Genomic DNA, 144,179 nt, shown 5'->3' on the forward strand with positions numbered 1-144,179 from the left:
AAAAAAAAAAAAAAAAATTACAGAGAAGCCAGGATACAGAGAATCAAGACGAGATAATTTGACACAATAAAATGAAATCATGATGATTTTACATAGAAGAGCCTCAATAAAGTGGTAGGGACAGCTGTCAAATTAGAGAGATTAAAGGGATTTAATAGATTGGAAGTGGGGGCAGACAGAGGTCATATTCAAAAAGTGCTAGGTTGTCAATGACAGAAAATTCCATTCCAGGGTGTAACCTCAAGGAATGTTGACCTCCTCACTTTCTGTCAGGAAGTTATTCTTCTTTAAACATCTTTAACTGCATTAATTATAAAAAAGGGAAAAAATAAAATATATGTGGCATTTTATTTAAAATGATAAAAAACTGAGAAGAAACATGACCAAATTATTTTAAATCAGGAATAATATGGATCATGTCAACTAAGTTAATAAAATCCTAGAACATTTAAAAAACTAAAGGGACTTCCCTGGTGGTCCAGTGGGTGAGACTCTGCACTTCCAATGTAGGGGGCCCGGGTTCCATCTCTGGTTGGGGAGCTAGATCCCGCCTGCATGCCACAACTAAGACCCAGAGCAGCCTAAAGAAATAAATAATAAAATAAATAAATATTTACAAAAATAAAAATACAAAAGAGTGTATCTTGAAATTTAAAAGAAGTAACATTGAGAACTCCCTGGTGGTCCAGTGGTTAGGACTTGGAGCTTTCACTGCCAGGGCCTGGGTTTGATCCCTGGTAGGGGAATTAAGATCCCACAAGCCACATAGCATGGCCAAAAAAGTAAATAAATAAAATAAAATGAAATAAGTAATTTTATGTCAACCAAAAAAACATGATCAGTGGTAAAGCTAACTGAATATGTTTTCCAAAGCACTGGAATAAGCAAACAACAGAAAAATGGTCAAGAAGTTTATAAAACATTTGGATCTTACGTTACATGATCCAGTTTATTAAGGAAACCATCTATTTTCCTGGATTTTTAGATGGATGAATTACAAAGCCATAGTACTTCCCCTAAAAATGAATCTTAGTGTCAACATTTAGCTGGACAACGAATTGGTCCAAAGCAAAATGACATGTCATATTTTTATCTTCAATCCTCTCTCAATTGAGTCAGGAGTTCCACATAACTTTTTTTCCCCTAGAAATGTTCCTAAAGAATATTTCTCTGGGGACTTCCCTGGTGGCGCAGTGGTTAAGAATCCCCTGCCAATGCAGGGGACACAGGTTCAAGTCCTGGTCCAGGATGATCCCACATGCCACAGAGCAACTAAGCCCACGTGCTACAACTACTGAGCCCATGTGCCACAACTACTGAAGCCCATGCGCGTAGAGTCCATGCTCTGCAAGAAGAGCAGTCGCCGCAATGAGAAGCACGAGCACCGCAACCAAGAGTAGCCCCTGCTCGCTGCTAATCAATTAACCCGCGTGCAGCAACGAAGACCCAACGCAGCCAAAAATCAATCAATCAATCAATTTATATAAAAAAAAAGAATAAATATTTCTCTGGGAATATCCCTATAGATATTCTATGATGATGAATAGTAGAAACTAGAATCACTACACCTATGCACATAGGAGAAAGCGCTCATTCTTTGTAAACAATGTGTATTCAAAACTATGTTAATTACTTTAGGATGAGACTACATAGAGTGAAAGGATTTTTTTCTGTTCTTGGAGAGGTATCTCATTCTATGATAGTTAAGTCCTGTTACTTTTTGGTTTAAAAGATCAAGATGTAAAGACTTTAGATTTTTAAAGACTTGGATTTAATACATTATAAATAAGTATTTAACATGAGCAATAAGGCATATTCAATTGGTGAATTTGAGGGGAAAATACAAATTTCACAAATCTTTCAGTACTGAAATTCAAGAAAGCAGTGTGAGAAGAGCACTAAAGTGAAAGTCAGGGAATAAAGATTATATTACCAGCTTTTTTGCTGATATCAGTTTTTGATTTTATTGCTTTTCAGCTGAAGAACTTATCCCCGCTCTAAAACTACATGATACTTCAGTTGGAAAACGGCAGCATTTTTTAAAAAAAAATTAAGAAGCTTTACATGATTATTTTTATGAAAAAACTGTGACGGATGATGTGCTGTTTTATAGTTGTATTTTTTTGTACTTTTTAGCAATTATAAAGTATTTGTTTACAAATCAGATATGTTAAAATAGCTGTCTTGGGGGGAAAAAAGCAAAAACATATACTGATTTTGTTTATTTGATGTACATTTCTTATGTTTCTATAAAACAAGTCAAGGTGCATGGCTTCCTTTAAATATACTTCTAAATACATATGCTCTAATTAGCCTTGAAAAAAATTAACTCTGTTATAAGAAGAAACACAAATGATGTTGTGTAGCTTCAAAGCTAAATGTGGCTAAATCATCAGTGTATTAAATTCCTTGAATGGTTGAGGAAACAAGATTATTATTGTTATTATTCTAGCTCTAGTCATTATTACAATACTGAATTTAGTGCTTCATGTTGCGCCCTATACACAATGAAACCTTTGAAATTTCCAAGAAAAGTAAAAAAACCTCCAAATTATGGAGAAAAAAAGGTTTTTTATTGGCTACTGTAATTATTCAAAATAATCTCTATCATGATGTTTTGTATTAGATTTAAAATGATGGGGGAAGGCAGGTAACCAACAGAACTGGCCTAATGGTTGCAGGTATTGAAGCTGGATGATGGATACATGGGGGGGTTGGGGGTGTTTGAAAATTGAAAACATTCACTATAAAAAATAAACAAAAAAGTTAAAAAAAAACTTTTAATCAAAACATATGCCTTTGTAATCCCCTGAAACTGGTCAGTCTCTCAGGAATTTAAGCATCTTAAAATATATATTTATTGGGCTTCCCTGGTGGCACAGCGGTTGAGAATCTGCCTGCCAATGCAGGGGACACGGGTTCAAGCCCTGGTCCGGGAAGATCCCACATGCCGCGGAGCAACTAAGTCCGTGTACCACAACTGCTGAGCCTGTGCTCTAGAGCCTGTGAGCTACAACTACTGAAGCCCGCGTGCCTAGAGCCTGTGCTCTGCAACAAGAGAAGCCACCACAATGAGAAGCCCGTGCACCACAACAAAGAGTAGCCCCCGCTTGCCACAACTAGAGAAAGCCTGCGTGCAGCAACGAAGACCCAACGCAGCCAAAAATAAATAAATAAATTTATTTTTTTAATATATATATTTGTTGAAGGAAAAGAAAAGGCAAAAAAAGGAAAGGAAACAAAAGGAAAAAAAAAGAAATGACATAGCCAAAAAGATGAAGACAGAAAAACACTAGGCAAATAATTTTGCCTAGTATTATTGAAAGCTTTGGAAAAGTAACTCAAGAAACTTTCTGTAATATACTCTGGGGGTTTTTTAATGTTCTTATTTTTATATTTCCACTTGAAAGAGTAGTGATATCTAAGAAGTATATTCACACTGTTTATTTTACAAGTTAAATATGTTATTAGTCTTTAAGCTTGGTTTAGACTACAATGTTCTTAAAAAGCAATTTTTATATCATTATACAATATTACTTATTAAAATGTCTAGAATTTACAGATTCTTCCATCACTAGAGATCAGCACTACATGGAATTTTATTATTATTATATTACAAAAAGAGAGGAACAATGTAACTTCAGTGTGCATGTGTGCCTGGGCTCATGTGCATCTATGTGTATATATGGCTATTTATGTCTTCGTAACATAGAAGACTCTAACTGGAAAGCTATAGAGTCATATAACATGTGCTCATCTCCATGGTAACCATTTCTAAGACAAATGCACTTCTGAACAATGGTCCCAAAATAATCTATTACCCAGTTTTGTAGATTTCCATTGTAGCAGCAAAAAATAATTTTGAAAAACTTTGTTCCATTTCTAACCAACAAAAAGAGAGACAACAAACATATACCCAAAACTGCAGAGAAAATATGTTTAAGTGTAATGACAATTTCTGTCGGGAAGTTATTCTTTCTGCCAGGAAGTTACTCAAGATTTCATTTGGTCTGATTTTCATTTTATGGATTATCTATACTTACTGCTTCTCTTGCAACTTTTTGGCTTCCTACATTTGAGCCATTTATCCTTTCTGAAATTGCTGTGCTATAAAAAGAAAAGGAAGAACTGATCTCCCAGGTCTATTTAGCTCTCAAATTTTACGATTTTCTGATTTCTCTACTCAATTTGAACCATTATGAGAACATGAGTTCAGGAAATAAAAATAATTGAAACCTAAGTCAGGCGATCTTTTCCCTTTACTAGGTTAGATAAAGGAGAGTTTTTAAACTACCATAATGACTGGATTGCCATTCCTACAAATCCTAAATATTTGTCTTGTTTTTCCTATGAAAATTGGCTACATTTTCTTTGCATTAGAATATCTTAACTTTCTAAAATGAGGACAGATTGAAAGGGGTTCTTACATGGGGGAAAACAACTTCAGTAGCTTTAAAGATGCTCGTTTTGCACTCACACCTCCACATCTCCTCTGATGGAGTTTCAGAGTCAAAACCCTCCAAGGAATTGGGAGAATCACGATGATCCGCTGATGGGTTGGGCCAGAGCCTGTGCCAATGGACAGAAAGGTAAAAAGCAGGAGTTGGTTCTACCCAACCCTTTTCAGTTCCAGGGAAATGGAAAGCTGACTCCCTGGGTTTTGGTATCTCTACTACTTCCCCTCCCATCACAACCTCCACTGACATTAAATTCTCTATGCTCCAAGATTTAGAGGAAGAGGGAGGAGGCAGGTGTCCTAAACCGTTATTCAAGCAGCTTTAGGCAGAATTATGGCACCATACATTTCCTTTAAGAGCAGTCCTTACTTTAAGCCCAACTCTACATGTAAATTCCTTTTAAACTGCTTCCTGCCTTTGGAGTTCCACATCTACTCCCACAGTATTCTTGAATGCTGACTCTCCTTAGCGAAGGGAAACTTCCTCTTCTTCTTATCAGGGAAGACAGACTCCTTACAGCACAACCTGGCCAGACCACCATGAGTATCATTGTCATTTTTCCCCTTAGCAAATATACTAAGTTCTCTTCTGTCTTACCCTCAGTATGAAGCTGCTTCCTGAGCAAATCCATGCTTCACAAAGGAAAAAGAGGGACTGGAGAATTTGCATTTACCTTTTGATATAAGTACATTTTAAAAGCAGCTCTTTGTGGTCAGTGCGGCTACATTTTGGGGCTAAACTAAAGGATGATGGGGATTTTAAAAGGATAGAGCAGGGGCTTCCCTGGTGGCTCAGTGGTTGAGAGTCCGCCTGCCGATGCAGGGGACACGGGTTCGTGCCCCGGTCCGGGAAGATACCACATGCCGCGGAGCGGCTGGGCCTGTGAGCCATGGCCACTGAGCCTGCGCGTCCGGAGCCTGTGCTCTGCAACGGGAGAGGCCACAACAGTGAGAGGCCTGCGTACCGCAAAAAAAAAAAAGGATAGAGCAACACCATGGAATGCCTATGAAAGGGAGAGTTTTGACAATGGCCTTTTCAGTCTATGAAAGGGATGGATTTGGCATTGGCTAACCACAGAAGATACGAAGAATCCAGAGTGCAAACTTCATTTTGGTCCCCAGAGGTTAGTGGATTTTAGGCTTCAAAAGTCCAACTCTATCAGCCATTGTCCAAAGTCCAAGTGGCTCTTAAAGCTGCTGTGCCTGCCTTGTCCTGACCCCTTGTTAGACTACCAAGGTTTCAGGTTCCCTTATTTGAAGGCCTATTTGTCTGAATAACTTAATCTTGGATTACGACCTTTAAAGGGGACTGAAAGATAGTTTAGTATTTCACTCACTTTCTCCCTTCTGCTGTAGAATCTGAGCTGAGGAAAAGTATCACTATAATACCTTGAGTACCAAGAGCTTATTGTGTTACTCATATCACATCAAGTTGGTGATGTACTTGGTTTCGGTATAGGGCCTACTCTACCTATAAAGACATACCTTTCAGTTCTCAATAGCTAATAGAAGACCAAGAACTTTTATCAAAAGCCCCAGCTAGCAGGAGATATACAACAGGTTTTGGTTAAGACATGGATATCCATGTTTTCTTTCATTGACATGAAATTGCTTAGAATTTTCTTGGTGTGGATGTTCTATAACTCCCGTAACTATTCCTTACCATGAGAATTTAGGTTGTGTCTCATCTATTTTATTATAAAAATGTCCTTATGCACAATTTTTTTATTTAGGATTTTTTTTCCTTAGGGAATATTTCAGGAGCTGAATATATTAGTATGTATTCATATTTAGAAGGCATGGATATTTTGAATGTTCTTTATACATATGCCCAAATTAATCTTCAAAGGGGTTACAGTGCTGTATGAAAGTGCTCTTTTCACTACAAAAGCAGTTTAGTTTTAAACTTATTTTTTTCTTGTTTTCCAAAGCATGGAGTCTTGCTGCTCTAAGTTTTAGAGACTTCTTTTTTTCCCACGTTGTAAATTCATGAAGAAAATACAGTTTGGATTTTTGTATCTTATAGAGAGAAAAAGGCACTTGATATCACAAACAATACAAAATTATAAAGATTAATATTTCTCTATTTTATTACAGCTTTTTTCTTACAATGGATCTTAGGCTTAATTTAAAATTTAATAAACAAAAATTAAATGAAGAGTATATTAATCGAGCTTTTCAATATAATAAGTTAAATATCCCAAAGCTATAGCCAATACTGCCAGCAAAAATACTCTTCTATGATTCTTTGAAAATAAAAAAAGGATAAACTATTCTTAGACAGAATCAATCAAAATGATTTTGTAATTTTTATTGTCAATTAGTGCAAATATCTAGTAAATGTTTAATACTAGCTGAAAAAGGTTTTAATAAATAAAACACTATGATTCTGAAAATTATCTAATCTTTTAAAAATTGTTTCTGTTTACATGGACATACCAGTCAGAGAGCTTTTTACATAATCAAATTCCCATAATCAAAGTTGCCTGAGAGCAAAATATATGAAACAAGCACTGGGTGAGTATTACTGTAGACAGGACAGGTAGCACAATGCCTGGTGGCTTCATGCCTGCCAGTCTTCAAAGAATTGTGAATCACCTAGAAGAAAAAAATGTGATTGTTCAGTAGGTGGTTTATCTTTCTCTCCTTCAATCCAGTGACTCAGCACAATGAATGCACTGAGTGCATTCTTCATTTGCTTCTCGAAGAAATCAAGATTTAGGAAGCCCAACTCATACAGTGGTGTATCACATGCTATTAGCTTAGCTTCAGTTTGATAGAGAGATATGTATTTAACTGATCTTAATAAGTTTGACCATTTGGTTTGGCTATTGCTAAGCATGTCACTTTGATATTTATTCTTACAGTCTCCTCTTTTAAAAATGTTTCTAAAAATTACCATCAAGTACCATGAAAATAAAATTAACTTCTGTTAAGAATTCTGTTAATAAGTCCAGTTCCTTTCTGAAGGAACAATAGTTGTCTTTTTAAAATAATTCAAAATGATCTCTTCCAAGAGTTTCTAATTATTTATCATTTATATTATTTATATTCTAATTATATATTATTTATTGCATAAATAAAAGAATTCTAGTTTTGATTACAGACATATTAAAACCCTTTACTGTCAAGTTTAGGAAAATGTTAAGTGTCAAAGCTGAGTAATGAGTACATGGGAGGTCATTATACTCTTTATTCTTTTTACGTTTGAAACAATTTGTAACAAAAAGTTAAAATAAAAAAAATCTTCCCACTAAAGGTAGGAACACCTCTTGAAATAAAAGAGACATAAAAGAAAAAGAAATCTTTCACATAAATTAAACTAATCTGTCTCCTATGGAGGGAAGAAAAAAAACCCTTAATCTTAGTGTTTTGATTATCTTTTTCACATGATCTCATTCCACAAAGAATTTGAGCCGCCTCACCTAACTCTGATAATTGTAGTCAAGTACACTGTTTTGTGTCAAACAGTTATTTAGTGTTAAATGATGGTGGTAGTATTTACTATATATTTACTTTTTGCCTACCTGAAAAAGCAATAGCAGTATGAAACTTAGGGCATATCGTACAGTGTAAAGGGGTAAGTTGCCACTAGGCATCGAGGTCAAGAGAGGGGACATTTCACTAACAAGAGTACATTGTCAACATTCAAAGACATATAAATGTCTAGGTATTTGAAAACCTAACCAATACTGGATTTTCTTAGAATTTATTGCTTTTTGCATTTTTGTGATCCTTTCATATATCCTATGTGCCTTTCTTCTTCATGTTAAGTTTTACTTGTTATGAGTCCAGTATGAATAGAGTGTACCAGCAACAGAATTCCAAATGTGCTGCTTTATACAAAGCAACTTTGAAAGCTGAAAAGCTGGCTGGCTCTGCTTTAGCACCAGACTTCTGAGACTAAATTTATAATTTTTCTGCAGTCATTCTGAGGCAGACTAACTATGGCTTATGTAATGTGAAGAAGCCATAGAATCCCTTTAAAGTACTGTATGTTTCATTAAGGAGGCAGCCAACCCTGAATTACACATAGCAGTAAGAGAAAGGGCTATGTAGGCAAATGATAACTTGCATGTAATTCAAAAATTTAGTGCTAAATAGCAGTTTCCTTTGCACTAAACTGTTTAGTCAAGGTATTCAATTGAAAATAAAACAACTTGGGTTGCATGCTTTCGGTTCTCCTTCCTACCTTCTGTTGGAGGTGACAAAGGTTTGGCAGCCAGACAGAGGCAGATAAAGAGGGAACTTGAGTAATCTAACTATGGTGGGATATTTTGTCCTGATAGAATGTAGATTACAAAGTCTACCCTATCACTTCTGTGGAAAGATTTCCATAGAGTCGGTTGTAATGCACTGAACTGATCAGGAAAGAGATACTTTTTGCATCTCTGGATTATGGTCTAAAATTTTGTTTTTCAACATCTATGTCACGTTAAACCTGTACATTTAACACATGATTACTTTGGGTATACAGTTGCTCCTACTGTACCTTTTTGGATGGACACATTACAATCCAGAATGGTTCTGAATCTTGTGTCCATGGGTCTTTATACTGGCTTTAGTGAGATCATGAACTCTTTAAAACTGCACTAAAATTTTGTATAATTTTATGGATAGGATGCCTAGTTTTAGTAGACTTATATAAGGTCCATGAGCCAAAGCTAATTAGGAACTTTAGTTAGAACCAAGAATTAATTTGGCCTGTAAAGACCAACATGTAAGGAAAAAATGATTGCAGCTTTGCTTTTGTTTCTGCTTCAACTCCTTGGGGGAAATGAGTAAAGATGAGTTGTTCGCTTCATTCCTTTCTTCTGATTCAATTCAAGAGCTTTAAGTCTATCACACCCTCTCTTAAAACAAGAGAGTGAGCTAGGCTAACTTTGTTATTTCCAGAATTGATTGACTACCAACCTTCCCTTCTGGTGTTTGGAAGTACTGTAGTTTGTAAACTAGTGGTTGCATTTTTAGCTAATCTATTAGATAACAGAATGACTACCATTTTTAAAGCTAATATATTAGATAACATAAATATTTTCTATTTAAATCGACTTACAAATATCAAACCATTCTATAATTAAAAGCTGACACAAGAAATTATTTATACGTATATGCTAAAGTTTGTGGGTTTTTTTTTTTTTTTTTGGGTATGTGGGCCTCTCACTGTTGTGGCCTCTCCTGTTGTGGAGCACAGGCTCCAGATGCGCAGGCTCAGCTGCCATGGTTCAAGAGCCCAGTCACTCCACAGCATATGGGATCCTGCCCGACCGGGGCACAAACCCATGTACCCCGCATCACCAGGCAGACTCTCAACCACTGCACCACCAGGGAAGCCCTAAAGTTTGTTTTAACATGCTCCTAATATTGTAAATGTGGAATCTATGATACGAAATAAGTAAAAAATTTGATACTAGCTGGGAAACATGGCTTTCCTCTCTTCACAAACTGAAAGTTAACTGTTCATCCTATCATTTCAAACACAGCACAAATAAAGACCATTGGGAATGGGAGAAATACACAAAGTAATAGTGGAAAATTTGAACAAATTCTGATTCTAAAGTTTTGTTGGGAAAAGAGTAATCAGTTGAACTAATTAGAAATAATGGAAGAAATGGTAAAAATGTAACATACAAATAATCTGGGTGGGACAGTGAATGTTCATAGTTTTAAAGCAGAGAAACAGTAGCAGTTTCGTATGATGGTGGTTAAGTAACACTGGATTTGAATTTAAGTGGGAATAGAAAGTTGAATTTAAGTATCAGTGAACACTTGACTTATTGTAAACATTTAGACTTCAGTGATGTTTTAATAGAGGGAAATCATCTTATAATGCATTTATAATATTTTAGCATAATGTATATTTTATAATAAGAAATTATTTAATGTCCCTAACATTTACACATAATCAACACTTAGAAGCTTAATGATTATGCTGTGTGTCTAACACTTTCAGAAATTATTACTTTGAAATAGAATTTGTCAAGCAAAGCAATGTTAATATAATTAGGTAGGTTTTAAAATTTTTTTGGTTAAGTGCTAAAATACAGAGTTAGCTGTATTTTTCCCTAACCACTACTCTCAACTCCTTTGCCACTCTCGCTCTCCATGGCACTCAACTAAAAAAAGAAAAATCTACAACCCTCCATCTCTTTTGTGCCATGTACCAATGTAGAAAATCACACAACTGGGCAGACTGAGGCAGTAATAATAATCACCATAATAGTAGTAACAACAAACATTTATACTCACTGAATTACACAAGGTACAGTCGTAAAAATTATCCCATACATTCCTCAAACAATCTAGTGAGATAAGTACAATCATTTCCATTTAAGGTGAAAAACTGAGGTTTAGAGTGCTTTGGTCACATATCCAAGGTCCACTGTAAGTGGCAAAACCAGGATTCAGACCCTGTCAGTCTGACCCCAGAGCCTAGGCTTTTTTCTTTTAACCATTTAAATATATGACATCAAACTCAAATGAACATTCAACAATTTCTGACACATGACATCCTGTTTAGGTTGATGAACTATTTCTAATTTATTGAGAAAATACAAGATATGAGAAGACTTTCTGATCTTCCACAAACCAATTCTATTGACCTACATCAGTGTACACATCAAGTGGTTAATAGCCTGAGCTCCTCCCCTTACCAGTTGTGACCTTAGGTATAACTTCCTCATCTGTTTAATAGGAATGATATAGTGTTCCTATTTCAGAGGTTGTTATGAAGATAAAAACACATTAATACATGTAAGACACTTGGAACAGAGCATGACACATTGCAAGTACTCAATAAATGTTAGCTAGTGTCATTATCCTGTCTTTTCCTGAAACACCCGGTCAACGTTAGTTTGGCTGTTTATCATCTGCTTCCCCTTCATCTCTTTCCTTCCTGTTCTGTCAAGGCTTCTGTACCTTTGATTATGCTTTCTCTCTGTACTGAGTTATAATTCTCTCCCTCTCTACAGGATAATCTGGCAACTACTACTGAAAATAGATGAAGGACCCTCCCTTGACCCCTCCAGCTATTGCCCTAGTCTCTGGTTCCCTTCACACTCCTGTTCAGTCTTATTTGCTGACTACTCTTCTTGTATCTGATTCTTAAAAGTCAGAGTTCTTCAGGGCTTTGGACTAGGCCCTAGTTTCCTTTTTAAAATACTCTCTCCAAAAGTGATCTCATCTATTCCCTTGATTCCAAATACCACCCACTTTCTGATGATCCTAAATTTACATCTCTAGTCTAGAGCTCTTCTTGGAGGTCCAGTTCAGTATGTTCAATATTCTTCCCAATTTTTGAAAAACTGTTCGTCTTTAAGGTAGACTAAACGTAAAATATAAATGGATTTTATATTCAGCTGGAAGTTGGTTATCATCATAGGCTTGGCCTGTATTCTAACTCAAGTTTTGTTCTACCATTGTTTTTGCCAATTTTACATGTAGCATTCTAATATTTTAAAAATACTTAAGATCAAACTCCAAAGATCAACCAATAAGTGTAGGTATACACTGATACGTCATCTACTATTTAGGTATAAGTCTAAGCACAATAAATTTCTTTAAAAAACCCCAAAACTCACAAGTCCTTTGTACTGAGAAAAGAACCAAGAAAGTTTAAGACCAATCATAAACTGAAATTGTTCATTACATTAGAGTTTTTCCACAGAAAAAACTGAAGTTCTTTGAGTGACTTTAAAAGGAAAGATAAATCTATCTTCAGTTTGCAGAGCAGAAGCAAATAAACATGTGTGAAGTGCATTATCAAGATCTGGCAGGCTGTAAGATGAATTTCATTGGATGTGAATGGTCAAGATCAAGGCTGTAATGAATTTTTCATTGTTTTCTTTTTGAACTTTTTGGATCAGTTCTATTTCTGGCATGTCTTCTGCTGACTACTGGAGGCATCTTATGTTTCATTTAGACCTGTCTTGGTTACTCCTTTGCACTACCAAGTTGCAATCTCTGGCTAAGCCTTAACTCCTTATTCATTTACTACAGATACTGGGATACTGTTGCTCCATCTTTTCCCTATTCATTTTCTTAATCATTTTTAGTTGAGTAAATTTTCATACCCTGTGGTCTTTGGATATGTAGGAGAACAGAAGTTTAAGCATGGATTTAGCATATACCTTACTGTCTATCCTTTTTATGACCACAGTTAAACTACAGTGAACTCTCCTATTATCCTTTTTGACAGTTCTTCACCCAAAGTCGGTTCCTCTGTCTTCGGTACGGTCCAACTCTATGCAGTCTTTATTTTTTGTTTTATTTATGTATTTATGTATTTATTTATTCATTCATTCATTTCTTTTTGGCTGCTTTGGGTCTTCGTTGCTGTGCGCGGGCTTTCTCTAGTTGCGGCTAGCGGGGCTACTCTTCGTTGCGGTGCGTGGGCTTCTCGTGGTGGCTTCTCTTGTTGCGGAGCACGGGCTCTAGGCACGCAGGCTTCAGTAGTTGTGGGAAGTGGGCTCAGTAGTTGTGGCTTGCAGGCTCTAGAGCACAGAGTCAGTAGTTGTGGCACATGGGCTTAGTTGCTCCGCGGCATGTGGGATCTTCCCAGACCAGGGATCAAACCCGTGTCCCCTGCATTGGCAGGTGGATTCTTAACCACTGCACCACCAGGGAAGTCCATGCAGTCTTTAAAACAAGTTAAAAAGTAAAAATTCCAGGCTTCCCTGGTGGCGCAGTGGTTGAGGGTCCGCCTGCCGATGCAGGGGACGCGGGTTGGTGCCCCGGTCCGGGAGGATCCCACATGCTGCGGAGCGGCTGGGCCTGTGAGCCATGGCCACTGAGCGTGCGCGTCCGGAGCCTGTGCTCCGCAACAGGAGAGGCCACAACAGTGAGAGGCCCGCGTACCGCAAAAAAAAGGTAAAAATTCCTTGCAACACTCCATTAATTTCTTGTTTACATATGCCTGATCGTTTTCCCCACAGCCTGACCCATTTTTTGCTTTCTGCACTCAGCTTTGTCAGAAGGTAGCAGTTTCACAAAAGGAGGGGATGGAGGACAGACAAAACCAATATATGTCTATGATGCTATTTCTAGGCTATTTCTCAGAGAAACTTCGTCCTACTTTTCTAGTCATACATAGCTACCTGGTTTGAAGTCTGATGTGAGGAAAAATGTTGCATTTGTCTTTAAGAATTAGTGGAGAGAAAGAAAAAAAATTAGTGGAACATTAACTTTGGCAGGAGATATCCTAATCAAAGGGCTTTACCCTAAGAACCCAGGAAGAAGCTCTTCCTCAATTTTTCTTTCTTTTTGTCTTAAACAGGGAAGCAACAGAAGGCTGGGTGATTTAAAAAGGCAAACTGAAATATACTTCATGATTAGCAAAAAGTGTTACAGAAATAATTCCCATTCTAGTTTCTGAAGGAGGCAAAGCTAAAGAAAACCACCTAAAAGACTGGTATACCCGTCTGGAAAAAATATGGCAGAGTCTAGCTGTTAACTGAAGAAAATTTAATGAAGGGACTGTTTATGAAGGTCTAGGCAGAGTTAAGGAACTCTAGCAGAAACTAAGAATCATGTTCACTGATGCACGCCAAATTTATGCCATCCAACTTGTTGTCAGTTACATCACAGTGGTTAAGAATATGCATGAACTTTGGAGTTAGACTGATAAAGAATCTAGTACCAGATTTATCACTTTCTATGAGTGTGACCTTCAGTAATTAAAAACAAAAAAACTGTCTGTATTTCAGTTTCCTCACCTACAAAATGAGGATAATAATAGCTCAAAGGATTGTTGAGAGAAGTGATGAGAAAATGTAGCTCAAATAGTAGCACCTGACACAGTGCAAAAACACTTAGTCAATATTAAATCTGATTATTAGTCCTTGTTTTATTCCTAGTAGTGATACTATAATGTTGACCTCAAAAACTGTTATCATTTAGGATAAGGTTTGGCTGTGAGTAATTTTTTTAAAAAGTCCCAGATAAAAGAAGCTTAAATAAAACTTTCTCTTTCAAACAAAATCCAGATGTAGAAAGGGCAGTTTTAGTATGGTAGTTCTGCTCTAAGAAGCCCACTTATACCTTCTATTTCTATGTTCTGCCATCCTTAGTGAGTGGCCAGTCTTCATGGCCTAAGATAGTGGTCATTGCATCCTTGTTTCATGTGGAAGAATGAAGTAAGAAGGGAAGACTGGCAAAAAGAGATCACAACAGTCTCTTAAGGAAGGTTCCTGAAAGCTTACATCCTAATGGCCAGAACATTAGTCATATGGCCATACTAGGCTGCAAGGGAGACTGGGAGATGTAGTCTTTATTCTATGGAAGAAAGATAAATATACTGAAGGATAATTAGGAATCCTTGTCACAGTCAGCAACTATTTCAAATTTTCTTTATTAACCTCAAGTTCCCAAAAGTTACCTTTAGTTCTCCCATTTCTTTTTGGATATTTCTTCTTCTCCATTGAATTTTTTTCTCCTGCTTTAGCAATCATAGGCCTACATATTTTCTGTTCTACCTCCAGCTTTATTTCCCATTGTTTCTTTCATGTACGTAATGAGCATTCCTATTACTTTCTTGCACTTTTTAAAAATCATTTTGCATTTATTAAAGTTGAACCTTCTGCTTAGAATGTCCTTTTCTATAAGTTTTAAAGTCCAAGACTTACTTCTCATTCAAAGCCCAAATGTACGTTTTAGAATAACTCTTAGGAACTTCAGGAACTTCAGGTTGGAACTCGTCTCCCTAGGTTTCCCTTGTAGCCCTGTATCTCAGGCCTTACATATATTTCTATTCTCACCGAGAATGTGAGCTCAAGATTAAAATCTATATCTTATACAGTTTTATATCTCCTCCTTGAACAATAGCACTTTGCACAATTTAAGTATTTATTGTTCAGTCAAACACATAAGTTTGATTATTATATAGAACAGAAAAATATTCTTTAAATCCATCCAGGATTGTTACTATGAATGATTGAACGTTTTCCAATTAGGATTTTCAAATATTTACTTTCCTTAGAGTGGGTACCATTATACTTCTCTCAATAAAAAAATAAATTTTCAAACATAGATATATAACTTTTAGTCAGATTTATTAAGATATACTTTATGTACAGTAAAATTCACATTTTTAAAGGTATACTGGTCTATGCTAGCTAACTTTCTATGATTACTACAAATATGAAGCTATCATCTACTTTCTAAATCTCTCTGAAGGCTTATGTTCTGAGACAAACGGCAGAAATCTCTTAACTGAAGAGAAACTATTTGAAAATCTTTAGTACCAAAGGAACTGTGAAGAGAGTGCTTTATATGATGAGGGAAATAAAATCTTCAATCATGCTTTTTAAAACTTACTTTCCTAATGTCTTTTTTTTAACTTTCCTAATCACTCTTAAAATATGCTTTTCCAGAAAACTATAGCAGGAAAAAAATCTACAAGAGGGGGCAATTCTTTTAATAACTTTACAGACTGATTCACATGGTATGAAAACTGAGAGGAAATATAAAATGACACATACTAATTACACTCGCCATAAAATCATACATGCATGGCAAAATATATGATTATTACCTTAGCACTGACAGTATAGTTTATACTACACATATAGTCAAACTTCCAAAGGGTTGGCTCTTAATAACAAAATGCTTTTTGATGGAAAATGTAGAGAAATGCAAGAATTGTGAATACTTCATCTAGACCTAATATCTTTTACTCGAATAGACATGTTCCATTCAATCTAGGGCCAATATGTCTAAATGTTGGTTATAATAAAAATTCAATAATGGGACTAGAATCCACAGAGTTCTCCCTCTATTGGGTACTCTGAGTTATAAGCAGCTACAAATGTTCAAGTTCATACGGAAACATGACAGTGGCTTTTCTTGAGTGATAGTTGTGTTCAAATTTAATATGGCACCATTTTCTTGTTTTCTATACAGCAGTTTTGAAAAAGTAGAAAGTGATATAACCTTTCTTTGGTGTGATTCTGTAATTCTGTCTCTGGTTAAATTTGTCTGTGGTCCCTGAAAAGAGCACATCTTTACTCTCCAAGCCCCTCCCTGGACCCTGTCCTTCCCAGGTCTGCTCTCACTATCTCAGGCTCCAGACTCTTACCTCCTCTAAATTAATATTTAAACTATCAGGTTGGAATGTAACCAGATAAATTAATCCCCCCAACGTGCTAATGAATAATAATAGCTCAACAGGTGATCTCTCTGAGGTGTTTGCATTAAAAACCTTCATTCTAATTAAGTTCTGTGTACAGGATTCCAAGCACAAAGGCAGGTAGGACTTTTTGGTGGACTTAGGACTCTATTTAAAGCTTCTTAAATCAAATTCAGTCCGTCTACTGCCTTTCTCTCCTTGGCATATTAAAACGAAGATTTCTGTAGGAACTGTACGTATACTAGCTTAAAAAATGTTTCAAAAGATATTTGTCAAGGGGCTTCGGGGCTTCCCTGGTGGCGCAGTGGTGGAGAGTCTGCCTGCCGATGTAGGAAACACGAGTTCGTGCCCCAGTCCGGGAAGATCCCACATGCCGCAGATCGGCTGGAACGGTGAGCCATGGCCACTGAGCCTGCGCGTCCGGAGCCTGTGCTCCGCAACGGGAGAGGCCACAACAGTGAGAGGCCCGCCTACCGCAAAAGAAAAAAAAAAAAAAAAAAAATTCGTCCCAATTTTCTTTCCCTAAAGTGTTTTGATCAATGCAATGATATTTACTCTTACAATGTCGTTTATTGAAGGTGGCAGAATATTTTGTCATTCACTTAAAATTAATGAAGATAATATAAAAGATTAATATATCAAAGGAAATTAGGGCGGAAAAAACCATCAGAACAGCTTGACTCCTCTTTGCTGGAATTCCTCACCCCAGTCAACGACATAAATCCTTAATTTTGCTCACTTTTGGAACCACATCTAATATATTTGACCAGAGGGAGTAGCTTTCGGGTGTGACTGGGAGGAAATTGATCAGGAAAAAGAAAAGAAAGAGAGATGGAAAAGTAGAATGTTGCCAAGAAGGGGTGGGATTTGGGGTGGAGGCCAGAAAATAAAATGGGACCGTTCCTTCATTCATTGAACAAACATTTATTTCTGCCTCCTACATGCCAGAGCCTCTTCTACTGGCGTCTTCTCCGGAAGGGTGATCCTCGTTGACAAATTCCAGATTCTGATTATCTCAGGAACTTGAGCTGCCCTCACTTCCGACCTCCTCTCTCACGAACTGCCTTGAGGCGGGGGAGTCAGGATGGGATGGGGAGGGAAAGAGGCGAGGCCCGCCTCGCAGAGCACATCTGCTGTGTTCAGCCGGGAACGTCTGTCAAGCAGTGGGAGAGAGAAGAGCATGGAGCCACCAGCCCACTCTCGGGAGAAACTCGCCAGAAAAACACCCGCCCTACCCCCGCCCCACTCCTCCCCGCGGGCTTCTGCTGGTTTCTTTAGGGAGGTGGTGCGGAAAGTCAACTTTTGGGAACTTGAAGGAGAGGGGTGTGTGGCGAACAGAGAAACGTGACCTCATCAGGTTCCGGCTTAGACTCCCCTGCCGGGATCAGGGGCAGTGGGCGGGCCAGGCCGCGTCGAGACGGGTGTGGGGCCGAGGCCGCGTCCCGAGCGGCTGCAGCAGCGGGGCCGGGCGGGGCGGGCGAGAGCCCCCAGGCGCAGTTCCCTGTCCGGCCTCGCGGGGGCGCCGGCGCGGCCGATCAGGTGACCGAGCGCTCGTCCCGGGCTGCGGGAAGCGGCCTCGTTCTCAGCCGCCGGAGACGCCGCCGCCGCCGCCACACCTAGTGGAGGAGCCCGGGAAGGCGGCGCGGTGGGGGCTGGGGCGGAGAGCGCCGGGGGTGGGGACGGAAGGGCGGCGGGTGGAAGGCAGGAGGTTGCCGAGGCGCGGGCTGCTGAGGGGAAAGGGACCCCGAGGCGTCCGCCGCGGCTCGCTCTGTCACCGGCGCGGGTTAAAGGCTCGAGGGCCATGGGCGCGCTCCCCTGAGGCGGAGGTCGCGGGCGGGAGGGGAAGAGGCCCGACAGAGGTAGCTGCGGAGGCCGCGGGCCGGTGACTGGGCGCGAGGCGGCCGGCGGCGGCGGCGGCACCACTACCACCACCACCACCATGTCGCGCTCCGTGCTGCAGCCCAGTCAGCAGAAGCTGGCGGAGAAGCTCACCATCCTCAACGACCGGGGCGTCGGCATGCTCACCCGCCTCTACAACATCAAGAAGGTGCGCACGGGCCGGCGAGGCCGCGGCGGGGGCGGCGGATGGGCTGAGGAGGGATGGAGAGCGGGGGAGGCCCGGGTGGTGGGGGCGGCGGGCGGCGCCCGGGACAGAAATCACCGCCTCGCGGCTGCAGGCCCGGCCGGGGTCGCCGGGATGCGCCGCGGCCTAATGCGGAGTCCCGGCGCCTCTCCTGCTGGCTCGCGGGCCGGCCAGGGTCGGAGAGGAGCCATTTCCCCGCTCCCAGCGGCCAGATCAGGCAGGCCCGGCGCGGGGTGAGGGGCGCCGCCGCCGCTGGCGCCCCCTCCTCGGCGCCCCGGCTTCTGGAACGGGCTCTACGGGAAAGAGAGGAGGGTGGGTGGGCGAGAGTCTAGGAGGGGGATAGGAAAACTTGGGTGTTCCATAACTGAGGTCGGATGGTAGGAACCTGGCGGAGATGGAAGCAGTTTTCTGTTTTTGGTTTGTAAGTGCGGGAATGTGGGAAGGGAATGGCTAATCAGGATGAACCCCGCATCCCCTCCACTTTTGCCATTTTATTTTAGATTGCCAAATAAAAGACATTTGAGAGCGTGTTGACGATTTGGAATTACTTCATTTTGAAGGTGGAGAGGAGGGGGAAGTGAGGGTGGAACCAGTTTTCTCCTGAAATACTTCTGGGTTGTGAGTCACTAGAACAGGAATAACAGCCTTCTCTCCCTTCCCTCTTTACTCCTCCTCATCTTAGTTTTTCCAACCATGTCTGGTAATACCAAAACATCATTTCTTAAAGTTCGGCGTCTATACAAAATAAAAACTGTGAATATGTTGCTATTACTGCTGATTTTATAGCGTATTCTGATAATTTGAGTAGATCTAGCTAATAGGCCCATTGAAAGTCTTTACGTGGCTTCAGCAGATTAAGGAATGAGGGGCTGAATTGGAGTTAAGAAAAATAGATGTAAAGATAGAACAAATATTAATTTATCTTAGGAAAGAAAGACCAAAATCCTCTTTCTTTTAAGACAAACTTAAAGTTTTAAATAATTTGATAAAGAGAAAGTTAAGATTTTTTGTGACAACCTAGATCCTGACAGTTTCCAATGTGTATTTGATGTTATATCTTCGTAATTATTTTTGTTGGCTTTTTATGGCATCTTGAAGGTTTCCTTTTAGTTTAATCATAGCAGTAGAGTTGTAGCCCTTGTGAATTAGGACTTCTGAAGAAAGAATATTTTTAAAAACTTCATATCATGGGGTTCAGTGTAAAACTGACTTATTTGAACAATTTGATGTAGACACTGAATTCTAAAGGAGAAAAGTGTCCTGGCATAATAGTGGTAACTTTTGTGTAAAGATAGCTATGTTCCAGTCTCTTACCTGGATGTGAGGATTGGTTGACTTTAAACACAGTGCAATCGGGGTAGTAACTGCAACATGCCTGTTCACTTTGTTACATTTTATGTGGCAGGAGCTCAGGGTCATTGTAAAGAAGCCCTCTGCATTTACCAAAGAGCCTTGGTTGTAAATTTATGTAAACTAGGAATAATTTAATTTTAGATAGTATTACTTATAGGTTGTATTGACCTGAACTTTTTTGTGAAATTATGCTCCTTAACAAACTTGGAAATTGGTTCCTATATGCCCTTTGTGCAAAAAACGAGCAAGTCAAACATTACTAAAAGTTTCTAGACATGTGGTATTGTGGTTAAAGGAAATGGTTATGATGGTTTCCAGAAGAGGAAGTGAGAGTAACATCAAAAGTGATTTGGGTATTTGGGCAAAATACCTTTTTTTAAAGCATTCATTGAACATTTTTGTGGCATAAATACAATCAAACTTTATATATTTCATCTTCATAAATGAAATAAGGTTGGACTAAATTCCAAGCATTTGAATGCTTATAATTCCAGTTCACTGCCTTTTCTCAAAAGCGTGTTTTTTTTTCACTTCCTGTTTTGAGAAACTCCAGGCTCTTTTATTATTAAACTAGTAAAATTTAAAATGAGTTGAATGTGATCATTATATCCAAGTGGCTAATATTTTGAATTATTGAAATGTTATATTTCAGCACTTAACGCATTTATAATTTCTTGAGAAATATTTTTCTACCTTCCTTGATTGTGAGTTCTCTCTGGGTGGGGACAGTGTTACTTATTTTTGAATTACTGGTACTTAGGGTCCTACCTGGTCCATGAGGCCTTCAGTTAGGACTTGTTGAAAAGGATGAATACATTATAGTATATTTTATATATATGCAACATATATATGAATATGTGTATAATCTTGCTCTAATTTTAATAATAATAGCTTTTGCTCTGCTCTCCTTGTGTGATTTTGCATACAAATACATCAGATGGATTTTGAATCTTTTGCCCTGTATAGAGTTGTCTGTAAAGGCTGGCATAACTTCCTGGCTGGCTAGGATTGAAACATTTGTTCAAAAATCTTGCCAAAAAAATGAGTGAGATGTGTTTACCATGTGTTTATAAGGTTCCTGCTGTTTACATTTTTATGACAGTATAAACCACATAATCTTTTCAATCTCTATCTCTTATACCTCAAAAAAAAAAAACTTCTACTGCATAATACGTGCCTGCCAGTTATTATCACATTTTTATTAATGCACGTGTTCATTAGATTGTCTATCAGATCTGATTGCTCTGTTTCAATTGAAAGTCTGCAATGGCAATATTTTAGTGAGCATACACAGTGAAAAATACTTCAGTGACCTAGGTAAAATAACTTTTTAAGTTACTGTAATCAAGAGTAATAGGCTTTAATGCTTATTAGGGGAATGTAACATGGTTTCTGGAAAATGTTTTGCTTTTTTAAATAAAATTTCATCAATTGAAAAATTTTTGAGATCCTTATATGTACAAGTTATGAAAATTTTAAGGAATTTGTAGTCTAATCAGGGATGTAAGGACACATAAAGGAGGATTTTAGGGAAAAGAGGTGAAGGTGGTAGGTAGTTTCACATTTAAATTTATTTATTGCATAATTCCTTAATATTTTTAAAATTAAAAATATGTCTTCCCTTTTATGGACCTAATAATGCTACTCACTTATATAGTGATTTTTAACATTTTCAGGCTACTTTTATATGTGCTACTATGGCATGGCAGGCAGTGTGGTGGTGGTGGAAATAAAGTGTACTGGGCCAGAAGTTAGGAGACCTGCCTTCCAATGTTTCAGTCTGTCTCTGAGAGATTTGTAATATTGGGTAGGTGTCTTGACTTCCCTGAGCTTCATTTTTCCTCATCTGTAAAATGGGGGAAAATTAACTGTGAAAGGAACACTGAAGTTTGTTCCAGCTCTGATTATGTTATCTTTACAAGTAGACGTTAAGGCCTATTTTAAACAGTAACTGAGCTCAGTTTAGTTTTCCTTAATATAGGGATGGTAATGTGTGCTCTGCCTACTTCACAGAATTGTTTTTGTGAAGATAAAAGATAATAACAATGTGAAAACAGTTTAAAACTTCTCTGAATCTAAGATAGTATTTGTTTAGGAGTCTCAGTAACTTTTTGGGGCAACATTTGTTTCTCTGAAATTTTACTGCTGCTTAGCAAACACATATGCCGAAATTCGAACAGAAGACATTTTAGCTGACCTTAAAAGTATTTTTTTTCTTGTTTACTCTTTCTTGTTTTTTCTATTTTTTCCTACACCATCACCAACATGAACTTGATAACAACTGATAACAAAAGGTATCAGTTAATACTTTCATATTTTTCATCTTGTTAGATTATTGCTTCAATTTTAAAGGATAGAAAAGACCTACCCAACTATTGCAAACTTCTTTTTAATGGAGTATTTTTGTAGGTTTCAGTGTACTTTTACTTCTTTATTTGAGGAGTACTTTCTTCCCCACAGTCTTCTCCCCGTGATTTTGGATGAATTTATTTCATGAGGAAAGAAATTAATAGAATAGCAGTGTAAAATTGCAAGTCTTTAGCTGGTATCTACTTATCTAATGGAGGAAAAAAAATGTATGTGAAGGATGCAGTCGAGGTAAAGCAAGGGGAATCAGATTTAGTCTTCCCTTTCAGTGTTACGTTTCTCTTCATTTAGGGCCTTATTTTCTGTGTTGGTTGATCAGGAGCAGAAGCATGTTCCAAAGATTGGGATTCTGGCAAGTTGTAGACTAATAAACATTGTTAGTATGCATAAGATTTTTTTCCCCAGGGAGATTTCATTATCAAGATCCTTAAACGTGTTAAGAAGAAAACAGTCTCTTCATAAATCTGTATTTAAATAATATATATTTACATAAACAAATCCTACTACATCTGTTTGTAACTTTCAAGGAAGCTGCTTGTAAAAATGAAGATTTGATCATTCTGTTTCTTGTTATGCTGGATGGTAGGCTGAGGATTAAGGTCACTGAAAAATTGCATAGGAAAAAAAATTATTTTTTTAAGTGACAGTGGTAGATTATCCATCTTGTGTTTCCTTTGTGGAATTGTTAGATAACTTAAATATTAATTTTTTTATTGATTATAAAAGGAATACATGTTTATTGTCGAAAACTCAAACATGACTTCAAAAATTCTCTGCCTGCTCATCTCCCACTTTTAAAAATAAGCTGTATATAGTTAAACAATTTTCTGTACAAATGCTGACATATGTGCATGCATATTTTGTATTATGATTAAATTAGGTTCTTCCCAAAAATAAAATTGAAGAAGCAGCATGGTACGGTTTATATATCAATGAAATTAGGGTTCTTAATCTATTGCTTGTATACTTATATTTTAAGAAAATTACAAGGATGGACATATTTAGCTAGCTACATCCAATATGTTAAAAATGAGGGGAGCCAGATGAGAAGGTGTGTCAGTGTTGAAAATTCTTGTCCTTAACTGGCTAGGATGATTAAAAATTTAATTTGTATTCTTTGATAATTTACTAGCAGTGTTACTGTTAAGTAAAATCCTAACAACAATTTCAGATCATGTGCAGTAGATGTACATTTTATGTGTTAGAACTAAATAGTTTTATCTCTTTATTGTTCAACAGAAATAATGTGTAATAAAAGTAATGCTAGCTGCTATTTATTGAGACTCTATATGCTGAATTAAAAAAAATTTTTTTTCTTCATAGATCTGTGATGTAGGTACCTATTCTATAGATAAAGCAATTGCATTTGGAGAATTAAATTTGCCCAATTCTTACTCTAAAAAATAAGAATTGGAGTGGCACCTTTCTTTCTTAACCCCTAAGTTTGAGCTCTTAATTTATTTTTGCCATTAGATTTATAGTCATTAGTGAAATTTTCGTGGTAGACATAATTAGATTTTGAACACACAATAACCTTAAAGAAATATGCAGTTATATTACAGAAATAATTTTCCTCTTGGACTACTTTTATATGAACTTTGTACGGATTTGTTATGAAAAGATCATTGAGATCATAATTATCAGTATACCAGTGATTATTAAAGACTTCTGTTTAGCTTCGTAATGTATTAAAATGAGAAATAGTTTAGAATTAGGAAATTTAAAATTCAGTTTATTAGCATTTTTGAGGACATGTATTTTGTATTTACATTTCATATCATATGCATTTGTCCTTTGTGATTATTTCTAATATTTAGTTCATGACATATTAAAATATACAAACTGAAAGGACTGACCATACAAGTAATACTAAGAAAACTAACAGGAAATTTTGCTTTAAACTGGGGGTAGAATATATATAAAGCAGGAAGGAAGGTGTAAACTCAAAGAAACAGTGAAATAGCATTTATCTTCCTTAATTTTAAGGACACATACAATCATTTCCTCACTGAAGATATTGTCTTTAATTTTGAGATTTTAAATATACTTTTTTCATTTTACATTTTGATTTCTGAAGTCAAATGGTAACAGTTTTTTCATTGAAAAACCCTGCATGAGTTATAAGAAATGCAATTAAGAAAGTGTAACCAGTAAGCGTGTTTCTTTCTGTCTTGGAGTTTACAAAAATAGCAGTATTCTTTTCTATTCCCAAGGCATGTTTCTCTGTTGACTGTTTTTAATATTGTCTTTATTAGTAAATGTAGTAAAATCTTCTTAATTTTGATCCTATTAGGAGTTTGCAGTACTGTAATTATTAGATTTTGATTTACTTAATCTGACAGTGATGAGAGAATCTCCTACTTAATCATTTTGTCACATACTATTGTACTGAAATGTTTTACTTAAATAAGTTAATAAGCTCTTGAATTGTTAGTTTGTCTGTGTTGTTCAACTCCACTTGCAGTGATATAAACATCTTGAGAATTGAATGGTAATTAGTAACTTTTATTTGAATCTTTAACATTTTTAATAGTGAATTTTGGAATATATAATGGGTTAAAGGTTTTGAAGGAATCTCTTGTTTTAAGTAAAAGAGCCTGCCTGTACTGGAAAATACTTTCTTATTGCGTAGTTGATTATTTTAGATATTTGACAGTAATAAACCTGTGTCTTTAAAACTATTTTATAAGTCACATGAACTATTCTTTTAGTCAGTACCAAAAACTGGGAGTTTCCTTTTCATTCATTCATTTACTCTGCATTTATTGAATGTCTTCCTGGACACTGAGGAAACAGATAAATTAAGAAATTAAGATACAGTTTCCAATGCCAAGAAATTCATATTGTAGTGGGTGAGAGAGATGTATAGATAACTAACTAAAATGCAGTGTTTAAGTGTGGTTGTGGGTGTCTTAAGAAGGGAGTTAAAGATTCCTGTCTGGGAGAGATGGGAACAAGAGTTAGTGACTTTTGTGCTTGGTTTTGAAGTATGAATAGAAACTTTAGCTGGGCAGTGACAAGGAGTAGCCAGCCAGTCATTATTCATGATTTCAGACCTTTTTTCTATATACATTGGAGTATATGAAGATACAAAATATAAAGTTATAAAATCCCCTAGTAATATCTAATGTCCTTCTTGCTGGCATATAGCCTCTAAACTTCTCTGTTATTTTCCCATACTTGTAGCATATTCTGTGGGTTGAGAGGGTTACATTCTAGGTAAAGCTCTGATCCTTTTTTTTTTTTTTTTACTTTGGACTAGTTGTTTAGTCTTTCTGAACTAGGGTTTCTTTATTTAGAAATTGAGGGGGACCAGTGGTTCTTAGTCAGGGATACACGATATAATCATTTTAGAAGGTTTTTAAAAATACATACATCTGGGTCATGACCCAAACCTACTGAATAAGAAAAAGCCCCTGAAGTGGTTCTGATGTTAAGAACCACTAAAATAAGTAAAGTCTAACTTCTTAATACTTCTGATTTCTTTTCCTGATAATCGTTTGCTATAATGATTTAATTTTGTTCTTTGGGGATAACTAAATTTCTATAATGCTAAGCTGCACGTAGACCCTGTACTAGCAAAACCATCTATAGGGTACTTATTTGCTCTCAGCTTCTCTTATGCTTCAAGTTATATTTTTTGGTTTTCTAAGCCATATTAGTCTTATTGATTCTAATTCTTGCAATCTTAGATAGATATTTCAGTTTTCCCACATTTGTGGAATACTCTTTAATTAGCCTTATAAGGTTGAGAATTAAATGAGTTAATTCACATAAAGTGCTAGTATAGTGCCTGGCACAAGAGTAAGAAGTGAATAAATGTTAGCTATTCTATTTCTGGGGCTTGAAACATAGTGGACATTTACTAAGTGTTCATTTTTTTTCCTATTAATCCAGCTCAAGACCACCTTTAGGAAACATTTCTTAATTATTCCTTTTTACTGTCTGATATTATAGTTTGATATCTACTTACTGCTAATACAAGATAACTATTTGTACTTCAGAAGTATGTTTCTCAGCAGTCCTTTAAAGAGCAACTAATCTTTAGAGTAGTAAAAATGTGACCACATATAACACTTTTAAAAGACTATAACAGAATGCCTTTGTTTTATAAACTGAAATGTTTCTGTATATGAGAAGCTGAAAAATGTTTGAGAATAACAAGGACATAGACATCTTCTTGAGAATTGAATGGTAATTAGTAACTTTTATTTGAGTCATTAAAATGTTTAACAATGAATTTTGAAATATATAATGCATTGAAATATTTCTTGAGTTTATGGTTTTCCCAGAACCTGTGCTTAGGAAACAGTAATCATAATTTATATACCTTTAAATCTGCTACTGTTGACTCTAATTAAGAGGTAATGTATAAAATTACATTAATTTTAAAGCATTTCTAATAATTTCAGTATACTTTCCTATCAAGCTTCTTAATCCAAACTGTAGAAGTGGGTTACTTTTTTTTCCTTCCTTTTTTTTTTTTTCACCTACCCCAGCTCAAGGGGGAAATTAAAAGCAGATTGGTTGGCCAAAATATAGGTGATACGAATGAGGGGAAAAAATGGAAAATTAATCAGTAATGATAGAATTTGAAGCTTGTTTTGGTCTTGATTTTCCAATACTTACTGACTGGAAAATTTCACACCATATTTCATTATTTTTAAAATTAGAAAATAAAAGAATTATACACAAGTTCCTTTTACGGTCCATGATCTTATTGGGTGATGTCCATTTTTCCTCTAGGCATTAATTTCAATTTGCTGAAGACTCAAGGGAGAATCTTTATCCCTTTATGCCTTCAATTTTGCAAAACCTGCTTTAAAACAGGTTTATTATTTCTTGTTTATTGAGTAAAAGTTAAATTCCTCTTTCTAGCATAAATTGGTCACATTTTGTATTTTTCTCCTCTTTCCTGATATGATTCAGATGAGGCTGATTTCTTTCCTCTGCTCTCAAAAATAGCATTCTCACTCTGATCCCTGGGATTTTGTTCATGGTCTTTTCAATTAAGTTATTGTATTAAAAGAAATCATTTTGTTCTATAGTATTTTGGCAAAGGAATGTGTTTTATTGCTGAGTTAGACTAGAAATTAAAAAATAAAATTTATTGAAATCATCGGAATTTTCCTTTAATAGTGATTACTCCAAGAAAAGTTTTTTTTTTTTTTTTGCGGTATGCGGGCCTCTCACTGTTGTGGCCTCTCCCGTTGCGGAGCACAGGCTCCGGACGCGCAGGCCCAGCGGCCATGGCTCACGGGCCCAGCCGCTCCGCGGCATATGGGATCCTCCCAGACCGGGGCACGAACCCGTATCCCCTGCATCGGCAGGCGGACTCTCAACCACTGCGCCACCAGGGAGGCCCCAAGAAAAGTTTTGAGCAGCTGAGGTATTGAAAGAATGGAACTATTTTTATATACATTTTTTGGAGCATATATTTTTATTTTTTAAATTTATGTATTTTTAATTAATTTTATTGTAGTTGATTTACAATATTGTGTTAGTTTCTGCTGTACAGCAAAGTGAATCAGTTTTACATACACATATATCCACTCTTTTTTAGATTCTTTTCCCATATAGGTTATTACAGAGTATTGAGTAAAGTTCCCTGTGCTATACAGTAGGTTCTTCTTAATTATGTATTTTACATATAGTGTGTATATGTCAATCCCAGTCTCCCAATTTATCCCTCCCTCCCTTCCCCCTTGGTAACCATAACTTTGTTTTCTACATCTGTGACTTTATTTCTGTTTTGTAAATAGGCTCATTTGTACCATTTTTTTAGATTCCACATATAAGCGATATCATATGATATTTGATATCATATGATATGATATCATATCTTTGTCTTACTTCACTCAGTATGACAGTCTCTAGGTCCATCCATGTCACTGCAAATGGCATTATTTTGTTCTTTTTTATGACTGGGTAATATTCCATCGTATATATGTACCACTTCTTTATCCATTCCTCTGTTGATGGACATTTAGGTTGCTTCCATGTCCTGGCTATGGTGAGTAGTGCTGCAGTGAACATTGCGGTGTTCACCAAATTATGGTTTTCTCCGGATATATGCGCAGGAGTGGGATTGCTAGATCATATGGTAGCTCTGTTTTTAGTTTTTTAAGGAACCTCCATACTGTTCTCCATAGTGGCTGTACCAATTGATATTCCCACCAACAGTGTAGGAGGGTTCCCTTTTCTCCACACCCTCTCCAGCATTTATTGTTTGTAGTTTTTTTTTTTTTTTTTTTCGGTACGCGGGCCTCTCACTGCTGTGGCCTCTCCCGTTGCGGAGATGCGCAGGCTCTGGACGCGCAGGCTCAGCGGCCATGGCTCACAGGCCCAGCCACTCTGTGGCATGTGGGATCTTCCCGGACCGGGGCACGAACTCGTGGCCCCTGCATCGGCAGGCGGACTCTCAACCACTGCGCCACCAGGAAAGCCCTGTTTGTAGATTTTTTGATGATGACCATTCTGACCGGTGTGAGGTGATACCTCATTGTAGTTTTGATTTGCATTTCTCTAATAATTAGTGATGTTCTTCATCTTTCCCTGTGCTTTTTGGCCGTCTGTATGTCTTCTTTGGAGAAATGTCTATTTCGATCTTCTACACATTTTTTGATTGGGTTTTGTTTTTTTGATATTGAGCTGGGAGCATATGTTTTTATCTTTATTTATTTATTTTTAAATTCATTAATTAATCTATCTATTTATTTATATCTTTGGCTGTGTTGGGTCTTCTTTACTGCACATGGGCTTTCTCTTGTTGTGGCAAGCAGGGACTACTCTTCACTGCTGTGCACAGCCTTCTCATTGCAGTGACTTCTCTTGTTGCGGAGCATGGGCTCTAGGCATGCAGGCTTCAGTAGTTGCAGCACGCGGGCTCAGCAGTTGCAGCATGTGGGCTTCAGTAGTTGCAGCGTGCAGGCTCAGTAGTTGTGGCACACGGGCTTAGTTGCTCCGCAGCATGTGGGATCTTCCTGGACCAGGGCTCGAACCTGTGTCCCCTGCATTGGCAGGCGGATCCTTAACCACTGTGCCATGAGGGAAGCCCATGGGAGCATATGTTTTTACTTATTTATTTATATTATTATTATTATTTAAATTTTTATTTTTTGGCCGTGTTGGGTCTTCATTGCTGTGCGTGGGCTTTCTCTAGTTGCGGCAAGCAGGGACTGCTCTTTGTTGTGGTGCATGGGCTTCTTATTGTGGTGGCTTCTCTTGTTGCAGAGCACGGGCTCTAGGTGTGCGGCTTCAGTAGTTGTGGCGCGTGGGCTCAGTAGTTGTGGCGCACGGGCTTAGTTGCTCTGCGGCATGTGGGATCTTCCCGGACCAGGGCTTGAACCCGTGTCTCCTGCATTGGCAGGCAGATTCTTAACCACTGTGCCACCAGGGAAGTTGGAGCATATGTTTTTAAGTAAGTGTTTTTAGTGTTTTGGAATCTTTGGGTACTCAAAGTTAGTAACTGTAAAACCCTGAGCAAGTCACTGAATTTCGGATGCTCTTTTCCTCTCTGTTGAGTTATGGTTTAGATAATTTCTAAACAAAGGTGTTTTGCACGCAACAGCTGCCCAGTAAATGTTCCTTTTATTCTCTACTCTTGTGTCTTTATTGTTTTCCTTTTTAATGATTGTTGCTTAATCTCTTATGAATAGAGAGAGGACTATTTCTATCTATATATTTTTTTAACATTGTGGTAAGGCAGTTCTTGAAAAAATATGTAACATTAACCATATGAAGTTAAGCTGTGGTACGTAATCTATATTGAGACAATCTGAGGAAAGGCCTTGGGAAGGAATTTTGATGGTAGATTGGCAGAAAGATTTGTTTTAAAGTCATATTTAAAATTACATAAAGTCTGATTTTGAGGTTTCTAATCAAAGATGTTTATTTTGTGCCCCTAATAAAATATTACGTGGTTTTCTGAAACATCTTTGTTCTTTATTTTGGGTAATAACGTTATATTTGTGTTTTGTGAAAAAAAGAATTAGGAAATACTGAATTGGCAATACTGGCATTGAACTGGTTAAATGGAAAATCTTATTTTGATAATTGGGAACTCGCTATAGATATCCAGGTGTTTTGAAAAGTTTTACTTAAAAAAATAGAAGATAATTGTTTAAAACTTGTAAGTACTTGTGTGCCAGGCACCTGAAATAAGCACTTTATGTGCATTTTGTCTTTTAAAAATCTGAACAGTTTTTTAAAAAATCTGAAGTAGGTAATAATAGTATCCTCAGTTTATGGGTTAGAGTACTGAGGCTTAGGTTAAGCAACTTGCCTAAGGTCATATGGACTGTGATCCACTTAGAGACAAGAGTTGTTAATTATTATGTTTAACAGTATTTCCTTTAACACTTGTGTAATTTTATCTGCCACGTTAGTCTTAACTTTGTTGAATTTAAAGATAATTAGAATATTCATGGGAAATAAAGTTCCAATTCTGAAAACTGGAAATTTAAGTATATAAATATTTAAATTTGCTTTAGATCTTCTGGGATTTTAAATTATAGTATTTTATGCATTATGAAATCATGCTGAGTCAAGATAAAGTAAAATGTAAGGTTTTAGTGTGGTGCTTTTTAAAAAAATTCTGTAGTTCAGATATAGTTTCCTTTTTGTCTGGTGAAATAGCCCTTTTAGCCAATTATGCAAAAAAACCTTTGATTGTAGGGCTATTAAGATTCAGGGGTTTAGACACAGTTTTGCCCTCTACTCACCTTTTCTTTTTTTCGGGGGGAGGCAGGGGCGGCGGTTTGCAGGTTAGAAGTACTCAAGAGCTTTATTTAACTGAATTGGTAATTTGTTAAACCTTTTGATTCAATCTTTTTGGTAGTGTTTCTGGAATGTATTAGTCTAGAATGTATTGATAACTAAATATAGTAGTCTATATCATTTTCTTAAATGTGGTATTTCAAAGGGCGATACTTTTAAGAATGAAAGATTAATTTTGTGTAATATTGCTATTGCAGTAGGATAGGGTTTTAGGTGTATCAAGTGCAGGCTGTGTTCTTAAAATATAAGTTGTTATCTTATGATTCCTTTGTCCTCAATGTCATCAAAATGAAATTTTTGAGTTAGAGTGGGAAAGAAGATTAATCTTTATAAAATGAGACATCTGGTTAGTTGGAATTTTGCTGTACTCTTTCAGTATAGTAGGACATTCTTCTTAACTGAATTATTCAGTATGGCTCTTTGCCAAGATGTACTTACCTAGATGACCTTAGGCAAGTTGCTTAACCTAAGCCTCAGTACTCTAACCCATAAACTGAGGATACTGTTATTACCTAGGTACTTTTAGTTAGGTTTTATTTTTTTCTTGCACTTTTTTTTGTTTGTTTTGGCCTGAGTATTTGCAAGTGTCTGTATGGGTGTTAAGTAAATAAATCAAGTAGGTTGATTTCAGAAAAAAATAAAATGTGTCTAGTACTTCTGTATAGTGTCTATTAATCTTATATTTTTTATTGGCATTTTTTGAGTGCTTGTGGTATACCAGATACCTTTAAGAATTCTGCTCATGTACACACATACAGACACTCATGTAATGGGCTTAAAACCTTTTTGGCTACATTGTAATTATTATCACCTAATTAACAGTTGAAGAACCTGAGGCACAGAAAATCACTTGGTTACGTTACAGTTAGGAGCCAGGATTTGAACATGGACAGCCTATATCCATGTTTTTAACTACTAGTCTCATCTTTTTCTATAAGTAAAGCAAATTTAGTATGTTTAGACTTGGAGTATATAAAGAAATAAGTGATTGGGGGAAGGAGTTGTAGTCATTATTACTAGTTCTGTATACTCTGATAAAGACTATTCTGTGGTTACTATTCATATGAGACTTTTACTTAGGTAATTATACTTATAGCTATTGTTAACAACAGTTAACAATAGAGCACTATGTGCCAGTCCTTTTGCTAAATACTGTACATGGCTTATCTATCTCTCTTTTAATCCTCATAATTAACTCTATGAGGTAAGTACTGATTTCCCCATTTACACGTGAAGAAACTGAGATTAGGAGATGTTATGTAATATAGTCAAGGTTCGATGGCTAGTAAGTGATGAAAATTGAAATTCAGCGAGTCTTATTCCAGAGTCTGTATTCTTAATCTTTATGGCATACTGCCTCCCAGTGTAGTTTGTTTAGTTATGGCTCACTGAGTAGTGTGGAAAAAGGTAAATTAATTCCAAGGAAAGACGATATAACCATTTATTTTTCCACTGAAATGAAATTCCATTCTTTATGTTTTCAGTGTAATAAGGAAGAGCCATTCATATATAGATATACGTTTAATTACTTGATTAAATTCTTATATAATAAAATTTGTGATCTTTGGAAATGGGTATGATAGTCTATCATATTTTCATTTGTTGATTGCACTAATATTGTTAGGATGGATAACTGAATTTTTAAGTAATTAGAATATGAAAGATAATACATATCATTTAAAAAGAATTTGGAATCACTTTGGGATTCTGCACTGCCTCAGGCATGTTTATGAAACTTGCTTTTCACTTTATCATTTATATAAGGAAATGCTAATATGTAACTATTTCTATTGGGACAAATTCTTAGTCATGTGGTTCTTAGTCATTCTTTATAGTATAATATTTTTGGGGAAGTAGATTAATTGGTAGATTAATTTATGAGAAATAATATTTTAAGCAAATGATAGTCTACTCTGAGGAAAAGTCAGATGTATTTTAATATTTATGATGTTGAAATGGAATTTACAAAATAGCCTCTTATCGATGTGGTTAAGGATTACAAAGTTCTAAATTTCTTATCTAATTATGTTTGAGAATTAAGATAATTCTTATTGCATTCCTATTTCCATTTGGAAAATATAGGAATGTTTGCATTGATTTTTATACTTTGGCTTGGAAAGGAGTTAGTTGATATTTGAAAAATAGTTTTAATTTGAGCTGAAGTGCAAAAGTCATCCAATAACGATTTATTTTTATTCTTGGCTACCGTTTCTTTTTAAGGTATGTAAAATTTCACTGATGGTTTTGCTCCTGTTTTTATAGTTGCATGTAGTTTTTATTTTTCCTTCTAGTATTATTTTAAGTTGATTTAGAAGGAGCACCAAGAAACTGACATGGTTGTACACCTACACAGTAGTATTTAAATATATATAAATAATATAAACTCTATAAATCTATTGTATACTAAAACTTGCTACTTAAAATACCTTTAAAATTATAGCACCATATAGTTCTCATCTTGTTTTGTTATTCATAGTCTGCAGTGCATAAGTTCTCTACTGAAACGTATGTCATAGTTTGACAATCATTGTTTACAAGTAATTTTCTCTCTTTTTATTACAATGCTTCCCCAGCAAGGACAAGTTTGGAAGGTTTGCAAAGCTTTTCACCTTCCCTCTGCCCGCTTGCCCGCTTTCAGATCAGTTTCATGTTTCATAACTTCTCTTTCTGCAATCCACAACATAGCCATAGTAAATGATGAAAAAACATTAAATTGCAAAACTGTATTTCTTCACACATAATAGTTAACTTTTCAAAGGACACATCCTCTTTAAAGTGCAATAAAAAGAAGTTAAGTAAGAATGTTATAATTTTAGTAATTCCCTAAGAAATAGCATCTCACTAGAAAGCAGTTAATTAAATGCCACAGAATGAAACTGAACAGTATTGAAGATTATTCTGTATTGCTAATAGTTCAGATAAAAAGTTCTTTCTAATAATAATACCTTACACTTGTACAATGCTTTACAGTTTACTAGAGAGAATGCTGTACTGCCGATGTGGTCAAAATGTAAACATTTCCATTTGTTCTGTATTTAAGAGATATAGAATAGGTGTAGATTTCATTGTTTGAAGTGCTGCTGGTATGATGGAAGAAAATGTTGTAACTCAGATGTTCGGAGGAACAGGCAACACAGCTTTAGTGCTGTAAAGACAATTTTAGCAGCTTCCAGTTCTTTTGAACTAGGGCTCTTGTATTAAAATGTTTCAGGTGAATGAGGAAAACATTTTGGAAGAGACATTTAAACATAAGCTTTTATTATATAACACGTAGAAAGAAACATTTCCAGTACTCTACTGAATATTTAATTTTGTAATATTTTAATAGCTTCAAATGAATACAATCCTACCTCAAACCAGGAATTTTTTTTTCTTTTTCTTTTTCTTTAGGTTTGAGCTTTTTCCTTCACTGCTGTTCTGCGCTAACTGCTTTGAAACTTTCCATGCATTTTTTTCAGTAGAAGAACATCTCTGTACTGTCTCCCATTGCATATTTCAGCTGTGACAATCCCTGCACTTTGCCTATTCATTTTGTCACCTGCTCACCAAAAACAAATATCTCCTTAATTTCTGATTACAGATTTGCTATTATTCCGTGGTTTTAGAAGAAGGATGCATTTCACTTTTATTACTGTTGTTTTATAGGCTTGTGGAGATCCCAAGGCAAAACCATCCTACCTTATTGACAAAAACCTGGAATCTGCTGTGAAATTCATAGTCAGAAAATTCCCTGCTGTAGAAACCCGCAACAACAATGTAAGTCATTTAAATTTTTACATTACTTGATTTTAGCCATCTATAGTGGAAGTAGTGGTCAGTATAATGCTTGAAGTAGCTGTTATTTATCTACTTTATATTTAGACATACAAATTGCATACATTGATTAAGGGCTTTTAGAGATAATATTCTTATCTCTGAAACTGGAAAAAAAATGAGCTACGTTGCCATTTTATTATAGAAAACATATGATCTTAATTTCTTATATACACTTATTACCTTTCAAATTGCAACAAAGAGTAAGGTAATAGATACATGTGTATTTCAAATATTTGCATGACTAGTTGGGGAGTTTTTTCTTATAGTCATAGACTTAACTTTGTCTTGAAGTTAGAAAATGTCTTCATAGGGCATGTATTGTTTTTAGTAATTAACTCTGTTTAGCTTTAAAATGTATTTGTTTCTCTAGTTTTTTTTATAATTGAGAAAAACATTTTTGAAAAATAATATAACAAGCTGATGGTGTTAGGATCTTTATTATCCCATATTACTTTTCGCAGATGGGAAAATTTTTCATAGTACTCTATTGAAATATTTAGTCTTCCCAATATGTTCACATATCTTTTGGTAATGCAATAACTGCTATGAATAACTAATTTTAGGAAACTGGGGTTATTTTTCACCTTGCTATGGCCTTTTCATTTAAATTTTGTTGACTTGGAATCTTTCTGCATGTCTTCTCTTTTTCCTTTATTTTTTTCTTTGATGGTCTTATGTTATAATTCTTGCTGTCTCTTTTCCTTAATGTACAAACTTAGTCTAGAAATTTCCTCTTACATGTGATTTCCCTACTTTTAAGAAGCTCTGCTTAAGAAATATTTTGTCATCTTTTGGTTTCCTAAAATCATGTATGTTCATTGAAGATTTGTATTAGCCTGTTGATTCATCTTTCACTTAAAAATATTTTAATGTAGAGGAAAAATACCAGTCACAATTAACAAAATACATCTGATAAAGTGCTTTCTAAAGAATTAATTTTTAAAAGTTTTTATGTTTTTTGTGAGTATGGGTTAATAGAAGTCTTTCTTTGTTTCACAGAAGATTGTGTTTTATCATTGGTGTATTAAGGTATCACAATTACTTCCTGATTGCAAGTGAGTGATTCAAAGCACACATCCTTAAGAACACTGTTATTTGTGTGGAGAACTCTTTTTTAGTTATCGACATTAATTAGCTAACTCATCTGAGAGATTATATACTCACTCTAAATTAAAAAGATTTTATGATAAAATCTGTCTTACATTTAATTTCATATATGCTTCTCTTTCTCATGGCTCAAAATCTCTGTGATATGAGCTCTTCAGAGAATCTTTTCAGTTTAATTTATATACATATATATGTAAATTTTTGAGTGAGAATGAGCATTTTCTTAGAAAATTAGCAAGAACTGATTAAATATATATTCACTGTTTCATAGCAGTAAAATTTTTTGTTAAAGAATAAATGGAGAATCTTTGTTCTTGATTTGCTGGGCAAGCTGTTTACAATAATGCTGTTGGGGTTTTTTTTGCTTGTTTGTTTTTTAATAGTTTTACTTACCTTTTCAACTTTTGCAGTACAAAATTGATTTTTTAAATAACAGCTTTATTGCAATTTGATTTACATAGCATGCAGTTCACCCATTTAAAGTATACAATTCAGTGGTTTTTAGTATCTCCACACAGTTGTGCATCCAATGCCACAATCAATTTTAGAACATTTTCATCATCCCCCAAAGAAAGCCCAGACCCAATAGCAATCACTCCTGCCAACATCCACACTCCCCTGCCCCTAGCCCTAGGCAAACATGAATCTGCTTTCTGTATGCCTGCCTATCCTGGAGATTTTATATAGAGTCAAATAACATGTCTTTTTTGACTGGCTTCTTTCACTTAGTGTAATGTTTTCAGTCTATTCAAGTTGTAGCACGTATCAGTACTTCATTTCTTTTTATTGCCAAAAAATATTCCATTGTGTGGGTATATCACATTTTATTTATCCATTCATCACTTGATGGATGCTTGAGTTGTTTCTGCTTTTTTGACTATTATGAATAATGCTGCTTTGAATATTTGTGTAAAAGTTATGTGGACATATGTTTTTTATTTCTCTTGGATATATACCTAGGAGTGGATTTGCTGGGTCATGTGATAATTCTATGTTTAACCTATAAAATCAATTATACAACGTTGCTGAATGTTATGACTACTTGTAGAATGTACACTGGTTGTTTTGTTTGCAAAACCTGAGTTCTGTCATATGGTCTTTACAACTATTCTATGTAATGCTATTCTTTTTTTTTTTTTTTTAACCTGCTGAAGCACTGCGTAGTTTTTGAGTATTTGGGAAGTTTTGTGATCTTAGTTTTGATTTGGGCCTGCTAAAATCCTTTGAGAAGTTCCTAGCCAGTTTAGGTTAGGAAATGAGAAGTGAGGAGTTTAGTTTTATTGTTATTTTTAATTCTAGAGAAATAGTTAATAGAAGCTTAAGGACAGGTAATGACAGTAGCATCTTGTATTGATAGGAGCTTGCAGATTTCTGGCTACTAAAGCACACTGAAGAAATGGTATTGATATCACAGTTGGTTTTTTTCTTTCTTATTCCTTACTCTTTTCTTATTCTTTGGGCCATTGTATAAATATGTGCTTCAGAGCATGCTTACTTTATCTCAGGGATCAAGAAGATTACTGGTTAGCACTTTTTTGTTTTGATGTACGTTATACAAGCACCACTTGTCCCCAATTTCAGAAAAGGCAGTCACGAAAATTAAGATTGTTTCAGTGAAAAATTCAGCAAAATTTTTGCTTTCAAGTTTCTAAAATAAGATTCTTACAAAAAAGCCAGTCTTATTTTGTAGCCAAAAAGTTGTTGATTTTTGATTGTTTGTTTAGTAACTGCTCCTGCTTCCAGCTCCTCTATACTTTTAAATCCAGTAGAAGTTGGGAGCACTTAGATATCTAGTATACAACGAAGGAAGGCAGTGCCAACTAATAGCAGAATTGGTTACTAACATGGCTTCAGTAAGTGATGATGTTGGACTCTGTCGAGTCACTTTTACTGTCTTGCTTAGGCCCCTTTGTGACCAGTTATAAACTTAAAAACTTTTCCCCCCAATTCTGGACTTAGGGAGAGTCTATACCAAGGAATGTGATTCTGCTTTTTTCCTGAGTCATGGTGTTGAACTAAATGCCCTATAAGCTTCAAGGCAGGTTGACTAAGTAAAATTCATATGAATAAAAGCCATCCAGTTTTATAATTATAACAGACACTTAATTGAGCGTCTAATATGTGCCAGGCTATATATTTTAATAGACTTTATAGATTTTCTTATTTAGTTTAGATTAAGGAAAGCATTTCTGAGCTGAGAGAGTATCTAATTTGTCTATAACATGATATCTTCCGTTATTTTGAAAGTGTAACTGTCAAATGGATTTATGATTTGTTTCTCATAGGTTTCTTATGAGCATATAGAGGGAAATCTGTTATTTCCCTGGATGGAGAAAATAGTAGAAACTCCTTATTTTATCGACAGGTAAAAATTGTTTTGCCCAAGAAATCCTAAAAGCTAATGTTCAGGTGTATGTTAAAACTTTTCTTAAGAAATTTTTTTTTCTAAAATTTAAAAAACTTAATCTCCCTCCCCCTTTCTTCCTATGTTGTATTTACATCGAAAAGCTAGTTTGTGTTTTTAAAACAGTAAAAGTATCTGGCACAAAAGTGTCATTATGGGATTTTCCTCTTTATTGTCCATTTTAGTACAAAATTTTGGACTTGATTCCCAAATTAAGGGGGAAATGATATAAATTACTCTCCTATATATGTTAAATTAGATCTTAACGCCCTAAGAATGAAGACACTGTGAGTAGAGTGGCACAATAATAATATAGGGATTCTGGACTTAGATACAGGCCATTATTGAAATAATTTGAAATTAAGCTTTCAGACTTAGAGGAATATTTTGTGTTATAGATATTGTTTATTTCCTCTTTCAAGGAGCACAGTATTACAAGATACTATGTAATAAATTATATTTTTTATTTAAGTAGCTTACAAATGTCACTCAAGGCAAGACAAAATAAAGCAACTCTAAAGGTGTCGTCATTGCAGTAAGGTTTGTTCAGAGATACAGCATTAGAGTCTGTTTTTAGACACCATTTTATCCCTAGTGCTTGGCAGATAAGAGGCACTAAATAATGATGAGTGAATGAACCTAACTGATATGATTTAATTTAGCTAGCTTTCATTTATTCAAACATTGTCTTAGAACTATGTCAGGATTCAAACTTACCAGCACTTTAAAAAAAAACTTCATTATGTTATTAGCTATAAAAATAATTGTACTTTTTATTTTTAGTAGAGTCCCAGCTTCCTGAAAACATAAATGTGTTCTGGGGGTGGGGTGGTGGTATTGGGTATGAGGATGGGGAGGCTCTTGACACATGCACTGTGGTTTAGTCAGGAGTTAGAAGGAAAGGGTAAGAAAACTTACTCGTTCCTAGTCTCTAAATGGGCATTACTTGTCTTATCATGGCTTCCATTATGATGGTAGTATACTGGTTAAGAGGATGGACAACAAACCAGAATTTGAATTTTGGTCTTTCCACTTAGCTGAATAATTTTGGACAGATCATTCAACATCTTAAGGTCTCTTTGTGCTTATCTCTAAAGTGGTGATAGGGACTTTCCTGGTGGACAGTGGTTAAGAATCTGCCTGCCAATGCAGGGGACACGGGTTTGAGTCCTGGTTCAAGAAGATCCCACATGCCACAGAGCAACTAAGCCCGTGCGCCAGAATGACTGACCTTGCACTCTAGAGCCTGTGAGCCACAACTACTGAGCCCACATGCCACAACTACTGAAGCCCGTGTGCCTAGAGCCCGTGCTCTGCAACAAGAGAAGCCACCGCAATGAGAAGCCCGCGCACCGCAACAAAGAGTGGCCTCCACTCACCGCAACTAGAGAAAGCCCGCGTGCAGCAATGAAGACCCAATGCAGCCAAAAATTAAATAAATAAATTGATTAATTTAATTTAATTAAAAAAATAGATAAAATAATAAATAAATAAATGGTGATAATTACAATCTTAAGAAGCAGTTTAATATCTCCTAAAGCACTTAGCAGATTTGTGTAACAAATTGCTTTTGAAAAATGGAAGCTGTTATTTATATTACTTCTCTGACTTTTGGTCTACTTTACTGGCTTTTCTTCTAGCAGCTTTTTCAATGTGGGTATTTCTAAATGACCTTTTTTTTTCACACCCTGCAGTATATATGTATGAAAACATTTTACTTCCATGGCTTCAACTAAGTAATATACTATCAACCAAGTAATATACTAGATACTATACTATCTAGTAATATACTATCTGTAGTTAGCCTTTGGACAGCTCCACAAGCTAAATACTAAATAATGTATCCAGTGTTGAATGCATGATTATCCTCCATTTTGTTTCTCTTCTGTGTTCTGTTTTGAGCCATCACCATTCACTTGGTTACCTAAACTAGAACCTTCGGAAACCCCTTTAACTTCTTTTATATAAATTTATTTTATTTTATTTGTGTATTTTTGGCTGCATTGGGTCTTTGTTGCTGCGCGTGGGCTTTCTCTAGTTGCTGCAAGTGGGGGCTACTTCATTGCAGTGCGTGGGCTTCTCATTTCAGTGGCTTCTCTTGTTGCGGAGCACGGGCTCTAGGCATGCGGCCTCGGTAGTTGTGGCGTGTGGGCACAGTTGCTCTGCAGCATGTGGGATCTTCCCGGACCAGGGCTTGAACCCGTGTCCCCTGCATTGGCAGGTGGATTCTTTTTTTTTTTTTTTTTTGTGGTACACGGGCCTCTCACTATTGTGGCCTCTCCCGTTGCAGAGCACAGGCTCTGGACGCACAGGCCCAGTGGCCATGGCTCACGGGCTCAGCCGCTCCGCGGCACATGGGATCTTCCCAGACCGGGGCACGGACCCGTGTCCCCTGCATTGGCAGGCAGACTCTCAACCACTGCGCCACCAGGGAAGCCCCAGCAGGTGGATTCTTAACCACTGCGCCACCAGCGAAGCCCTGCAACAGAGTTTTGATGATGTACTTTTGTGAAGAAGTATGTGTGTGTATCCTAATGGCAACTTTAAGAAATATTGGTTTTGACCAATTAAACTTTACCAAAATTCAAAGAATTTTAATACAGTGAGGACTAACTTGTATCAATATTCTTTTAAAAATGTATGTTCAACATTTAGTTAATATCTCTTCTACATGTAATAGTCTTTAATTCTGGCTTGAATAAAGAAAGTAAATATAAGAATGAACCCCTCATTAGAGGAAACAACTAAGCCTTGCTTTGATATATTTGAAAAGTATTTGAAATAGGTCAGGTGATGTCAGGGAATTGCATCAGCACTAATGACCTACCTAAACTGGTTTAAATCTTTTTATTTTTATTTTTAATTTTTACCATGCTAACATGAATACATGATAATGAATCGAATAGTCTAGAAGAATTTAGGATGAAAAGTGAGTGTATGTAATCCTACCCCACTCTCTCCCACCCTGGTCATATTTCTCAGGGGGAACTTCTGCTTTTAGTATATCTGGAGGTTACCTCCAGAACTATAAGGAATAGGCTAATTCTTTTATATATCCATTTGCCAACTTTAGACAGGATCTATTAATTCTTTGCTACAAAATATGAAGATTTAGCTCATTAAGTTTCCTCCCCTCATTTACCCTCTCCCCTCTTCCTGATGTTTGATAGTTTTTTTGTTAACATTTTTGGATCATTGGTTACTTCCTTTTTAAACTTTAAATAGTATAATTCTTTATATTTGTACTCTTACCCTTGGTCATTTATACTTTTATGTTGTCAAAATTGTTAATGCTTTCCTTTGGTTCTGTAATCATGAAGTGTTCTGAGATTGAATTATATGCTGATTCTAAAAATTAAAATTAATAAAGACCTGAGTGTTCGGTTTGCATTGCTGCACTCCATTATCACACTTTGTACTTTCTTATAAGTCCAAATAATATAATATGTTTACATTATATGTATTTTCATATATGTAATATCATATATTTATTATCAAAGTGAAATGGATTCTCTCTTCCAGAATATTTCACAGTTAAATTTGTTACATAGATACATTGACTTTCTTGAATTAGTTAAGTGCCTTTATAGAATTTTAAAATTTATCCAGTCTAATAATCGTACCACCTTTCTGTAAGCTTTTTTTTTTTTTTTTTCTGGAGCCCACTTTCCTCTAACCCTCTGTCTTCTAACTTCCCTCTTGACAATTTGCATAAGCCTGCTGCATAGCTTTCATCCTGGGATGTATTTCTCTTTATTGTCCTGAGTGTAATGGTTTTCACCTGAACTTTCACACTGAGTTTCATAGAGTTTGGAAATCCCCTGAAATTGTGTACGGAGTTCTTGTGTGAATGTAGTTTTCAGCTTTTGTCATGTTCCCAAGGGTGGTTCTTATGATCCCAAAACACATCTGTTTTAAAATCACCTTATGTTGTGAATCTTGCCCACTCTATATTCTAATCATACTAAACTGCAGCAATACCTTCTTCAGCTCAAGGATGCTGTCAGTTTTTCTGCAAATGAAATGGCCAATGAGCATTATACCGGGGTTTCATAGCATAGTCCCCAAGGAGATGCATTCCTGCCATTTGTAATCATTTATCCATTTTCTTCAAATTTCCTGAAGTTATATCTTGCCAGTTTTTCAGCTATCTTCCAAACGTTGTTAGCCAATCCTTTTGGCTGCAATGGTGATAATGATTTCCTTCATAATAGCAAAGGGTGTTACCAGTACCTAATCACCTGTTGATCTTTAGGTTTTGTTTTCTTGGTCATTTCTTTGAAGGGGCCTTTAGCCATTCTTAACCTGGTATCCTTTTGAGTACCTTTGACATGGTATCTTATTATTGTTTTTCATGACCAGTCTGGTTTTACCTGTTGTCAAATCAAAAGTTATTTGCCAAGATCCAAAATTGAAGACAGCGAAAGAAACTATAAGGGAATGAATAACAGATGTTGTAAAATACTTATTTTCTTTTGTTCTTCCTAGCACTCACTCATCTTGGCTAAAAATGTTTTAAATACGTACAGTAATGGTCTTTGGCCAAGAACATATAGGATAGTATACTGTGTTAGTCCTCATTGTCTGGTGTAGGATAGAATGTAGAAAATGGGGAAATATATTTAATTGCTTTATTTTTTAAAGAAATATTTTATTTTGGGAGAGTATACACTTTCATGGCCATTCTTTCTCTTGCCTCTGGGTCTTTTGTTTATGCTGTTTTTACTATCTAGAACGATCTTTCTCTCCCATATTCTTTCACTAGGATAATTTCTACTTGTCTTTCAGGTCTATCCTTAGATGTCACCATTCCAGAGAAGCTTTTTCTAACTCTTTCAAATTAGGTTAAGTGCTGCTTGTGTATGTTCTCATAGTCCTCTCTATTATTCATTTATTTATTTAAAACATTTACTGGGTGCCTTCTGTTAGCTAAGTCCTGTTCTGGGAGAGGGAATCCAGCAGTAAATAAACAAGTCACTGGGCTTTGTAGAGCTTACATTCTGCTGGACAGAGATAAACCAAAAAAAAACCCCAAACAAACAAAAAAACACATAATGCCATATAGAGTTGAGTTCTAAAAAGAACAAAGAGTGATAGTGGGAAGATGCCAATTTACTTGACCTGGGGAAGGCCTTACTGAAGAGGAGGCAGTATAGCAAAAGATTTAAAGATAGGAGGGAGTGAGGTGAGCTGGGGGTGGAGCCTTCTGTGCTGAGGGAGCAGCAGTGGCAAAGGCTCAGGCAGGAGCATGCCTGTCTTGTTCATGGAACAGGAAGTAGGCCATTATGAATAGAACAGAGTGGTTGGGGAAAGGGGCTGGGAGATAGTGGTAGGAGATGAGGACAGTGATTGAAGGGGTAGACAGATGAGATACGGCTTCCTAGGACATAGTAAGGACTTTGGCTAATTACTCTTGAGTTGAGATGTTATTGGATAAGAGTGGTAGAGGAATGAAATGATATACCTATGATCACTGTGGTTGCTGGGTTGAGAAATAGTCTACAGGGGAACAGAAGTAAAAACAAACTGGTTAGGAAATTTGCAGTCATTGAGAGGAGAGCTGATAGTCGCTTGGTCTAGGGTGGTAGAGGTGAGAAATGTTCAGATTCTGGATGTTTTGAAGATAGAGCCTACGGTATTTGCCAATGTATTGGGTATGGGATATATAAGACAGTGAGAAATTTAAGACCCCAAGGTTTTTGGATTGAGGAAATATCAAGATTTACTGGAGTGAAGAAGCAAGAGGAACTGGTTTGGGGTGGGAGTATAGAAGGGATAGTACTCAGTAGCTTGATATTAGATATGTTAAGTTTGAGAGACCTACTAGAAGTCTGAGTGGAGATGTTGAGTAGCCAATTGTATATATAAGCCTAGGGCTCAGGCTAGCATTAAGCTGAGAATCAAGTTGAAGAGAAATTATTGAGAGAGAGGAGAAGGAGTGGAACAATCCTGAGGAGAGTGGGAGAGTGTATTGATGGTGAAAATGGCATAATGTTGCTACTCAGTTATATTTAAAGATCGTGAATTCAGGTTGAGATGGAGTCAGCATAGACATAGGCTTTCTCCTGCTGTGGGTTTTATCAGGTAATTATGATAGAGGGAAAGAGGGACAAGGGAGTAATATAATGATGGACCAAAAGAGGAAACCGAACAGGAGAGGGTGTGTTTCAATAAAAAGTTAGTAGGGTGAATGAATAGGAGCTCCCTCCAAGCTCAAAGAATTGATGAAGGTAGGGTATTAAGAGGGTATTAGAGATACCAAGTGGGAAGTATTCTTCCATTGATGCCACTTCACGTTATCTCCAAATCTCCCAAGAACAACAGATGTCCAAAAAGGCCAGAAAGAAGTCAAGACAGCTTAAGCATAAACTTTATTCCTCTTTACAGGCCTACTGATTGAGGCAATTTAATATGAGCCACCACTCTCTGTCAGTATGTAATCAATTAACAAAAATAATCCCTGAGTGCTCTCTGAGTTTTAGGCCCTCCTTTAATTTTCCCCATCTTGTTTCTCATCTTCACCACCCTTAGAAGCTCTGACCTTTCTTGTTATGGTCTTTCTCATACTATTGTGTGTGTGAGTTTTAAAAAATTTTTTATAAACCTCTTTCATGTTATTACAAATTGGTGAGGGTCTTTGTCTTGAAGGGAAGGTGGGAATTAATCATTGTAGTTTTTCACCATCTTTGAACCTTACACTTAGAAGTTAGTGTGGTGTAACCAGATTCTAAAACTGGATATTTATATAAAAAAAGTGAGAGTTACCTGTATATCTAGATATACAGTCCTCACTAGATTGTATGCTCATTTAGGGGCAGGGTCATCATTTTATTCATAGTTTTATCCCCAGCTCTTCCAACAGTGTCTGACAATATAATATCAGGTTGGGGTATTTGTTGACTAAATGAATAATATAATTGTTAACTAAATAATTGTTAACTAAATGAATGAATAATATTAGTACAGTAACTTGTCTCTTTTTAGAGGTTACTTTTCATATCACAAGCCTCTCTGAATCACATCTGGGAGCTAGGAAGCAATACCACTAGTAGGAATCTGCTCAAGAAAAATGGAAGTACATTACATGTCCACACATAGATATGTTTATAGCAGCATTCATTGTTCATAATAACTTAAAACTGGAAATAATTCAAATGCCCATCAACTGATAAATAAAGTAAATTGGTAATGTATGCATTTAATGGAGTACTGTTTAGCAATTAAAAGAAACAAGCTACCAATACACGTTATAGCATGGATGAACTCCAGAAACATTAGGCTAAATGAAAGAAGCTAGATGTCGAAAGCTTATATATTATTTGATTTCATTTTATAGGGAGTGTCTGGAAAAAGCAAATTTATCGAGGCAGAAAGCAGATCAGTAATTATTAGGGATGGGGGTAAGAATGGGATTAACTGTAAATAGGCACAAGGGAACTTTTTGGGATAATGGAAATGTTCTAAAACTGGGTAGGGTTGGTGGTTGCACAACTCTGTAGATATACTAAAATTATTTAATTGTTCACTTACTATGAATGAATTTTATGGTATATAAATTATACCTCAGTAAACCTGTAAAAACCCAATGATTTTGAGCAACCAGAAATGGTAGTTTATAAAAAATGAAGTTTATTCAGAAATAAGCTTTTTGGTTCTCACTGTGCCCAAGCTTGTTGAGTTTGCTTAGGTAAAATTGTTAACACGTATATTTTCTAATGCATTGTACCTTAAAGGGTATTCTCATCATGAGCAAATGGTAATTGATAGGAAGAGAAATAAAAACTTTAAAAAGTAAAAAGTATAGCCAGCAAGGACTGTTTAATGTTGGCATGTTACCTTGCACATGTCAGTAGCACCTGAGGCCACCTTGACATAATTAGCTCAGTATAATTGATTACAATTATGATATCTAATCAGTAAGAAAAGCCTGACTTATTTCTCTGTACCCAGGTTGTGAAAGCAAGCTAATCACATATCTGAAAGACTTTTAAAAAATATTATTAAAATTGAGTGTAAAGGGACTAACTTCATTTACATTTTCATTCATAATGGAAAATGGTACCATTATATGAGGTAAATTATATTTTCGTTAACACAGTGTGATATCTTTCATACAAAGATGTTAGATCTGACCGACCACACTATACTGGGGCATATATTTAGTGCTTTTCTGGTACTAATGATAAAATTAGTTTCATCAGTTTGCATGAATTTAACCATCTTGTGACCAGAAATCTTAAACTTCCAAGATTTTTCCTGGTGCAAATTAATGTGCTTAGGTGGTGAAATAGAGATTATTTTAATTTCTTTTATTGAACTTTATATTAATCTTTGTTTCAGTTACCGAGTGCTGCATAACAGACCACCCCAAATCTTAATGGACTTAGAACAACAACAACTTATTTCATATTCTGGGGTTGATTGGGCAGTTCCTCTGCTGGTCTCACCAGCCTTAGGTCACAGCTGCGTTCATCTGGTGGGTGGTTGGGGCATGGGGCCTGTTGGGATAGAGGATGTGGAACCTTTCTTTCTGTGGGATATGTTAGCTTTCTCACACATGACACTTTAGGACAGTGTTCCAAAAAAGAACAAAATGTGAAGCTATAAGGCCTTGTAAGTTAAGAGTATCATTTCCGCTGCTTTCTCTTGGTCAAAGCAAATCACAAGGCCAGCTGAGATTGTAAGGGTGGGAAAATAAACTACATCTCTTGATGAGAGGAACAGTAAAGTCCTATTGCAAAGAGGCATGCATAAAACCTTTAATTTTTTTTTTTTTGCCTTTCTGTTCTTTAAAAAACAAAACTCTTTGCTTTTCAGAATTAATTTAAACAGATGACAACAATATAAACTTGAAAAAGATCACTTTAGTATATAAAATGATGAGGTTGAATTAGAGTTCTTAGAAGCTTCAATCTGTGAGATTGATGAAGCTACAATTAAATAGAAGTATTTTCTGAGAAGAAAATAGCCTTAGCTTTGCTTATCCCTATACTACTTTTGTCATGGTGTGGCAACTTGAATTTTAAAGTGTATTGAAGAGGTGTTTTGAACTTTGAAATCTGATTGACCTGGATTAACAACTTACCCTTTTCTAGTCTGTTTCTATATCTGGAAAATGAGGATAAAAATATACCATGACTGGGAAGATGAAAAAAATTCTGGAGATAGGTGGGGTGATGGTTGCACAGCAATGCAGATTTATTTGTACGTGTGAACTGCACACTTATAAAATATGGCTATAATGGTAGACTTTGTTATGTTTTACCACAATTTAAAAAATGAACCTTGCAAAGTTATCATGAGGATTTAGTTGAGTAACAAATATTAAACATTCAGTAATGCTTATTTACTAGGCAAGTGTTAGGATAACTTTCCCTAAAATTTATTTTCTACCTTTTGCTCAGAAAAATGCATTTATGAAATATTGAATGCCAATAGAATCGTTTGTATATAATAAAATGAAAGTTCGACAAGGTCCCATGAACCTTTTTAAAAATGACTAATCTTTGTGTTAATTTGGATTTTCATATAATCTTAGGAGATTTGCTTATATTTGATATGAATATGTCATTCTCTTTAAATGTTTCTCATTTCTTATCCTGTAAGGACATAATGAAGTATTTTATCCAACAGGGATTTATTCAGGGGACTAAATCACCACTCTGTGTTAGGATACATAAACTCATTTGAGACATGAATTGATACCTGATATTGCATTCATTGATAATTAGTACAATTTAAAAGTTGATTCTATGACTTATGTTGAGAAACTTGAAGATCATTTATTTATTCATTTAAAGTGCATCTACTGTGTGCTAGTATTCTAGACCTTGGATACAATAGCATGAAATAATACAAACCTCCTTGCCTCTGGAATTTCAATTCAAATTAGGATGTTAGACAACAAACAACTAAAGTGAATAAATATGTACTTTTATTTGGAGATAAGTGGTAGGAAGAAATAGAAAGCAGGATGAGGAGTAAGAGAGTAATGTGAGTGAGAAGACTATTTTAGGTAAGTGCACAACAATGGCTTCTCTGAAGAGAAGTGAAGTGAAGGACTGAGCTATGTGAAGAAGTAGAGAAGAGCATTCCAGACATGATAAAGAGCAAGTGCAAAGGCTCAGAGGTGGGACCAACCTTGGTGTATTTATTTGGTGAACATAGCATGCAAACCAATATGACAACTACTGAGAGAGGCTGGAGGAGCATGAGGGGAGATGAAGTTGTAGAAACAGGCAGGGGTCCTATTCAGATTTTATTCTGAGACTTTGGTAAGGACTTTGTATTTTAAGTGTGATGGGAAACTATTAAAACTTTTTTAAAACCCTTTATTTTGAAATAATATTAGACTAAAACAAAAATAATACAGTGAGTTCACGTATACCCTTCACCCAGTGTTAACATCTTGTATAACCTTTATTGGAATCATCTCTTCAGGGTAATGTGTTACCTTATAATGTCCACTCTCCTGCTGCTATATGGAGAAGACTGAAGAGGCAAGAGCAGAAGTACAGAGATCAGTTAGGAGGCTTCCGTACTATAGTTAGTATTCCACATGAGTGTTGATGAGTAGAGTGGTGGCTGGGCAGTTCCTTAAAAGAGGTTTACACAAATAGCCTCTCAGCACTCTTATTTTAAAAAGCCTGGTTTAGGGACTTTTCTGGTGGCACAGTGGTTGGGAATCTGCCTGCCAATGCAGGGGACACGGGTTCAAGCCCTGGTCCGGGAGGATCCCACATGCCGTGGAGCAACTAAGCCCGTGTGCCACAACTACTGAGCCTGTGCTCTAGAGCATGCAAGCCACAACTACTGAGCCCTTGCACTGCAACTACTGAAGCCCCCAGGCCTACAGCCCGTGCTCAGCAACAAGAGAAGCTACCACAATGAGAAGCCCGCGCACCGCAACAAAGAGTAACCCCTGCTCGCTGCAACTAGGGAAAGCCTGCATGCAGCAATGAAGACCCAATTTAGCCCCCCCAAAATAAATAAATAAATAATAATATAATTAAATAAAAAAGAAAGAAAAGCCTGATTTAGAATATCATACTAAGAAATTGAACAAAGCCTTCCCTGAACCAAACTTGGCTGTTTTTTAAGAGGAACAAAATACTAGCATAGTTTAGGTCAAGAAAAATAATTTATTATGCATAAGCAGTTTCGATGATGAAAGAATATTTGAAATGGGTGAGTAAAGGACTTCAGTCACTTTCCTTTATGTTGAAAATCTGTGAGTTAGCTCTCCTAGTCATTGGTTCCTTATTGTAATTTGCTAGTATCTTTTCTTTGAAAGAATGAAAGCTAGTAAATACTAAATTTCAATCAGTTTTTTAGATACTTATATTTTGTGTAGAAAATGCTTAATTGTACAAAGATTAATTACCAAGAGCTTTCATTGCAAAGATATGATCTTATTTTGTGATCTGCATGGCTATTTATCCTGTTTATTTTGTTTCTACACATTTTACTTAAAACTTAAGAATAATGATCCGCAGTTAGAAGCTTTAATGAAAGCATTGTACAGGTATTTTGCTCATATAGTTAACCCCTGTATCCATTATATGCTTTTAAAGTGTTAGCGAATATTGATAGAATCATTTCTCAAAATTGTACTTTTCTAATGTTCTGTTCTGTAGCATCAAACAATCTATTACCGATCTATATTCTTAAACCATTTCCTACTTTTTATTTACTATAAAACAAAGAGATAATGGGAAAAAAAACTTGTTCTGGATGTTGAACCTAGAAGTTAAATACTTTTTGGTAGTGTCTGCTCTACTTCACTTTAAAAACTAAAATGGAGCATTTTTTTGCAGCTGAAGCCCAGGAGTTGTAGACACTTTTATTCTTTGTTGTTATAGTTGAACTTTCATGCAGAACTTTATAGAATTTATTTTCATTAAATAGGGAACATAATTGTAACTATTTGTAGAGACGTTGAGGGGATTTTGTGAAATACTTGTATGTTATTTGGAGCACTGCCTGACAAAGAGAGCATGCTCAGTTAATATCAGGTCTTATTAGAAGCACTGTGAGTAGCATTGGGATTATTTAAAACAGCTTTATTCTTGCTTATTTTGGAGAAGTGGTCTGTGAGCATCTTCTGTTATTCACTTAATATTTAATGAGCAGCTCCTGGGTGCCAGGCACTGTAAAGTGTTCTCATATATATTATCTTGGCTAAACTGCCCACATCAGCTCCCATTTTGATAATGGGGGTATTAGCCGTGATTTCACAGTAAGAGGTGGGTGTCACTTGCTAAAACATGTCATCTGACACTGACATATAAAGGTCTTTTAAAATTGTCCTGATCACTCATCTGATAGATGTTTATATTGTGTACTTCTTTATGTGCAGAGCTGTTTGATATGGGCTGTGGAGTTTGATACACTGTCTCATAGTGTTGGAGGTAACTGATATAAGGTAGAAAGTGATATTATTAGAAATTATACACATTTAGAGTAGGGAGGTGTTATTTGCATTGAGGGAAAAAGTTCAGTCAGGGATGTTTTCTTGAAAGTCAACACTTAAATTGAGTAGTTTAGGAGTAGTAGGATTTGGACACACATGAGTGGTGGAATTTGGACATCTCAAGAGAGGAAACAGTAAAGAAAACATGAGATGTGTATAGAAAATAGTGAATAGTTTGTTTTGGCTACTGTGTATAGTGTGTGAATGGATGTAGGGGAAATTTAGATTGGAAACGTAAATTAGGACCAAATTATGTACGGTCTTAAAAACTTGAGTAGTTATTTTGAACTCAGATATCCTTTAGTTCAGTAAATTTGTTTTAGCCAGTGTAGAGGCTAGTTACATACAATTTGGGGGGAAATAAAATTGAATGAGAAATTGAGACCATAATGAGATTTTACTATTAAAAAGGAATATGGGGGGCATGTGGAATGGTAGAAAGAACACTTTATTAGGAGCATGGATATGAAATTTCTAATCCTGGCCTTGTCATATTAAGTAGTTATATAACCTTGGGAAGATTCTTTTAAGTTCTGTGAGCATTAGCTTCTTAATATGCAAAATGAGAATTTGTATAAAAGATCCTTAAGGCCCATAATAAGGTGGTGACTGTGTCATTTTTTGTCCAAACTAGGACACTGAAATTGAAAGGAGGCACTATTAATAATTAACCCAGTAGCAACCAAATTATACTTTTGCTTTTTATCCTATTATATTATGAGTTTACTTTCACCTGTTACCTTGCAAAGTTCAAATTTAAAGTACTGAAAAGTAGGGGAAAGGATTAAGACATGAATTGTAAATGTTTAATGTTATTGAACAAGGTAAAGGTAGTATAATCTGAGGAAACAGAATCATTTAAAAAGGTGTCTGCTTGATGTTGTGAGTGGTAATGATTAAAAGTGTGCATATAAATATAGAATTGTTTTGAAACATATATTGTTCAAAATAAAGTCAACTACTCCCACAGATAAAGCTAGAACAGTTAAATACATCACTATAAGTATATATCTCAGTTTGCCTGGTATACAGGGGAAGTAGAGATACTTCGTTTACGCTTTTTTACATGTCCTCAGGGACTGCCGTGTCTAGGGCGCTTTATAATAGTTGGGTCTACCAGAATGCTGTGCTTGCTGTTTTTTAAATAGTCTTCTAATAGTTTTTTTAATCTCCTGATGTTATGCTCACTATTATAAATTTTCTGACTTATCATAATGGTTCAATACAATTATGTGTAGAGGCACCTCTCCCCCAACACTCCTGTGTAGGTATAAGTAAGAACTGATTGAGGGCCTCAAAACTGTATGGGCTTCGATAGCAAGTTTGATATTTTGAATCACTTTCTCATATTTTCTGGTTTTCTCATGTTCTAGGTGAATTATTTTATATTTAATATGCATTCAGATCACCTGGGTATCTTTTTAAACGGCAGATTCAGATTTGGTAGGTTTGAGGTGGGCCTGAGATTCTGCTCTTCTAACAGAAGTGGAAGATGTGGAAGTTTCTATTCTATAGACTACATTCAGAGTATCAGATAGGTTCTAGATGTTTTTCTGGAATTCTGGCAGACTTATGATATATGATGTTAAATATGGCTGGATTCTTTCAGAAATTATATTAATAGTTGTTTTAAAGAGAAAACTTAGGACTTTTATAAATTTAATAATACAGTTGATTGAAATAATATTTGTCTTTTGTATTCACATTTCCTTCTTCATATGTTTACCAGTGTCTTAACTCTAGTTTTGCTTCTTTCTCATTTCTTTTTTGTTGTTTTGGTTTTTGCTTTTCTTTAATGTATTATTGTGTTTTGTGGATCTGGTCAGGGAACCGTTACTGTATTTTATGTTTGTATCTACATTTTATTTTGCATGCGTAACGTGGCTTTGCCTGGATGTTCTTTTTGGTAAGTTCCAAATTTATAAAGCATATTGTTTTTTGTAGTGTAAATTATAATGTTTTTCACCTTCTTTTCTCCCACTTCTAGTAATGTGGTCATGCTCTTGAGTTGTTTTTAGTTTTTTTAAAGAGTTCATTTGATAATTATTTTTTCCTAACACTTTCCAATTTTCCTTAATAGTAGTGCAGTTTGGTACTAATCTGCTTTGATTCGTTTTATAGCCTCACAATGTCAGTTGCTGGTCACTATTAGCAGTTGCTGTCTCAAGTATTTTGGTTTTTTAAAAGAGCCTTAATCATCTAGAAATATTGTCCTAAAAGCTTGTGCTTCCATTTAGCAATCATAAAAGAAGATAGTTTGTAGTAAAACTCAATAATTTTGTTCTCAGTAAACAATGCATTCTAATTTTGTTTTCACAGCAACAGCTTGCACAACTACAGAAAGAAAAATCAGAGATTCTGAAAAATCTGGCATTATATTACTTCACATTTGTAGATGTTATGGAATTTAAGGTATGTATTTTAATGTATAGAATTTAACATTTCAGAGATAGATTGATATTTGTTAATCATATAAATTGTTCTGTCACTTGTAGATAATTAGAATTCTTCTAGAACAAAAATTCAAAATACATTTTATTTGTGTGTGTTTTCTGAATTTAGTAGTATTCATATAGGTAAAAGGTTTAAATAAACTTTTATTTTCAGGACCATGTTTGTGAATTGCTGAATACTATTGATGTTTGCCAAGTCTTCTTTGATATTGTAAGTATTATTTTCAGAAAAATTTCCAATTCTTCTGTCTGTTTCTAGTAGAACTAAGGGAATCAAATGCTTTTCTTTAGAGAAAATTTAAATGATTAGTATATAAAGTTTCAGCATTGTTAATTTGGCTCGTATTTTTTAAAGTAAGGAGTTATACTATATTTTCGCTTGTTTATTTGATTGTCATTGAATATAAATCTTATACATATTCGGAAATAGTTGTTAATTTTAGTATTTATTTTAATAGGCCCAATTTTAAAAGGTTACACAAGTAATCCTTTTCTCTATAAAAAGCATACTTGATAAAAATCTTTCTTAATAAGTCAATTTCTAGATATAGGAAGTCAAAGTGAAAAACGTCTCCTGATTTAATGGTGAACTTATTTATTTATTTAATACTCCTTTTTTCTTGCTTAGTGAAATTTGCTTTCATGTTTATTATTTTTCTGGTTTTGGTTATTCTTTTAAACTGTTAACAGTTTGAATAGGGTGATCACAGACTCTGTTTCATCCATAAAATTGTGTCACAAACACAAAACTATTATCTATAACTCCCAAATTTTAGGCATGTTTTTGGTGAAAGGAATTAGATAGAATTTCAGAAATGGGGATAAAACAAATAACTATAGAAAATTATTAGCTTTCAGTAGCTGCCATGAAGATTTTTGTGTGTGTGCTTAAAAGTTTGTGAAATAGGAAGGAGTTGAACTTAATGTTTTTTTTTCCCTAGACTGTAAACTTTGATTTAACAAAGAACTACTTAGATTTGATCATAACGTATACAACACTAATGATACTGCTGTCTCGAATTGAAGAAAGGAAGGCAATCATTGGATTATACAACTACGCGCATGAAATGACCCATGGAGCAAGGTAAACCTGCATTATAAAAATCTGTGTGAAATTCCCAATTAATTTTATGGCTTACAACTCAGTGATATTTGATATGTCTGTTTTAAGTGACCGAGAATACCCACGTCTTGGTCAGATGATTGTGGATTATGAAAACCCTTTAAAGAAGATGATGGAAGAATTTGTACCCCATAGCAAGGTAAGAGCTGGTTTTTAGGGGTGCTTCAATAGGCATATGAGATAGCTTAAGGGTGGATACTTAGAGTGATAAACTACTTTTAAGAAAGAAAATTATAATGAGATGTGAGTAAAAGCTATGCATGGTTTTATCTAATTGTGAACCAGAGAACTCATTAATTAGATTCAGAATAGTGAATAGAGACTCAGGAATATATTGATCCATTGTAGTTTTTAGGTTCAGTATAGTGTATAGAGACGGTGAAGTTTAGTATTTGAGAATGTCTATACTCATATCAGATTGCTTGGGTTCTAATCCCAACTCTGCCAATTACAGTGTAATATTGGGCAAGTTACTTAACCAGCTTCAGTGTACCTCAGTTTTCTTACCTGTAAAAGTGCAGTATTAAATGAGTTACTTTGTAAAGAGTATTTAGGTACATAGTATTTAATAAATTTTAGCTATATTATTATAATTTAGCCTCTTAATGAGAGAAATACTACAGGAGTTTTGTGATAATTTGGCATGTCTTTTATGGTATATTAAAAAAATAGTTCTTAATGAAATAGTTTTGGTTTAGAGTCTTGCCTTTATGGCTTCTCTGAGGGAGGGCTAGTTCCTAAGCACATCAAGGAAATTTACAGGTATCCTCATTATTTATAGATAAGGAAATTGAGGCTGGAGAAATGATATGATGAAGTAAGCCATTTGGTAGCAATAGTGGCAAAACTAGAGCTAAAACCCAGGATATTAGAATCTTGGCCCATTGTTCTCTTTGAATGATGAGAGTTAGACTTTTTTTTTTTTTTAATTTTATTTTTGGCTGCATTGGGTCTTTGTTGCTGTGTGCAAGCTTTCTCTAGTTGCGGCAAGTGAGGGCTACTCTTCGTTGCGGTGCATGGGCTTCTCATTTCGGTGGCTTCTCTTGTTGCAGAGCATGAGCTCTAGGCACGCAGGCTTCAGTAGTTGTGGCACACGGGCTCAGTAGTTGTGGCTCGCGGGCTTAGTTGTTCCACGGCATGTGGGATCTTCCCACACCAGGGCTCGAACCCATGTCCCCTGCCTTGGCAGGAGGATTCTTAACCATGGTGCCACCAGGGAAGCCTGGAGTTAGACTTCTTAGTAATACAGTATTTTGTATGAATCTATGCTTTTTTTTTTTTAACATACAGTTGACAGCAAGAATTTTCCTTCAGTTTTCTTACTCCCATGACAATTCTGAAGATGCATTTCCAGTTTAATTTCTTTGCATAACTGTATTATACCTACAAATTTATGTAGGTTTAATGTCTTGGAGTTAGTTGAATCATTAGTTTGAAAGAGGCTAGTAGATGACATTAGTTTTGAAGTAAAACTCGGCATTGTAGATGAAAGTGTCAGGATTCCTCAAAGTGCTGAGCAGATCATTGTTGTCTGTCTCTCTGATTTTGATAGTCCTTTTTCCTCACCTAGAAATGTCTTCCCTACTCCTTTCCTATTTTTTCTCTGGATCTGTTTCTAACTTCTTGCCAATCATGTATGGCCTTGTTTTTAGTTAGCCACTTCAAATTTGGTTCTTTTCCCAGTTAGTTGATGAAAATTTCTTTTAAAGGCTGTTGGATCTCTATTTAAGTTCTCCATAGCCATTAGCATATATTAGACAATTAATAATTACTTGAGGAGAATTGTCCATTTGGATTAGACCAGTTTTTCCTAATCTTGATTTTTCCGATGTTCTGTGATATCTCAAGGTTTTGATAGAAAGACCATCATGTATTTGCTAGGATTTGTTAAAATTCAGTTAATTTAATTTAAAAAGCTATTCTGAATCACTTGGTGGAGTGTGATAAGAACAGATTCCTGGGCTTTACTCCCAGAGGTTCTGGTTCAGGCAGAGCCCTGGATTCTCTTTTTCTGAACAGACTTCCCTGGCAATTCATGTGCAGCCAGATTAAAGAACCACTCTTACAGAATCTTTAGGAAGGAGGGGTGAATAGCAAAGAATAGTTAAAAGCAAGCAAGAATCAGATGAGATGAAAAATTAAATACCTAGATGATAATGCTATAATTAATAGACCAAATGGCAAATAGAAGTTAAGTAATTTATTAAGATAAAGTACAGTGTGTTATTTTTTGTTTGTTTGTTTTATTTTTTTATTTTTATATTTTTTAATTTTTTACAGTGTGTTGTTTTTAGAAGGCATTCTTTGAAGAAATATGAAACATGTTGAGCTCTATTAACACTTGGTCATGTAACCTTAATGTCTTTTTCTTTCAGTGAGAGCTATTGAGTAGAAAGTGATGCACAAAATGATTACCCTAGACTCTCTACCCTTTTTGAAATAAAGATCTCAAGGTTGCCAAACATTTTCACCTTAAGAAAGTAACATGATTTCTTGAGCTAAGCTTTTGCTGAGGAATGCAGAATCTATGTAGCTTCATGAAGTTAAAAAAAAAAAATCTAGAGGAGGATAACTGGAACCCACCTCAAATATTATATGGAGCATAGTTGTAATTACGCTCTTGTTGTTTACGATGATGCAGTTAGAAACACACAGCAGTTGTGGCTGGAATTTAAATGGAAATTGAAAAAAAAACGATTTTATTCCTCAACTTTCTTTTTTTTCTATTTAATTAGTCTCTTTCAGATGCACTGATTTCTCTTCAGATGGTGTATCCACGAAGGAATCTTTCAGCTGACCAGTGGAGAAATGCTCAATTATTGAGTCTCATCAGTGCACCCAGTACAATGCTTAACCCTGCACAGTCTGATACTGTATGGTTCTGTATTTTCCTTTTTGAATGAAAATAGTAAAGTTGATTTTTTAAAAAAAATATCAGTTAAGCAGTGCTATTGCAGTTTTTCTTCTAATTAGTATTAGCCTGTCAGTGAAGTTTATTTATTGTAAAATGCTCAGTATTTAAATCATACCATTTAGTTTTTGTATTTCTAGATTCTGATGCTAAGTTAGTAAAATTAGTAGTACGAGTATTTTCTTTTAAGGTTTAAAAATTTGCTTTGCCTTATTATGGTAGAAAATTTGGAAGATTCAGAAAATTATAAAGAAGAAAACAAAAATCATCCCAAATCTCACCAACTAGAGAAAATCGCTGTTGTATTCTGTTACATTTCTTTTCAAGCTTTTTTCTGTGTATATGAACATAGATGTTATGCATATGGAGAATATACACACATAGTTACTGATTTGAGTGAGACAGTGAACATCGAGGTACATAAATCTTTCCTTGACTAAAATTTTATCCTTTGGAATACTGCAAACTCTGCAATAGACTTGGGAAATTTGGAAGTAGTCATTTATCAGATTGAAAACAATTTAGCAACAGTATTTTTTAAAGAGAAGTTTCAGGGTGTGTAAATGTGAAAGAGGCACAGCTTTCATTGTCCTTTATGGACTGCAAGTATAAATATAGGTTATAAAACTTTCGTCCAACTTTTCAAATATGTTGTGGTGGTATTTGAACCAAGAGTTGAGTAGTCAGACTTCTCAGGAGGAAGAGAAGGAGGAGTGACTCAATACAGAATATTTTTTAAAGAATTTCTTTAAGCCACAAATTTATATTTTCTCTTTTTAAGATGCCTTGCGAATATCTCTCTTTGGATGCCATGGAAAAATGGATTATCTGTAAGTAAAATTGGTTAGTTTTTGATTACCCCTCAGGTTTAAGTTTTAGAGAAAAATAACAGGTAACATGTATTACTTTTGTGCCAAGCGCTGTGCTAAGCCTTCTATGTACATTACCTCATTCAATCCTTATACTCACCCTGTTAGGGTAGATGGTCTATTTTATAGATGAGGAATCTAAAGTTTAGTCCACACAGCTAGTAAGTGACAAAGACAGAGAACCCACACTAAGTCCAAGGCTGATGGTCTACATTATATTTCCTTTTAACACAGCCATCCAAACTAAATTTTTATTTTATTTTTAATGATTTTCTTCATATTGCATTTATTCAGTTATGGTTTTTGGTCTTAATTTACTTTAGTATATGTAATAGATGACTCATGTTTGCATGGGAGATAAAATTACTTGTTTGCACTCCTAGGAAGTTCACAAACTATGGGAGAAATAGACACACAGATATAATGTAAATGAGAATTGCTATAATATTTTTTCTACCACCCCAGGTCCACTGGCAGAGGGGAATAATTTTGAGCAGTTTGTGCTTTTTATTTCTTATAGTTCTTGTTTCTTAATTTATTAACATTTAGGTACTACTTGATGACTTTTTATTATACTGTTTCTAAAACTGGTGAAGGACCAATTTTTCTTTTTTAGTGATTTTTAGATTGATACTTTTATAAAATACAGTGGAACTGAATTACTGGAATTATCAGAAATAAAGTAATAAGCAAAGACAAAATAAAAGCCCACATTTTAATTATAAGATTCAATTTAATCTAACAATTTGATTGTTATTAGGTTTCTACTTATAAATTGCTGTCAATGAAAAGTTTTCAATGAAAGTTTCTAAATACTCTCAGTTCTCTACTTAGTCTCAGTATGCACTGGCAGTTTGAGTAGCACTGTTAGTATGAAAGAGGAGGAATTTAGCACACACTCCCTGCCCTTAGCCATTTTTATTAATTATAATTTTTACATTGATCAGGTTTGGATGTTTATATTTTCTTTTATAATGGTAGTTAAGGTTTGCGGGCTTTGTTGATTTAAAAACACAACTTTCAGAGTATTGATTTTGCTCAAAAGTATAGTGATCCTTGACTGTTTTATGTTTATGAATGTGTGGATAAAGAACTAGTGTGATTAGTAGAGTTAGGTGGCATGAGTGACCTCTAGCATTAAATAGGACTGTTTCCCCGCAGTCTTTACCTTAAAAGGGAATGCTGAATGCAGGCTTTGTGTAATGATCAGGGATGTGAGTCAGAAGGCAGACTACCCTAAGGGGAGGATACCTGGGCATGGAAAAGGCAAACAGATTTGGGATAACCACAATTGCCAAAAGTAAGGAATGTTTACTCAATTTTGCTGCTTTCATTTATTTGAGCCTTGAGTAGAATTAATAGAATTAGGTCAAACTGTGCACTTCTCTTTGACACCAATTCCCACTCTAGGACTTTCTATAGAAGATGGTCTACTTTCTTTAGAGCTTTGCTCTAGATTAGTTCAAAGGCTAGCAGCATCACCTAGGAACTTGTTAGATATGCAGAATATTGATCTCTACCCTAGACCTACTGAATGAGAAACTCTGAATGGATCCCAGCAACCTGTGATTTAATACGCCTTCCCAGGGATCCTGATAGAAAGCTGAAGTTTCAGAGTCACTTGTCTAGATTATAGCCTAGGACCAAGCATTGTTGAGGGTCTGGAATGTTGAGGACCCCGCTCTTTTGAATGCAGTTACACAATAACTTATCCTGATATTCTTTTCAGGGTCAGTTCTTAATCTATTAATTACACTAAGAGGACTCCTTGGGAAAGACCTCTTTTTAAATTGATAGTACAGTCTTTCTTTCTTCAAAGATTTTCTCCAACTTTCTTGTCTAGTATTGGTCTTCTATCTTGTTTTCTAATATTTTTATGGCTTAAAAAATTTTTTTTTCCTGTCCTTTTATTGAGACCTTAGTGGGGAAAGGAGGTTAATGTGTGCTTCAATTAATAAATTGTCTTCCTAATCTTGGGCTATTTTAAATTAATTTACCTTTTATTGATCTTATCATAAGCAAATGAATATATCTTAATGTATAATGTGACTCATATCTTAAAAAAGTAAAATATACAGTAACCCATAATGAAACTGATAATATTCTCAGAGAAATTTTATTATCAACAGCAATCTTGTGAATCTGAGTATACATTGAGGTACAAGGCACTAAGTGAAATTTCATGTACTAAGGGGATTAGAGTATAAAAAGTCAGTACATGGGATTTCCCTGGTGGCACAGTGGTTAAGAATCCGCCTGCTAATGCAGAGGACATGGGTTCGAGCCCTGGCCTGGGAAGATCCCACATGCCATGGAGTAACTAAGCCCGGGCACCACAACTACTGAGCCTGCTCTCTAGAGCCCGTGAGCCACAGCTACTGAGCCCGCGTGCCACAACTACTGAAGCCTGTGTGCCTAGAGTCCATGCTCCGCAATAAGAGAAGCCATTGCAGTGAGAAGCCCGCGCACCGCAATGAAGAGTAGCCCCCCCACTCACGGCAACTAGAGAATGCCCGTGCACAACAATGAAGACCCAACGCAGCCAAAAATAAATAAATAAATAAACAAATTTATTGAAAAAAAAAAAAAGTACACGAGGCAAAAATTTTTACAAAACTTCTTTTAAGGATTTTTAAAATTTTCATACAGTGTGTTCTATGTCTTTGGTTACGTACTAGATCAAATAATTAGGCTTGCATTTAGGGGCCCTGTTGTATGAAAAACATCTTAATATATTTCAGGAAATTTAAGGAAGTTCAATGTACTTCTGTATGTATGACTTCTCAATATATGCTTAAGAGTTACCTTGCTTGTATAGTGACCCTTTAAAAGGAAGTTTGAGCTAAGAATAAAAGACAAATGGCAAGTTAAATGTTAACGATTCAGGAGTTTAAAGATGAGAGTGACTATGAGAATCAGAGGGAAATCTCACAGAAAATAGGATTGAATTTGTAACTGGCCAGTACGGTACCTAGTTTATAATACGCACTCAGTAATGTTGAAGGAATGAAAGATGAGGTTTTATGGCCTAGAATAGAGCGCTAGGGAGGACATCAAACGTACAGCATTACACATTTAAGTAGGATTTCTAAATTAGATGACAGAAGGTAAAAGATACTCCAATTCATATGATAGAGAGCAGCGTAATATATTGAAAGAATATTGGACTTTAACAGTAACTGCTTGAGGCAAAGTCTAGCTCTAATACTTTATTAGTATAACTTTAGTCAAGTCATTGACCTTCATTTCTTCAATTATAAGAAAAGGATACCACTGGTTCTTTCTACACTATAGGATAATCATGTCAAAGGACTTATTTAGTAAAAACTACAATTTGCTATGAAAATGTGAGATGCTATTTAATTTCTTCTAGAGATTTAGCAGAGTAGATTAGCTTTCTTTTTCAGTTTTTGTAACAACTGTAATGATTATTGTATTATGTGTAAATTGGTAGCTTCTGATCTCTGGCTTAAAGTATCTTTTACTCATTTTTTAAAACCACTTCCTTCTCAACCCAGAAGTGACATTTTTTCCCATTTCATCAGTGTAGGTTCAAAGCACTGGTTTTGCAGAGTACAGAAAATTATAATTGAAAAAGAGAAATATTGCTGGCATCTTGTATGTATATGTATTATTGTCACTTAAAAGCCTCAGTTTAGTGATTTGTTAATGTTCCTTTACTTTTGAAAAGCTACCCTGTAACTGAAATAATCTAACTTTGGAATACTTTTATATTTGCACTTCTTTTTCATTTGTTTAAAGTTGGATTTATTTTGTGCCATGGGATCCTAAATACTGATGCAACAGCACTGAACCTTTGGAAGCTAGCTCTTCAAAGTAGCTCTTGCCTCTCTCTCTTTCGGGATGAAGTTTTCCACATTCACAAAGCTGCGGAAGACTTATTCGTAAACATACGAGGGTATGGCATTTTCAATTTCTTTGTCTTTTTTGGGGAAGAGTAGTGAGTGGAATATCTATTAAAATTTTGGAGATAGAGAAGGATCATATTATACAAGAAGATATAGCCTATACCAACTTACCAGTCACGCCAAGTTGTTTTTAGCAATGATCCTGATATTTTTTACAGGTAAGTCACAGGTTAAAAAATCTAGTGTTCCTGCCCTTTCAAAATGTACATTCTAGGAGAAAGAAGATATGTACTGTTTTGCATATTGTAATATGGTTTTAGACATAAATATTACTAAAAGGACAATGTACATTTTAAGAGCTGAAATTTTTAGAAGTGCTATTTTACAAGTGTATTTTAGAATATCTTGCATTTAGAAAAGTATATGAATCAATCAAAAACACTTCATTAAATTATTATAACAAGTACAGAAGTCAGACACTGCAAAAAGGAAATCATGTTTCCTTATAATAAGGAAGTATTCTAAGTGATTCATTCCCTGTAACACAAATGATCCTCAAATTTGTTTTCTTGGAATTTTTAATGCCTGCATTTGTTTTTTTTTTTTTTTTTTTTTTGCCTGCATTTGTTGAATTCAGACTTGGTTATAAAATGTTTTGAAATTAGGAGCAGCTAAAATATCCTGGGGTCCCCCAAACCTGAAAATATTGAATAATTGTGTTGGGTTTGTCAGCTTCATAGAAGTGAGATTTACCTACATTTATTTCATATCCAATTCAGTAATGTCCTAAAGAAATTGAGATTTTAAAAAATCTATTAGTTATTAAAACATAAAGCTATGTCTAGTACTGACAGTTTAAGCCACTATACTATCTCAAATTTTAGTGTGCATGTGAAGTACCCTGGGATGCAAATTAAAATCCAGGTTCCTGGGCCTCCCTGGTGGCTCAAGTGGTTGGGAGTCCGCCTGCCGATGCAGGGGATACGGGTTCGTGCCCCGGTCTGGGAGGATCCCATATGCCGCGGAGCGGCTGGGCCCGTGAGCCATGGCCGCTGAGCCTGCGCGTCCGGAGCCTGTGCTCCGCAACGGGGGAGGCCACAACAGTGAGAGGCCCGCGTACCGCAAAAAAAAAAAAAAAAAAAAAAATCCAGGTTCCTGGGCATCACCTCTAACCTTCTGTATCTCCTTTATCTGTATCTTAGAGAGATTAAAGAAATCTGCCCTTCCCCCACCCCCCGTAGTTTACTGAGGTAAATTTACAAACAGAAGAATGCATAAATTTTAGGTGTACGGCTCAACAAGTTTGCATATGAATACTCTTGGTGACCACTTAGATGAAGATGTGGAATATTTCTGTTATCCCCAGAAAATTCTCTTGTGCCTCTTTCTGATCAGTACTGCCACCTCTGATCCCTCTCCCTCTAGCCTTCTCAAGTGATCACTGTTTTGATTTTGTCACCATAAGTGATTCTGACATTCTCATGCAGGTAATCTCTCAGTCATAGTATGAGAAACAGTACCCTCTGTATTTTTCAACTCTTAGTTCACCTTTTATTATATAGGGTGGAGTACCTGGAAATATCCTGTGTCGTTGTGGGCGTTGTCATTTTCTGATTGATTCAGTTCAAAAATCCTGAAACTTACGTGATGTCGTAGCATACTGACATCCTTTCTGTGGAATTATATTTAAATATATGTAAACATTTAGAACCAGACAGTCTCCATATATTGAGTGAGCATATGGTACCTATGGTACAGATAAGTTTAATGGCATCATGAAACCGATTGTCTTTTTGTTACGCCTTTTTTTTTGTCCATGCCACATGGCTTGCAAGATCTTAGTTCCCTGACCAGGGATTGAACCTGGGCCCGCGGCAGTGAAAGCCCTGCGTCCTAACCACTGGACTGCCCGGGAATTCCCTTGTTACGTAAATTTTTGTTAAATTTACCATTTAAGAATCTCTGTGTTTAGGGACTTCCCTGGTGGTGCAGTGGTTAAGAATCTGCCTACCAATGCAGCGGACACAGGTTAGAGCCCTGGTCTGGGAAGATCCCACATGCCACAGAGCAACTAAGCCTATGCGCCACAACTACTAAGCCTGTGCTCTACAGTCCACAAGCCACAGCTACTAAAGCCCACGTGCCTAGAGCCTGTGTTCCACAACAAGAGAAGCCACCACAGTCAGAAGCCTGTGCACAGCAATGAAGAGCAGCCCCCGCTCACCGCAACTAGAGAAAGCCCGCGCGCAGCAACGAAGAAGACCTGACGCAGCCATAAATAAATAAATACATTTATTTAAAAAAAAAGAATCTCTGTATTTAAAGTTGAAAAGTTTTAATTTTTTATTAAATCGTGAGTGATTGATCCAACTTAAAATGTGAATTATTATAGTAATTACAAGTCAGACCACAAGTATAAAAGCTCATTATTTATACAGGTCAGTGATTACAGAATTAGTGTATTTTGGACATTTCCCTAAAGAACACAAAAATCTTAGCGTACTTAATTTAGAAGTTGAAGTCCTTGGTCTAAGTGGTTTTAGCCAGATTGTCAGGAAGATAATTTTTCTTTAACATTTTAGGAATTTTGAGTTTTTGCGTTTAGTAGTAAGGAAATTAACATATTTATTAGCGTTTATTTTTCAGATGGCACCTTTAAACTGTTTGATGTTGGTGTTCAGTTTCTTTTATTTAAATGTTTTTAATTTGAAAAAAAAAAGTTTTTTTTAAAAATGGTGAGTAAAAATCACCCATAATTCTGTTCCTTAAAATGATTTAAAGTAGTCAAATGCTTTCCTGCCCCAGTTTTCTCCACCACAAAAGCCGTATTCCCAAACAGTCACTAGTATTGATCACTAGTATATGTCCTATGCTTACGAGATAGCATAAAAAGTCAAAAGTGATAAAAAGCCAGAAATAATAGCTTTGTCAGTACTTCCAATTTTTGGAAATCACTGCTAATTATATTAGAAGTATAATTTTAATGTCTCTATTGGGGGTTTAAGGAAGTGTATTTAATAAAATAAAAATCTGCATGGTAAACTTTAATTTTATTACTGGATTTTAATATAATATGAGATTTATTTTTCTAGGAAGAGTTGATTGGATACCTAAGGTGCTAGAAAAGGAAGTGGATAGACTTCTTCCATGTATTTCCAGTTGGAAGGCCAGTTTTTCTTGTTGATAATAAGACATTTTTAATTGACCAGTATTTGACTAACTTATTTTTACTGCTATTGACCAAATTAAGATTAACATATTTCCTTTTTTTTTTTTGCTCTTAGCTATAATAAGCGTATTAATGATATAAGAGAATGCAAAGAGGCAGCTGTGTCACATGCGTAAGTAGTTCTAACTTACCTGTGGAACTTTTAATCAAGAATTCTTAAAGCATTATTTTGTTGAAGTGAGTACAGATTAATGGTGTGTAACATACGGTCGTAGAAGTGAAGGACTTTCAACCAATGAGGAATAAGTTTATAACCTCTGTATCTGTACCAGAGTACAGTGTATTAACACCAACATCTCTGTATTGGTGCTAATGCAGACAGATTTTAAATATTTTTGAATTGTTTTTAAAAATGCTCTAAGGAATACCATACAGAGGACTTTATTTTGGTATCATTCAGTTCTCTTATTGCCACTATGCTTTACTTTGCAAGTTATGATGATTTTTATGATACTTCATGAAAATTGACATATCTTTACACTCTCCCAAATAATATTTACTTTTCAAAGTATGTTAATCCCATATCTTTCCCAAATTTTAGTAAATATATTTTATTAGTAAATATATAGATAAATTAGAAATTAGTGTATTTAAGATGTTTGAACAACTTTTCAATTTTCTCATGAATAATTTGATATTTCATTTAATTGTTATGTATGATATACTTGTATAGAATAGTTTCTCCAGTAAGTCTAGGTAATGTAGAGATAACATTATCTGATCCATCAGTATTTCTATAAGGCAGAGAAAAGATTAGCACCATTGTCACAGGTAAAAATATAAAACCACAAGAAGTTTTAGAATTTAGGTTTAGGCTCTAAAATGGATATTGGGAATTTAAATCATCTTTATTCATTGCTAACTGTAGTATATTATTTCCCGTGCATTTTTTCACTTGAATAAAGTGCTTATATTATTATAAAATCATTCTCTAGTACAAATAACATACTTTGGAATGTGTTAGAATTTCTTTCCTGACATACAGAAATACATATGATTATGACTTATTCATGTGTTAGACCCTAGGCAGATATATGGTATCTCAGCTATCTTTTATAAAGATTTTTTCAAAGTAAGGCATTTTTATTCCCTTTATTTATTATATAAAACAGTTATAAATAGTAAGGAGTAGTAATTCTTATCCTTCATTAACACGTGCCATAGTACTCCATATTTTCTCTCGATGTTAATATTCCTTGCAGCGACCCTGTGTAGTAAAATAATCAAAACATTTGCCCACTTTCTTCTTAGATATTACACCAGATGAGTTTATTATTGTCAGTTAAAAGAGAGCTTGTCATTAGAATTATACTGACATTGTAAAGGTACTGTATATTAGGCATCATGAAAGATGTATTTTTTGAGTCAGGTGTCATCATCCCTGCTTTATAGATGAGAGGCTGAAACTTAGAGAGGTGGAACCTCAGGTCACATAGGCAAAGATTGGGTTTTAATGTATCTTCTAAAATTAATCTATTGTGTCACAGCTTAATTTCTGGTGTTGCATATTTCTTCTATCAATACTTAGTTTTTTGGCATATGGTGTGTGTGGTGTGTGTGTGGCCATTTATTATTTGCAACTATCTAAATTTTAAAACTTTTTTGGAATGGTGTATATTTTGAATAGTATGAGGAATTGGAATTTTTAGAATATTCTGTGATTTTTTTTCCTTGTTAATGTGTGAGAATAAATTTTTCTAATTTGTATTTTATTTTTAAGATACCTAGTACATGAATATTTATGATTATCCTTTCCTCATCTTTCTGTTTTTGAACAGTAACACCAAATAGATTTCATCCCAGTACCTTAATTGAATATAGCTTTTATTTAGTCAGTTTTATATATTTAATAGGAATATACTTAATAAAGGAGGATATAGAGTATCAGATATTTATTAAGTTATATTTATTGATTCTATGTGGGGGTGACAAGTGTATACAATAGAACAGTGCTTACTTTTGAGGATTTCACAGTCTAGTTTATAGAGTGCTAGTCTATATGGTACTAAACTGGCAGAAATTATTCAGAAATAGACATGTGTATATTGGGAAATACTTCTTGAAGGATTGGTCTTGAAGTTTGGGTAGGATTTTGATAGCTAGAGAGAAGAAAATAAGCATAGTTTAAAAAGCAGCACAAGAAAGGCAGGGATAAAGATGAGATTGGAAAGTCACTTAATGACAAACACATAGAAGATATTTGTAAGGGCTTCTGTTTCCTAAGAACACTTTGGAAGTTGACCCTGAAATGATGTTATTTAATTGCCAATAATCAGTTTACTAGAAACAGATAAACTGTAATGGTGGGTGTCTTTCCCTGTAGTGGTTCAATGCACAGAGAAAGACGCAAGTTTTTAAGGTCTGCACTGAAAGAATTGGCTACTGTCCTCTCTGATCAACCTGGCTTGCTAGGTCCCAAGGTAATTGATTTAATTCTTATTTCAACTACAATAAGTGTGTCATATTAAAATTAAAAATTTTTTTTTCTTCTCTGTGAAATATTACTAAACTTTGAGTCAGGAACTACATAAGAGGATTTTATATTTAGCTGAGAGTGGATTTGCTGACTTGGCACTCGTAAATCATACCTTCCTGCATTTTCCTCACATCTTGCTTATGTGCATGCTTTCCCTGATACATACTTTGAAGTTTTCCTCTGTTTTCTCATTTCTGTCTTTTAAAGTTGGTATTATCAGTTTTGCTAATGACTTTTCACTTGGAGAAAGATTATGAATACATTTTGTTTTTAATCTTTGCATGAGAGTAAATAATGTTATTATTATTTTTTTAATATCTATCAGGCACTTTTTGTTTTTATGGCATTATCCTTTGCCCGTGATGAAATTATCTGGCTACTTCGTCATGCAGATAACATGCCAAAGAAGAGTGCAGATGACTTTATAGATAAGTAAGTTAGCAACATTTAAAAAGTATATTTTTTGTATATTTTGATTTATGGGCTATGGAATTTGGGGACTAAGGTAACATTTTTTAAAACTTTTTTAAGGCTTTTCATATTTATCGTAATGGAGGGAATATTTATATCGTTAGGTGATATGAATTACAATGCAAAGTCAACTTTAGCTTTGAATTAGGGCTTTAAATGTTTTCTCTTTAGTACTCTAGGTGGTCATAGAAGTCTTGTTTGTTTTCTTGCTATAGTATAGTATTTCTTATGGAATTCATGTTTCAAAATTATGTACTACACAAAAATTTGAATAAAAATCCTAATGGAGTTGCAACTGTGTCATCTGTAATATCTTTCTCTCATTTTAGTCCATGGTCCCTCAATACAAGTTAGATAAATGAATCCGAGAAATAAGAGCATACAGAAAAATCTTACTTCTCCCTAATACTGTAATCTTCTTTCATTTATGATTTTTTAATGATGTATTTATGAGGTGTCCTCTTTTTATTTTGTATTTTCCTTTATCAGTCTTTTATTCTTAGCTTTTTTTTTGCTTTCCATGATTTCTTTATTTATATGAAATAATATAAAAAATTAGTTGACATTAAATATTTAACAATGCTCTTTCTAAGGAAAAAACTTAATGTAGCAATATCAAAGGCATTTCATATTTTCCTTGATAACAGTGAATTTAATTTTTGAAATATTTTTCTTGAATTTTTTAAAAAAGGCACATTGCTGAATTAATATTTTACATGGAAGAGCTTAGAGCACATGTAAGGAAATACGGACCTGTGATGCAGAGGTATTACGTGCAGTACCTTTCTGGCTTTGATGCTGTTGTCCTCAATGAACTTGTGCAGGTAAAAAATTATGTCATAATCTCCCTTTTGTTCCTTATTTCCCTCCTCTCTAATAACTGATTCGTTTGCTCAGTAAACATTTACAAAAGTAATCTTTTGCCAAGTGGTGAAGATACAAATGTAAATAAGTCATGGTCATATTTTGTCAAGGGGATCATCATCTAGAGGGGCAAAAACATTTTGTTGTAGTCCAATGTGATGGGCATTATGCTTACGTGTGTGTAAAGCTTATAGTGAACACATGCAGGGAATAATTCTTTATCTTGGGGGTAGAGGGGCACAGTAACCAAATTATAGAGGGTCTTGTAAAAGAGGAGGTTAGTCATAAATCAGATTTAACACTTAGGAAGATCACCCTGACTCAGTGTTGGCGATAGATTGCTGGGGGCCAAGTGAGGATGCAGAGAGATCAGAAGAAAAATTACTGTAGTAGGCTAAGTGAGAGCTATTGAGAGCCTGAACTTGGGCAGTGGCTATGGAGATAAAGAAGAGTTGATGGAGACATTATAATTGATAATTAAGTATTAGAGGAAAACAGAAGATAAATCTTTTTGCATAGTGTGTTAGGGAATGGCCAGTAAAAAAAAATTCATCTAGATGTCGTAGTTTAATAAAATGTCCTAATTTTATTTTCAATTTGGATTTTCCTCTATTGATTTTTGGTCTTAGCTTTTTTTCATTTTTTTGCTTTCTGTAATTTCTTGATTCAATCTTTTTAATCTTAATATAGATTTCTTTTTATTTTTATTCCAAATAAATTGAGTGTAAGGAAAATAATATTTCAGTGTTTTCATTTTAAAAAATCACAGATGTCTATAAACTACTATAAGCTAACATACGGTACAGAGGAAGAGCAGCACGAATTCTCCTTATATTAAGACTACTCTAAAACTACTCGTTTTCCACATAAATAACCATACTTTGAAATCCGAATTTTCTTTCAAACCTACCTAAAAATGCAAATAAAAAAATTGTTCATGTAATTGTTTACCCTGGATTATATACAGCTTATAGTTTACTATCCTAAACTAGTTTATTTCTTTTATCCACTAGATGGAGCTCATATGCTTCCTTTAATAATGTCTATTAAAAGGGGGAATAGAAAAGCTGATTTTATCCTTAGTGTTATTGCTTTGCTGCAGTTTTTTTTTTGAATAGTTATTACTTACCAGATAAACCAAAGGCTACTGTGCTATCACAATCTAAAAAAGTAAACCAGACTCCTGGTTTCATGGCATTTTGAAACTTACTATGACTAGTTAGATATTTATTAATAAATTTTACCAATTTATGTTAAAGTGTTAGAATTTTTAAGTCACCTCATGTCTTTTGGTGTCTTTTATATAAATTGGTTTTTAACAATACTGAGAAAATTAATTTTTTATTTTTTCTGGGATTATAGTAATAGTAGTAGCAGCAGCAATAATAATACTAATATTAATAATTGGCAAATTTATTGATAGTATACTACTTCTGTACAACAACTTTGTGACTGTAGGTTTAGTGAAGAAAAAAGACCTTATGTAACTTGATCAGTATTGCACAGTTCATGAGTAATAGAGCCACTACTTGAATTCAAGTCTTAACTCAAATGTCTGAGCTTTTTACCACCCACTTCTGTTGTAAAGTATATGCATAGTGTTTTTAACCATTTGTTAGGATTTAAATTTAGAACTAAGATTAACCTGTTAAAATAGTTCATTGTAATAGGTATTAAATTTTTTTAAATTGTGGTAAAATATACATAACATAAAAGTTACCATTTTAACCGTTTTTAAGTGTACAGTATAGGGCATTGTGTACATTTACATTGTTGTATAAGTCTTAATGTTTTGAAAATTATTTATGTTTTTTGTGAGCTAAGCATCCACTTTTTAAAAAGTTAATCATTTAGCATCTACTTTACATGCAGTTATCAAATATTCACTTTTTTTAGCCAGTTTGAGAGGGATTTTTTTGGCCGTAATTTTGTTGTTTATATATGATGAAAATCATCCATTTTTAGTGTACTGTTTGAATTTGGGCAACTGTATACATTCGTGTAACATCACCAGTCAAGATGTAGAGCATTTCCAACACTAAAAGTTTTCTTCTGCACCTTTGTAGTTGATTCCCTCTCTAGACCCCCAGCAACCCCTTGTCTGCTTTTTGTCACCTTTTGCCTTTTAAAAAAGTTTTTCCTATAAATGAAATTGTCATGATATAATTTCTTTTTTTTCATTTTTTTCAATTAGCATAATGTTTTTGAGATTCATCCATGTTATTGTGTGTATCAACCTTCCATTCCAGAAAGGAATGTTTATTGCAGAAAAATATTCCATACTATTGATATGCCAGTTTGTTTATCCATCTACCAGTTGATGGACCTATGAGTTTTTTTCCCAGCTAGATGTTTTTATCATTATTTTTTGATTTTCAGAATCTTTCTGTTTGCCCTGAAGATGAATCGATCATCATGTCCTCTTTTGTGAACACTATGACTTCTCTAAGTGTAAAACAAGGTAATAAGTCTTTTAAATAAAAACATATTTTCTTGTAATCAGGTTTCAAATTAGATTATTAAGGAGAGGATTTAGCAGTTAGTTTTTACAGAATTACTTATCTTATTTTTGGGCATATTTAACCTGTTCTCTTTTGTTTTAACTTTGTTCATTCTGAAGCAGAGGTTTCCAAAATGGATGTGTGATGATTATAAAAATCATAAGAAGTATAGCTTAACATTTCTTATTATTCAGCAGGGGGAAGAAAGCATTTTGTAATATAAAAAAAATAAAGAAAAATGAGCACCCCACATCGTAACAAAGTGCATATTTGGTCCAAGCATTACCTATGACAATAATGGATACCATTAATAAAATGGTTAATCTGGGCAGGCACTTTATATGTATTATCCTATTTAATCCTCATCAGTGTTAAAAAGCTGTTATTACTTTTATTTGACAGATTTGGAAACTTAAGGTTTGAGGGTTAACCTCTCAATTATTTAACATGGTTTGCCCACACTCTAACAGATGTTTAATACTACAGTAGGATCTTAAGTTCAGGTCTGTCCATCTAAAAAGTTGATGTCGTATAATAGACTGCCTCTCCATTAGTTGAATACTCTATTCCAGTAGACTGATATGATGTTTTAGTTTTATAATGTTTAAGTAAAAGGTATCAGAAACCTTGAAAATTTCTGAGTAATAAATTTATTTAGTTTTATTAACCTTTATAGTTATCACACTTAAGTAATGAATCTACTGTAACCTTGCCTGGTTGTGTTTGGTTTATATAAAGTTACTTTGTGGAACTTCAGCGTGCTATCCAGAGTTTCTATTCACAGGATTCCTCATGCTCTATTTTAGGTCCTTTAAATTGACATGTAAGCAAAATGAGAGTCACAGGGTTTAGGAGAGAAGTCTGTACTTTACACTTCTCATAGCATAACTGCCTCCTTTATCATCATCTTTATAGGATATGAGAATTATTTCACTCTTACCTATTAAATTATTTTTATTTTTAAATTGTAAAATAAACATAATATGTAATTTACTACCTTATCATTTTTAAGTGTACAGTTCAGTAGTGTTAAGTATACTCACATAGTTGTGCAATAAATATTCAGAACCTTTCATCTTGCAAAACTAAAACTCTAAAAAATAACAATTCCCCATTTTCCTTTCCCTCCAGCGCCTGGATCCACTATTCTACTTTATGTTTCTATGAATTCGACTATTCTAGATACTTCACATAACTGAATTGTACAGTATTTGTCTTTTTTTTCACTTATTTTACTTAGCATAATGTCCTCAACATTTGATCCATGTTGCAGTATGTGGCAGAATTTGTTCCCTTTTTAAGGCTATATAATGTGCCATTGTGTGTTTATATCACATTTTGTTTATCCATTCATCTGTTGATGGACTTTTTTTTTTTTAAGATGTTGGGGGTAGGAGTTTATTAATTAATTAATTTATTTTTGCTGTGTTGGGTCTTCGTTTCTGTGCGAGGGCTTTCTCTAGTTGTGGCAAGCGGGGGCCACTCATCGCGGTGCACGGGCCTCTCACTATTGCGGCCTCTCTCGTTGCGGAGCGCAGGCTCAGCAGTTGTGGTTTACGGACCTAGTTGCTCCGCAGCATGTGGGATCCTCCCAGACCAGGGCGCGAACCTGTGTCCCCTGCATTAGCAGGCAGATTCTCAACCACTGCGCCACCAGGGAAGCCCCTGTTGATGGACTTTTTGGTACTTCCACCTTTTGACTATTGTGAATAATGCTGCTGTAAACATTAGTGTACATATATCTTCAAGACCCTGCTTTATTCTTTTGTATATATGTCCAGAAGTGGAATTGTCTTAGCTCTTAAATTTTAAAATGTGATTATAGGTTTGTATAATTACATTATTACAAATTATATTAATTACAAATTAATTACATTAATTTGCTTTGTAATCTTTTTTCTATTATTGTAGTTGAAGATGGGGAAGTATTTGATTTCAGAGGAATGAGATTAGATTGGTTTAGATTACAGGTAAGAATAATTTTCATTGTCATTCCGTTATTGAATACCTTAGTTAACATGAAAACATAATATGAAAAAAGTATTCATTATTGTATACCTATCGAAAAGACTCCTTTTGTATAACTAACATAGTCTTTACTTCATGGAAGAAACTTTTTTTTATCGAGGTATAATTAACATGAAACGTTCTGTTAGTTTCAGGTGTACAACATAATGATTCAATATATAAGTATATTTTGAAATGATCACAGTAAGTCTAGTTAATATCCATTACCACATGCAGTTACAAAGTTTATTTTTTCTTGTGATGAGTGAGAACTTTTAGGATTTACTCTCATAGCAACTTTCAAATATATAATACCGCGTTACTAACTATAGCCACCATCCTGTACGTTACATACCCAGGACTTACTTATTTTGTAACTGGAGGTTTATATCTTTTGACTACCTTCACCCATTTCACCTAACCCTGACTCCCTGCCTCTGGCAACCACCAATCTGTTGTCTGTATCTGCAAGTTTGGTTTTTTCTTTTGTTCATTTTGTTTTGTTTTTTGTTATTTTAGATTCCACATATAAGTGAGATCATATGGTATTTGTCTTTCTCTGTCTGACTTCTTTCACTTAGCACAATGCCTTCAAGGTCCATCCATGTTGTCACAAATAGCAGGATTTCCTGCCTTTTTCATGGCTGAATAATATTCGTGTGTGTGTGTGTGTGTGTGTGTGTGTGTGTGTGTGTGTCACAACTTTTTTTATCCATTCATCCATCAGTGGACACTTAGGTTGTTTCCATGTTGTGGATATTGTAAATGATGCTTCAGTGAACAAAGGGGTGTAGATATCTTTCTGCATTAGTGTTCTCATTTTCTTCAAGTAAATACCCAGACATGGAATTGCTAGATCATATGTTAGTTCTATTTTCAATTTTTTCAGGAACCTCCATACTGTTTTCCATAATGGCTCACCCATTTCCATTCCCACCAGTGATGCACAGGGATTTCCTTTTCTCCACATCCTCACCAACGCTTGTTATTTATTGTCTTTTTGATAATAGCCATTGTAACAGGTGTGAGTTGATGATTAGTAATGTTGAGCATCTTTTTATGTACTTGTTGGCCATCTGTATGTCTTCTTTGGGAAAAGATCTATTCAGATCCTCTGCACTTTTTTAATTGATTTGTTTGTCTTTTTGCTATTGAGTTGTATATATAGAAGACACAATTTGTATTAGTTGTTAAATCTGGATAAGTATATTTCTCACTTATACCAATATAAAAGTTTTGAATACAGTATCATAATTTTTACATAACTAGGTTTTTGGGCCACGTAGTTTTTGTTATAACTACTCTGCCATTGTAGTGTGAGAGCAGCTTTATTTAATATGTAAACAAATGGGCATAGTTGTGTTTCAATAAAACTGTTTATAAAAGCAGGCAGCTGGCTCACAGACCATAGTTTACCATCCCCTGATCTAGTGCTAAAAGCTTCATTTTTCTGAAATGCAGAAATAAATGATATTAGACTTTAAAAGTTTTTATTCAATATATAACCATCACATAGTTTTTAAGGACTTTTTAAAATTTGAGCCTGAAATTTTTGTATGTACTGTAAATTTAATGATAGCATTTAATTGCCCCTTAAGTATTTCTAGTAATTATGGGGAAACTGTGGCATGGTATTTTCAATAACTGTATATTTAAAAATAATAATAATATGTTCTCATTATAAAAGTCAAAAGTATCCAGAGGTAAAGTAGAAAAGGAAAATTTGCACTTTTCCCAGTTTCATTCCCCAGAAATATTAACTTTTAATAATTGGCCTATGCAGTATCCTTTTAGGTGTTCAAACCTATAAATGAGGTTATACTGTATACTGTTCTGCAACATAAAAGATTTTTAAAGTGTTTTAATTAAAAGTGAAAATATAAGCACCATGTGTTTGAGGAAGAGATTTTTAGATGAATACAGTCTCAGGAAGCACTCATAGAAAGAGCATAGTTTTCTGGCAGTCTGCTTAGTTCCCTGAGGTGCTTTTGCTTTTGTTAGTTTTTTTCCTTCCAGTGTCAAAATATATAGGCACTTTTCTGTCTCTTGGTCTGTGTTCTACAACAGCATATTTTTAGGACTTAAGATTTTATAAATTAAGCCACAGTTTTAAGTAACTTGCCTGAGATTGCAGAGCTGGTTAGTGGGAGATCAAGGAAAGAATACTTGAGATACCACCATCCCAAAATGTTTAATGTGTATATATTATAGGTTATTTTCTTCCAGTTAAAAATAAAGTTTAGAAATTAACATTTTCTTATTTTAAAAAATGCTCTGAAACAATACATAAGCAGTGCTTATAAAAGGAATGAAAATAGAAGTGGAATTACTCTGCCAAAGGATATACACATCAAACATTTTAAAAGTCATTGTCACAAAGTTTGAACTGCTTTCAGTCTCTTACTCTTAGTTTGTGGGAGTGCCTAAACCAACATTTAGGTTCAGAGAATTTTAGAGATTTAGATGCATTTCAAATTTACCCTTATTAAATACTTCCAGGATTCTTAAACTTATTCATTTGAAAAATTTACTTGAGAATTTTACCTTTGTCCAGTGCAATCATACAGCAGAATATAAAGCATTTGAGTGAGCATTAGAGATATAGAATTGATATATCCCTCTGTGAGATTTTTAAATTTTACTTAGCTTATAAATGCAACACTGTAATGACACTGCTATCTCTCTTCACATAGTCTTCCTTCTTTGTTTATCTCTGTATCCAAATTTCTTTTTTTTCTTTTTTTTTTGCGGTACACGGGCCTCTCACTGTTGTGGCCTCTCCCGTTGCGGAGCACAGGCTCCGGACGTGCAGGCTCAGTGGCCATGGCCCATGGGCCTAGCTGCTCTACGGCATGTGGGACCTTCCCGGACTGGGGCACGAACCCGTGTCCCCTGCATCGGCAGGCAGACTCTCAACCACTGCGCTACCAGGGAAGCCCAAATTTCTTCTTTTTATAAGGACGCTGATCATATTGGATTAGGGTCCACTTTAATGACCTCATTTTAACTTGATTACCTCTATAAAGACTCTACATTCTGAGGTATTAGGGATTATAATTTGGGGGGACATAATTCAACCCGTAACATTGCTCTTAACCAGGATTGTGATATGCAGTCACTCAACCCCTTTCTATTGCATAATAGATTCTTATTTTTTAGTGATAATAGGTCAGAACATACCAAGGAAGGAAATAATGGGACATAAAACTAAGCCAGAGAAGTCTTAACAGGGAAAAGGGGGCAGAAGTGCGAGGTGGGTGGCAGTGTCCAGAATCTAGGAGGTTTGCAGAGATTATTAAGAGCAGGTCAACAGTGAGGGTTCTAAGACTACAGCCTAGACCATAGGATGCAGGAGATAAAATATTGACAGTAGTATCATATAATCTGTAGAAGAGTACAAATCCTCTGGGTATTTTATAAATCTGGCTATGAAGACAAGGCATAAAACATGAAAAATTAAATAGCAGTTTAAAAATCTAAAAGCTTAAGTTGAAATATGCCACCGACAGAGTATGATTAACAATTAATTATAGTTTTCTTAGGAAGGAGAAAGTTTTTTTCAAGTTCGAATTGCTAGTAATGGCTTTATAGAGAAAGCAACGTTTTAACCCAGACATTGAAAGATAGGTAGAATTTGAATAGGAAAATAGCTTACATAGGAAAGGGCAAGTAAAGAAACTTTTTAGTGTAAAGTATTACTACAAGAAGGAAAATATCAATATCTTCACAAAAGATATGAATGATCTGAGTTTGATCAGTGATCTGGTAGAAGGACAAGAGTTATTAGGTATAAACATATGGCCAGAGAGAGATGTCCTGAGCTCTATAGATATCACTTCTTGAGTAGAGCAGGGCTAGAAGGATAAGCATTTGGGGGAATGTTATAATATGCTTTGTGCCTTCATTGGAGTCTTTGTAGTCTTAAAAGAAGAGTTCTCCTTCTCTATATGTATTCTCTGCCATTTTTTTCTGCTTCCTAAGGCATCTCATTCCACTGTGTCTCATTAGTCCCTTAAGCATCTTCAGTCACTCTTTCATTTAGCTTCTTCTCTTCTGCCTTCTAATTTACTTGGGTTGTTCAAACCTTAGACTTTTATTTAAACCAATTCTTTTTTAGTAATGTATGTTTCTTCTTCCATTGTTGTCAGGCATTTCAAATTAGTGTTTTAAATCAAATTATCTCATTTTGTCACCATCTATTTCATCTGAATTTATTTTCACAGTGATATTTTAATTCAGAATTTTTAAAATGAGGCTCAGTTAATGGAAGTCTTTGTTGAACTCATGGCCACTACTGGTTTCTCTTTATACTTTAAATCTGATGAAAGGTAAATTAAACTTCCGTTAGACTTAGTCTGTGATGAATGTCCAGAATATATCTTGCCATTAGATTATTGCCATCATATTCCTCATTCTCTCCCCTTTACTGGCAGACACAAACAACAAAATATAAAACTCTGCTTTGTGATGTGCCAGCCTCAGTGAATGGTAATTTCCTCCATGTAGAAGCTGAGATTTCCCATTGTAGAAGCTGAGGTTTGATTTTTATCCTACTTAAAAGGCAATAATTATTTAGTCTCTTAATGTTTCATGGGTACTAGCAGAAGACATAGGGGTCTTGGATCAGAAACAAAGGACTTAATTCACTGTGCAGGACGTAGCATGAACATCAGTATATATACATCATTTTTCCCTTGCTTCCATGTCTCATGTGGGTAGTACAGAGAGACCCAGATGAATGCTTTGCATTGGTCATGTCTTGCAGCTAAGGAGGACTGAGTTTGAGGAACCCTCTGTTTTGTCATCAACAGTAAGCATACTTGCTCTTTGTTACAGAGGGACACATTTCTTTATTTCTCAAGTTTGATAGATGCAAATATAACCCCCAGAAATGGCCTGGATAGTGAGTGGTCTGGGCCTTGCGTTTTTGACATATCCAGCAGGGCGTGTAGGCACATATATGAGATTTATGAAAGAATGTCTCCTTAAAGCCAGAACCCTGGCCATCATCCATAATTCTCTGTTGCCCATCACATCTAGTCATTCCCAGATTAAACACTTTTGAACTGTACGACCCTAGAGCATAGCATAATCCTGTCTGGATTATTGCCACCACTTCCTCCTAACAGATCTCTGCCTCCTGTTCCCTTTCTGCCCACCTCTCTCTGTTTCCCCTTCCACAAAGAATAATCTTTCTAAACAATAATTAGCCATCACACAGAACCTTTGGTGGTTCACCAAAAAGTTTAAATTCTTTAACATGGTATTCAAGGGTCTGCAGGATCTGGTTGAATCTCTTCTTTCACCATTTCCTTTCTCTTCTTTGCACTCTAACCACAGCCATAGTGAGAGGTGTTTTGTTCTGTAGGCACCCCTCCTATTCTTGTTCTTCACCCTTCTGAAATGTCCACCATCCGTGGGCAGGTTTCGCTTTCTGTGAGTTGGTACCTCTTTAGTGGAATTTCTTTCCCTCACAGCCTACCCTGATGGTTTTGGTTAAGACCTATTGCCTTTTTGGTCAACCTACACTAATTTTACCATCTTCACAGTGGTTTTCTAGAATCCATCAGTTAATACAGTGTGTTATGTTATCCAGTTTTTAATGGTTCAGTATAATCTAAAACCTCCCTGAATCAACATGTGCAATACCTACTTTCATCTTATTGTTTCCTATATATGTTTTCTCTTGAAATAGATTGAAAACCTCTTTTGGTAGGGACACCATGACAATTCATTGTTTTATACTTTTGATGTTGTAACTTCACTTATTTTGGGCATTCAAGATGAATGACCCATGTATTAGATTCTGTTTTATGGACAGTATTTCAGTTTATTTAAAGAAATTCTTTTTTTTTTTTTTTTTTTTTTTTGTGGTACGCGGGCCTCTCACCGCCATGGCCTCTCCCGCTGCGGAGCACAGGCTCCGGACACACAGGCCCAGCAGCCATGGCTCACGGGCCCAGCCGCCCCGCGGCATGTGGGATCCTCCCAGACAGGGGCACGAACCCGCGTCCCCTGCATCGGCAGGCAGACTCCCAACCACTGCGCCCCCAGGGAAGCCCCTTAAAGAAATTCTTGATAGGAATTTCAAGTTTGGGTCCCTGTAGACAATTTTTAAAAGGCGATGTTGCTCATAATAAACTTTAAGTATTTTTCAGTAGTGGGTGTTTTTCTTTTTTTCTTTCCCCCCGTAGACTTGGTCTATACCTAAAGTCATTACCTAAACTACTTTTGTTTTTTGCTTTACTTTTACAGGCATATACTAGTGTCTCTAAGGCTTCACTTAGTCTTTCAGATCACAGAGAACTTGGAAAGATGATGAATACAATAATTTTTCACACAAAAATGGTAGATTCCTTGGTGGAAATGTTGGTGGAAACATCAGATCTCTCCATATTTTGGTATGTTGTAATTTTCTTTAAATCAGAATTTGAAATTTTTATTATCCAAAGGTATATTTCTTGATTATTTTATGTTAGTGTGATGCTTAATACAGTTCAGTAATAGACTCTTAAGAATAAATGGAATAGTGGGCAACTTGCCAATAAAATGAAGTTTACCAAGTTGGGATTTTATATCTATTTTTCTCTATAAGAGCAACTCTTACTGATGTGAATTTATTTTTTACACTTTCTTTGAGGAGGTGAAAACAGTCACTTCAGATTGTGTCATTAGACTAAAGGAAAAAAGTTTTGGATCTGGGTTAAATAGAGCAAACATTGGAAATTAAATAGCACATAATTTCACTCTGCAGTATTAATTTAGACATTAATATTATGATGATGTGGTGACTATTCCCTCCATTGTGCTCCACTCTCCTTTGCTTCTTTCATTTAGCTCTTTTGTTATACTTAGTACTTTACAACTCTTTTTCTCCCCCACATAATATGGTTCTTTTAAAATTTATTTATTTATTTTTGGCTGCATTGGGTCTTTGTTGCTGTGCGTGGGCTTCCTCTAGTTGGGGCGAGCAGGGGCTACTCTTCGTTATGGTGCGTGGGCTTTCCATTGTGGTGGCTTCTCTTGTTGCAGAGCACGCGCTCTAGGTGCACGGGCTTCAGTAGTTGTGGCACACGGGCTCAGTAGTTGTGGCGCATGGGCTCAGTAGTTGTGGCGCATGGGCTTTGTTGTTCTGCAGCATGTGGGATCCTCCCAGACCAGGGCTCGAACCCGTGTCCCCAGCATTGGCAGGCAGATTCATAACCACTGCTCCACCAGGGAAGCCCCATAATATGGTTCTTGAAGAAGGTCATGTTTTTGTTTCCTTAATGTCTAATATAGCAGGTACTTAATAAATATCTAAATGAATAAGTGAGCTTGATTGTAATAAAATTAATAAACAGTGGTGTCAGGACTCAAACTTAAGTATTCTTACTCCAGAGCTGTACAGTAACAACTCTGTTTCTGCTTCCTGACCTTTTTTCCTTTAGGGAAGCTGATGGGAATAGTCTAGTAGATCCCTTTAATTCTAAAATGCTGAGATAGTCTCAGTAGATAGTGATAGTAGTTTCTTTGTATTGAATAGAGATCATTATGAAAAGCTTCTTGTTGCTTTTATTTTTGGGGAAAAAAACAATCTACACTGATTTTTGCAGTTTGTAGTATGGCTTTAATTAGCAGTGTTACAGAAGAAATCCAAATCGCCAGGCGGGGAAGACATAGGGATCTCTTAATGCAACTCCTGAAACACAATTATCACATAACAAGTTTGTAAGAATTTTAAGGATTATTTGGAACCCTATCCTATTGTCTGACCCAAAGGCTACCTTGGAAAGAAAATGGACCATTTTACGTTCAGGTATTTTTGAGGTACAGAAAGTTTCCTATTGCTAAAGAAGGATACAGCAATCAGAAATTCCTCTTCTCTTTCTTGGAAATAAAGGCACTTTGAATAATGTTTAAAATTTGCAAATTTTCAGTCATTTAATTAATTTTTATCCATATTTTCTCTTAACCACATTCTTACTTTGTCATATCCAAGATAAAGACATGTTTACGACCTCTGTTTGTCTTCATTATTCCAAGATGTACTATATTTTATCACCTCACATTCTTTTAGATTTAACATCTCTTAAATCCGGAAGCAATTTAAAATTGATGGTGTGTCATTGTTTAATTGACAATGTTTTTCTTTCTTAGTGGTACATAAAATAATGGTGTTTCTTACAATTAATAGTGACTTAGCTTTGATAAAATTTGATGATGTAAGATTTGAATGTCATATATTCATATGCCATAGATATGGTTTATCTTCTCTTTAATTTTTTTATTTAAAAATGTGTTAATGTTATATAAATAATATTTTTATTACTCTGAAATGATTATTGGTGTGTAAGAGATAACTCTTTGGAAAAATAACTTTTCTCTTCCTAAGAGAATAAATGCTACAGTTGGTAATTTTTACTCACTTGAATCAAATTAAATTAATTATAAGGTACTGTTTCATAAAATTTTAATTTTAACTATAAAAATTGTGATTCTAATTTTTATTTCCTTATAGTTTTTATAGTCGTGCTTTTGAGAAGATGTTTCAGCAATGTTTGGAGTTACCCTCTCAGTCAAGATACTCAATTGCATTCCCACTACTTTGCACTCATTTTATGAGTTGCACACATGAACTGTGTCCAGAAGAGGTAATTTCAGAGTAGTATTGTGATTTATATGGTATGCAGAATAAACTACTCCAAACATAAAGCTGACCGAATGTTCACAAAGACTCACAAAGTCCTACTTATCTAATCTAGCTGCCCACTTAATGCATCTCTATGCAGAATCAGAAGAATGCTTGAATAGATATATGATATAGACATGTATTTGAATAATCAGATAAATATACATCCATGTTTATAAGAACATATCATAAAGTCACTTGGAATTACCTTTATTAAAATAAATAGAGTCAGGTATTAATATTTATGGTAAAGTTATATAGTGATTGATTTTTGAATGCTTAGTTTTCCACTGAAACGCTCACTGAAAAGACTTGAAAATTGGAGAGATTACTGACTAAACATAAACATTTCAAAGAAGAATTTCACTGACTTGTCAATATAATAGATACAGTAAGCACAATCCAGATTTGCTAGTATTTGTAATATATTCACATACAGGCACACACAGTTACTGAGTAATTGAACTACTTAAGTTTTACAGATACCAAGTATCTATCAAAAATGTACTCTCAGTATTTCTTCTAATCTTGCAAGAAGAAATATCACTTTGTATGGTAAGAATATATATTAAAATTAAATAGTATTTTAAAAAATAATTTAACTTAGTGTTGAATCCCTTTACTTAGAGCTGCAGAACGTGTCGAAAAGAAACTTACGAATAGCAGCATTATTATTACCTTTAAGCATTAAGTAGTATCTGTTGCAGATTGTTTTTCAACATTCCATTGGAAGCAAACTCAGACAGAAATTAGCCTGCAGGAAGTTTATTAGGGAGTGCTTTTAGGATTAATACCTGTGAGGATATAATACCACCAGTTTTAATAGATTTGTAGATTTTTTACAATTAAAAGATTTTTTCCCCCAATCGTGACACCTAAGATATACTGTCAGTTTTTCTTCACCATCATCCTTCCTATTAATTACCCATCAAGTCCTCTTAATTTTATTTGTGTGGTATATTGTAGTTCAGCTTTTCACTGTTTTTCATCTGTACTGCTAAATAAGTTTTCTTCCTTCAATATCTGCCTTAAAGACTAACACAATGCCACCAGAGTGCCTCTTTCCTTCTTAAAGAGCCATCAGTGGTTCTCCGTTGCATATGGAGAAAGTAAAAATTTCTTAGGCATTTAAAATCCTCAACAATTTGATCTCTACCCCCATTCTTTTTTTTTTCTTTTGTTTTTTTGTCTTTAAGAAAAAAAGTATATAAACATAAAAATGTCATTTTAAGTATTTTAAAATGTATAGTTCAGTGACATTAATTACCTTTACAGTGTTGTGCAGCCTCACCACTGTTCATTTCTAAAACTTTCATCACCCCAACCAGAGACTCTGTATACCCGTAAGCAATAACTCCCCATCCTTCAGCATTCCATTGGAATGGTATACTCCAGTCTGCTTTCTGTCTCTATGAATTTGCCTCTTCTAGAGAGTTCATATAAGTGGAATCATACCATGTTTGTCCCTTTGTGTCTGGCCTATTTCATTTAGCATACTGTTTCAAGGCTCATCCGTGTTATAGATACATCAGAACTTCCTTTTTATGAATGATAATAATCCATTGTATGTATATATCACATTTCGTTTATCCACGATATACTCACAGTCTTCTACTTTCCACTCCCTACTGTAACTATCCCACCTTAGGTAAACTGTACTAATTTACTAGTCTACTTTTTGGCATCTTAGAGGCTTTTTCCTCATACATAAAATTCATTTCACTACACCTCTACCTGTCGTACTCTTACTTTTTCTTCAGTGATCAGCTTAAATCCACCTCCTCCAAAAAGATTTTCAGCATTCCTCCAGTTAAAATTTGTCCCTCTTTAACCATATTTTCATACCACTTTCATCATTATTTTATCTAGCGTCATCTAACCCATATCATTTAATGTTTCTACCTCATTTTTTTAGTAAAGTTATGGTTCCTTAATGGGGTAAGACTCAATTCTTACCAAAAAATTATAACAGGTAATTAATAGTGTGTTTATATTTATATAGAGCCATAAAATTTATACAGCATTTTTTATCTTTTGTTGCATTTGATTATTACAACAAAGTAACAGCATAGTCAGAACTACTGATAATTTCTGGTGGACTGATCCCTATATTCATATAGCTAGTAAGTGGTACTCTTCTGTTTTTCATTTAGCTAACTTGTTAAAGCCTGTTATATTCCAGCTGTGCCTTCTTAAACCTGTGATTGAAAGGATGCAAAGACACAGTCTTTACCCTAGACATATCCGTGATCTGATGATCTGTGTTGTGGTAGAAATATACATGGGGCACTCTGGGAACATTGAGGGAATTCACCTAAGGGTGATGAGGGAATTCACCTAAGGATGAGGAAAGAGTAAGTTGGTGTGCACAGTTAATAGTTCTCAGTGCAGTCTTGCTTTGTAATTTTAGTTTTAGCCATTCATCTCATTTAGATCAGAAAGGTCATAGAAAAGGCCTCTAGAACAACTTCTTAATTCTGAGCCTTTATTTTAAGCTGTAATACTTACAGTGAATTTGAAGAAAGATGGTACCTTTTGAACTAGATTTGAAATTCACACCCTTCTGGGTCAGCAGGATTCCCAGATAATGGTAGCCAGTACTAATGAGAAACTAATTATCGTGTTGCTATAACTGTACCATCCAGTAGAGTAGTTCACTCATCTTTTCGAGTTTCATTGTTTAAAAATCTTCCATATGCTACTGTCTCCTAAATCTATATCTGCAGCCCACACCTTTCCCTTCGAGTTAGATTTTCTCTATATCCTGCTGCAACTTAGGTATTTTTAGCCATCTGAAGTGTAACATGTCCAGAATAGAATTATTGATTTTCCACATCTACCCCAACTTGAAGCCTTTCTGTTTTTAGCTCTGCCTTTATATATGTATATATGTTCAAACTCCTGCCTCTTCTCACCCTTGAACAAGCCACATCATCTTTTGCCTGGATGATTGTTATTGTCTCCTAAGTGGTCTATTTGCTTCCGCTATTATCCTCTGTTCTCAGCACAGAGCCAGAGTTAAGAAATCTTAGTTGTTTTCCTTCCAGTCTTAGCATTTTTGAGCCATTGAAGGCAAGTAGTGAAATCAGATCTGTATTTTAAATAAGTTAGTCTAGTAAGTTTGAAGCAATGCTAGTTCAGAGTTCTTTTTTTCAGGAAGAAGGGATAGCAAGGGATGTTTTATCTTTCAGGAGTCAGAATTTGGTTAAATAAAACGCAAATGTTTATAATTTGAAATTTTTCCTTAAATAAAGTGAACCATTATTTAATTGTATCTGGTCTGTAGATCCCTTTAGGTTTTGCTTCCTATTCAAGTTTTAAAGGGCATTTAAAATACATTATAAGGTGGCATGGTACATCTAGGAACAGTTATTTTACATGTTTAAGTATTTTTATATTCTTTTATATTATCTGACATTTATTTCAGCATAGAAATAATGTTTGTAATGACTGAATATGTTTGTTGTATTATTATGGAAGATCAGGGAAGGAAAACTTATAAAAATCTGTCTCCAGAAACTAACACAACATTTTAAATCAACTATACTCCAATAAAAATTTTTTTAAAAGCTGTCTCTTTGTAAGTATTACAACTGTATAGTGCAAAGTTGTACAGCATTATATACTCAACATTCCAGTTACCATTGACAAGAAAATCCCATTAAACTATTGCAACACCCACCAAAACTAAAATGATACAGAATTCTGTAGGCTAGAGATAGATTGATTTGAGTGAGTGTATGTATCTACATATACGTATATAATCTCCCAAACATTAGATATAATGTTCTATTTTCCCCTGTTGTGTTCAGAAAATGCATTTATGGTCAGCTTTTTTTTTTTCTCTTCTGGGATGGGGAGTTTGATTTTAGAGAGTTGAATGCCTTGTGAATTTGTTTGTTTTACTGAGTTGATATCTAATGATTTTATTTAAATATTTTAACATTTCTTTTCTGTTTATACACTACAAAATTCTGTGTTTTCAAGGTTTTTGTATATAATCAGGTGAGATCAGAAAATATAACTCTAAATCTGATCTTTCGTATTGTGTGTTTGATATTTTAGTATTTAAGAACTGGATATAGGACATTGGAATTTGAAAATTAATAGTTTTTCATGTTAAGGAAGACACTGATCCTTTCAGATTCCTTGCAATCATAATTGTATAATCACCAGGTACTTATTTTATGTCAGTTGTATGCAAATACAATACAGTAGGTTAGTTGTTAAGAGAGATAAAAGAAATCTATAACATCTCCCATCCTCGCTCCTTACTGTAGAATAGATTTGAACCTTATTTTCCATGTTTATTTAAAAAGTGTTTGAATTCAAAGTACTTTCTTATAATTTTTATTATTGTTACTATTTTGCTTTAACAGAGACATCATATTGGAGATCGCAGTCTTTCCTTATGTAATATGTTCCTCGATGAAATGGCCAAACAAGCTAGAAATCTCATCACTGATATTTGCACTGAACAGTGTACTCTTAGTGACCAGGTGATAATTTAAATGTTTCCTTACAGATAGGAAAATTGTGTAGGAAGGCAAGAAAATGATCTCTTAGCTAGTTTTTTTCCATTTTTTAATTTTATTCTCACACTCTCAGTAAATCTCATTACCTCATGTTGTGAAGCTCCATTATTAGGTTTTTAAAAAATTCCCTCTGTCCTTAGGATTAGTTTAAAATTAAGCTTCTAGCTTGGCATTCAAGTCCCTTCCTAAGGTAGCTCAAACCACTCTACCCTGTACTTTATACTCCACTACCTAGTCATTCTAACTAGATTCTGAACACATCATGTCCTATCATAGTCTTGGTCTTCATAGGCCATTTTCCTTTCAGTAGAATGTTCTTTCTTATTCCTCATTTGCCTGGTATTTTTTAACTTGTCCTTTAACTGTAGCTTTGATATAACTACCTCTATGAAGTGTTTCTTCACACCAGATTTACCTGTTTCTGTTTTTCACCAAGCTGAGTGGGCTCTCCAAGCTGGCTAGGTAAACTCTACATCTCACCTATTACCTCTCTTCTTAGTGCTAGCATATTTGCCACATAGTCTGGATTTAGCTAAGGTTTGTTTCAGTAGTTAATGTTTTCAAAGTAATTGGTTTGTATGATTTCATTTCTTTTTAAATTTAGTTGCTGCCCAAGCATTGTGCCAAAACCATCAGTCAAGCAGTGAATAAGAAGTCAAAAAAACAGACTGGTAAGAAAGGGGAACCTGAAAGGGAAAAACCAGGAGTTGAGAGCATGAGGAAAAACAGGCTGGTAGTGACCAAGTAAGCCATCCACTATTATCGTATCTTGTTGTTACAGGTAGAGGAGATTTTTTTCATTTTTTGTATGGCATTAGTACTGAGGAAACGCTGGTAATTGTAAATTCTTCATTTCCCAGTTGTTAATTTTTTTGACCTTTGTGAACTTGATTAGCCAGTAAGTGCTTATTTCATCTCAAAATACATATTTTGGATTTTTGAAGAAAATACATGTAATAGATGTCATTTGTCTTTACGTGTTGAATATTGAAGGCCAAGAATCTATCTAAAAATTTGGGGGGTATACTATAAGCAGTCTGTAATTTTCAGTTTATTTAAAATCCGATGTCTGACACTATCTTGGCATCTTGTCATATATTAGAAAATACTTGATGTCCTTTTTTTTTAATGGGTATATTAGACTAGATAGCATTCAGTGCTGTTTGCTTGTAGGGGAGGTATAGATAAGCAATAATAGGTGAATACTTTTTGTCTAAAGTAAATTTCCTACTTCCTTGCTTCCTATGTTGAGCAAGCTATTGGCCATTTTATAGACAGCTTTCTTCCTCCAGAACAGAAAGTACAGCAGGAGTTGGAAATAATTCTTTATGAGTGCAGAATAAGCTCTTTCTTGTATATTAAGTCAGTATAGTCACCATCTGAATGAAGAAACGAATGGTGCCATCTTTAGACAATTGCTCTCAAAGGTTAGTGATACCCTTAGAGATTCTGAACTTGTCAGTTCAGATCTTAAGAGAGAAAAAATCGACTTTGCAGTTATTATTCCCAAATAAAGTCTGATATGTTTATAAAATTAATTTTGTATTGCTGTGATGAAATGCTCAAAAAAATTTTTTTATTTACTGTTTAATAATATTTTTTCAGCCTTGATAAATTGCACACTGCACTTTCTGAGTTGTGTTTCTCTATAAATTATGTACCAAACATGGTGGTTTGGGAACATACCTTTACCCCACGAGAATATTTGACTTCTCATCTGGAAATCCGCTTTACTAAGTAAGAAAGAGTATAAACTGTTTTTGTTTATTGGTTTAGTTAATGTGTTCGTTATATTTATTCTTCATATCTATGCAATGTTTACTTTTATGAGGGAAAGCATTAGTAGAAATGGTATATAAATGGTATATAAATTAGTAGAAACGGTAGTATAAAAAATAATGAACTGGGAAGTATAAAGAATGGTGAACTGGGAATTACTTAAATTATCCAGATTCTTATCCCATATTTATTAACTAGTTGTAACACTGGACAAGCCAGTTAATCTCTGTGAGTCTTAACTTCCTTGTAAGAAAAAGGGAGAAGATTAGAGCAAATCAGTGTACTTCAGCGGGCAGGTGGCAACCCAGTAGGATCATGAAATCAGTTTAGAAGGTTGTAGTCAATATTTAAAGGAAGAAAGAAGAAGGAGGGAAGTAAAGAAGGAAAAAGAAATAGGAAAAAAAATCAGTGCATTGCATGTAGTAAGTAGAAATACTGCTTCATGAAACTGTTTATGTATGTGTGTACTGTGTTGTGTTGCTTAGATACGTATCTTATAGTGGATCACAGTCAAATGTGTGAAAACCTCAGGGTAGATGAACACTTAAGTCTTGTGAATTCCAACGTATGCTGTTATGCCAGTAGAATTCTAGACTCTTGAGGCGCTCAATTCTAATTTTATAAGTTACATATATGTTTCTTGAAATGATATTTTATGTAACAAGGCAGAAATCTTTTAATTTTGTAAATATTGCTTCAGCCTTTTTCTAAAATTACATACTTATTTATTAAAGAAAATATTGATTCAACATGTTTTTCTTGAAGGCCTTAAGGCAATTTATGAAACAAAATTTTGCCAAAGGTTTTTCAAAAAGTTTGGCAAAAGGTTGTAGTCAGTAACATGTGTTGGTGCCATATGCATAACATTGTGTTTGTTAAGTACTGTGAGTAGTAATGAAACGGTATAAAGCTTAGAGCTTCGACAATTATAGAACAAAGTAGAATATTTAAATGGGCAGTAAATTGAGTGTTAAGTCATCAGCTGAGAACAGTCCAGTGTTGAGCAAAGACTATCTTTTGCTCTTCTTTAGTAAGGTAGGCATCCTGAAAGTGAAACCCAGACTGCTCCAGTATTTAGACCAAAGGGACATTACGCCTTCTGGTATTTATTGCTCTCAACTGGGTAGGGTAGGGAGTGGTGGGTGGAAGGTAGGGTTTAGTTTACAGCTCCCTTGTTTTCCTTCTGTAAACAGTCTGGTCCATTAATCCACAGAGAAGCAGATGTTCTTTTTACCAAACATCTACTTAGTGGTCAGGATCAAGGCAAAGCTATATAAACTTGTTTACCTGGGAAAGATTTTTATGCCAGGACAATTAGCTTGTGAGTATTAGTTTGATGATTTTTGCTGATAACTTGAGCACAATCTTAGGACTTAGGGGCTGTGTACAAGGATAGCAGTTTTTGTCTTGAGTTGTTCTTCTGGGACTGTTACTAGTGATGGGGTTTGTCTGGTGTCTTTAAGGATTCATCCTTACAAATACAAGTCTAAGATCTGTGTAAATCTAATGCTCAGGGAGTTTTAAAGAAGGTGGCTAATGTGGGAAAAGATAGTTTAGGAAAGTATTTTCAACATTTGTTTCCTTTTAGGCTTACACAGTTTCTTGGGATTTAAACCAAACAGATCTGTGTTTTATATGGTGTGAGTGATTATTGTACAATAAAGCTTTTGTTGTTGCCATGCTTTGATTGTCATGCATTTTGTTGAGAGGTAGCACTAAGTCAGGCAGGTGTGGGGTCAAATCCTAGACCCACTACTTCCAAGCAAGGTGACCTTGAGCAGTTTACTTGAATTCTACACCTTAGTTGTTTTTTTTTCCCCCCTCTATGCAATGGTGGTGATAACTGCATAGTAGGGTTATTAAATATGAAGATTGCAGGTAATATATATAAAGCCTAAAAAACTACTGGCACCTAACAGTGCCAAAGGAATTCAGGCTATGGACTAAATAGTCCACTGTACTTGCTGGAGACAGCATATCATGTTAAAGGAATTTTTTAAACCTCTTTATTCTTAAATAATTTTTATTACTGATGCCCTTAGTATTTTTTTTAATCACTTGCATTCCCATTTCATTATACCTTTTAGGTGTATATTCTTTTTTAAAGTTGTTTCTTTGGAAGATAAACATAGTAGTAATTTCATGAACTTGTAACAAAGTGTATTTAAAATTTCATTGCTTATTTAATATTAGAGATCTGTAGATTGAATGGCCTGTTTATATAGATACAACAATTAGAACTTTTTAATTCTTTTTTTAACCACCCCCCCCAGGTCAATTGTTGGAATGACTATGTATAATCAAGCCACACAGGAAATTGCAAAGCCATCAGAGCTTCTAACAAGTGTAAGAGCATATATGACTGTACTCCAGTCAATAGAAAACTATGTGCAAATTGATATTACAAGAGTATTTAATAATGTGCTTCTTCAACAAACACAACATTTAGACAGTCATGGAGAGCCAACAATTACAAGTCTGTACACAAATTGGTAAGGAACATATTTAGAAATTTGGAGTGATATAAAGTTTATTTGTAATGAATGCCTTCTGAAAGTTTTTTTTTAATGGATAATTGCTCATTCAAGTTATTAGTCAACTTTAAAATTATATGCAGTAATGTATACCATAATAAATTTTGAATTAATTTCTCCATTTGTAAATTTACTTTTCACCTTAGGTATCTGGAAACTTTGTTAAGACAAGTCAGCAATGGTCATATAGCTTATTTCCCTGCAATGAAAGCATTTGTGAACTTACCTACAGAAAATGAGTTAACATTTAACGCAGAGGAATATTCTGACATATCAGGTGAATAATACTCTGACGTGTTTTAGAGAATGAAGAAAGCTTGATTCTTTTGGTTTTGATTCTGTTATGACTATTTTCATTCAACTATATGGATAATCATACATTGTATCTTAGACTTAGCTTTGCATTTGTGTTCTTATTTATTCTACTGACTTTTCTTAGGGTTTTCCATTAATAATTTGCTTCTTAAAATATTTGCTCTGTCAAAGTATAAAATTAATTCCATTTCCTTTCAGAAATGAGGTCGTTATCAGAACTCCTAGGCCCATATGGTATGAAGTTCCTAAGTGAAAGCCTTATGTGGCATATTTCGTCACAAGTTGCTGAACTTAAGGTAATATAGTCTTTATTGATTTTAGCTTTAAAACATTTCAAGAATATGAGCAGCAAGCCTAGAAGCTTCAGGGGACAAATTTCTCATCTTTAATTTACTTTCTTGTGTTCCTTTCAGTATGAGATAATAGAAGAATTATGGTCCAGTAATTTAGCTTTTGCCAACGATTTTTTATTTCAGACTGAATAAGCAGATGCTTCTAGAACTGTTTGTATTTTTAGTGCTTCTTTGCCATTTAATGTGGTGGGTTGAGTACTATGATGTGATAATAAAAACTAGTCTATTCATATCTATGAGAATTCAAGATATCTGATGTCCTTAACAATGCTGCAAGGCCCCTAGAGGATCTGGCCTTCCACTTTTTCTCACCTTTTACACTCCTCCATCCTGGCTGGCCTACTTGCTATTGTGTCATCTCAAAATACTCTTCACTAAGATACTGTCTCAGCTTGTCTTCTCATAACATTCATGTATTTTCAATTATCAGAATATCCCTCCTTGAACACACTTAAAAATAGCAACCATTACTTTTTATTCTTTTTATCCAGCTTTATTTGTATTTTACTTGTGACCTTTCATGTCATGCATCTTATGTCACTCACTAGAATAAAAACTCAATTATAAACTCTCTTAAAACCTTGGTGCTAGGGCTTCCCTGGTGGTGCAGTGGTTGAGAATCTGCCTGACAATGCAGGGGACACGGGTTCGAGCCCTGGTCCAGGAAGATCCCACATGCCACGGAGCAGCTAGGCCCGTGCGCCACAACTACTGAGCCTGCGCATCTGGTGCCTGTGCTCTGCAACAAGAGAGGCCGCGATAGTGAGAGGCCCGCACACCGCGATGAAGAGTGGCCCCCGCTTGCCACAACTAGAGAAAGCCCTCGCACAGAAACGAAGACCCAACACAGCCAAAAATTAATTAATTAATTAATTAATTAATTAATTTAAAAAAACCCCAAAAAAACTTGGTGCTAAATTAGTGTCCAGCACATAGTAGTGCTTGGTAAATACCTGTTGGACTCAAAAATAAAAATAGGTAGCTTTCCTTACTCTTTACTTTGTTCTAGGACTTTTCTAAGCTCTTTATATATTTTTTATTAACTCCTTTAAATCCTTAAAACTGCTATTGTCCCTATTTTACAAATTAGAAAAGTAAGACCAAGAAAGATTAAGTAACTTGTCCAGGCTCACATGCTAATAAGTGGTGAAACATTTAATTTGAATCTATATAGTCTGTCTGGCTCCAGAGCTTATACTAGTACCCTACTACACTGTCTTGAGAAATGCAAGAGATCTTAGCGGTCAGCAGCTAACCCACCCTTATCTGATGCCGAAATATACATTTTTCTGGGTGGATGATTTGGTCTTCTTGAAAATGAGGCAGTCTTATCAACTACTGCATATCTCTAGTTATGTTAATATCTAAATAGTAATTTTTGATTGGTCCTCATTCTTACATCAAGAGGTAGAGACTGCCTCTAACAAGATGACCCTTCACATATTTAAAAACTTTTGTTGGTATTACCTTTCTCTTCCCTAGGTGAAGTATATTCATATTTAGTCTCACTCTCTTCTGTTACAAATTCTATCTTATTGGTGTCACTTTTAGAGGCTGGTGCCCTGAACTGAGAATAAACTTCAGCTAGAGATCTAAGTAGTGAGGGTGCATCTACTTACCCTGGACACCATACTTACTGATACAATTTAAGATAGCATCAGCACTTTACATAGCTATACCATCCTGTTTTCAACTTGGAATCATGTACCTTTTTTTCCCTTCCCCCTTCCTCCTTCTCCTTTCCTCCTTTCCCCTTCCTTCTTCCCCTGTCCCCCTCCCCTCTTATGTTTTCATATTCAGACTTGAACCAGGCTTTCTACATCTTGTATGTTGTGTGATTTCGTTTTTTAGACCTTTATTGTTGTTCCTTTAATAATTTATGTTGTTAGATATTGTTCATTATTTCTGGATATTTTTTCAGTTCAGATTTTGTCATAGTCTTTCAGTAATCCTTTTATAAACTTAGCTGTCTTAGCTGTGTCCTCAAGTATCAATGTTATCAAATACATTCCTATTCTTTAAAAGAAATGGAAGGAGCTTATGTTTTAACATTTCTCTTTTGTATCTTGGAATATGGAAACCATATTTTCTTTCTCAGATATTAAAATTTAATTTAAAGTTGATGTCATAATAGTATAGTGTTGACTTCCTTTTTAATACTATGAGTTTTCTGACTCAAGAGTGTTATTTCTTGGCTGGATTCTTTTTCAAATATTTGGTAATATTAAACCTGAGTTAAAAAACTAGACAAAAGAAACTTTTTGTGTAAGAGCTTAGATTTATTATCTTTGGAGATACATGGGTGTAAATTAGCTTGGGTTTCTCATTAAATGTAGTATACCCCCAAACCAAGATGGTTTAGGATACTAAAACATTTTTTTCTCTAAAACTTTTGATTTTAGTAATCTACGTGATTTTCCTTAACTTTTCTTTTTACCTTCATAAAAACTTGCCTATTTTATTAATGATTTAATGTTAGTTGTAAGACTTTTAGAAAATCACATGATTATGTTTTGGTATTTAAGGGCTTTTTATTTTTATTTTTTTGCTTCTCAAACACTAAATCCTGATTTAGTTGAGTATTTTTCAGAAGTCTTCTTCATGTGGTCAACCGTAAATATGAAAACTTTACATTTCTAGCATTGTGCCCATTATCATTTAGATTTCTGCAAAACAAAGCTAGTCCTGAGGATTTAGTTTTCTGGAATTGCACAGTGCTTTACAGTGGTTTTCTTAGAGATCCTTCTTAATAATCCCAAGTTGTAATTCAGATTTCTCTGAATTTATTATTTTTTTAAAATTAATTAATTTATTTATTTTGGCTGCATTGGATCTTCGTTGCTACGCGTGGGCTTTCTCTAGTTGTGGTGAGGGAGGGCTACTCTTCATTGCAGTGCACGGGCTACTCTTTGTTGCAGTGTACAGGCTTCTCATTGTGGCTTCTCTTATTGTGGAGCATGGGCTCTAGGCACGTGGGCTTAGTTGCTCCGTGGCATGTGGGATCTTTCCCGACCAGGGATCGAACCCATGTCCCCTGCATTGGCAGGCGGATTCTTAACCACTGAGCCACCAGGGAAGTCCCTCTGAATTTAACTACTTGTATATTATTAAGAACTGGAGGTGTTATTTGTGACTTTGTATTCTCAGCCTCTGTGTACTGAGGCATACTTCAATCTGTATTCTTATAATTTATTCCATAAGAAATCTTATCATAATATAATGGTGTTTCATATAGACAAGTTCAGTGTGTTTTATACTGTTCAGTGTGTTTTATATCTCATTGAGATAAATCTCCAAAAGTACTTGTCTATCAGTGCTGATTCTAATTGCTTTGCATTTTTCAGTGTCCTATAAAATTACTTTCCTTAGAATAATCAAATTTATGAAATTACAGAAGTAAAATAACATACAGATTGCTGCTTCCAGTACTGGTAGGCTAGGTTATTTAGATCAACTTTTCCCTTAAGGACAACTTTTTTGAAATGTATATATACACATATATATGTATATAAAGAGAAATTTTTCTAAAGAAGAGCTAAAAGGGCAGTGAGGTGTTTATTCTAGGCTAAAATCAAGGAAAGCCCTGGAAGCCACTGTGCTGATGTGAGGACATTCGCTGATCCAGAAGTAACATTTGTTAAGATTCAGCTGAGTCTTGGTGGTCTTGTGGAGCAAGGGGCTCCGTAATCAAAACCCAAAGACTGCCCAGAGTGGGAGTGGAAAGGAATTCTGCTTAAATTCCCTTTCACCCTCTTTACATAAATACCCCAAAGAGTTATACCTTCAGGGTAACAGTGAACTGGAAATGATTCACAGCCCCCCCACCCCCAAGATGTTCAGCCCTGTTTGTGTTACTCTTTTTGTCTTGAATCTCAAGTGTAGAACGTGGATTACAAGTGGTCCTAGATTAGTAGTGCCCCAAGTTGCTTGGCAGATGCTAAAAAAAATCCTCTCTGGAGAAAGGTATCTTCATCCTAGGATTCAAGTGATTCCTGCAAATAATTTTTCACATGCAGTCACCTCCAGCTGAAGAGTGGAACTCTGTTGGAGATTAGGGGAGGGAGGAGGGAGGAGGTCTAATACATCTGGCTGGCTATTATGATTCTTAGGTCGTTCTCCCTTTCTCTCTGGCCACCTTCTGTTCCTGATGTTCCTGAATGTAGAGTCCTCCTTGTCAGCATCACTTCTTAAGATGGTGAGGAGAAGTTGGGTGTGTAACGACCCCCTCCCCCTTACAGACATGTAATAACCCTCTTGTTATCAAGCCCAAGTCTTCCTTTCTATGCCACTGCCTACAATTTCTGAGTCCTACCTAGGCCCTGAGGCTTCCATTAGCTTGCCTTCTGCATAGTGTCTCCCCTACAGGAACTTAACTGCTTAAATTTCCCTTCTCCACTTATTCTTTGCTCCAGTTTTCATCTTCTAGAATTTGGTGGCATCTCTCATTAGGTCTTCTTTCTTCTGTTGTCTCCTTTGTTACCAAAGATTTATGCCTTTTTATTTTTTTCCTATCGCTTCAGTGTATTTCTGGAAGAAACAGAGTTTAGACATACATACAGGGTTCTCTACATTTAGGCAGCACTTCCATGTAGTCTACATACTTGTTTGAACATTTCTATATGACAAATTTCTGAAAGTGGATCTTTTTTTTCTGATATTGTCAGATATCCCTCAGAAAAGATTGTAACTCACACTCTCCATATTAGAGCATGATGATGCCAAAATAACATTTTAATCTTTATGAAATTAGTGAATACAGTGTTTTGGGGGGAATTATAATATTTTTAAGATAGTTCTGTAACATCTTAGCTTTTAATTTTCTCTATTTTTATTTTTTATATTTAATCTAAACTGACATAAACTAAATATTATGTGGCTGCATCTTCTTTTTATCTTAAAGATTACCTTAATTGATTGTTTCAGTTCCTGTTTTAGCTGAGGACCTTTTTTATTTCAGAGTAAATGTGTGGGCCAATTAAAAAAAAGGAAATGTTCTTTATATTTAATGGTTGTGAGTAAATCGTGTGTCACACATAGTCAACACTATGCACATGTACTAATGATAAAACGTGTTTATTACTTTCTGGAGAAGAAAACAACCAGTGTCTCCATTCCTACTAAAATTCTTGGGGTGTCTCATTTGGAGTTGGGCCCATCGAGTCAACTTCTTCCAGTCTTGCCAGTTCTTTCAGTTCTTCTAGTTCTTCAGAGTCCTAGAAGGATGAAGTAAGAAATTTAAATATGAATTGTGCCAAGAATTTAACACTTTCTAACAGAAAACCAACATTTTTTTTTTAGTAGTCTTGATTCGTTTCACTTGATTAGTCTCAGTTTGTTCCAAACCATTTAGTTATAATTCCTAGTTCCAGCTTTTGGGCCATTTGTCAGAGATATTAATCAATGGCTTTAAATGTATAGAAAGCTCTGTTTCAGGGTGCAATCAAGGGAGAAAAGAAATTTATATAAACTATACTTTTAAGAGGAGACATCATTAACTTTTTTTTAAGAGTAATGTGCAAACAAATAATTCGGGGTAATCGTTCTTAAAGCATGGTCCCCAGATCAGCAGTGGCAGCCTTGCCTTGGATCTTAATAAAAATGCGCAAGTTTTGGTTCTACCTAAGACCTGCTAAATCAGAACCTGTGGAGCTAGAACCCAACAAGTCCTCTAGATCATTCTGATGCACACTGCAGATTAACAACCATTTCTTTAGGGATTAAGAGCATGGATTTTACAATCAGGCATACCTGAATTCAGATTCCAAATTCCACTGTTTAATATCTATAACTTTGGGCAAGTTATCTAACTTCTCTGAGCCTTAGTTTTCTCAGTTGTGAAATTGGATTGTCACCTCCCTCATTTGGATCAGGATAAATGGGATTGTTTGTAAATTGCCTAGTAGAGGAGCTTAAAAATGATTACAGAATCTTACTATTAAATATATACAATTATTTATTGATTCTAAAACAATTATCCTATATTAGCATTTCTGAAATTATACATGTCTTATAGTCATATGATTAGAAAACATTGTGGCAGTTTAATTGGTAGAGGTTTTTTCTTTTTGTTAAAAATTTATTTATTTTATTTATTTATTTTTGGCTGCATTGGGTCTTCGTTGCTGTGTGCGGGCTTTCTCTACTTGCGGCGAGTCGGGGCTACTCTTCATCGCCGTGCATGGGCTTCTCATTGCGGTAGCTTCTCTTGTTGCGGAGCACAGGCTCTACGTGCGTGGGCTTCAGTAGTTGCAGCATGCGAGCTTCAGTAGTCGCGACATGCGAGCTCAGTAGTTGTGGCTCACAGACTCTAGAGTGCAGGCTCAGTAGTTGTGGTGCACTGGCTTAGTTTTTCCGCGGCATGTGGGATCTTCCCGGACCAGGGCTCAAACCCATGTCCCCTGCATTGGCAGGCGGATTCTTAACCACTGCGCCACCAAGGAAGCCTGAGTTTTTTTCTTAATGGCACATTAGATAATGGTGCATTTAAAATTCATTGCTGTCTTTGATTCACTGATACATGATATTATGTTCAAAGTGCGTGAGCACAGTCAAGGTTGGGCATATATTTGAGTGTATACTGATTGATGGGACAGTGTTGAATTGGCCTCAGAGAGAGCAAGTAGTCTAATTAGACACTGTAGAGGTTGAATTTAGCAAATAAATGTGATGGGAGCTGAACATCTGAATGAGAGCATAAACAGAAATGATCTCAAGTGGAACATAAGCAAAATTCATACTAGTATAGGAAAAATTACTTTTATAGATTTTCCATGTAGTTTTTCATGCTCCCCTTAAATCAGTTGTCATCAGCCTTTGGCTTGTAACACAACCACTATGGCACTTTAACAATATGCTTGCTACATACATCTCCACACCCAGACCTGCTGAATTGAGATATCCAGGCTTTCCAAATACATATACCCACTATCTCTGCCAGAATAAAATTAATTATATTTGTTTGAGTTATAATTTTTAAATGAAATTACTTTTCCAGTATTCTTTTCAAGAAAAGCATTATTTAATGAGTTATTCTTAACTAGCTATCCTTCACTCTCTTCCCTTTTCTCAGTGGTCCCTGAAATAGGAGGTAGATAGTTGACATTTCCATTTTGTGCTAGGAAACATTGCTCTGTTCTCTGTGAAGTGGTACCATACCCCTACAAGTTTTTCTCCCTCTGATTATATATATATATCCAATGATGAACTCTAGGCTATCTTTAGCCAGCTTTAACTTTAGCAAGTTCTTTTTGTTTTAGTTGGAATTTATTGCTCTCTGTATCCACTTCAGTGTCTGCTTTTTATTACTGGTGCTGTTCTGTGTCTAAGTAGAAGATAATCCTTTATCCTACTACTTATCTTTATTGCTTTTTCCTGAACTCCTCCCTTCTTGAATTTGCAAACTGAAGGAAAACATTAATTTTATGTAAATAATTTTTAAATTCTTTTATGAAAACCATAACAAAAACATAGCATAGAGCATCTAGATTTCATGTATTATTTTTCCTACTTGCTAGATTGTAATTTCCAAGCATGTTCTTATCTCATCAAAATAAGGAGGTCTATGCCTGACCTAGGATCTTTCTTTTCTTTTCTTTAGAAACTTGTGGTGGAGAATGTTGATGTGCTAACACAAATGAGGACCAGCTTTGACAAACCCGACCAAATGGCTGCACTCTTTAAAAGATTATCGTGTGAGTAACTCATGATACTTTTTATGAGCATTCAGAACACCTTGACACTCAGTATTTAGCTTTTGCTCAAATTTTATAAATATAAGTAGTAAGTTATGAAAAGTACTCTTCAGTAATGAGGAGAACTAAAAAATTTTTGCAGTCAAAGGAACTTTTTTTAAGTGAATGGCTTACCTGTTTCATAATTTTTTTTCTTTACCATACTCTTCGTACCATGTGTCAAATATTTGATATCATTATCAATTAGTTCATGAACTATTAAATTAAGTACAATAAATCTATATTAATTTAGACTGAAGGAGTTTAGCTTTCGAGTCTGTAATTTTCTGAATATCAACTTTATCGAGGTATTGCTTATGTAAGTAAAATGCACACATTTAAGTGAACGGTGTGATGGATTTTGACAAGTGTTGTATACATCCACATAACCATTACCACAGTCAAGATGTAGAGCAGTCCCATCACCTCAGAAAGCTTCTCATGACTCTTTCTAGTCAGTTTCACACCACTAGAGAGTGACTGATCTGATTTCTATCACTGTAGATTAAATTTGCTTGTTCTAAAACTTCATATAAACAGAATCACACAGTATATACTCTTTCATATATATTGTTGAGATTCACCCCTCTGTGTTAAGTGAATCAGTACTTTGTTCCTTTTATTGCTAACTAGTATTCATTGTATGAAAACCTGAGCCTACAACTTAAAAAAATGTCTTATTGATACTGATTCTTTGTGGGAGATACGTGAAATAGCAGTGAATCTTAAGTGTTTATTAAAGTATGTTTAGCCAAGTACCTATTTTAGGTGTATTTGAATTAATTTCATTTGATTTTTGTCCTTGAACTCAAAGTTGTAATTAAAAATTATTTTAAAGAAATCCTAAATAAAATATTCTCCGTGTTTGAGAAAACCAGAGAGTTTATTTTCCCAAATAAAAAATAACCCTGAAGTAAATTAAAGATGCATATATTTTATATACTTCCCCTTTGATGTTTTTCTTTTAAATGTTTAGCAGCTGTATCAAATTTTATAAAACTATAAAATGATTTAGAGAATCACTTTATTAGGCTATCTTATCCTGCTTTTAAAAATACAAACTTTGGGACTTCCCTGGTGGCACAGTGGTTAAGAATCCGCCTGCCAATGCAGAGGACACGGGTTTGGGCCCCGGTCTGGGAGGATCCCAGATGCCGCGGAGTGGCTGGGCCCGTGAGCCATGGCCGCTGAGCCTGCGCGTCCAGAGCCTGTGCTCTGCAGCGGGAGAGGCCACAACAGTGAGAGGCCCGCGTACCACACACACACACACACACACACACACACACACACAAACTATACTATAGGTTGCCTTTTAGAACAGATCAGTGGTTGCCAGAACTGTAAAGGGAAAGCAGCAAAGGAGTCTTTTGGGGTGATGAAATTGGTCACCACTGTGGTGATGGTGGTAACACAGATCTACACATGTTGAATTTTTCCTAGAGCTGTACACTGAAAGGGGGAAAAGTCAAGTTTACTGTATGGAACTTTAAAAAATGAAATGAAAAAAAGGAAAAAGGAAAGATTGACTTGATAGCATTATAGGGAGGAGGAGTGTGAATAAATACTTAGTAAGGGGAATTCCCTGGTGGCGTTTTGGAATCCACCTGCCAATGCAGGGAACCCAGGTTCGATCCCTAGTCCAGGAAGATCCCACATGCTGCAGAGCAACTAAGCCCATACACCACAACTACTGAGCCTGCACGCCACAACTACTGAGGCCCACATGCTGCAACTGCTGAGCCCACGTGCTGCAACTACTGAAGCCTGTGTGCCTAGAGCCCATGCTCTGCAACAAGAGAAGCCACCGCAATGAGAAGCCTGTGCACTGCAACTAGAGAAAGCCCGTGCACGGCAACGAAGACCCAACACAGCCAAAAATAAAAAATTTAAAAAAAAATCTGAGTAGGATATTATTTTTTAAATCCCTGTCTGATCTCTTTTGTTCATTGTTTTTTTTTTAACGTCTTTATTGGAGTATAATTGCTTTACAATAGTGTGTTAGTTTCTGCTTTATAACAAAGTGAATCAGCTATACATACATACACATATATCCCCATATCCCCTCCCTTTTGCGTCTCCTTCCCACCCTCCCTATCCCACCCCTCTAGGTGGTCACAAAGCACCGAACTGATCTCCCTGTGCTATGTGGCTGCTTCCCACTAGCTATCTGTTTTACATTTGGTAGTGTATATATGTCCATGCCACTCTCTCACTTCATCCCAGCTTACCCTTTCCCCTCCCCATGTCCTCGAGTCCATTCTCTACATCTGTGTCTTTATTCCTGTCCTGCCCCTAGGTTCTTCAGAACCATATTTTTTCTTTTTTTTTAGATTCCATATATATGTGTTAGCATACGGTATTTGTTTTTCTCTTTCTGACTTACTTCACTCAGTTTGACAGACTCTGGGTCCATCCACCTCACTACAAGTAACGCAATTTTGTTTCTTTTTATGGCTGAGTAATATTCCATTGTGTATATGTGCCATATCTTCTTTATCCATTCTTCTGTCAGTGGACACTTAGGTTGCTTCCATGTCCTGGCTATTGTAAATAGAGCTGCAATGAACATTGTGGTACATGACTCTTTTTGAATTATGGTTTTCTCAGGGTATATGCCCAGTAGTGGGATCGCTGGGTGTATGGTAGTTCTATTTTTAGTTTTTTAAGGAACCTCCATACTGTTCTCCATAGTGGCTGTATCAATTTACATTCCCACCAGCAGTGCAAGAGGGTTCCCTTTTCTTCACACCCTCTCCAGAATTTATTGTTTGTAGATTTTTTGATGATGGCCATTCTGACTGGTGTGAGGTAATACCTCATTGTAGTTCTGATTTGCATTTCTCTAATGATTAGTGATGTTGAGCATCCTTTCATGTGTTTGTTGGCAATCTTTTGTTCATTGTTATACTATATACTTATATGTTCTAGTATGTTTTACTTTATTATTATTTTTATTATTTTTCACATTTCTTTAATTTTTAAATACTCATTTGATCACCCAGCTGGCCTTAACCCTACTTAATTTCATGCTAATAAAAAACATTTTGACTGTGTCATCTGGTTAGAAGCAACTAATCTACTACAGTGTTCAATGCATGGTTACTGTTACTTTAACTCTTCTATTCGTGGATTTGAAACAAAATCTTTTTTGTGATTTGGAAAAAGAAAAGATCTGCTTGAGAGTGACTTATTTAGGGGAATAGAGAAAGCTACGCTTTGAGTTGAACTGTTTTCCAGAATACTCTCTTTTGTCTCTGATCTCTTCTTTACCTTTGTGCTGCCTTTATCCCATATACAGAAATTGATTTACTTTTGTAGCAGTTTGATTTTCATAGTCAACAAACACATTCTTTTAAGTACCGTAAAAAAGAGAAAGCAATATAATTTATTAAAAGTAGCTCTGGGGGCTTCCCTGGTGGCGCAGTGGTTGAGAGTCCGCCTGCCGATGCAGGGGACACGGGTTCGTGCCCCGATCCCGGAGGATCCCACGTGCCGCGGAGCGGCTGGGCCCGCGAGCCATGGCCGCGGAGCCTGTGTGTCCGGAGCCTGTGCTCCGCAACGGGGGAGGCCACAGCAGTGAGAGGCCCGAGTACAGCAAAAAAAAAAAAAAATAAAAATAAAAGTAGCTCTGGGGAATTCCCTGGAGGTCCAGTAGTTAGGTACTTTCACTGCCATGGCCCGGATTCAATCCCTGGTTGGGGAACTATAAGATCTTGCAAGCCACGTGGTGCGGCCAAAAAAAAAAAAAAAAAAAAAGTAACTCTGAATTGGGAGACAATCTGAAATTAACTTTTAGTTTTTTGGAATTTCTGACTATGTGACTTGAGCACATTTATTTATTAAAACAATATGTTAAACAAGATTTCTTAATGTGAAGTTTCTCAGAACTTTTAATGCATTGTTATTGTGCATATTCAAGAGGAGGTTATAGATACAGTCTTTGCAAACTTCATTAAATTCTGGGTAACATCCTTTGGGAAGTGTATGATTATATCACACTACTTATTTTCTGATTGTTCACCTTATTCTCTGCATTCTTTTTTCTGGGCTTGCTGTCTTGGTTTTTGGACTGGAATGCCCTTTTGTTCTCACTCCTCCTTTATGCCCATAAATTGGATGACATATTCTCAGAGAAATATTTTCTTTTACCCTCGTTTCTTCTCTCCTTATCTGGATAGTAACAACTTTCTAGTCTCATTTCTTGAATACCCATTTTATTGAACATCTTCTGGTCTTGTGGGTCTTAAGCACTCTGCTGAGTGCTATAGATAGATGAAAAGATTAATAAGACTTTGCTTCTGTGGAATTTATAACATGTTTGTGCCTTACATGATTTTGTTAACACTTAATTCTCATCACATTTTGGCTTGTATTATGCCTTTCCATGTGTATTAATAAAAGATGCTTATGGTAAAGGTTTAAACAAACCACACAGGAGATAGAAAGTCAAAACAAAATTCTCTCCAGTCCTACTTTTCAAAGGTGTAACTACAGTTAACAGTTTTCTATACATCTGTTGAGAAATTTATTATATATATACAAATATGTGTGTGTGTGTGTATATATATGTATATACATATATACCTTCTCTCATATAAATAGGATCATATTTTCTTAGTTTTCTTGACAGTCCATTTAGACTGTTATTAAGGTCTAGATTATTATTTTGTTTATATTTGTTTCTTATTATATAGTACAATGACTTGTATATGGGGAGTAATTCAATAAATTTTGTTTTTTTAAAATACGAAGGTATTGATCCTTCTGATTCTAACCTCTCTTGATTTTATTTAACCAAGTTTTGATATTGAATATAATAGCAATAAATTTCAGAATAATGTTCTCTAACCAAAATGTAAGTGATCAAATCCATTCATAGTCTTCAGAAACCTGGTCTTACTGCTTATGATCTCAATAGTCATTTTTTGTTTCTGGACTCTCTAGACCTCAACAACTTAATTTAGCATCTCGAAGTTCCAGGGCCAGTTGATTTTTTTTCTTTTTTTTTTTTTTTTGGCTGCGTCGGGTCTTACTTGCGGCACACAGGATCTTCATTGAGTCATGCAGCATCTTTCGTTGTGGTGCACTGGCTCCTCATTGTGTCGCGTGGGCTTCTCTCTAGTTGTGGCGTGCAGGTTTTTTTCTCTGTAGTTGTGGCACGTGGTCTGCAGAGCACGCGGGCTGTATAGTTTGTGGCGTGTGGGCTCTTTCATTGAGGTGTGTGAGCTCAGTAGTTGTGGTGCATGGGCTTAGTTGCCTGGAGGTGTGTGGGATCTTAGTTCCCTGACCAAGGATTGAACCCTCATCCCCTGCATTGGAAGGTGGATTCTCTACCACTGGACCACCAGGGAAGTCCTGCCAGTTGATTTTTGAGGATCCACTCTGATCAGCTTCTTCTTTTTCCCCTAGTCTCTCTCTCCTTCCTCCTATCACTACCATTAATGTGATAGGATTATACAGGTGGCTACTTGCATGATTGTTTCAGGATTCTGATGAACCGTCTAAACCATTTTAAAGAACAGAGTGTACTCCACTGGAAGTAAACTATAATTTCCTAATTTTAATATCAGTTTTCAGTACCCTTGCCTCTTTAATCACTGGTTGTAATCAAATTGTTTTTAATTGTTCCTTTTATCATGGGGATTTTATGACTAAGTTTTCTCCATGGTTAAGAAAGAATCCAATTCACTCTCTTCTTTTCTCCCTTTCCTTCACATTTAGCTGTTGACAGTGTCTTGAAGAGGATGACAATAATTGGTGTAATTTTATCCTTCCGATCATTGGCACAAGAAGCACTTAGAGATGTAAGAAACCATTATGAGTACATATCCTATAGCCAAATAATCCTTTTTAATTTCCCCAAAATTTAAAAGTAACTTTAAAAATTTATAGTTGGCAGTAATATAATTAAAATTCCAGTTTTCATTGTTTATATGAAATAAAGCATATAAAAATTATGGTTACTTAAACCCATTTTTTGTTTTGGTATTGAAATTTAGGGGATATAACTTGCCTGAATATTGTGCTACTTTTTCAACTTTTTTCTTCATTAAAGCATTTTCCATTTTGACTATACTTGGTTTGACATCAAATACATTCCGTTTATGTGTATTGTAGTACTTTAGAAAATCACTTGAAAATAGACAAAGTAAAATAATTTTTATGCAAACTAGAAATAATTGAATGGTAATATCTCATAAGTTAGAGGTTGCTTTTTAAAAATAATTCTGCATTCTTAATTTGTTTTCCTGCCTAGGTCTTGTCCTACCACATTCCTTTTCTTGTCAGTTCAATTGAAGATTTCAAGGATCACATTCCAAGGGAAACTGATATGAAGGTAATAAAACTTCTATTTGGATTTTACAGTTTCTAAAATGACATATTTAACTTACATATGAAGTAAAATTTAATAAATCCTAAGCTACTATAAAGTTTATATTTTAGAGTGATGGGTTAGCATGCTTGCCTTTGAAAATGCATCTTAGAGAGCTCAGCACCAAAATACTATATAGGTATTTTGAAAGTCAGTCTTCCTTGATCACCTATAGCAATGTAAAATGGATTAATATCAATCACCTTTTCCTTAAACTGATAGCTGTTTATACATGGTCATAAGCAGAATGAAAAAGATAAGCCAGTGAAATGAGAGTTGTTTTGTTTTAAATAAAGCTAATTTCAGTTTTTAAAAATTGATGTTAAAAAGTCTTATAAAAGGATGTTAATTATAGGCTATAATTTTTAAAAATAGTATCCTGTTTTAAACAGATAAATATAAGAAGGTTGGTAGCCTTACCAGAGTCCACAGGTTTTGTTTGTTTTGTAAATTTATTGATCATGAAATACAGCCACTGACTTAATCCCAGCAAAGATTTACCAGTGGTTACACATCTAGTAAGTGACCTATCATATCTATATTTTCTAAACTTTAATGTTTCTTGGAAAGATTATTTTCTGTTTTGCATATTTTGAAAAGCTCTGACTTGAAAAAGTTATTAAACTTTTTTGTATGGCGTTCAAGTCTCAAATTTATTTTTGTGGCTTATCTTCCATTACTTGTTCCATCCTTCTCTCTCTCTCTTCACTTTCTTACTCTATCCCTCTCTTCCATTGGGTCCTGTAAGATGACCAAATCTTGTGTGCATTCTCACATTTTCTACTTTGTTCTCTAATTTATTCTTCCTGAAAATACTGGCTTCTTCTATTTTTGCCTTTTGAAATCCTGCTCATCTTTTAATGCCTGATTCAATTGCCATCTCCTAAGAAATATTGCTGGATCCCCAAGTGATCATTTCATCTCTTCTTTCTTTTTTTTTTAGTATTATCAGAGAACCTTTTGTTTGTTCATTGTAGAATTAAATATATTCTGCCCTGTATTATAGTTGTGTTTTTACGCTTAAATTTATACTAGATTGTAAACTTTTGTTGTTGTAATAATATGAGGGCTAACCAATTATGTAGGTAGTTTTTTGGTTTTTTTTAAGTTTTGGCTGCGTTGGGTCTTCATTGCTGTGTGCGGGCTTTCTCTGATTGCGGTGAGCAGGGGCTACTGTTTGTTGCGTTGCGCGAGCTTCTCATTGCAGTGGCTTCTCTTGTTGTGGAGCACAGGCTCTAGGCACATGGGCTTCAGTAGTTGTGGTGCACTAGCTTAGTTGCTCTGCGGCATGTGGGATCTTCCCAGACCAGGGATCGAACCTGTATCCCCTGCATTGGCAGGTGGATTCTTAACCACTGTGCCACCAGGGAAGTCCCATGTAGGTAGTTTTTAACTGAGTTATTGAGCGGAATATCCTTAAAATCCATATGTGATATCAAAAGAAATTAGTCATTTGAAATTGCTTTATCAGGTTTTAAATTAGTACTCCTTTAAAAATCTATTATAGTAAGTAATTTACTGTATTTATAGATACAATATGATTAGCCATTGAGCCACTATAATTTTTTTTTTTTTTTTGCGGTACGCGGGCTTCTCACTGTTGTGGCCTCTCCCGTTGCGGAGGACAGGCTCCGGACGTGCAGGCTCAGCGGCCATGGCTCACGGGCCTAGCTGCTCTGCGGCATGTGGGATCTTGCCAGACCAGGGCACGAACCCGTGTCCCCTGCACCAGCAGGCGGACTCTCAACCACTGCACCACCAGGGAAACCCATGCCACTATAATTTTTAATTAAACAAGTATGGACATAAAACGTAAGGCCAGTAATTTTGATTCACTTTTGTTGTTTTTTTCATATCTGTTGGTTTGATCTTGACCTTACACTTATACTTCCAAGAAAAATAATAGCTTTAGAATGATTCTGTTGGAATTGCCACAGAAAGTATACAAGTTTTGTTTGGCTTAGTAGTGTCAAGTTATAATCAGCAGTGCACACACACAAATACTAAATCAGCTTGTTCAGTGTAGTTAGTTGTGCTGTAGTTCCTTCTACAGCCAAGTTTCTGAAATTCTCTAGTGTTCTTGTAGGCAGACTCTAATTTAAACACTATACCTTTTCTTACTAAAGTGAGATTTCTCAGAAATTTGTTAGAATATTTCTTACTCTATAATTCTTATATTTTTTAGGTTGCAATGAATGTATATGAATTGTCATCAGCTGCTGGATTACCTTGTGAGATTGATCCTGCCTTGGTGGTAGCTCTTTCCTCACAAAAATCAGGTAAAATGCAGTAGTAATTATGTAGTAGTCTTAGTAAATAACCAGGACAACACAGATATAGGTATGGTACTTATCTATTTGTTCAACTGCCTGCTTTATATCAAGGGTTTTTTTTGTTTGTTGTACATACAGATTAGATATTTAAGTCATAAGACTGTATGAGGTTATTAAGCCCATTTAGTGTGCAGAAATGAAGAGGATCAGAGTCTGAGTCCTGGTACACTCTCAAGTTTAAGAGTTCAGGGAGAAGAGGAAGAACTACCAAAAGAGAAATTTGAGAAGGAAGGATCTGTGAAGGAGAAGAAAAACCAGTAAAGAATCGCTTCGAGGAGAGTGGAAAGGGAATGATCAGCTCTGTAGAATTAATACGTGTGACAAGAGCAGTGTTGGTGGAGTCTTAAGAGGCAAAAGGCTCATTAAAGAGGGCTTAGGAGAAAACAAATTAGAGATAATGAGTATAAAACAACTCTCTCACAGAGATTTACTGTAAAAAGGGGAGCAAAGAAGTAAAATTATAGTAGCAGGAGGCAAGAGTAAAATCAAGAGAAGGATATTTTTCAGATGAGGAAATAATAGCATTTGTATGCTGATGGAGATGGTCTAATAGACAGAAGCATTGTTATCTAGAAAAGGGTGTCTTGGGAATTCCCTGGCAGTCTAGTGGTTAGGACTCAGCTGTTTCACTGCCAGGGCCAGGGTTCAATCCCTGCTTGAGAAACTAAGATCCCGCAAGCTGCTGTGCAGCCAAACAAACAAATAAATAAAATGTATAGAAAAGTAGAAAAGGGTGTCCTATATTAATTGGACTAGAGCTACTTACCATAAAGAGTCTGTGCATTATTATGTAATATTAAATGTTCAGAATATTTTAAAATCAGCCCTTTGAAATGTGGTACACAGAATTCTCTAGATATTTCTAGATTTTTCTACAAAGTAAAAACATTTCATCTGCTTCTGGTACTAAAATACCTTCCCCTACTTCCTTGAATGTAACATGGTGTTTGACTGAGTTCATCAGTTCTTTTTTGATTTGACATTACTTTTGTTTCATCATTCATGCAGTATGTTAATTATAGTCACATGGATAATTACTATAATTACTTGATTTGCCACAGCTATATTTTACATAATCAGCCAGACTTTTTTTTCCTGAAATATAGTTGATTTATAGTGTTGTGCCAATCTCTGCTGTACAGCAAAGTGACTCAGTTATACACATACAGAGATTCTTTTCTTATATTCTTTTCCATATGGTTTATCACAGGACATTGAATATAGTTCCCTGTGTTATACAGTAGGACCTTGTTGTTCATCCATCCTGTATATAATAGTTTACATTATAGTTTAATCCCACATTCCCAGTCCTTCCCTTCCCCACCCACCTCCCCCTTGGCAACCGGAAGTCTGTTTTCTATGTCTGTGAGTCTATTTCTGTTTTGTGGATAGATTGATTTGTGCCATATTTTAGATTCCACATATAAGTGATATCATAAGGTATTTGTCTTTCTCTTCCTGACTGACTTCACTTAGTTTAATAATCTCTAGTTACATCCGTGTTGCTGCAAGTGGCATTATTTCGTTCTTTTTTACGGCTGAGTAGTATTCCATTGTATATATGTACCACATCTTCTTTATCCATTATCTGTCGATGGACATTTAGGTTGTTTCCATGTTTTAGCTATTGTGAATAGTCATGACCAGCCAGATTTTTAAAATATATTCTGGCTCTTTTCTTATGTTCAATGCTTAGTTATATGTGCTGATAAATAGTAAGGTGACTAGAAGTTCCCAGGTACCCGATAAGTTAAGTACCTAGATAACCCACAATTTTAGTATATGGATACAATAAATATTTTAGATAAATTATTTTACAATAAATATTTAAAACCTTAGGACAATACTAGTTATATTCATTTATGACTGGTTTCTCCTGTCTTCTAAAATGGAGAGGTTAGAAATCCAGTCTACTTTCCACATTTATCTCTTTTTAATAGTACATTTCACTTCTATCTATTTTAGAAAAAAAACAAGAGTTTTTTGGATGATTTTGCAGAGTAAGTTATGACATAATTTTCTCTACTGAAACATAGAATTTTCCTATAAAGTAATTTATTATTAATTTTCAATTAGGAAATTTTAGGATTCCAGTTATTCTAAACATATTTTTAGTCCTGTAACTAAAACTGTATTTAGTTACAGAACTAATATTTTTAAATCTTACAGTTAAAAAAATTTTTTTTTGCTTTATTGTTTTATTAAAGGTCCTTGAAATATGCCTAAGGACTTGATAATAGCCAATAGTAATGTGTATTATTTCTATTCATTCTGTATTTCTTGTAACAAAATTGTAATCAGTTCTATAGAGACTCAGTAAAATACACAAAAATTAAAATACGCTTTTTCTGGTTTAGATGATCAACTCTTAACTAATCTTGACAGAAATACCTTGACTTTATTTTTAATTTTTATCCCTTAGAAAACATAAGTCCAGAAGAAGAATATAAAATTGCCTGCCTCCTCATGGTCTTTGTGGCAGTTTCTTTGCCAACACTGGCCAGTAATGTGATGTCTCAGTATAGCCCTGCTATAGAAGGTAATAGTGGTTTAAAATTGTTTTGGCACTGGAAAAGTTATGAGTTTTGACATAGTAGGTACTTTTCAAGTAATTGATTTTTTTTATAATAAAAAGTGGGTTAAGTTCTGCCGCTTACTAGTTGTATAACCTTGAATAGTCAGTTTTTCTTTTTCTAAGCCCCAGTTTCGTATACACATATGAAATGTGTATATGTGAACCTGTGGGTGCCTGAATGTGTGTGTGGCAGGGGATGGTGAAGGGAGTATCCAACTCTTAGGATTATTTTAAGGATTGAATGAGGAAATGTTTGTAAAGCAGCTTAGCACTTATTTTTTAAGTTTCCAAGACAATATAAAACTGATATATGGTTTCTTTTAGGGGTTTTTGAAAATGTGCCTGTTTAATACAGATATAATTATTTGTTGTTCTCTTCTACACTGTTCTTAAAAGCACTAGTTCTCATGAAAGTGAAGGGAGAGCAAGCAAGGCAGGTTATGTTTCAGCTCTGTTTTTAATCATGGCACTATTTATGTAGATTATGAAGTCATTAAAGATTTGATATTTGGGGGTCACACAGAAACCACAAACCATATTTGTGCTTTCTCAGGGCACTGCAACAACATACACTGCTTGGCCAAAGCCATCAACCAGATCGCTGCAGCTTTGTTTACAATTCACAAGGGAAGCATTGAAGATCGGCTTAAAGAATTTCTGGCGGTGTGTATAATCAAACAAAACTCATGACAATTTTTAGAGAAAATTAAAAATCGTAACTATGAAGTGTAACAAAGTAAATTCTCTTAATTAATTAATTTATTTTTGGAATAAGGAATAGGTAATGATAGGGCATTGAAATCAAGGAACAGTTAGTTTAGCATTTTTTCCTTTTACTTAGAAGTCTCTCATTTCTACAGCTCTGCAATGTGACTTTTTTTTTTCTAAGCTGATGTTTGGACTGCCCTAGAATTTTGCCTAGAGTTTGAAAGAGGAAAAAACAAAACAAAGGAAAATTGAGGCAAAGGATGAATGTATCCCTCTAAAAGGATGTATTTTACTTATTTCCATTTATTTGGAGAAAGACTGTTAATGGAAACAAACTCAAAAGTAAGAATACTGTTCACTGCCAAAAGAGGGTAGTAGTGCTAACTCTAGCCTCATGAAGTATAGCTTTTAGTTTCTATGGTAGTGTAGCTCTTCCTTCCCTTTATCAACTTACCTTTTTCATATTTTAATTAAAAGAAAGATGCAGTGTGGTATAAAGAACACTAGAATTTTTGCTTCTTTTTAAGTTATAAATCCTATTAGCTTTAAAAAAAATTTTTTTTTATTTTTAAAGTAAATGTAGTAGCAAACTAACTTGAGGACAAAATAACATCTATTTCAAAGAGAACAGTATTAAGAGTTAAAATTTTTCTTTTCATTTTCTTTATTTCCTTTAAGACTTAATGTCTTAATCTCATTGTGGTCCTGTTAACTCGAACTCAATGTGAAATTTTCTTCTTATTTGGGAATTAAGAAATATAGTTAATATAGTTACTGGTAAGAGAAAAAGCAACTTAAATCGGTTTTTTTAAAAAAGACTTGTTCTGAAAAATATCAGTTTTAAAGACCAATAAGAATATTTGATTACATTTATTATCTTTGTATCTATTTATACCTTGATAGCTCTTAAATTGTTGCTTGAATGTAAAGAACCTAAGCTCACCTTATGATTGAAATGTATTGCAAGTTGAAGCATACTGAAAATAAGTGGTGAACATTTTATTTTAAAAAACTTATTTATTTAAAATGTATGTACACTTTTAAGCTTGCATCCTCCAGTCTACTGAAAATTGGCCAGGAGACAGATAAAACAACAACAAGAAACAGAGAATCTGTTTATTTACTGCTAGATATGGTAAGTCTTATTTTAATTTTTGCTAACAACAAAAAAGTTCCAGTCATTCCTGATAGTCTTTTCTTGATATTTTAGTCATTAAATTGTAATAAGAGCTGATGTATTTTTTTAAACGTCTTTATTGGAGTATAATTGCTTTACAATGGTGTGTTAGTTTCTGCTTTATAACAGTGATGTATTTTTTTTGACCATTTATATTCACTCCACCCAAGCCACACACTTTCTGATAATTGCTAAATAGACTGATATCACTTGTACTTTACCATATGGTAATCGCATCAGAAAACAATAGAATAAAAGATCACCATTACATATAGAGTATTCTTTTTTTTTTTTTTTGGCGATACGCGGGCCTCTCCTGTCGCGGAGCACAGGCTCTGGACGCGCAGGCCCAGCAGCCATGGCTCACGGGCCCAGCCGCCCCGCGGCATGTGGGATCTTCCCGGACCGAGGCGCGAACCTGTGTCCCCTGCATCGGCAGGTGGACTCCCAACCACTGCGCCACCAGAGAAGCCCCTGAGTATTCTTTTATGAATAGTTTTCAACCTATCGGGAAACACTCAGGTTTTGTATTTTCCTAGTGTATCAGTTTGAACTCTTTTCTGAATTTTCTGTTTTTTGACTTCATCCCACCCATCTAATAACATTTCCTGTAATTTTCTGTGCCTCGTCAGTTCCTTCTCTTTACTGCCATGAAGCCACCTGTGCTTGTTTCTACCATGTGATTCTTTCCTCACTTAGAATAATTTCCTTTATCTGCAGAGGTCTGTGTCTATCCTAATAATGATTCAGCATACCTCGAAGCTAGAATCTTTTTTCAGATAGACTTGCTTGATTACTTTGGCCTATGTTAATTTTTCTTCTCTTTTGAACTCTCTGGAACTTAACAGCTTTCCACTTAATCATAAATGGTCTCATGTTTGATTTGGCTTTTTAGCTTAATGTTGGGTTCCAGTTAGACTTGATGATATGGACCACATTTTAAATGTGATATATTGTTGAGGGCAATGCAAGTGCTCAGTATTTCCTGTTGATTTATTGATTTAATTGAAAAGTAGTGATTTAAAATGTTTTGATAGCATACACTGTGGCACATTCGCATTTCAGATTTTAAAGTGAAAGGAAAATTTATGTCTATTCCCAATAACGGCAATATAAAATTGTGCTTTACTAGTTGTCAGTAAATGTTCCCATTATAAATAAGTTGAATTGATGCATTTTTGGAATTTTTCAGATTGTGCAGGAATCCCCATTCCTGACAATGGATCTTTTGGAATCTTGTTTTCCTTATGTCTTGCTGAGAAATGCATACCATGCTGTCTACAAGCAAAGTGTTACATCTTCTGCATAAAATATACTTATTGAAGACAAGCACGCATTTTTGTTGCCTCGGTTTTACCTGTAAACTGTGGAACTATTTTACCTTAAGGCCTGAAAAACAGTTTTGTGGATTATAAATTTCTTTCATACAGTTGTGTTTTCTGATCATTGATTTCTTAATATCGTTGTACTTCAGTATACTTGGTTGATTTAGGTTGCACATTCACTGAAATTATTTCAATAATTTTAGAGTATCATTTGTTTGAAAAACATGAATTCTCTATGTTTTTGATATTTGATATAAAAAAAAACCTTTGCTTGTTTATTTCTGAAAAAGAATTGTATTTAGTGATTATTTTAGATAGTGATATTATAGCATTCATCTGTGTGTAAATTATTTCATATAGGGAAGAGTTCTGACCTGTACCTATTATGGTTCTTATTGAAAACAAAACTGGATGTGCATTTCTGTGATGTTATGAATACATTTCTACTTTATTTTGAAACATTTGCCAAACTAATTACTATAACACTGTATAACATTAAAAATGTTAAAGGACTGCTTAGCATTAGAAGCAGGCTGTGTCCCAAAATTCTAAAACAGCAGCAAATGTTGTTGCTTGTATAAAGCCTAATGATAATTTTTAGACTAATTTTCATGGTGCCCTGTTGGCATTAGCACTACCATTGAACCCTGCTGTATAATAAACAATCTTAGACATTTATCAACTGTTGATACAAATGTTAGTCCCTAACCACTTTTTATATGTTTTAAATTTTTGAAATTCAAGTGTACCTGCCATAACATAAAATAAACACTAGACTGTATCACATTTTGAATGATTTCTTTAATTTGGGATCCTCAGAAATATACTCAGTAATATGAAAGTTTTCATTTAAACTTAGTTTAAAATAAACTTTAATTTATTCTAGGAATGTCTAAGTAGCATGTTGATACCAGGTCACCTATTATAAGATTTGTTTAAATGTTTTGAAAAACATTCCGCTAGAAAAAATATTAAAATTAGAAAATAAAATTCCATAGCTTTTTTGGTGGGGGGATGGGTGCGCTCCCCAGATCTTAGTTCTCTGACCAGGGATCAAACCCGCGCCTCCTACAGTGGAAACGTGTAGTCCCAACCACTGGACTGCCAGGGAAGTCCCTCCATAACATTTTTTAAAAATTAAGAGCTAAAAGGAAACTTGTGTGCCATCAACTTGCTAATTTTATCTGTGAGCAAGTGGACAGATATATTTGAAAGATTGGGGGAAAAAATGGAATGATCATAGAATTAGTGAAAATGTTGAGAACTACTGCATCAGTCAGTAATGAATGGGAAAGACATAAAGGGCCTATTGCTTGGCAGTTGTCACGGAGGGCAGAGCAGCTCATTTAGTTTGAAAACTAACCAGATGTTTTGCTCTTTGATTGGCATTGTAAAGACTGTTTCTCAACAGCTGTGTATCTGGATATCATATAGAGCTTCTGTTGTTCACAGCTTCTTATGTATACACCCTGGTAACTCATGTTAAGATAAAAGAAAGCTCCTGTGAACTTAGTTACAATTTTTTGTTGTTCAGATACTGGGATGAAATTGAAGTGCCACAGGGTTATCATATTTCTACTTTGTGTTTGACTTCTCCAGTCTGTATTTAAAGCAGGGAATAGTTGTCACTATCTGTTGAAAATTTCCAGTGGTTCCGTGAGGATTTTCTAAAAGGGAAGGAATTTTTAAATGGAATATTTTAAACTTGAAATAGCCTAAATACACAGGTAACAGTTGAAACTAAGATTAAGTGCTGTTTGCTTTGAAATATTAGGATCCTAGAGTGGTAATAACTTGTCAGTAATGATATCCTCGGAGGTACAGTAGGCATTTGAGTATATACACTTTGATTGGGGTGATATGTTGAAGGGTATAAGGATGTACATAAGACATAATTTACCCCTCTTCAGCCCATGAAAAAAATTGCTCTTTTATAGTCATGTGAAGTTTACCTTGCCCCAGTTTTTTCTCATATATTCAAACTGACTGACTGACTGGTGTCCTGTATGATTGCTTTCTGCAGAGTCTTTCTACCTCCAAAAAATAAATAAATTTAACATTTTTAAAAATAAAGTTAAAAGTAAATTGGCTACTATTTTTAACATCTTGTTTTTCTGTTCTTATTTTCTTCTGAATTTATACTACAACATACTGTTTTTATTTTCTCAACAGTGATGTCATCATACCATGTATGGTTGCCTGTAATCTACTTATTTCACTCAAGTAGAAAAGGATCTTTGATATTTATATTCTTTTTAAAGCCTTCATGTATACCATAACTAGTTTAAAAGATTCATCTGAATGAACATTTAGACAGATTTCTTCTTTTTCATTACAGGCGTACCTTGGAGATATTGTGGATTCAGTTCCAGACCACTACAATAAAGTGCATACCACAATAAAGCAAGTCACACGAATTTTTTGGTTTTCCGGTGCATGTAAAAGTTATGTTTACACTGTACTGTAGTACGTTAACTGTGAAATAGTATTATGTCTTAAAAAATGTGCATACCTAAATTTAAAATGTTTCATTGCTAAAATAATGCTAACCATCATCTGATAATGCAGGGTTGCTACCAGCGTTCAATGTACAAAAACCACAGTATTTGTGAAGTATAGTACAGCGAAGCGCAATAAAATGAAGTATTCTTGTATTACAGTATATTGTATGTTAGTGAACTTGGACTATTACCTCCTGAGGATAATTTCTCACCAGTAAAATTGCTTGGTGGAAGGGTATATACATTTTAAACTTTGATACCTATTAAATTTCCCTCCAATAAGATTATATCAGTTTTAGTCCTGCAATTGTGTGAGGATAATTTCCTCCTATAAGTAAACTAAATACCAATTTTACTATTGTTGATGCATCTTTTCCTCCTTAAAAGATGAAAGATAAATCTTGTTTTAATTTGCATACGTTTGCTTATTAGTAAAGTGGAATATCTTTTTTTATGTTTACTGTTTTTTAGTGAATTATTCATTTTCATTCTTTTTGTTGTTTTCAAGTGGAGTGGTCAAAAGATTTTCTCTTAAAATACTAATAGAACACATTTGCATGTATAAGATTTTTTAGTGCATGTATTTAGGATTGAAAACACCCCCATACAATGTTGAGTATAGTGATATGACTATTCAAATATACTAACAGTGCATAGTAATTAAAGTTAGTATACAGCTACTTTGATTACTGAATTTTAATTGACTTTTAGAGGTAGAAAACATTTATTTCCAAATCCAAGTTAAGAACAGCATTGATATAAAAAGGGTATATACCTGTTAAAGACTGAAAAGATGTCCAGTTTAAATATATGAACTACAGAGTAGATTGAAATTATACCAAACTCTAATTCCTTAATTCTAAATTTATACTATTAAATAGGTGTTGTAAATGACATAATAAGCTAATTCCAAAAGCTGCTCTTTGTGTGTTTAGATACTGTATGTAGGAAACTATATACCAATTATAACCTCATTTCTCAGAGATGTCATTTTGAAAGCTTTATCTTAAGTAAAAACGTCTACCAATCAGGAGGTAAAAAGTTGTAAGGCTTTCCTTGCCTTTCATACTAATAGCCTGGTATACATAATTTTCAAAAAAGAAAAAAATCATTTTCCCCCTAAATTGATGTAATTAATACTAACCTTTTAAATTACCAATAAAATAGCCAGTTAAGTTACACCCTCTAAAGTTAATTTGTAAAGCTCTTTATATTTTAATGTGCTTGCTAAAATTATGTTTGTATTACTCATTCCAGCCCTGACTTCAGTTTTTGGAAAGTTTTCCCATTTTACAAAATGTTTTGGAACCTAGGTAAAGTGACCTTTTTGTTATTAAATATACAGAGGAAATAGACATCTATACCATATATTATTTTAAATGTAATTAAGAAAGGAAATCACTGCCCTACCGGTCCTTAATCCATCTTTATTTACTGTCATCATTACCTATTTAATAGGTTGAACTAATGCAGGATCTCTGGTCACAAAGTGTCCTCTGTTCAGTCAATTTGAGAGCAGACGTCTGAACTGTTGGGGATGAAAAAGATGTATAAGATCTTGCCCCTGCCTTCCAGGAGCTTAGAGTGAACTTTGTACTCTTTTAAGTCATAGTTTAGTCAGCTGTTTATTCTGTTGTGCCAGTGTTGCCAGTTTCTTAAACTACCCCCCCATAGGAAAATATTAGAAGTTCACTGCTATAGGACTAGGGCTCTGGTATCTGTTCAGGAGAAAAGACAGTTGGGAACTTAGAGGCAAGAGAAGGTTGGGTCCAGAAAAAAAACTCAGAGCCTGGCTTTATGGGTTATAATTGGCACAGTGCTGTGCTGATAGCTGTGAGATGCAGTTGTGCAAGTGTTGGCTGGGTGAGATCAATGTAGTTTAAGCTAGCAATACCCCTACCAAGTCTTTGTGTTTCCCCAGTTATTAAAACAGTACCTCAAGAGTTAAAAATGAGTTGCTCCTTCCTTTCTGCTAGACTCTCATTCCTTTTGTTTCTCCAACTTATCTCTTAATTTTTCCATCCTCTTTTCCAGAGGTAACCATGGAACTTGACACACGTGCTTCCCATGACTTTCATTCTGGATCTTGGAGTTATAGTCATTGTCACTTTTACTAATCATTTTCTTCTTTTCCGTTCATTCATTGATTCAGCAAATAGTTACAGATGCTTGGGTATAAGGGTGAGCAAAAAATAAAGAAGTTTCCTCTTTACACATTTTAATGATGGTAGACAGTAAAGGAGCAAACTTCTGTTAGTGATGGGGAAATATCCAGGATGATGAACTGAGGAGTGAAAGAGAGAGTTGCTTGGGGGCAGCACTTTAGAAAGTGTCATCTGGGAAGGCCTGTGTAAGAGAAACATGAAGGATGAGAAGGAACCAGAAGTGGACAGAACAGTGAAGGTAAAGGCCCAGAAGACAAAAACAGTATATATGAGAAGTAGAAGTATACAAATTAGCATTTCTGTCAGAGGGAGCACTTGACAGAGCCTCATTTGGCTAGCTAGCGCTTTTCCTTTTTCTGGTTTGCTCGTCTTCCTTTGTTCTTTGATTGTATATTAAGAGTTCACAGATCCAGTCAAGGTAGGTTGATTATAAAGAAGGAAATGAACTGAATTCACTGATGCTGTGGCATTGATCTGAGAATGGTAAGGTCTATCACACACCATCAGGTTTTCTAAACCAAGCCCAAGTTCTGTCAGGCAGTGAACCTTAACATTCTAGTTAATTTACATGAAATCATGCCAACCCTTCTATTATAATACTTGCCTTTGGGAGATTTCAGCTGTGCTATTTGTAAAGACTTGTGAATGAATAATCCTTAAAGTAGTGTAACTCCTTATATCTGTTCTTCATCTCTTTTATAGCCACTTGAGCATGAACCATCATTTCATTTGATGGTCTTGGCCTGAATTTCCAAATAGACATCTTGCCCTCTTTTTTTAAAGGTATACCATGACTTCTGTCTTTGGGGAAAAGAATCAGTTTGAAATTTTAAATGTTTTAATCTTTAGTGAGAAATGATTTTTGAGTTATTTGGTCCTGTTGAATGGAAAGGAAAAATATTTATTGACTCTGCTCTGGTGTTATTTTCAGAGTGGAAAGTTTCTTTAAATGTATTAAAATTGCATTCTTTCTTTTATGAACCAAACTTTCCATACACGTTGCTGTAGTTAACATTTCAAGCATGCCTAACTGAAATGTTTCATTTCCAAGAAAAGTTTTCATTTCATTTTGACCTGAAAATAACAAAATAAGATAAATTAGTAATCTAAAGTCAGGAACCTAGCCATAGAGGGCCATATCTCATTTCTGATGAAGTGCACCCACTTGACCCTTACCTTTCTACCACTTTCTCTTCGGAAGTAAGATGGATGGACAAGTCTTGGTGTAGGTTCTGGTCAACCTCTTACATGAGGTTCACAAACCTGGAAAGTGGGTGAGCTGGAGATAGGGTATGCAACCTTGCTGACTGCCATGTCTTAACTGTGGTATATGGCTGAGTCACATTTATAGTGCACATATTGACCAAATGCTCAATGGTTGATTCTTGAAATTAGTATTTGGCCAAGGCCTAAGTTGAAAAGTACCATCATAGTATACAAGTTCTAAAATACATGAATAAATTTTATTCAAAAATTATAATTTTATTACATCAATTATATTTTAAATTTTTAATGTAGTTCAGAATCATTAATTTCTCACTTTTGTCAACTACTCAGTTGCTCCCACACTCATGTTAAACTACTTATTTAAGGTACTAAATAGTTACTTTCAAGTGTAGAGCAGAGACCAACTCATGAGGAAGTTTCTATCAAATTATTATTTGCTTTTTCTCCATTAGTAAGTTAAAAGGTATTTCCTCTTTAACTCCTGGATTTAAAGTTTTGGGGGTCAGTGGTGATGATACAATTTTATTAAAGTATTCTCACAAACTGAAACTTTGTGCACAATTGGATAAAGTTATCAGAAACCTTAGATATGTTGCCCTTGTTTATTTTTTTTCTAATGTTTTTGCAGGGATTTACTGCATCACACATTTGCTTGAGAAAACAATTGTCAGTAAATGTTGGTTTTAGAAATCTGGCACTGGAGTGATGCGACTAGCTCTCAAGATAAAAATATTGCTTCTGAATTTCAAGTTGCATATCATCTTTAGTTGCATGTATGTACACCAATTTCAGCATCTTCCCTGCAGTAGAAGGAGAATCTTTACAGCAAGCATCATGTAAGAAATATTTGCATTCTAAAGGCACATTCACACTTAAACTGGTGGATAGAATTCAACATGTAAAGCACATAGGGAGATTTTCACTCCCAAGTTACATCTAAAATGTTTATTTGAAAGTGAACATTCAATGATTCATTATAAATCAAGATGCCATACTAATTAGGTATGACCAGAACCTACGTAATCACATAGTCATTGATTATACACAAGCTGTGGGTACCAGAAAGCAATCTGAAGTAGGCATTCAACTGTTAAACCTTGCAAAGGCTGAAGTTGAGGAGCAGAAAATATACAAGTTCCCAGGCTGAAGCTGAGCTTCAGTTCGTTCCTAGTTCTTACCTTCAGCCAAAACGTACAAGGATCCTTGTATACAGCATGAAGCAAGGCCCAGCTGGCAGAACTTGGGGTGGCAAACGAAGAGAAAATTTGATCTTGACTGTTAATAGGGGGTTTGTCCAAACTGAAAATGTTGGCTAGAGGAATAATGAGAGCTAATGTTTATTGAGAGTTCACTATGTACTAGACACTGTGGTATAAGGTAAGTTTTATCTAATTTAATTCTCTGTTGCTCATTTTATTCTCACAATAACTGTATGTGATGGTTATCCTCATTACCAGTGTGGAAACACAGACTCAGGGAAGGTAAGTAAGCTGTTCAGACTCACACTGCAAGGAAGTAGCAGGGCCGAGATTTAAATCTGGCCCAGAACTGTTCTTTTATCAGTACTTTGTCTCTCAGATACGAATGTGGGCTTTTTTTTTTTAACCTAATTGTGTTTAAAGCTGCTTAGCACTAATTTAACTGCAGCTCAAGGAGCAGAAGAATAACCCTTACTCAGTGCTTATATTGTGCCACTCCTTGATACTAGGCATTTTCATGTCCCTTATCTCATTTAATCTCTTAAACCAAATTACTTAGTAAGGATTATTTTTTCAGTTTTCATAAGTGAATGGGAAACTGTTTTACAGCCTTAAATCCCTTGCCCCAGTGTCACAGAATTATTGAGTGACAGCATTGAGATTAAAATCTACAGCTGCTGGATTTTTAGCCCATACTACTACTGTATTGTGCTCTTTCCCAAAACACTGAAAAACATTCCCTGGGTAAATAACAGTGAGAAGCTAACCCAGCTGTTTTTTTTCATTTTTGTTTTTGAGGGTTTTTTTTGCTGCATTGGGTCTTCATTGCTGCGCGCGGGCTTTCTCTAATTGTGGCGAGTGGGGGCAGCTCTTCGTTGTGGTACGTGGGCTTCTCATTGCGGTGGCTTCTCCTGTTGTGGAGCACAGGTTCTAGGCACATGCGCTCTAGAGTTCAGGCTCAGTTGTTGTGGCGCACGGGCTTAGTCGCTCTGCATCATGGGATCTTCCTGGACCAGGGCTTGAAACTGTGTCCCTGGCATTGGCAGGTGGATTCTTAACCACTGCGCCACCAGGGAAGTCCCAAAGCTAACCCAGCTGTTGAAGTGAGGTCCTACTTTGGAATATTCAACACTTGGCCTAGCATTAGACTTAGTGTAGGGAGCTCTGTAAACATGACTGATTAAATGATTCTGCGTTTTTGAAAGATGACCTTATTTTTAAGATAATGGCTAATACTTGAATGAAAAACCCATTATGCAGCAGTGATTGTAAAGGAACAGTTTTAGTATTTTACAACTGGATAGAGCCTTAGAAATTATCTACTTCACCTTACTTAAGGGTTAAGTAATTAAACCAAAGTTACTTAGAAAAAGACTATGGGATTAGAATACTATCTTCATGATTCTTGGTGTAGTGCTCTTCGTGCTGTGCAGTGCTGCTGCATATATGCTTGTAGTTACATAGTCATAAAGTCTTAATCATGATAAGCTGTCACTGGTTCTTGGTAGGATTTCAGGGGTGGATGTGAGGTATGATGCCATGTCATCAAATTAATCTGGGATTTGAATCCAACTCTGTCACTTAGGGATGATTTGCTTGACTCTTCTGAGTTTGTTTCCTTAAGTGTAGAATAGGGATAATACCTACCTCAAGGACTATTGTGAGAATTAAAGGAGATTATGTATATAAATCAGTGAGATTGGGGCCTGCCACATAGGCATTCAGTTAATGGTGGTTGTTTTTCTGATATTATTCGGCTATTTGGTTTTGCTTATAAAATTGCCTTCTGAGAGTTCCATCATGTTTTTATGAATAGTATAACATCACAATTTACATTTGTGAGAATGGGACATCTTCGTGTCAGTCTATATTCTAGCTCTGGTTTGAAAGTTGTTACGTTGTCTTAAATGTGAAAGTTTTTTTTTAAAGACTGCTCTATACTGTATTACTTTATACTGATTTTTATATACTACATAAAACAGAGGTAAAGCTTGTACTTTCAGATATCATTGCAACATCCAGAACAGTTTCAACAATTGCTCATTGGAAGCCTCTGTACTTTTCCTCATGTTTCCTACCTCTGGAAATAGAATGTTCTTTTATATACTGGCTGCAAATCATCACCTCCCTTTTCCTTAGCACATCATCCTCTGTTTCTTTTGAACCTTTTAGGTAGCTTTATTATAGTACTTACTGAATCACAGTGTATTTGTTACGTGTCTGTGTCTTCTTCAAGTCTGGGAATGCCTTAAGGTCAGGGTCCATGTTTATTTCACCTTTCAGTTTAGTCATCCCCCCAACCCTGCACAGCCCTCAGAAAATGTGCTGTGAGGTGGAAAAGACTGATGGCTAGACAGATACTATAGAACTCCATTGATAATGATACCCATTGCTTCATCATGGGAGCAAGTGGTTATTTTTCTCTTTGTTATTGTGGAGGAGCAGGGCACCATTAGTTACAGGTAGGTGGGGTTTCTAGCACCTGGAATGAACATAGCTCGGTGATACAAAGAAGTGGTTTCTGTGATTTCTCCTAATGAGGTGATTCACATGTCTGGAGTATTTGGGGGGAAAGATGAGGGATCTGAGCTGCTTATATATCGATAAATAGGCATAAGGATGGGAGCATTGGTGGGAGATCAAAAAGGTGTTCCATGTTATAGGAAAATGATTTTTTTTAATTTGGAAATTAAGTGAAATGCCAAGGACAAAGAAGGACCATCAGAGAAATTACAGAGTGACTGCTCAGGTCACTGTTCTGAAATAGAGAAATGATCCTTTTATTCTGGTGACTTACCTCTAGCTAGAGTCTGTACTTCATAAAAGAGGCAGGAGCTTTGAGACACTTAATTGTAATCTTATCCCTTTGCAGAAATACCTCCCATACTCAAGCAGGTTTGATGGTCTTATGTCACTAGGCACAAGGATTAGCAGACCTTGAAATGTTATCCTATCAGTATAACTTCACATCTATTCTCAAGATTGCACTGGCAATTAATTCCCTTGGCAGCTGATCACACAGTGAGGACTGACCAGGCTCATAGGCTTCCAAGACAGCCGAACACCCTTGAAGAATAAATGCCTCTGCCACTGGAGGTCATGGCACCCAGAAAGTGATTAGAGGAAGCAGCTGATGACCTCTCTAGTGAGTTCTGCTATTCCTGTCATATCCAAGCCCAAGTCCAAGGGTTGCTGGCAAGTTGACCAATACCATGACTCCCGTCTGAAAGATAGACCACACAACCCAACTCTATTAGCCCTAAGCCATCCAGGCTTCTAGAAAAGCAGTCTGCATATTGATTCTATACAGCCTGTGACAGTTGGAAGATAGGTGTGGTGTTTCAAGAACAGCTTATGAATCCCTCAGGCCACCCTATGTAAACCTATCATAGGAATTTCGCTTTGCTTCATGTATTAACCTCATTGTACCATTGAGGTAGAGATTCCTAAAAAAGTGTATACAAGATGAACCCTATTAAAATAATGAGTTTAACTCTCTGCGTGTGAGAAGGAGGACACCGTGAGAGTACCTGTGTTGGGGGAAACACCCAGGTGGAGGTGCTCACCACATGCTCTGACATAACTACTTGCTCCCAACATGAAGCAAAGGGCATCTTTACCAACGGATTTCTGTAACATTTGTCTAGCCGTCAGCCTTTTCCTCCTCACAGCTTATTTTCTGAGGGAGAAATGTATTAAGAGGGGTTTGTTTCCTTACCTTTTCAATCTTGAAATTAATAGAGCCCTTCGTGTAATTCTAAATAGCTTAAGATCTAAAGAGAGTCAGAAAAGAGAGAATACTGTGGCACTTTTCAAATGTGTAGTATCGTCAACAATGGTTATTGTGGACAACGGGTTTCTGAGAGTCTCATTTTCTGTTTTAGCTGTTTTAATTGATTTTTCAAAGATTAATTTGATAAGAGTTTTCATTTTAAAAGTAATGCTTGAGTCGGGAAATTAAAGAAACAAATTTCCAGCTTTAATTCTACTCCTCCTTGCAGCATTATATATCTTTCCAGAGTCCCAAACCTCAGCAACTATTATTTCATCTCTCTCCATTTTCCTTCTCAATGCCACATAATACTAAAATTAAAAGAAACAATGTATTATGTCATATCCTAGCAGCGGTTCAACAAATGTTCTTTACCTACTATGTGCCAGGTAGCAGGGGCAGAATGATAAAACTAAAAATACAGTTTAACTAGTCTGTGGTGACCTACCCTACTCACAGCTTCATCTTGGAGAGATATTCCTAATGGGGGCTCCCTTCTTCTGTGATTACGGATATGTGAATGCATTAGAAAATTAGTTTGATATCATTAGCAAAACATGTTAGGGTTAGGGTATGTGTTATGGCACGGGTTAGTGTTTGTGTATGGGTTAGGATTAGGGTACCGGTTAGGGTTAGGGTTAGGATTAGGGTACGGGTTAGGGTAAGGATTAGGGTTAGGGTTAGGTTTAGGGTTAGGGTCAGGGTTAGTGAATGGGTAAGGTTTAGGGTACAGGTGAGGGTATGAAAACGTGTTAGGGTATGTGGTAGGGCATGGGTTAGTGTTCGTGTACGGGTTAGGATTAGGGTACGTGGTAGGGTAAGGGTTAGGGTTAGGGTTATGGTCAGGGTTAGCAAACGGGTAAGGTTTAGGGTACAGGTGAGGGTACGAAAACGTGTTAGGGCACGGGTTAGTGTTCGTGTCCGGGTTAAGATTAGGGTATGGTTTAGGGTAAGGGTTAGGGTTAGGTTTAGGGTTAGGGTCAGGGTTAGTGAACGGGTAAGGTTTAGGGTACAGGTGAGGGTACGAAAACGTGTTAGTGTTAGGGTATGTGGTAGGGCATGGGTTAGTGTTCATGTACGGGTTAGGATTAGGGTACGTGTTAGGGTAAGGGTTAAAGTTCGTGTACGGGTTAGGTTTAGGGTACGGGTTAGGGTTAGGTTTAGGGTTAGGGTCAGGGTTAGTGAACAGGTAAGGTTTAGGGTACAGGTGAGGGTACAAAAACGTGTTAGTGTTAGGGTACGTGTTAGGGCATGGATTAGTGTTCGTGTACGGGTTAGAATTAGGGTACGGGTTAGGGTTAGGGCTAGCAAACGGTTAAGGTTTAGGGTAGAGGTGAGTGTACAAAAAAGTGTTAGGGTTAGGGTATGTGTTAGGGCATGGTTTATTTTTCGTGTACGGTTTAATATTAGGGTACGGGTTAGGGTAAGTTTTGGGTGAGGGTTAGGTTTAGGGTTAGGGTTAGTGAACAGGTAAGTTTTAGGGTACAGGTGAGGGTATGAAAACGTGTTAGGCTTAGGGTACTTGTTAGGGCACGGGTTAGGGTTAGGGTTAGAGAACGGGTAAGGTTTAGGGTACAGGTGAGGGTATGAAAACGTGTTAGGCATAGGGTACGTGTTAGGGCACGGGTTAGTGTTCGTGTACGGGTTAGGATTAGGGTACGGGTTAGGGAACGGGTAAGGTTTAGAGTACAGGTGAGGGAACAAAAACGTGTTCGGGTTAGGGTAAGGATTAGGGTTAGGGTTAGGTTTAGGGTTAGGGTTAGCAAACGGGTGAAGTTTAGGGTACAGGTGAGGGTACGAAAACGTGTTAGGGTCAGGGTACGTGTTAGGGCACGTGTTAGTGTTCATGTATGGGTTAGGATTAGGGTACGGGTTCGGGTAAGGTTTAGGGTTAGGGTTAGGTTTAGGGTTAGGGTTTGCGAACGGGTAAGGTTTAGGGTACAGGTGAGCATACGAAAACGTGTTAGGTTTATGGTACGTGTTAGGGCATGGGTTAGTGTCCGTGTACGGGTTAGGATTAGGGTACAGGTTAGAGTAAGAGTTAGGGTTATGGTTAGGGTTAGATTTAGCGAACAGTTAAGATTTAGGGTATAGGTGAGTGTACGAAAACGTGTTAAGTTTAGGGTATGTGTTAGGGCACCGTTTATTTTTTGTGTACGGTTTAGGACTAGGGTATGGGTTAGGGTAAGGGTTAGGGTTAGGGTTAGGGTCAGGGTTAGGGTTAGCGAACGGGTGAAGTTTAGGGTACAGGTGAGGGTATGAAAACGTGTTAGGTTTAGGGTACGTGTTAGGGCATGGGTTAGTGTTCGTGTATGGGTTAGTATTAGGGTACGGATTAGGGTAAGGGTTACAGTTAGGGTTATGGTTAGGTTTAAGTTTAGGGTCAGGGTTAGCAAACGGGTAAGTTTTAGGGTACAGGTGAGGATACGAAAACGTGTTAGGGTTAGGGTATGTGTTTGGGCACGTGTTAGTGTTCGTGTACGGTTTAAGATTAGGGTACGGGTTAGGGTAAGGTTTAGGGTTAGGGTAAGGTTTAGTGTTAGGGTTAGGGTCAGTGAACGGGTTTAGGGTACAGGTGAGGGTACAAAACTTGTTAGGGTTAAGGTACGTGTTAAGGTACAGGTTAGTGTTAGTGTACGTGTTATGATTAGGGTACGGGTTAGGGTAAGGGTTCGGGTTAGGGTTAGGTTTAGGTTTAGGGTTAGGGTTATGGTTAGGGTCAGGTTTAGGGTTAGGGAACGGGTGCGGTTTAGGGTACAGGTTACGCTCTGACAACAGGTTAGGTAAGGGCACGTGTTAGGGTATGTGTTAGTCTTAGTGTATGGTTTAGGATTGTTCATAAAGCCCCTGGAATGGCGAACACAAACAGCAAAAATGGTAAAACGAGGTGCGCTTTAGAAACCTTTCCCGATCACACGGTGTACCAACCTCTGGGTTACCCATGCATGTTTTAGCTGTAGGAAGATTCCCTAAAACCTGGAGAGTTGGAACCCATGGAATGGATATCACACAGTATTGCTTTAAAGGGTCTGAATTTGCTCTCCCAACCTCACCAATCCTCTCAGCCCCAAGTGTCCAGCCTTATGTCTCATCCAGCTCTGGGTGTAGATGTGGTCAATCCAGGTTGCATCACAGCCCCTGAACGAATTTTGTAAGAATTTCTCACTCTTTCGCTGTCTTTGTGTTTTGTTTTTGAAATTTATTTTTATAATTGAGTTTAGCTGGTTTTCACTGCTGTGTTTATGCCGCTCTACATACACTTGATACCCTTATGGAGACATATCAATACATAGGTTTTAATATTGTTACTAGTCAGATATATTCCTCTTCGGTGAATAGGGGTTGTTGTGTCCAGTTCATTGAGCAAGGAGTAGGTCTTGTCTATTACATATTTGGTATATGGAATGGTATCTGTGCTAATTTCAAACTTTGGTTTTACGCATCACCCCACATCACCTTTCCCCTTAAGCAGGCATAAGTGTGCTTTCTAAATGTGTAACTCTGTTCTCTTTTGTAATTCAGTTCATGTGTAGCCATGTTTACATTCCCTCTATAAGTGATAATCTTACGATAAGTTTCTTTTTCTGTGTGACTTATTTCACTTAGAATCATCGTACCTAAATCCACTCATTATGCTACTACTGGCCTTATGACATTGATTTTATGGCTGAGTGACATTCCATTGTATATAAGTACCACAACTTCTTTATCCATTTTTTTCTTTCCTAGGATATTTAAAGTGTACCGAAGTCACGGTTCTTGTAAACAGAGCACCCCTAAATTTTGGGGTGGCTGTGTCTTGTGGATTTTTAGTTTCCCCAAAATATACGCTCATGAGTGGAAGTGAGCTATGCTCTGTAGCTCTGTTTTAGAAAGCAACATACAGTTCTACAGAGTGGCTATTGGCAGTTTACATCCTGCCCATCAGCGTAACAAGGCTCCCTGTTCTCCATGGCCTGTCCTGCATTTGTGGTTTTTACACAATTTTTGGATGGCCCTTTTGACCGGAGGGAAGTGACACTTCTATGTAGTGTGGATTTGCATTGCTTGATTGCTTGGTTGGCCAAAAAGGGCATATGCGTTTTTTCCCAAATATATTCAGGGAAAAACACATACACCCTTTTTGGCCAAGGGCAACATTGTCGAAGTTCTGCTGCTTTTCATGTGCTTTAAAGGCAACTCCAATCTACCTCTTGAAATCTGTTTCCTGCAATTCTGCCTTGCATTCAGATCCTCTTCATTTCCTTACCTCAATATATTTTTGGACGTTAGTTATCATTTATAACTCTGCAGGTTTGTGAATTGCACTGCCCCTGAGCTCCATTTTTCAACTCGCTTTTTTGTGAGCTGGCTGCAAAACTGCAGGATTGCTTCAGGCCCTATTCTGGTTCCGGTGAGGCAGGCTGAGCCTTTGGTTAGTTCTTCTTCCTTAATGGAAATCAGAGTGACATGTGCCTGTCGAAACTCCTACAGCTAGTCTCTTATTGGTTTCCCCTCTTCCCGTTCATCCTCCACACAAATTGCAAACTGTGTGGAACAGGTTAAAGGTGCTGATTCTCCAAGTGGGGAGATTGTTATTAACGTAGCTGGAATGGCACCCCCGAGCACCAGGAGATCAAAAATGAGGTGCATTTTAAACACCTTTCCCGGTTACACGGTGTACAGTCCTCTGGGTTTCCCATGCATGTTTTCACTGTAGGAAGATTCCCTTGAACCTGCAGATTTGGGACCCATGGAATGGGTACCAGGCAGTATTACTTTAAAAGGTCTGCATTTCCTCACCCAACCTCACTAATATATCTTAGCATGAATAGTTTCCAGCCTTATATCTCATCCTGCTGTGGGTCTAGATGTGTTCAATCCATGTTGCATCGTAGCCCTTGAACAAAAGTTGTAAGAATTTTTCTCTGTCTCACTCTTTTATTTTTTTAAATTTATTATTATATTGGTTACAGCTGATTTTCAAAGCTCTGTTTTTTGCTGCTGTACATCCACTTGATTCACGTACTGAGAGACATCAATAAATTCTTTTTCAGATTCTTACCAGTCGTATATATTATTTTCTGGTGACTTGAGTGTGCTGAGTGCAGTTCTTTGAGGTACCGTGTAGGCCTTGTCAATTATCAATTTGGTATTTGGAACGGTATCTTTGCTAACTTCAATCTCCTGGATAATGCCTCACCCCTCCCCACCTTTCCCCTTTAGCAGCCTTATGTGTGTTTTCTACATATTTGACTATGTTTCTGTTTTGTAATTTATTTCATGTATAGTGAGTTTTGATTCCACCTTTAAGTGACATCTTATGATATGTGTCTTTTTCTTTCTGACTTATGTCACTTAGAATGATCGTACGTAACTCCTCCGGAGTTGTTGCAACGGGCCTTATTTCATTGATTTCCAGGTGAGTAATATTCCACTCTACATAAGTACCACATCTCTTTTATCCATTTTATCCTCCCAGGGACATTTAGGTTATATCCAAGTCGAGGCTCTTTTTAACAGAGAGGTGGTAAAGGTTGGGGTGCCTGTGTCCTGTCGATTTTTGTTTTTCCCAAGATATACGCCCATGAGTGCAAGTGCCCTATGCTCTGTAGCTCATTTTTTAGATGTTTTAGTAAACACAGTTACACTTCTCCAGAGTGGCCGTTGGCAATTCACATTTCCACTCTCAGCCTCACAGGGCTCCCTTTTCTCCTCGCCCTGTCCTGCATTTCTGGTGTTTACACTTTATGAGGATGGCCCTTCTGACTGATGTGAAGTGATACATTTTGTAGTATTGATTTCCAGTGCCCACCTGTTTTGTTGGCTAAAAAGGGTGTATGCCCTTTTCTTGAATATATTCAGAAAAAACGCATACGCCCTCTTTGGCCAGCTGCATCGTTGGCGATGTTCAACCCCTTTTCTTGTGCTTTAATGGTGAGTCCTTTCTACCTCTTCAAATCCGTTTCCTGCCATTCTCCCTTGCTTACAAGTCCTTTTCGGTGACTTACCCCAAGACATTTTTCGACGATAGATATTTTCAACTCTGCAGTTTCGTGAATTTTAGTGCCGCTGAGTTCCATTTTTCAACTAGTGTTTTTGGAAACTGGCCACAAAACAGTGGGATTTCCTCAAGACCTATTCTGTTTCCATGGGCAATCCTAGCCTTTGGTGAATTTGTCTTCCTGATTGGAAATTAGAGTGACATGTGCCTGTCCGAACACCTAGGACTTGTCTCTCATTGTTTCTCATCCTTTCGCTTCAATCTCTGGACAAATTCCAAACTGTGCACAACAGGATGTTGACGGTGCTGACATCCCCAAGTGAGGAGATTGTTAGGAGTGATGCTGGAGGGGTGAACCCGAGCAACAGGAGATGAGGAGATGAGGAGATGAGATGCCTTTTCCAAACTCTTCCCGATCAAATGGTGTACCATCCTCTGGGTGTGACAGGCATGTTTTAGCAGTAGGAAGGGTCCCGTGCATGTAAGGAGAACACCAGGGATTTTTCCAAATCAGTGCCTCCCCGAACCCCAAACTGGGGAATTTTTAAGCTACGGCTACACGTATGTTCATTAAGGGCCTTGGGAAGTAGGCAGAGTCCGAACTTTAGATGATTGAAGTCTTCAGGGTCAGAAGCGCTCATCATCAGCTTCCCTTAGGTTACATTTTATCTGTCGTTGATAGATGATGTCGATAAAAAATATCTATTCTTTTTCAGATTATTTCCCCTTATAGGTTATTGCAAAATATTGAGTGTACTTCCCTGTGCTATACAGTAGTTCCTTGTTGATGATCTATTTTATACATAGCAGTGTGTATGTGTTAATCCCAAACTGTTAATTTATCCCTCCTCCCACCTTTCCCCTTTGGTAATAATAAATTATAAGATTTTATACTTCTCAGAAATTGGGGAGCTGAAAGAGAGGTATCATTTTCAATGGAAAAACATTCAAACCAAGATTGAAACTTCAGCCAAGAGTATTAGATGTACATCCTTGGAAAGAAATCACTTCATTTCTCTAATGTTGACCTGACAAATAAGACAAACATCTTCACTGAACTTGCTTATAATAAAGTGATGGAAATATCAAATGGAAGTCTTAGAAACATCTTATTTTACCCGAGCCTTATACACTGCTCTATGTTAATTACAGTTTGGCCCACACATCTGTTCATTGAAGTTACAATGTTCTCAATTTCTGTTACTGATCCTCCAGAGTGGGCCCCAACAAGGGTCCCCCTGCCCAGTGTCACTAGAGCCAACAGATCAAGACTGAGTTTTGTTCAGAAACAGAGGAAACTTTATATTTTGGTCAGAGAATGGAGAGGTGAGAGCGTGAGCTCCCCCGCGGGCTGTGGGCTGGGCTGCTGTGTAGGGATCCCGGCAGTGTCAGCGGGAGGGAGGGGGCGGAGGTCTCGAGGTCCGGGTTGGCTGCAGCTCAGGCTCTATGTCGCGGAGTCTGCATGGGGCCCCAGGAGCTGAGGTGTCGACCCAGCCACTCTGCACTAGGAAGTGGGGTCTGAAGTGCCGGCTGTGGGACCTCTGCATGCGGAACCCTAGGAGCACGTGAAATTAGACAAAGCACAAAGGAAAAAAAGGTTAGACTTTATTTTATTGCCCAAATTCTATTTTATCTCCCAAGAATTTTTCATGGGCTTTGCCGGTGACAAACCCCTCCTCCGCCTTTTGTCCCGTTCCTCATTCTTGGGGTGCTGAGGGTGCAGACCCCTCTTTTGTAACTGCTTCGTGCTGAGTTGGGAGTCCTCATAACGGGGGGAGAGGGGCAGAACTTCTCCCCAGCATCCTCCAGGTGAGGTTGATTGTCCCCAGGCCTCCTGCCTCACTGCTTATCCGCCTGAGCACCAGCATTGGAAGTGTTATAGATTCTAATGACCTTTAAGGGTCCAGGAAAGAGATGCGCAGAGACATTGTGGGGGCAGGTTTTACCCCGCCCCACATTTGTTCGGCCACCTTAGGCTGACGGTTTCTGTCAGCCTAGATGCTCTGACCAGTAGTCTGCACTTTCTTCAATTAGGCCCCTGAATTAACGTACAAACAGCACCAGGTGTCAGAGCCCTGCTCGCTCAACTCCCAGACAGCCCAGGGCCGGTGGCGATCCAGGACCATGACGGCCACTGAGTCAACGGCCTTTTAAAGTAGCCAGGAGTCCAGCCGGTCTTATTGGCCACCGTCACTGCGGTGTCTGTAGGCTTTTCTATGGTGACACATGATATACGGTTCCCCTGCCAAGCTTATTAGCTCCCCTCTGGGTGCAGTAAGTCCTGCAAGCAGTAGTCTGCTCTTTTGGGGCACACTTTTGTTGTTTTCTGAGAGAAACTCCAGGTCAAGTGATGGTCACATGAGTCGTCATGGGAGCCCATTGCACCCGGTTGGTTGTCTCTCTGGAGGTTGGAGTTGGAAGGCCTCCTCTCTCGAGGTCTGTGTGCCCACGGAGCGACCCCTGCAACTTCACGGCATGGAGGGTGGTTAGGATCACCACGTGGGGTCCTTTTCCCTTAGGAGGGAGCTGGCCTTGTGGGCTGCTGATTTCCAGGTTTTTAGATACCCCCAGTATCCTGGCCTGGTGGGGCTGCGGGCCAAGCCCTTGGTGAACATAGTTTATCCTACCTGAAGGACATTCTTGCGTTGCTCCATTTCAAGTGGTCCCAGTTTTAGCACTAATGCTCCAAGGGCGATTCACCTTTGACCAGGAATGTAAAGGTAAAGGGTTTAGCTAAATTAGGGAGTTCCAGGGCGAGGGTCTGAATTGACTGCTCTTTCCATTCTTGAAAGTCTGCTTCTGGATTCTATTCAAAAGGATCATCATCTTTTCGTATCAGTGTTTCACATAGAGGCCCAGCTATTAGACTGTAGTTAGGGATCCAGATGCAGCAAACGTCAGCCTCCGCAGAAACTTTTAAGCTGTCTTCTAGTTTTAGAAGAGGTAAGGCTGCAAATGGCTTCTTCTTTTTCCGGGGATGGGCTTCTCCAAACTTCTGTGAGAATGAAGCCCAGGGAGGTCACCTTAGTCTGTGATATTTAAGCCTTTTTCTTGGACAACTTCTATCCTTTATTGGCTAGGTAGTTCAGAGGCCTCCTTAGTAGGGCTGGTGATCAGAATGTCGTCTGCATATTGAAGGAGGGTTCCCTTATCCAGAGGTAGAACTTTTAGGTCTTTAGCTAACGTTTCCCCAAAGATGGTGTGGGAATTTTTGAACCCTTGGGGCAGGACGGCCCAACACTATTGTTTTTGTTGTATGTTGAGTCCTGCCACTCACAGTCAAAATTTCTTGTGACTCTGGGAATAATGGAATACAGAAGAAGGCATCATTGTAGTCTAATACAGAATACCACGTCCTGGTGGATGGTAGAATGACCAACAGTCTGTAGGAATTAGGAACTACTGGATGTATATCCTCGGTGGCTTCACTAACGGTCCAGACATCCCTTACCAGGTCCCTAGCGGCCTACGAGACTCTCATGGTCAGGGCAATCCCAGGATGGAGCTCACCTGGGCAGGTCTCCAGGAGCCAATGGGGCTCTCGTAGTCAGGGCAATCCCAGGTTATGGAGTTCACCTGAACAACTACCCAGCAGCCCATGGGGCTCTCATGGTCAGGCCCCTCCCAGAATATGGGGCTCACCTGGGCAGGTCCCCAGCAGCCCACGGGGCTCTCATGGTCAGGCCACTCCCAGGTTATGGAGCTCACCTGTGCAACTACCCAGCAGCGCATGGGGCTCTCGTGATCAGGCCCCTCCCAGGATACGTAGCTCCCGTGGGCAGGTAGGACAGCAGGGCTGGGAACACAGGAATCGTGCACATAGCCCTCATTTCACAGCATCCCAGATGGCCTGTCTCTCAGAGCTGACACAGAGCACCTCAGAGCAGGACTTGAACTAACAAACAGCAGCTCCGACAGGTCTGTGACCCTGGGCATCACTCTGTGCGGCCTCCCTCTGCCTGGTCTTCCAGAGACTTCCACTGCAGCTGGGGCACCAGGCCTCTGTCTCCACCCATCACCCCTCCTCTCCCTGACTCCTGGGTTCCTCTCATTAGGAGAGGGTCTTCTTGAAGTTGTCTCCCACTCATGGGCCAGATAAAATGATTAGAAAACAATCCGGAGCTGCAGCCCCTTGTCTATCCTGACTCCCAGGAGCCCACACCTGTTCCTTGGACCTGGCCTGTTCAGCGAGGTCCGTTTTCTGCAATGTGAGCCCATGAGAGGTGAGGATTGGCTGACCTGGGCAGCCTGACACTGCCAGCCAGCCCTCCCTAGGTGTGCCTGGGTTGAGGTCAATACAAACACCACTCCAGGCAGCAAGAGCCCCTGCAGCTGTGCCTGATGCCATATTCTCTGCCCCGTCAGCAGTCTCGGGGCTGTGCTGGCGGGATGGAGTGAGGGGCCACGGCTTTGTGGGTGGCCCGGTGTGAGTGGGGCTCTGCTGGACTTTCTGCAGGAGTTGCCAGGCTGCCACCTGCTAAAGAAGAGGATGTGTCACCCATACCTTCCGCTGGAATTTCTCCCCGGGCAGAGGTGAGGAAGGGAAAAAGCTGTTGGGTCTGGGACAGGAGGGGTATCTCAGGCAGGGAAATGGAAAGCTTCCAGAAGAGTGCCCGGGGCCAGGACCATCCTGGCTGGCCTGCAGGCACCAAGTCGGCCTGCATGCTGTCGCTGGTGTGGCTTCACAGCCCTTCCTCTAGGCTTGCAAGTCCTTGTACATATTCAGGTGTTTTACTTGGGAAGGGTGGGAACAGTTCAGCAGCAGCTGGCCTGGGGCTCAGCTCACGTTTACTCACAGACGCCTCGGCACGGTCCCCCAGCTTTGCAATGAGGAAGCTCCTTGCGGGGGTGCTGCTGGCTGCATGGTAGATGATTCCCCACCTCTGACCATCTTTAGAATTGTTTACCACTGGAGCAAATGCCCTGATAGGGTTTTCCTCTGAATAACTGGTGGGTTGTTTTTTTGTGGTTCAAGGTAGATTTGATTCCTCTTTTATGTATTTATAGATATAAGCATGGAAATAATTCATTCCTATAAATACATCTGTGTGAAGGCAAGAAATTTTTTTCTGTTTTATTTGTAAGTTTTATTTATTTTTAAAAATTTTGAAATTTAATTTTATTTATTTTTTTATACAGCAGGTTATTATTAGTTATGTATTTTATACATATACATGTATCCAGGTCAATCCCAATCTCCCAACTCATCCCACCACCACCACCCCATGGCTTCCCCCCCTTGGTGTCCATACGTTTGTTCTCTACCTCTGTGTCTCTATTTCTGCCCTGCAAACCGGTTCATCTGTACCACTTTTCAAGGCTCCATATATATGCATTAATATACAATATTTGTTTTGCTCTTTCTGACTTACTTCACTCTGTATGACAGTCTCTAGATCCATCGACGTCTCTACAAATGACCCAGTTTCATTCCTTTGTATGGCTGAGTAATATTCCATTTTATATATGTACCACATCTTTATCCATTCGTCTGTCTGTGGGCATGTAGGTTGCTTCCATTACCTGGCTATTGTAACTAGTGCTGCAATGAACATTGTGGTGAATGTGTCTTTTGGATTTATGGTTTTCTCTGGGTATATGCCCAGAAGCGGGATTGCTGGATCATATGGTAATTCTATATTTAGTTTTTTAAGGAACTTCCATACTGTTCTCCATAGTGACTGTATCAATTTACATTCCCACCAATAGTGGAAGAGGGTTCCTTTTCTCCACACACTCCCCAGTATTTGTTGTTTGTAGATCTTCTGATGATGCCCATTCTAACAGGTGTGTGGTGATACCTTATTGTAGTTTTGATTTGCATTTCTCTAATAATTAGTGATGTTGAGCAGCTTTCCATGTGCGTCTTGGCCATCTCTGTGTCTTCTTTGAAGAAATGTCTATTTAGATCTTCTACCCATTTTTGTATTGGGTTGTTTGTTTTTTGAATATTAAGCTGCATGAGCTGTTTATATATATTGGAGATTAAACCTTTGTCCATTGATTCGTTTGCAAATATTTTCTCCCATTCTGAGGGTTGCCTTTCTCCATTCCCGTTTTTTAACCAAAAAAATAAAGAAAGAAAAAGAAGCAGAACACAAATGTGCATAAAATATGCCTCTTGAAACTGTCGTTTTGAAATATGGATGGCTTTTGAATTTTTGGGTCGATATACGACCCCAGGATTTGTTTTCAGGCCAGGTGTCATTTACAGGCCTGCAATTATTTTGAATATCAACTGACCATTAGCGCTGGGATTAAAGCTGCTGTTGTGTGAAACGGCCACAAGGTGGCAGCAGTTCTCCTTTACCAAATCTGGTTACTAGGGCAACAGAGCCTCAATGGAAGTCGTGTTCTAGGTTGTAATTTAGAATGGAATGTGCCAGGAAAGAGCCCCTTAAGTTTGTCTCACTACGTCTTGTTCGTGTTTTTAATTTAATTTTTATTTTTTATCACAGCAAGTTTGATTACAATGTTTGGCTTGTTGTAGGTGTGCAAGATGTGGTTCTTTTACACATATACATATGTCTGTTCTTCCTGGGATCCTTTTCCCATGTACGTTATGACAGAATGTTGAGTAGTCTTCCCTTGGTATTCCGTAGGTCTTTGGTGATTATGTATTTCACCTCTGTTTGTATATGTCTATAAACCCCAATATCTTAATGTATCCAATCCTCACATATTTCCATTGGTGAACCATACGTTTGTTTAATCTGTGATTGCCCTTCTCTGTGGAAATATCTTCACTGGTATCAATTTTTAGGTAACACCTATAAGTGATAAAATACAATATGTGTCTCTCTCTTTCTGACTTACTACAAGTCACGTGATTACCTCTAGACTCATCTACGGTGCTGCACATGGCATTGTGTCCTTTTTCCCCTTGGCTAATATTCCATCTGTACATGTACCAGTTCTTCTTTGTCCACTCATCTGTTGATGGACTTTTTGGTTGCTTCCATGTCATGGCTATTGGAATGCTGCGGCAATGCACATTTGCCTGCCTGTGTCTTTCCAATTCTGTCTTCTTAGGTTATAGGCCCAGGAGTGGGCCTGCTGGATCATACGGTAGCAAAATGTTTACCTTGTAGAGGCACCTCCATTCTGTTCTCATTAGTGGCTCTTACCAGGTTACGTCCCACTGAAAGTTGAGGTTATGCTCTTCTCCACAACACCTTCAGCGTTTATTGTTTGTAGTATTTTGGCTGAAGTTTATTCTGACTAGTGTGAGCTGATACCACTTTGTGGTTGGATTTGCACGCATCTCATAATCCCTTGAAATTGAGCTTTCTGGCATGTCCTTTTTTGCTTCAAACCGTGAGTACAGCTTACCTCTTCAAATTGTTTTTGTGAAGTATGTGTGACATTTAGAAATATTTTGGCCATTACCTCCCTCAAGACATTTGGAGGGCCGTTTTCATTTACAGCCCTCCAGTACGGGTGCATATGAAGTGACCCTTAGCACAGGTTTTAAAACTGCTGTTGCAGGTAATGCCCAGAGGGCGGCAGCATTTCTGCTTTTCCCAAACTGGTAACTAGGGAAACAGACCTTCCTGGCAGTGGTGTTCCTCGCTTATAAATTAGAGTGGAATGTGCCTGGATAAATGCCCAAAAGCTGATGTCTCCTTACTTATGTTTGTTTTCTAAATGGAATTTATATTTTTTTATTGGAGTCATATTCCATTGTGTACATAGACCACTTCTCCTTTGTGCATTCCTCTGTGGATGAACATTTTCGTAGCTTCCAAGTGTTGGCTATGGTAAATAGTGCTGGAGTGCAGGATTGCCAGCCTGTATCTTTTTTTATTTGTGCTACATGAGCCTCTCACTGCCGTGGCCCCTGCCGTTGCAGATCACAGGCTCTGGATGCACAGGCCCAGCAGCCATAGCTCACGGGACCAGCCATTCCACGGCATGCGGGATATTCCCGAACTGGGGCATGAACCCGTGTCTCCTGCATCTGCGGCGGACTCTCAACCACTGCGCCACCAGTGAAGCCCAGCCAGTGTCTTTTGGATTCTCATCGTCTCAGGTGATAGGCCCAGCAGTGTGTTTGCTTGATTGAATGGTAGCTCAGTGTTTACCTTTTCAAGGCACCTCCTTTGTGTTTGCCTTCCTGGCTCTTACCATGTCCCACGTTGAACCAAGGGTAGGCATTTCTCCACAACCCCTTCAACATTTATTGTTTGCAGAATTTTGGCTGATGGCCATTCTGACTGGTGTGAGCTGAAAGGTTTTTTGTAATTTGGATTTGCATGTCTTTATTTATTCCTCCTCTTCAGCAGTTTTCTACGCTTTTTTAAAATTTATGTTAAGGGCTTCCCTGGTGTCGCAGTGGTTGAGAGTCTGCCTGCAGATGCAGGGGACGTGGGTTCGTGCCCCAGTCTGGGAGGATCCCACATGCCGCGGAGCGGCTAGGCCCGTGAGCCATGGCCACTGAGCCTGCGCGTCCGGAGCCTGTGCTCCACCACGAAAGAGGCCACAACAGTGAGAGGCCTGCGTACCACAAAAAAAAGAAAAGAAAAATAAATAAATAAATAAATAAAATTTATGTTAAAAAAACAGGAAAAAAAGGAGAGTACAATTAAACTCTTGAAATTGTCTTCTTCAAAGGTTGCCCTCTTTTGAATTTTTTGGTCAATTTTTGACACCAGGATTGTTTTTGTGGGCAGGTGTCATTCACAGGCCTGTAATGAGTATGAATATTTAGTGACCATTAGCACTGGGTTTAAAGCTGCTGTTTTGGGAAACGGCCACAAGGCGGCAGCATTTCTCCATTCCCAAATCTGGTTACTAGGGCAGCAGAGCCTTTCTGGAAGACCTGTTCCTAGGTTGTAAATTAAAATGGAATGTGCCAGGAGAAACCCCAATAAGTTTATGTCACATTACTTTCTGTTCGTTTTTTAGTTTTTTTAATCGGGAAAATGATTTGAATATTGTTTGTCCGGGTGTACACAATCTGGTTCACTTGTACATAACACACACACAAATACATACATATATATATATATATATATATATATATATATATACACACACACACACTCATGTACAGAGCCACTTCCCATGTAAATTATTGCAGAGTGTTCCATAGACCTCCCTTGCTATATGCTCGGTCTTTTTGTTATATGTATTTAATAGTTATTTGTACACGTATAGTAACCCTAATCATAATTTTTCGATTCCGCCCACCTTTCCTTTTAGGTAAGCATAGTTTGTTTTCTATGTCTGTGAGTGTCTTTCTCTGTGGAAATATGTTCATTTGTGTCAGTTGTTAGACAACGCCTATAAGTGATATCTGAGGATATGTCTTTTGCTTTCCGACTTACCTCATGTTCTGTGATTATCTCTAGGCTCATCTATGGTGCCTCAAAGAGCAATGTTTCATGGTTTTCCATGGCTAATATTCCATTGTGTACATGGACCACTTCTTTTCCCACTCATCTGGTGATGGACATTTTGTTTGCTTCCGTGTCTTGGCTATTGTGAAAATTCCTGCAGTGCAGCTGTTGAAGCCTGTGTCTTCTCGACTCTGGACTTCTCAGGTGAGAGGCTCAGCGGTGGGCCTGCTGAATGGAATGATGTCTCAGTTTTTACTTTTAAACGCAGCTCCTTTCTATTCTCATTATTGGCTGTTACCACTTTACAACTCACTGGCAGGTAGAGGGTACACAGTTCTCTAAAACCCCTTCAGCATTTATTGTTTGTAGACTTTTAGCTGATGGTAGTTGACATGTGTGAGTTGAAACCTTTTTGGAGGTTAGATTTGCATGAGTCTAATAACTCCTGATATTGAGCTTTTATCCGTTTTCCTCTTGTTTGAAAATGAGTGAGTAAAACTTACCCCTCCATACTATCTCCTTGAAAAATTTGCCAGTTTTGAATTTTCTTGGCCATTCCCTACCTCCGCACAATTATGTAGGGCAGGTGTCCTTTACAGCTCTGAGTCCTTGTGAATATTAAGTGACCATTAGCTGTGGGTTTAAAGCCTCTTTTGTGGGAAAAGGCCACAAGGCGGTAGCATTTCTACATTTCCAACTCTGGGTTTTTGGGCAAGAGAACTTTCCTGGAAATCGTGTTAGGAAGGTGCAAATTAGGGTGGAATGTGCCAGCTCCAACACCCAAGAGCTTTTATCTCCTAAATTGTTGTTTGTTTTTTAAATTTAAGTTTTATTAATTATCAGAGCAAATTTGATAAAAATGTAGGTTCTCCTAGGTGTACAGTTTCTGGTTCATCCTATCAATATATCTGTCTATCCCTCTTTGGATCCTTTCCCATGTATGTTATTATAGAGTGTTGAGTACACCTCTCTTCGTATTACATAGGCACTTTGTGATTATATATTTCATATGTATTAGTACATGTCTGTTAACCTCCATGTCCTAATTCATACATTCCTTACATCTATCCATTTGGTTAAACGGAATTTGGTTTTCTGAATCTATGCGTGTCCTTCTCTTGGAAATTATTTCATGGGTATTAATTTTAGGTAACACCTATAAGTGAGGTCATAAGATGTCTGTCTTTCGGTTTCTTTCTTACTTCAAGTTGGGTGACTAGCTCTAGATCCTTCTATGGTGGTGCCAACGGCACGGTTCCATGCTTTTTCATGGCTAATATTCCATTGTGTACATGGACGACTCCTTCTTGGTGCATTTTTCTGTTGATGGACATTTTGGTTTCTTCCAGGTCTTGGCTATGGTACATATTGCTGCAGTGCAGGATTGCCAGCCTGTGTCTTTTTGATCCTGCTCTACTCAGGTGAAAGGCCCATGAGTGGGCCTACCAGATCACATGGTAGCTTCATTTTTACCCTTAAATGCACCTCCATTCTGTTCTCACTACTGGCTGTTACCAGGTTACATCCCACCAGCAGCTAAAGGGTACGCAGTTCTCTAAAACCCCTTCAGCATTTATTCTTTGTAGACTTTTTTGCTGATGATCATTCTGACGCCTGTGAGGTGAACTTTTTTGTACACTGGATTTGCATGGCTTTCATAAATCCTGATGTTCAGCATTTTTCCATTCCCGATTGTTTAACAAAAAAGAAAGAAAGGAAAAGAAACAGAAGACAAATGTGCATAAAATATGCCTCTTGAAACTGTCGTTTTGAAATGTGGACGTCTTTTGAATGTTTTGATCGATATACGACCCTGGTATTTGTTTCAGGGCAGGTGTGGTTTACAGGCCTGCAATTATTTTGAATATCAACTGACCGTTAGCGCTGGGATTAAAGCTGCTGTTGTGTGAAACTGCCACAAGTTGGCCACAGTTCTCCTTTACCAAATCTGGTTACTAGGGCAAAAGAGCCTCAATGGAAGTCGTGTTCTAGGTTGTAATTTAGAATGGAATGTGCCAGGAAAAAGCCCCTTAAGTTTATGTCTCATTACTTCTTGTTCGTTTTTTTAATTTAATTTTTATTTTTGATCACAGCAAGGTTGATGACAATGTTTGGTTTGTAGTAGGTTTGCAAGGTGTGGTTGTTTTACAAATATACATGTATCTATTCTCCTGGGATCCTTTTCCCATGTACGTTATGACAGAATGTTGAGTATTCTTCCCTTGGTATTCCGTAGTTCTTTGGTGATTATATATTTCACCTCAGTTTGTATATGTCTGTAAACCCCAATATCTTAATGTATCCAATCCTCACATATTTCCATTGGTGAACCATACATTTGATTAATCTGTGATTGCCCTTCTCTGTGGAAATATCTTCACTGGTATCAATTTTTAGGTAACACCTATAAGTGATAAAATACAATATGTGTCTCTCTCTTTCTGACTTACTACAAGTCACGTGATTACCTCTAGACTCATCTACGGTGCTGCACATGGCATTGTGTCCTTTTTTCCCTTGGCAAATATTCCATCTGTACATGTACCAGTTCTTCTTTGTCCACTCATCTGTTGATGGACTTTTTGGTTGCTTCCATGTCATGGCTATTGGAATGCTGCGGCAATGCACATTTGCCTGCCTGTGTCTTTCCAATTCTGTCTTCTTAGGTTATAGGCCCAGGAGTGGGCCTGCTGGATCATACGGTAGCAAAATGTTTACCTTGTAGAGGCACCTCCATTCTGTTCTCATTAGTGGCTCTTACCAGGTTACGTCCCACTGAAAGTTGAGGTTATGCTCTTCTCCACAACACCTTCAGCGTTTATTGTTTGTAGTATTTTGGCTGATGTTTATTCTGACTAGTGTGAGCTGATACCACTTTGTGGTTGGATTTGCACGCGTCTCATAATCCCTTGAAATTGAGCTTTCTGGCATGTCCTTTTTTGCTTCAAACCGTGAGTACAGCTTACCTCTTCAAATTGTTTTTGTGAAGTATGTGTGACATTTAGAAATATTTTGGCCATTACCTCCCTCAAGACATGTTGACGTCAGGTTTCATTTACAGCCCTCCAGTACTGGTGCATATGAAGTGACCCTTAGCACAGGTTTTAAAGCTGCTGTTGCAGGTAACGGCCAGAGGGCGGCAGCATTTCTGCTTTTCCCAATCTGGTAACTAGGGAAACAGACCATCCTGGCAGTGGTGTTCCTCGGTTATATATTAGAGTGGAATGTGCCCCCCAAAGCTGATGTCTCCTTACTTATGTTTGCTTTATGAATTGAATTTATATTTTTCTTATTGGAGTCATATTCCACTGTGTACATGGACCACTTCTTCTTTGTGCATTCCTTTGTTGATGGACATTTTCGTAGCTTCCAAGTATTGGCTATGTTACATATTGCTGTAGTGCAGGATTGCCAGCCTGTGTATTTTTTTTTGGCTGTACGTGGGCCTCTCATTACCATGGACCCTCCCATGGCAGAGCACAGGCTCTAGACATGCAGGCCCAGCAGCCATAGCTCACGGGACCAGCTGCTCCACGGCATGTGGGATCTTCCGGAAGCGGGGCATGAACCCGTGTCCCCTGAATTGGCAGGTGGACTCTCAACCACTGCGCCACCAGTGAAGCCCAGCCTGTGTCTTTTTGATTCTCATCCCCTCAGGCGATAGGCCCAGCAGTGGGTATGCTTGATTGAATGGTAGCTCAGTATTTACCTTTCCAAGGCACCTCATTTTTGTTTTCATTACTGGCTCTTACAATGTCCCACGTTGAACCAAGGGTAGGCATTTCTCCAAAACCCCTTCAGCATTTATTGTTTGCAGAATTTTTGCTGATGGGCATTCTGACTGGTGTGA

General features: G+C 36.4%; 1 protein-coding gene across 2 annotated transcripts; it reads left to right on the forward strand.

The window, feature by feature from the left end:
- Positions 1 to 18,274: 18,274 nt before the first annotated feature.
- Positions 18,275 to 116,623, forward strand: NCKAP1 (NCK associated protein 1). Of its 2 annotated transcripts, none has more exons than XM_060105852.1 (31): positions 18,275 to 18,627; positions 34,807 to 34,917; positions 53,280 to 53,372; positions 53,568 to 53,624; positions 54,355 to 54,497; positions 54,585 to 54,675; positions 57,272 to 57,409; positions 58,229 to 58,277; positions 62,079 to 62,235; positions 65,470 to 65,526; positions 67,738 to 67,834; positions 68,216 to 68,322; positions 69,053 to 69,185; positions 71,605 to 71,686; positions 73,638 to 73,696; positions 79,989 to 80,134; positions 82,234 to 82,366; positions 86,784 to 86,903; positions 87,544 to 87,683; positions 88,545 to 88,676; positions 90,992 to 91,210; positions 91,399 to 91,529; positions 91,766 to 91,863; positions 99,518 to 99,611; positions 105,372 to 105,454; positions 105,907 to 105,987; positions 108,209 to 108,302; positions 110,779 to 110,895; positions 111,485 to 111,594; positions 112,685 to 112,774; positions 116,480 to 116,623. In XM_060105852.1, exons 1-31 carry the CDS (start codon positions 18,520 to 18,522, stop codon positions 116,606 to 116,608), a joined length of 3,399 nt encoding a protein of 1,132 aa, XP_059961835.1. In that variant the 5' UTR covers positions 18,275 to 18,519; the 3' UTR covers positions 116,609 to 116,623. The 2 variants fall into 2 exon arrangements, with proteins under 2 accessions (XP_059961835.1, XP_059961837.1); XM_060105854.1 differs by lacking the exon at positions 116,480 to 116,623 and adding an exon at positions 114,009 to 114,927 and having other exon boundaries at positions 18,276 to 18,627.
- Positions 116,624 to 144,179: the final 27,556 nt, after the last annotated feature.

This window comes from Mesoplodon densirostris, chromosome 8, assembly GCF_025265405.1.
Source record: "Mesoplodon densirostris isolate mMesDen1 chromosome 8, mMesDen1 primary haplotype, whole genome shotgun sequence".
In the NCBI taxonomy this organism is placed as follows: domain Eukaryota; kingdom Metazoa; phylum Chordata; class Mammalia; order Artiodactyla; family Ziphiidae; genus Mesoplodon; species Mesoplodon densirostris.

Bases quoted from the DNA above. Each gene is read 5' to 3' on its own strand.
- NCKAP1 (XM_060105852.1), top strand. From the start codon at position 18,520: ATGTCGCGCTCCGTGCTGCAGCCCAGTCAGCAGAAGCTGGCGGAGAAG. The intron at 67,835-68,215 runs GTAATTGATTTA...AATATCTATCAG, and splicing joins CTGGCTTGCTAGGTCCCAAG to GCACTTTTTGTTTTTATGGC. The intron at 99,612-105,371 runs GTGAGTAACTCA...CTTCACATTTAG, and splicing joins ACTCTTTAAAAGATTATCGT to CTGTTGACAGTGTCTTGAAG.